The 139203-nt window shown below is 50.7% G+C and overlaps 6 protein-coding genes across 7 annotated transcripts; 4 read left to right on the plus strand and 2 right to left on the minus strand.

The window, feature by feature from the left end:
• Nucleotides 1–680: 680 nt before the first annotated feature.
• Supt4h1 (SPT4 homolog, DSIF elongation factor subunit) lies at nt 681–7231 on the plus strand. The gene is made up of 5 exons (XM_051158239.1): nt 681–776; nt 1294–1400; nt 5654–5709; nt 6070–6123; nt 6844–7231. Exons 1-5 carry the CDS (start codon nt 708–710, stop codon nt 6909–6911), a joined length of 354 nt encoding a protein of 117 aa, XP_051014196.1. The 5' UTR covers nt 681–707; the 3' UTR covers nt 6912–7231.
• Nucleotides 7232–24393: 17162 nt separating this feature from the next.
• Nucleotides 24394–49897, plus strand: Tspoap1 (TSPO associated protein 1). The gene is made up of 32 exons (XM_051158240.1): nt 24394–24812; nt 25573–25683; nt 25926–26054; nt 26596–26775; nt 27345–27530; nt 28772–28849; nt 28936–29019; nt 29278–29367; nt 29529–29651; nt 29888–29992; nt 31589–31639; nt 32402–32422; nt 33101–33308; nt 33824–33996; nt 35161–35276; nt 35560–35669; nt 39089–39919; nt 40066–40217; nt 40440–40790; nt 40877–41116; nt 41557–41742; nt 42201–43046; nt 43623–43722; nt 43820–43971; nt 44640–44808; nt 45302–45373; nt 45772–45804; nt 45978–46081; nt 46171–46242; nt 46473–46577; nt 47180–47241; nt 48909–49897. Exons 1-31 carry the CDS (start codon nt 24495–24497, stop codon nt 47207–47209), a joined length of 5526 nt encoding a protein of 1841 aa, XP_051014197.1. The 5' UTR covers nt 24394–24494; the 3' UTR covers nt 47210–47241; nt 48909–49897.
• Nucleotides 49898–56821: 6924 nt separating this feature from the next.
• On the plus strand, nt 56822–65954 carry Mpo (myeloperoxidase). The gene is given in 14 exon segments (XM_051157813.1): nt 56822–56933; nt 57100–57193; nt 57485–57660; nt 58120–58243; nt 58356–58485; nt 58571–58777; nt 59573–59891; nt 61417–61577; nt 62618–62725; nt 62727–62874; nt 63224–63394; nt 64124–64361; nt 65017–65228; nt 65862–65954. Coding segments are annotated over 13 exon segments (2157 nt in total). The 5' UTR covers nt 56822–56857; the 3' UTR covers nt 65222–65228; nt 65862–65954.
• A 2431-nt stretch (nt 65955–68385) lies between these two features.
• Lpo (lactoperoxidase) lies at nt 68386–83687 on the minus strand. The gene is made up of 12 exons (XM_051157814.1): nt 83554–83687; nt 82235–82322; nt 80465–80625; nt 79877–79994; nt 79499–79628; nt 78609–78812; nt 76272–76596; nt 75600–75760; nt 71985–72237; nt 71039–71212; nt 68927–69164; nt 68386–68746 (listed from the first exon to the last, which is right to left on the minus strand). The coding sequence occupies exons 1-12, from the start codon at nt 83627–83629 to the stop codon at nt 68542–68544; spliced, it is 2133 nt and encodes a 710-aa protein (XP_051013771.1). The 5' UTR covers nt 83630–83687; the 3' UTR covers nt 68386–68541.
• Nucleotides 83688–110816: 27129 nt separating this feature from the next.
• Nucleotides 110817–121308, plus strand: Mks1 (MKS transition zone complex subunit 1). Of its 2 annotated transcripts, XM_051158242.1 has the most exons (18): nt 110817–110944; nt 111386–111495; nt 112847–112917; nt 113334–113489; nt 114548–114645; nt 114814–114942; nt 115164–115268; nt 116416–116533; nt 117142–117198; nt 118116–118158; nt 118399–118464; nt 119061–119131; nt 119460–119529; nt 119627–119734; nt 120296–120429; nt 120843–120925; nt 121010–121107; nt 121189–121308. In XM_051158242.1, the coding sequence occupies exons 1-18, from the start codon at nt 110865–110867 to the stop codon at nt 121275–121277; spliced, it is 1686 nt and encodes a 561-aa protein (XP_051014199.1). In that variant the 5' UTR covers nt 110817–110864; the 3' UTR covers nt 121278–121308. The 2 variants fall into 2 exon arrangements, with proteins under 2 accessions (XP_051014199.1, XP_051014200.1); XM_051158243.1 differs by lacking the exons at nt 120296–120429; nt 120843–120925; nt 121189–121308.
• A 1863-nt stretch (nt 121309–123171) lies between these two features.
• On the minus strand, nt 123172–135157 carry Epx (eosinophil peroxidase). Its single transcript, XM_051158241.1, has 12 exons — nt 134991–135157; nt 134785–134878; nt 134456–134631; nt 134160–134277; nt 133808–133937; nt 132063–132269; nt 130961–131279; nt 129080–129240; nt 128501–128756; nt 127778–127948; nt 124690–124927; nt 123172–123379 (listed from the first exon to the last, which is right to left on the minus strand). Exons 1-12 carry the CDS (start codon nt 135064–135066, stop codon nt 123178–123180), a joined length of 2148 nt encoding a protein of 715 aa, XP_051014198.1. The 5' UTR covers nt 135067–135157; the 3' UTR covers nt 123172–123177.
• Between the last annotated feature and the right edge of the window lie 4046 nt (nt 135158–139203).

The following is a 139203-nucleotide window of genomic DNA, read 5'->3' on the forward strand; positions in this document are numbered from 1 at the left end:
CGGGAGACAGAGGCAGGCAGGTCTCTGTGAGTTCGAGGCCAGCCTGGTCTACAGAGCGAGTTTCAGGACGTTACGCAGAGAAACGCTGTCTCGGGGAGAGGGGGAGAGGGGGAGTAAAATACCCAGGCGGGATGGCGCGCCCATAATCCTAGCACTCCCGTGAAGGCAAGGAAGATCAGAAATTCAAGGTCACCGTCCAGTATGCAGAAAGTTGGAGGCCGTCTTAGGAATTACCATTTACTGTCTCAATAAATAAGCAAACAAAATAATACACGCAGACAAATCTAGGTTTTCCCCGGGAATCCTGAGAGATCCCGGGCCTGCAACCAGGGGACTACATCAAAAGGCCCGCGTTGCAGCGCTCGGTTCCGCAAGCCGCTCCGCGCCACACCTCCTGCGCATGCGCTGACCACACCCTCCTGTCCCGCCCCTTCGGGCCCAACAGCCCCCAGCACCGTCTTCCGCTCGCTCACGCAAGTTCAGGTGACGGACGCGCGCGAGCCCAGGTGGCCGCCGGCTGCCCCGCCCACACTCCCCCGCGGGAGAAACCATCTTCTCCAGGGGGGGAGGCGGGGCCGGCGACCGCCTGCACCGGAAAAGGAAGTTACGTACAGGAAGTGATGAGCACTCTGGGTAATGGTCTGTTTACTTCCTGCGTCTGTGGTACCTGTGACTGTCTTTCCCTGTGTTTTATCGTTTCGGTGAAGATGGCCCTGGAGACGGTGCCGAAGGACCTGCGGCATCTGCGGGCTTGTTTGCTGTGCTCCTTAGTCAAGGTGTTCTTCGGGGCCTTGGTTGTAGAAGCGATTGGGGAAGCAGAAGGGCAGTAAGAAGGTGAAATGGGGCCAGAGACAGGAAAGAAAAGGATCTGAGATCCCGGGAGGTCGCCAGGGGAGTGAAGCCTCAGGGAGCCGCTGTTTACGTCGAAGACATGAGAGCAGGGCTTAAGTGCCTGCCGAGGGCAGCGGCGATAGGACCTGCCTTTCAGTCCTCAGCTCCTAGCACAAGTTTGGCTCCCCAGCAGACGTTCTGTGACCTTACTGTGTTGACTGGAAAGACTTTAGGAGCCAAAGCTGTTGAGAGAGGGGGTAACCTGACGCCAAAGAGACTAGGAAAAGTATACAAGCTGAATTAGGGACGAGAGACGAAAGGGTGTGAGGGTGGGATTTAGGAATAGTTTGGAGAGCAGCAGTATTGGGCTACGCAGAGAACCAAAGGGTTGATGGCGTCGAAATAGTAAGACCTTGTTCGTCGTGCTCATCCTTTCTGTTTTTTTTTTTTTTTCCTTTCTAGACTATAGACCAGTTTGAATATGATGGGTGTGACAATTGTGATGCCTACCTACAAATGAAGGGTAACAGGGAGATGGTCTATGACTGCACCAGCTCATCGTTTGACGGGTAAGCCTCTGCACACTCCTGTGTTCATCTCTGCGCCATCTTCGCTGTGACCCAAGAAGTAACTATGGGGCAGGTTTTTGAGGTATAAGACTTAACTGGTCTCAGTTCTTTTTTTTTTTTGTTTTGTTTTGTTTTTCGAGACACGGTTTCTCTGTGTAGCCTTGGCCATCCTGGACTCACTTTGTAGACCAGGCTGGCCTCAAACTCACAGCGATCTGCCTGCCTCTGCCTCCCGAGTGCTGGGATTAAAGGCGTGGGCCACCACGCCCGGCTGGTCTCAGTTTTTTTGACAGCCACTAATTCTCTGCATCTAGACCAGTAGCTGTGAGCTTCCTGTAGCTACTGAGCGCTTGGCATGTCGCTAGTTCATGTTAGAATATGCTTAAGTGTCAAATATATACCAGAGAGCAAAGATTCAGTGTGAAGAAAAAGAATGCCAAATAATCATAATATTTTTGTTTGTTTGTTTTTGTTTTTTGAGACAGGGTTTCTCTGTGTAGCCTTGGCTGTCCTGGACTCACTTTGTAGACCAGGCTGGCCTCCAATTCACACCAGTCCACCAGCTTCTGCCTCCCAAGTGCTGGGATTAAAGGTGTGGACCCCCTTGCCTGGCTATAATCTTAACTTATTTAGACTAGTTAAATGTTGAAATGATGTTATGGAGACCAGGCTGGCCTCAAACTCAAAGAGATCCAACTGCCTCTGCCTCCTGAGTACTGGGATTAAAGGCATGCGCCACCATACCCGGCAGTGTGTTTATTGTTTTAAACAGTGGCTAGGAGGACATTTAAAATGTGCTTTTTCTGTAGTTCTGTTTAACAGTGGTTCACTATTCTAGTCTGGTGGTTGAGACTATTTCTCCTGTATGCCAGTGCCTGGCACGGGATGTGGGAAGCGGTAGATCCCCAGTGTTGAAGGGTTAGAAGTACAGTCCCGCAGCAGAGCTTGTGACTGCCATATACAAAGCCCTAGGTTTAATTCCTAATCCAGGTTGGATACATGAAGATCCATGTTTGAAAGCAGGGCTAGAGGGGTGGCTCAGGTTAAGAGCACTTAGCCGGGTGTGGTGGCGCACATCTTTAATCCCAGCACTTGGGAGGCAGAGGTAGGCGGATCTCTGTGAGTTCAAGTCCAGCCTGGTGTACAAAGAGTGTCCAGGACAACCAGGGCTACATAGAGAGACCCTGTCTAAAAAACAAACAACAACAACAAAAAAATGCTGGCTGCTCATCCAGAGTTCAATTCCCAGCAACCACTTGGTGGCTCACAATCACCTATAATGAAATTTGATCCCCTCTTCTGTCATGCATTCATGCATGCAAATAGAGTGCTTATATACACAAATGTCCAAATCTTTTTTTAAAAAAAAGAAGAGAAAATGAAGACCACAGTTACAGTAATCCACTCCCTCAAATAGCATAAGTAAGATACTCCGTCATCTGAGAGGAAGAAGCCAAAAAATCAGGAGTTCAGGGCAAGCCTCAGCTACATAGTGAGTTTGAAGCTAGCCTGAGCTAGGTGAAACCCTGTCTCTAACAAGACCATCTAGATGGCTCAGCAGGTAAGATGCCTGATGGCAGGTGTGATAGGTGACGTCAGTCCCTGGATCCCACAAGGTGGCAGGAGAGAACTGAGTTCCTAGAATTGTTTTCTGACCTCAACACACACACACTCCAAGCAAGTTAACCAGAAAAGTAATAATAACACAAAACAAATCTGATAGTCTTGAAGAGGCCTAGAAGAGGACTGTAACCTTGACAACGTGGTCCAGTGGGAAGGATGAGAAAGGAGAGACGCATGGACGGCCTGGTCTTCTTCCCCAGGGCAGCAGCATTGCTAAAGCCTCTTCTAAACCCCAGGCCAAGTGAAGAGCCACACATAAGCCGGCCTTAAGCCTGGTGCGTGTTAAAGGTCTATGGAGGTGGGCCCGACTCCTTTGGGGAAGAGTAAAGATTGGGCAGAAAAGATGATTTGGAACCTTTAGTTCTCATGCTAAGACACAGTCATGGATTCTCATCCCTTTGTTTCCTCGTTAGCTGTTCAAGGTTGATGCTTAATGAGGAAGCTGGGTATGTGGGTGCAGCCTTCAGTCCTAGCTCTCAAGCTGAGGTAGAGGGGTATGAGTATCATGTAGCCCTTGGCTGCACCATGAGACCTTGTCTAAGAACACAGAGTCTAACATGGAGGCATTCCCATCCACACTTGAAAGCCTGTACTAGTTGCTTTGAAAGATGTTAAGAGTTAGACAGTGATTTGTGAGTCCAACACACACTTTGAATCCTTTCCAATTTAACCTTTTTTCTTTCTTTGTTTTGTTTTCTGAGAAAGGGTTTCTCTGTGTAGCCCTTGTTGTCCTGGACTCAGCAATCTGACTGCCTCAGCCTCCCAGAGTGCTGTGATTACAGGCATGTGCCACCATGCCCGGCCCAATCTAACCTTTTTAAAGATTATTTTAAAGATATATTTTTCTTCATAAATTATAGTATCTTGTGACTATGTGTATATGAATGCAAGTGTCCACGGAGACCATAGTCCTCAGATCCCTTTAGAGGTAGAGTGACAGGCAGTTGTGAGCTGCCCTGTATGGGTGTTGGAACTGCAGTTGGGTCCTCTTCAAGAACAGTGTGTGCTGTTAATCACTAAGCTGTCTCTCCAGTTTCCAAGTCTGTCTGCATTCCTTCCTTCAAAAGTTGGCTATTTTTGGTACGTGTGTGTTTACAACACAGATTTTTTCAATTGTTCTCTTGATGCCATGGTTTCTTACCTTCTGGCCCTTGTGAAGAACACAGCTATATAGATGATGTGCACATACCTGCTTAGGTCCCTGGTGTGGAGCGCTTGGCTGGGTGGCCATGAGCGTATTGCTGTACCATAGTGTAACGGCTAGTAGTTTGAGGAGCTTCTTCCCTCCCCATTCCCTCCTATTACTTTCTGGGTTTTTTGTTCTTGTGGTTTTGGCTTTGGTTTTGAGACAGGGTTTGTCTCCCTGGCCGGCCTCGAACCTAGAGAGATCCACCTGCTTGTGTCTCCCAAGTGCTGGGATTACAAGTGTCCACTACACCTGGGCTTCTTGTTTGTTTTTTAAGAGCCATCCTGCTGAGTGTGGATTATATCTTTATAATTGCCACCATAGCATACCAGCCCTTTTTCTCCCTATTTTGGAAACAGGGTCATTTTAAATTGGCCAAATAGACCTTGGACTCAGACTTCCTACTTCAGCCTCCTGAGTAACTGGGATTGTAGGCGTGCCTGATCAGGCCTGGCTAGAACTATAAGAATTTGGAGGAAGTTGAGATGAGGTAGAAAGAACATTCAAAGAAAAGGAGTATGACCGAAGCAGAGGCGTAGGGTAGGAACATCAGATTTGGACAAGTGTGGACATTCTCTTACTTCAATCTTTTGGGAGCAGGGACCATAGACCTTTGGCTGAAAGAATAGATTGTGAAGGGCAGAGAAAGCACTGGTGGTGGGAGGGGAGCCTTTGTAATTGCCTACCCTGGATCAATCTGCAGAGCTGGGTAACTGTCCTTACCAACTCCTGGAAGTGAGATTAGTTCCACTCAAACCACCAGTAAAAAGATAGAGGAGCCTTGTTGCCAAGAAGCCAGGGTATGGCCTGGGGACAATAAACGGTGTCAGTTCCTAGAACAAACCTGGCAGGTTAGGCTCCGGTCACCGAGTGATTGATGGATAAATAACAAATAACCGCCAGAGTTCCTCATAGCCCCTGCCTGCTCACATAGTGGCTTTCTAGCCCTTGAGTAGCCTTTCTGCCTATGGAGTCAGAGCTACCTGCCAAAGGACTGTTGAAACGGGAAGTGACACTTGGAATCTGCTGTCACTCTCTGTACTAGACACTTTGCATGTACTGTTTCAACCTCTGAGTCTCACTGGTGAAAATCGGGTGAAGTGTCTCCATGTGTACTTCAGACTGCACAGTTTGTTAGAGCAAGGGCTTGGCCAAGTCTTGTTCATTTCCAGCAAGAGGGTCCATTGCTTTGACACCTTCCCATTAGGCTCCGACTGTTCATAGCCAGGGCTGGCCGTCCACGGGGAAAGCTTTTCTTACTGGCTGGTCAGAGACATAGACTCAAAGACCACTGTCCTAGCTTCCTAAAGTCAGCTCCTTCCCAGTGTTAGAACGACTTCCCAGTGGTGTCTTCCCTCAGCCTGCACTCCCAGGGCGGTTGCTTCGCTCAGTCGCCCCCCTCTAGCAGGGTAGGCTCAGCTGAGTCTTCATTCCCCCTCTCTAGAATCATCGCCATGATGAGTCCAGAGGACAGCTGGGTCTCCAAGTGGCAGCGAGTCAGTAAGTGGTTTTCTTACCCTGGCCTGAGGGTGTTTGGGGATGCCTTTCTCCAGCGGGGTGCGCGGTCTGTGGTGGGAAGATGGCTTATGGAAAAGTCAAGCCTTGAGGCTGGCAAGATGGCTCAGCAGTGCCAGGCTGGACAACCTGAGTCTGATCCTAGGGACCCACATGGTGGGAGGAGAGCACTGACTTGGCAGGGTGTCTCCTCACCTCCACATGTGAACCATGGGATGTGTGCACACGTGTGTGTGTGTGTGCACACAACGCACACTCACTCCTATCCCTTGTCTATTTTTGGCTCAGTTCTCCATTGGTCTCCAGTCTTAACTCATTTCCATTCTACTCTCCTTTCTTCCTCAGGTAACTTTAAGCCAGGCGTGTATGCTGTGTCAGTCACTGGTCGTCTGCCCCAAGGTAATAGCAGTTGTAACAGTGTTTCTATGCTGGACCCCCGCAGAAGCCAGTCTTGCTTGTGAACCCAAGTGTGGGTCTCCTCTTTGCTCTGGGTGTGTTGGCCATCAGCCCATGAGGATGAGAAGAGACGGGTGGACAGGGCTGGGAGGGCCCTGAGCACTGTGAAATGGCTGACCAGCTGCAGGGAGGCAGATCAACTTTATTCTAGGGGTGAGGGCAACTATAGGAAAAGGGAAGCAGCCAGGAGGCATCTGATTGGTGCTCACAGTCTACTTCATTTGCATTAAACAGCACAGTCCTGTCAGCCTTGCAGGGCACACTACCTAATTATCAGATGGGGCATTCTTTGAAAAGCTTTGTCAAAGGCTGACTTCTATGATAAGCCAGGTGCTGGTGACGTAGGGACATATTCCATACAAGGACAGGCAGAGTAGGAAGCCCCGCTTGGAGAAGGGAATTCTTCATCTTGCACCGAGCTTAGGGAGCTTTCGAGTCATGGAGGCTGCAACCTTCAGTAGCAGGGCCCTCTAACAACCAATAACTTGCCTGATAGCACTGATACATTTTAGCTCCAAACCTTTGTGTTCTCGTTCTTCCCTGCTAGGTCTTTGCCACGCACTTTGCCTGGAGATTAAGTGATAGCCAGGCAACCCCCGTGGCAGGCAGGTGGGGTGCTTTATCCTCAAGACTCTCATGGGCCTGTTTCTCTTCCTGTCTTAGGAATTGTGCGGGAGCTGAAAAGTCGAGGAGTAGTTTACAAATCCAGAGACACGGCGATAAAGACCTAGCTAGGTGCAGTCCACAGCATCTTGCTCTCTCCTGCCGGGCTGTGCTTGTTTTCTTGTGGAATTGAACAGGCGGAACTCCAGACACTCCTACCCTCCTCCTCCTCAGGATCAGCAACACCCGTGAAAGCGACGCATCCGGCCCTTGAGTCATCTCACTTTCTCTGACCACTGGTGTAGTGGGAGTGTCTAGGTTGGTGATTCTCAGAGACTGTGTCAAGGAGAGAGTAAGATGCTGATTTTTCTACCTCTGCCCAGGCCTTTGCCTTTGACCATGGTCAGGACTTTGGTTCAAATACCAATAAAATGAACTTTTGGAATGTCCTGAGCTGTGGCCCACGCCTTGTGTCCCCTTACCTTTCACAGTGAGGCTCACTTGCTGGGTGAGATCTGAGGCAGCTCACTGAGGTCCTTCTCTCTGGCCTGCCTTTGAGGCTGCGGGGCACAGCTGTTCTGCTGTGCTTGTTGCTGTATCATGGGAAGGCCTACTGTCTTGATGCAAGGAAAGCCTCTGACTGAAGTCCAGTGTTCTGTCCTCTGGACGTGGCGCAGCAGTCTCCTCTGAAGGACTCCCACTGCTCCTAAGCACCCTTCACCCCCTGACCCTGGTTTTCCTTCTTTTTTTCTCCCCTTTTCTCTGCGCTTGGTGTTCCTTCGCCAGTGCTTGGTTCCCATTCCCCTTACTGCCTCGGTGACTGTTAGGTCTTGCTCTGGGTTTGTGTGTTTCCATGAAAAGCAGGGCCTCCTCTGGCCAAGAAGGGAGCCATGGGGAATGCCACATCTGCCAGATGTGTTTACCGTATATTCTCACTTAAATCACAGAAATTGTGTCCCCGTTTTGGTTTCTCTTCAGTTTCCATCTGTAAAATAAATTACTTCTGTTCACCCTGTCTTTTTACTTCAGAATTGTAAGGACTGAAAATGAGTAAGAAAAGTATATAGCTATGTACCTAAAATCCTAGCTCCCAGAAGCTGAGGTTGGGGCTTAGGTCAAGTCTGGACTGAGTAGTGACCCCCATCTCAAAAAGCCAAATAATAAGAGAGAATAATATGTCAAAATTAACCTCCAATTATTAGCTATTCTTAAATATTTACACCATCTTCATGGTTAGTCAGGATTGGGGTGATGCCCAGAGCCTCGCTGCTAGGGGAATGCCACCTTTCCAGCAGAGGTTCCTGCATTAGGCTGTCTCAGCTACTGTCACCTGCACAAAGCCTGAGAAGAGGGATCTGCTGACCAAGTCCTTGACCCTGTGCTGGTCTCATCCCAGCCTGTCAAAAGCAAGCTGGTAGTGGCCAGGCTACTCGGGTCCACTCACAGGTTCCCCGCGTGCTTTCACTTGTGCCGCCATCAAGTGAGGGAGTGGGTTGCTACCCACGGTTCCAAACTGAGCTGTTGAAGTTCTCCAGCCGTGGGTGGTGAGTTCTTTAACCGAGTTTCCATCAGAAATGGGCCTCAGTGAATAGCCAAAGCAATTCTGCCAGGCCGAACTTAATCTCCTGAAGGGAACAAGGTTTCCCCAAGAGGGCCTGGGCTGTGGAGCCAACACCTAAAAGCTTTCACAGAAGTCCCTTGGAAAGCCCCAGCTGCTGGCCTGTGTGCTTGACCCGGGCGTGCCTGCGTGGTGAGAATGGAAACAGTTGTGGGGAGGGGAGGGGAGAAGAGCCTGCACAAATAACCACACTGGGGCTGCTTGAGTTCCATACCTAGCTGGGCCCTAACTGTCAATCTCACAGGAAGTGAAAGACAACCACTGTGGGGGCAGGGGTCTTGTTGCAGCTCCCTCCACCTGGGAGCTGCTTTTCAGTCGCTCTGTCTGTTGGTCCTGGAACCCACGTGTGCTGCTGCCCAGCAGCCCAGACAGGCAAGAAAGTGCTAGAGTCCCAGCCTTTCTTCAAGCCCAGAGATTGTTGAGACAGGAACTTGGGGGTGTGCTGTCCTGTGGCCAGGGTGGGGGTGCCTTTCAAATTCCATTCTACCTCCATAAGGACTCAGTACTTGCTGAAGTTTAGACCCATCCTAGATTATGAGATATGAGTTGGCCCAGGGTCTTAAGCCCTCCAGCCCTCCCCTCCCCCATTAGTGCCAATTGGGGGGCTTAGGGGGGCTTGTGGTTGAACATTGAGCCTCATGCATACTAGGCAAGCATTCTACCACTGAGCTATCCCCAGCCCTTGAACTTTTGAGGTCAGATCTTACTAATTTTGTCCCTGGCTTGAAAGCTGCCCCATAACCCAGGCTGGCTTTGAATCTGTGGTCCCTTTGCCTCCAAGTCACTGGCATCGCAAGTGTACACCACAAAGCCTGGATCCTCTTGGCTTCTTGTTCAGTGGTTTGACCTCTGTCCCTGTGGGGGCAAGGCTCTTCCCCTGTTCAACAGGACAGATTCAGCTCAGACAAAACTCTGGAAGCAGCAGCAGCCGGGCTGTTTTTAGACTTTGTCCCCCTTTTCTACCCTTGCTATTGATTTCCCCAAAACCGAGGGGCTTAGTGACATCACAGTGATGACTGGTAGCTGGTACTTACAGCAAGAGTCAGGATGTCTCAGCAGAGAGCAGTTTCCCTAAGAATAAAGGTGGCAGCTGGTAAGGGCCTGAACTCGGGCTAGACTTGGGGACTGAGACCCCGTTCTCGATGTAACCACTACCTCCGCTTGTGTGCAGCCAGCTGCTCAGTCCTCAGGCCTGGCATGTTCTCTGAGGATATCAGAGGCAGGCAGGGAATGGTAAATAAAGATAGACCTTACTTTGGAAGCCTAGCTCCCACTTAGAATCCTTAAGGACCTTCATGTAAATAGTCTTTGGTAGTCAGCAAAGGTCTTTGACATCCATTATCTCGTTTGATCTTTGCGAAACTCCGAGGACATCGTCTTTATTTAGCAACAAGGAGACAAGCTCTGCGGGTTAAAGTGGCTTAGCCATGATTAAGTACGGGAGCCCTAGCTTGAGCAATACAGTGTCCACCGTCGAGTGCTGCTGTTTCTCATGTGTTCACTCCCTGTACGAGGGTTGCACAGAACTGTGAAACGTGAGCTTTTTGTTTAAAGTCATAACACCTCCCCCCACAGAGGGCCCTGCTAACCTCCCTTACTCAACGTCTCTGGTCCCCAGTCTAAACTTAGCAACATGAGAGGCAGTGAGATTAATAGTCCGGGGAAGTGGTCACAGGGGAAACGGGGCCAGCCTTTCAGTTCTCTCCAACAGCAGTGTCCATTCATCTCCGAGTCCTGGGCACCTGCCAGCCTGTGCCCCACATTTCCCATCTCCTGCATTGTCCTCCCTGTGTCCCTTCCACCTGCGGCCCGATGGTGGCCCCGTCACACCCTGATGAAACACAGAGGCTTGTGTGTGATGAAAACATGTTCCTGCTAAGGACAAGGGCCCCTGTACCCCTGACCTGCTGTCTCTGCTAACACCTAATTGCCTTGTTGTCAGGCGTGGTGGCACATGCCTGGAATCCCAGCACTCGGGAGGCAGAGGCAAGCAGATCTCTGGAGTTCGAGGCCAGCCTGGTCTACAAAGTGAGTCCAGGCCAGCCCAGGCCACACAGAGAAACCCTGTCTCAAAAAACCAATACCAGCCAACCAACCAAAACCCAACTAGACTTTCCTGTCCTTCCACACACCCCCACCTCTCTCTCTCTCTCTCTCTCTCTCTCTCTCTCTCTCTCTCTCTCTCTCTCTCTCTCTGTATTGAACCAAGGGCCTGTGGATTATAGGTAATGTTCTACCATTGAGATATATGCCTAGTCTAAAATTGAAATATTTTTAAATATATTACATACTTTTTGCTATCTACACACAAGAATCAGGATACAAGCCAGGTGTGATGGCTCACACCTTCAATCCCCAGCACAGAAGCAAGGGGATCTCTATGAGTTCGAGGCCAGCCTGGTCTACAAAGCAAGTCCAGGACAGTCAAGGCTACACTGAGAAACCCTGTCTTGGGGAGGGGGGGAGAATCAGGATACAACTTAACCTTTACTTAGCTCATAGTCATTGTTTGTGAGCGTTCATTTTGTATCCTGTGGTAAAGTGGTTTTAGAACTAGTCATTTTTCTACCTCTTAGATTCACAGCCTGTCAGCTGTCACTGATGTCCTTCACTCATGGCTGAGGGAGCTGACAGCTGCATCTGGTACTTACTGTAGCGTGGCAGCTGAATGGAAGAGTAAGACTTAGATGGAGAGAAGCACATGGCTGCTTGTCTGGACTTTGGCTGGTTGGGGAGGCCTTCCTCTGGGGGGCGGGGGGATGGACAGCTCCAAGCTGCCGGGGCTGTACATGAAAGCAGGTAGACAGAAGATCACTGAAGCTGGTGGAGTTATATGAAGGCCACCACCACCTTATGCGTGACAGGACCAGACCACACCAGTCTGACTCCAAGAAGAATCACAGCTGTGAGGTGTGTCCAACAAACTTGGCTCAGAGCTTTGGATCTCAAGGTGCTGCCGTGCCTGTGAGCAGCCTAGGAAACAGGAACCACATGCCCCCATCTCAACAGTCCCTTTGGGGAGTGGATTGAGATCCACGGAGCTTAACTTGGGGCCCATCCCACGGTTGGTTGCTGAGTGCCTGTGAGTCGGGGAGCTAGCAGGCCCATTTCCACAGCAGCTCCCTGTGCTGCATCCATTGTGTGCCTCCTCCCTGCAAACTGAGCCCTTATGCCACACAGCAACCAGAGGGAAGAGCTTCAGACACAAAGCAAAGCCCTTAGTTGATTTCCACAAGGTGTTTCACCTTCCTTCACCCCAAACACAGCACCTGCCGCCCTCCGAACCCTTTCTTGCTTTGGAAAATACCTGGAAGGAAATGAGCCCTGTAGGGCCATTGGCTAGAAAGGGGTGGTAGTGTGGCAACTGCTGATAGTTCCCTGGAGGACTGAAGAGTAAAAGTCAGAGGGGAGAAGGCCCTGGGAGGGAGAGGGTGCCAGGAACAACCTAGTTTCCTCTGGAACTCTGGACCTAACAGGGACTGGGTGACTGTGACAGGGGAATGACTGAAAGCCCAGAGGCAGCTTCCCCACCCAGCGAAGGCAGCTGCAGCACTTTTCTCTGGGCAGCCAAGCAGGCTCGTGCTTCCTCAGCTCTGCACCCCACAGAAGCAGAAGATGGAGGGCGGGTCTCAGGCAGAGAGGGGGGGCATGACCTGGAATCCGGGGTTTGTGCTGGGACAGGTGAGGTAGTGGAGGCAGGCATGCCCCTGGGAGAGGCAAGTCCCAGTCCCTTCTACAGCAGGAGAGAGGAAGCCTCTCCCCCATCCCACTTAGAGGCACCAGCGCCAGAACTGAACTGGCGTCCTTGCAAAGGGATCTTTACTGGCCACTAGAGGCAAGGAGGATAGTGGGAAACCAGTCGCCCGTGGTTCTCTCACAGCGATTATACTCTCATACAGCAATTTCCAGGCTCAAAACTGGCCGTGGGCAGTGTCGCATGTCATCCTCAGTTGACCAGACGTCACCATCAGTCCCTTCTCACAGACACTGAGGGGCACACCAAATTAGCCTTACCCCTTGCACTGCTGTGCTTATGGCCATGGGGGCCTGGCTCCCTTGCCCCCACCTCCCTCAGACTCCATGTTCCCCCAATCTCTCACCTCCCCGCCCCCCTCTTGGAACCACAGCCCCATGACGCCGACAGTCTGTGCTCCATTGGTCTACATGAAGAACTTTTGTCCTTATTTGGACAGGCCAGCTTCAGGCTGGGCCTCCACCTCTGGCCCAGCCCCCACAGGCCTGCCTCTCTCTCTCTCTCTCTCTTTCTCTCTCTCTCTCTCTCTCTCTCTCTCTCACTTCGCCTTTTTGAGGTTTGGCTGTGGGGCCCAGTGGGCGTCACTTCAAACGCACTTTCTGGTTGAGTCACTTTTAACGGCTCCGGCTCTGGTGCTCTGAGCTGCTGCTGCTGTTGTTGCTTTCTGCTACACTCCTGGGCACCTTCTAGGCTTGGTGGCTAACCCTCCCCCACCTGGCTGCTGAAGAGGCTGGGTGGCCGGTGACCCTGGGCAGGTTTTGCAGACCACTTGGTTTACTCCCATCTATTGCCCCTACTCACAGCCTGGGGTAGGAAGTGGGCCCTGAGTCCCTCCCATAGCTTTTTCCATTTCCTTTCCCCAGACTGGGATTTCGGGGACAGACAGATCCTTATGGAAGCACTGCCTCTTTGGGGGCAGTTAGAATTGACTTCTCTAGGGGAACAGAAAAACGGGATGCAGACTGTTGGCTGATATTTAGGAAGAAGAAACATAACCCGGCTGAGATTCCGGTTCCTCAATCTGAAGTGGGGATACTGGCATTTGTCTTAGTAGGGTCAGCGTGATCAAATGCAACGCAGACGGAGTGTGCTCCCCACAGTTTGCCGAGTGCTCCCTCCACTGGACCTTCTTGTGGGGTGGAGAGATGAATACATGGAGGCCGAGCGAGCTCCTGCACACCACCGGCTCCTCTTCCCATCTTATCTTGTGTTTCCAGCTGTGCCTGGGGTAGGAGGAATCCTGGGGGGAGGGGGCGCGGAGGCAAGAGGTTGACGGGAGAACTAGACAACCCTTTTGCCCCTGGAACCTTCTCTGGACTTTAGATCTTCCATTCGGGAAGATGTAGGGCTGCCCTGTGGCTTGGCAGGGTTAGAACATGGTACATTGCTTCCTGCCACTGTTACAGCCCCTTGGCCCTTTGTCTTCAGGGACAGGCTAGAGCAAAGACAGATCCTTTGATCAATTTTCTCCTTCATTCTATAGTTGAAGAAACAGGCAGGCTGGAGGTTCAGGGAAGCCCAAAATCACACTGTAAAGGAGCCCCCAAGAATCTTGTCTCTCTGTTTTGTCCTCTTGGCTGTCCTATCAGGGATAGGATCGGGCTGACTGAGAGACTGTAGCGGGCAACACAACACTCTCTCCCTCTGCCCCATCTTCTCTCCTTGTTTTGCTTTCCTGGGTCAGCAGGATCAGCTGAGATGCCGACCAAGGATGTGCCTCACATTTACTATGTGTGCTCTGGACTGTGTGTGCTCATGGCACAGAGAAGTGAATGTGTGAATGTGTGGAACCCAAGCTAGCTCCCACACATGGTAGTCTCTCTCTCTCTCTCTCTCTCTCACACACACACACACACACACACACACACACACACACACACACACACACACACGAGAGAGAGAGAGAGAGGGGAGAGAGGGGGGGAAATTGGTTTTTAAATTGGGGAAACCAGGGCATCTACGCACGTTAGGCCTGGCACCCATGGGTAAGGGAACTTTTGTTTTTCTGCTAGTGTCCCTAGGAAATTCCAGAAGAGAATGCTTCTGGTTTCATGACCACTCCCACAGCAGTGGTCAGGGTGGCTTTCTCCTGTCTACAAACACCCCCTTTCTTACCCAGACTTTCTGCTTCTTCCCAGATGCTTTGGAAAGAACCCTGCACTTGGCCCTCACTTTAGTCCACCTTCTCTTTCTCTCTGTGCTTGCAACTTGGCTTCCTAGAGGCCAGTTGGCTGCATGAATCCCTGCCTTATGATGTCGGAGCGGCTGAACCAGAGCCTTATAAAACAGCATTCCCCCCCCCCCCAAAACAAAACAAAACAAAGCAACAACAACAGCAACAACAATAAAAAACAGCTTCCCAGAATGGGACATGTGTGTTGTTGCTGCCACTTGCCTGACAGGAGAGCATAAAGGCAGAATCAAGAAGACACCAGATTAGGGGCGGAGGCCAGGGGAGACAGCATGCCCACTTTCCTGGCCTGGTAGGAACCAACCCTTGTGCTCCCAATGCACTGATGAAATGGGCCCGGGCAGTGGTGCACGCCTTTAATCCCAGCACTTGGGAGGCAGAGGCAGGCAGATCGCTGTGAGTTCGAGGCCAGCCTGGTCTACAAAGTAAGTCCAGGACAGCCAAGGCTACACAGAGAAACCCTGTCTCGAAAAAAAAAAACAAACCCTAAACAAACAAACAAAAACAAACAAACAAAAAACAACCCCCCCAAAACAAACAAACAAACAAAAAAAGAAAGAAAGAAAGAAAGGGGATCCCCCTAGATGCTGAGATGACCTCTGCTGGGGACTTGGCTCTCTATGGTCTCTGAGGCACTTGCATCCATTGGCCCTTTCTTTCTTTTGGATGCCCCTCCAGGAAGGCTGAGAAGGGCCTCAGCATTTTTGGTACCATTGGTTGTGACTGGCTTCACCTGCTTTTGTGATACTAGAGGATCAGTTTCCCTCCTTTGTAGCAGGCCTGCGCTAATGCTACTTCCCTGAAGGGTGGGCCTCTCAACCTGCTCAGCTTCCTGTTTGTGAGTGGTTAGCTCCTGTGGCTTCTCTCTTCAGAAGGCAGGTTATCTGGCCTGCCATCTCTGCCTGCTTGCCTGCCTGCGCACTGGGTGAGGCCCTGGGCCCCTGCAGCTGGAGTGAAGTCTTGGTTTTCCTCTCGATTCTTTCATTCTGAGCCTGCCCTCCTGCCTGCTAAAGCAAAGGCCTCAAAAGACCGCTTTTCTTCTTGTATCCTCTCTTTGCCCAGTTGCCCCTTCTGAACTCTCTATCCACTCGTGTTTGCTTTTTCCAGAAGCATGAGACTGGCCCCAAAGGCCCCCTCAGCTCCAAGGGAGGACCACTTGGTGCCTATCCATAGTGCATGCACAGTGATACTCAAAATTTCCCTGTATCCCCCCTACAGTGACCCTAAGCTCCTCCTCAACTCCACCCTTTCAGAAACTGAGGGCACTGACAGTGGGCCTGTGTCCTCTCCTCAGGCTAACTTTACCTGCCCACAGCCACATCTCAGCATATAAGATGGCCTTCCCAGGGTTCGTCAGGAAGGGGAGAGAGTCAAAACTGTAGGCTTGTAGCACGCTAGGCTTGTAGCACACCAGGCCTGGGACTCATCCTTAAGTGAACAGGGCTTTGTTTCTATCACCCATTACCCCCAGCCCTACTTCAACTTAGCAGAGAAATCCTAGCTAATTAGAATGCCAGAACCAGGGGCTGGAGACATAACTGTTGGTAGAGTACCTGCCTAGAATTCACTAAGCTCTCTGTGGTAGCACGTGCCTGTAGTCCCAGCTCTTAAGGATGAGGCAGGAGGATCAAAGTTCAAGGTCATCCTTGGTGACATAGCAAATTCAAGGCCACCCTGAGCTACACAGGATCCTGTCTTTAGAAAAGGGGGGTAGGGTGAGAGTGAAGAGATGGCTCAGCATTTAAGAGCAGACTGGCTGCCCTTCCAAGGGATCTGGGTTCAATTCCCAGCACCCACATGGCACTCACAACTGTCTATAACGTCCATTTCAGCGGATCCAACACTTTTACGTAGACACACATGCAGGCGAAATGCCAGTGTTCATAAAATACAAATTTTAAAAATATTTTTAACAATTGAGATGTTATATGAATAAATTAATAAAATTTTTTAAAAAAGAAAAAATATTTTTGAAAAATGTAAAAAATGGCAGGGCATGAGGGTACACATCTTTGATTCTAGCACTTAAGAGGCAGAGGCAGGAAGATCTCTGTGACTTCAAGACTAGGCTGGTCTACATATTTGAGTTTCAAGACAGCCAGGGCTACACAGGGAAACCCCATTTCGAAAAACAAACAACAGCAACAAAGTCAAAACCAGAAAAGACCTTGGAGGATATTTTTCAGCAGGATTTGAGTGGTGGCAGCTGCCTCTCTGTGTCTGGACATGTTTTCAAGGGCTGACTTTGAATCACCTCCTTGAACTCCCGCTCCTCAACCATGGGAGACATCAAGACCTCCCCTGTCGGCCCCAGACTACACTGATGGTTTAGTTTCTCTCTTCCTGGGGAGCTCAGGCAGCAGGAAGCTTTGGGGGCAGCGGGCAAGGGTTAGGCCTGTCCTTCCGCCGTGCCTATGTGCCCTAGGGCATCAGTGAGTCACCTCACTGGTCCAAGTGAGGCTTCCTGTGTCCTTGCAGGAGGCAGGTGTGTCCAGGAATGGGTAGGAGGCCTCCCTGGTGACCTGGTAAGCTGGTCACGTCTACAGCGTGTGGCTCTGGGACGTCCAGCATCGCAGCTACTCGCTCACAGCACACACCCACTCTTCTAGCTGGCCTGGCGTCCTGGCCTAAGACTCTGCCACTTTCCCTGCCTCTCTTCCTTTCTTTCTTCCTTTTTTATTATTTTTTATTTTTTTATTTTTTTTTACGATTTTCCCTGCCTTTCATTGTGTCTCTTCCTTGACTCTTTTTTGGTTTTTGTTTGTTTTCCTCTTCTGAGACAGGGTTTCTCTGTGTAGCCCTGGCTGTCCTGGACTCACTCTGTAGACCAGGCTGGCCTCAAACTCACAGACATCCTCCTGCTTCTGCTTCCCAGAGTGCCACTGCACCCGCCCTTTTAGCGGGGGGGCGGGGGGGTTTAGGCCTAGTGGTGGTAAAGCCCAGGGCCCCCGCTGAGCTCCTCCTCAGTTCTTTTGTTCTTCAGCCCTTGAGATGGGAACCACAAAAAAATCCAGACCCTCCAAAAAAAAAAAAAAAACTTCCTGATCCCAGAAACTTGGTGGGTTTCTGAGGTGGGCCCTGGCTGGTTTGGGATGCTAACGACTGTCTGCAGAGGGGACAGCAGCTCTTCAGAGGGAGCAGGTGTCAGTGACACCCTCCACCCTGCTCAGGACAGAAGAGGGGCTGTGGACTCTCAGGTCTGACCTGTGACAGGTTGTCACGTACTTGAGGCACTTTTGGCCCAATGGGGGCCTGAAGGCCGGGGCAGGGGGCTGTGGTAAGCCCTGAAGGATGGGGGGTCCAAAAACCCAGGTTACTGCACAGGGATGATATTCTTACCCTCTTATCTCCCTGGACAGCCACTTCCCCTCCCTCCACCCAGGTCTGAGGCCTGGTGGTGGTCTCTTAAAGGAGCACTGACCTTTTTTTTTTTTTTTTTTTTTTTGGCCAGCTAGCCTTGTAAGGCTGTTCACCACTGTTCCTTCGGACCTTAGGGGTGAAGGGTCACGGTTTTCCTTTCCTGCTTCCACCTGAGGGCACTGGGGTGGGCGAGTCTTTTCCAGGTTGGCGGCACCTCTTGCAGAAGGAAAGCATGCGGGGGCAGTCTCCCTTTCTCTGTCTGACCTTCCTTCAGTCACCTTCTGGGCCTTGAATCTGTGTTCTCTGAAGCCTGTGTGGACCTGTGTGGACCTGTGGCTAGATGGGGTACACAGAGAAGATGCTCTTGGCCTTCTTGGAAGGAGACATTAGCGGTTTTTCCTATCTCCTCCTGCCTCTTTCTAACTGCCCCCTCAAGGCCATTCTTGATTCCAGAGCCAGGCTCACTGAGAAGCTTGGGGAAAGCATGGGTCTTACACTCAGCCCCCTAAACTCCTGCCCAGACTCCTACCTTGCTCCCATCCCCCAACTAGGGGCCCTAGGCGAGGCAGTTTCCTGCCTTCCCCGTGGGGAAAGTGGGGGTGACATGCAGGTGGGCGGGCCGTGCCCACATCCGGTGGCCACCAGAACCTCCTGTCAGAGCCTCTTTTCTCCCCTCCCCCAAGACTCCGAGATCCCTGTGCTCTACTCAAGAGCCCCCCCCACCCACCCCCGTCCTTACTGACATGCCCTGACCTGTATCCTTATAGGCCCTAAAAACAGCACGAAGACCCGATTGCTATACACACAGCCCTAGTGCTGAGGGGCTAAGCTGGGCCTGGGGAGGTGGTGGCCTTCAGGGGTGTTGAGGACACTCAATCTAAGGAAGTTGTTGGTGTAGTTCTGATTTCCCCTCATGCCTTTGCACTTCCACCGCCTCTCAGGAGAACACATAGAACAGCCATGCCTTGCTTGGGCTCAGGGCCCAGAGGAAAGGCCTATCCACGGTGTTAGGACCCAGGGAACTGCAGTTTTCTAGTGTTGGGGATTCAGGACTCTCCTGGGCTCTCACTGAAGGCTCTAGCAAGGTCTCCTGTAGTCTCCTGGGGTCACCTCCAATTAGTCAGTCTTAACCCTTGAACCTCATTTCCCGTGGCTGCTGCCACCAGGGCAGGGCAGGCCTAGGATTCAGGAAGCCACCTGCCCAGGGCATGTGAGATGGCCTCTTCAGCCCTCTCCCGCCAATACCCAGCTTTGTCTCTTGGTTTCCTGTCAGTCTGCACTCCCCAGGGAGGGGAGGGGTGGCTAATCTCTGATGCGCTGTGGAGGCGGGCTCCAAGACCGTTGGGCGCCTTGAGAGCTGACCCACGTGGCCTCAGGGTTATAAGCCCTGCCCACTCTGAAGGGAACCCCACTTTGGAGCCTCTTCCTCTCAGCTCTGCAACCTCAGGTAAGGAGGGCCTAACCCTTCACTCTGGTCCCCGCCAGGGCCTCTTCACTCTGGGCCTAAGGGACAGTAAGGGTCTTTGGGTACAGTTTCTAAGTGAAGGCTGGGGACAGCAGGAGGCCATGGGTTTGGGTGCCAGGACTCCCTCCCAAAGGTTTATGCCAAGGGGCAATCATGCTGGGACCCACCAGCCTTCATTGGGGACAGCTTTCAAAATCTTTTAAATTTCCTAAAGGCAGGATTAGAAGGTAAAAATGGCTTCTGTGCCCCCTTCTCGTGAAAAGAGAGGCATACTAAAGCTCTCAGGGAGGAGGGTGGACTTGGGAGAATGGACAAAGGCTAAAAATGTGGGACTAGTATGAGCAATTTTTTTCAGCTTTTTTTTTTTTGTTTGCCGCCCAACATGGCCACCATTTCTGTTGGCACACTCTTGGACTCCAGCTTGAGGAGCGGCCAGGAGCAAGGGACCCGGGCCTTGGCCCAATGGAGAATCTAGGGACCTAGACCTCTGGGAGAGTCGGGGTCTCTATCTAATGCAACCGCTGGGCACCAAGGCCTTTACGGGAGGAGGCTTAGCCACCTCAATTGGATTCAAGACAGTGGCTCATATGGCTGGGAGGCACCACTCTGGGGCCTGCAGTTCTAAAGATGGAGCTGAGCCCTCTGCAGTGACCATGGTCTCTATCTGAGTGTCCCTGAGAAGGGAGAAAATAGGGTGGGAACCTGGAAGGGGTGCAGGGGTGGGGGTGGGGAGAAGGACTCAAAGAGGAAGTTAGGCTGGGGAAGAAGAGGCTAGTCTGGCGCCATGCTGAGTCACTACCCACAAGGCCCAGGGCGGGCCCTCTAGGGGGCCACAGGCATGGTGGAGGGGGATCCTTGGGAAGCTACAAGGAGGGAGGGGGCAGAGGGTTTTTCTTAAAGTAGGAGTCAGCAAGAAGAGCAGGTGGCCTGAAGAATACCTGTGGACGGACAGACAGACAGACAGTGCAGTCACCCATAAAGTAGAAAGCACTACTAACAGCACTGGAGGGTGTAGTGTTTCCTACTTTATGGATGAGTGTACTGTGGGCTTCGGAGACCACGCCACGCCGCCGCCACCTGCCAGCGCTCTCCTCCACCCCGGATCAAGGAGACAGGTGAGATTCTCTCGCACCCCCCCACACACACACTTTTTTTTTTACCAGACCCATTCCCCATCACGAAAGACCTTCACTGCTCCCCAAAGCACTGTGCTTCCTGACCCCAGACACTTGGGGAAACAGCCACAGTAGCTCTCCCGAATTCAAGCCTGGGAGGGCATGGGGTGGGGCTGGCTGTGTAGGTCTCCCTGCAGCACCTGCAGGCAGCCTGGGGATTCCAGAAGACAGGGCGGAGGGATGGGAACGGGTAGGGATCACAGGGCCCTCAACCCTAATAAAGAACCGACTGGTTTAGCTTTCGTGTGAGACTCTGTTATTGCGGTGTTGGGGTTTGTGTGGGTTCCCCGCATGCCCGGGGACAGATCACCACCCAAGAGAGAAAGATTGGCTGTGCTGACATGAGCAGAAGACTTTGGCCTGACTAGGCCTCATCCTGGGGGTGGAAAAGCTTGGGCCAGCCGGAAGCTAACCTCCCAGCAATGTGAACAAAGGGTTATGAGTGGGCCTCTACTTTCCACCCCAATTTCTACTGCAGCTTCCATTTGGTCTCTAAGCCTTCAAAACAAAGGCCGCTTGCCTCTTGTTTTGGATTAAGAAAGTCTAGACCAGTGGTTCTCAACCCCCCTGATGCTGCAACCCTTTAGTACAGTTCTTCATGTGGTGGTGGATCCCCAGCCATAAAAAAAAAAAAAAAAAATTGTTGCTACTTTATAACTGAAAATTTGCACCTGTTATGAAATGCAATGTAAGTAACTGGTTTTTTTTTTCCAATGTCTTAAGCAACCTTTGTGAAAGGGTCATTTAGAGAGGCCCCCTCCCCAAACAAGGGGTTGTGACCCACAGGTTGAGAGCCACTGGTCTAGAGGACCCTTTGTGTAGTGGAAGAGTTAGACCTACAATGGCACACTGTGTGCCCACTAGCACCGCACACACAGGCAGGCCGTAGGTATTAATCAGCAAAGCGCACATACATTACCATTCATATGCATTTCACCAGGCCCTGTACACAGATGCCAGCAACATGCCCAAGCTGTGACATATACACTCTGAGTATGAAGTCACCTAGGACAGACACATGCGCAATAGTACTTACATATACAATGACATATACACAGACATATATAACTAACTATATATATCATGGCAAAGAATATAGTCATGTAGTGACATTCACATAAATACAGTGGCTTCATGTACATACAGTGACATGTACATACATGACAAGCGACGAGAGTCGGGATCTCTGTATGGATTTCCACATGTATGGATTGAAATTTTTACTTATTAGTGTGTGTGAGTACGGGTGTGTGTGCTCATGTGCCGTGGCATGCGTGTGGGGCCAGAGCACACCTTTCATGAAGGAGTCAGTTCTCCACTTTTGCCATGTGGTTCCTGGGGATCAGACTCTGGTGGTCAGGCTTGGTGGCAAGTATCTCTACCCACGGAGTCATTCTACTGGCCAGACTGAAAAAAAAAAAAATGTGTTTTTGATTGCAAGCCAAGTATGTGGTACATGCCTGTAATCCCCGAAAGTGGGAGAGGGGCAGCCTGTGCTACATAAGACCCGGTCTCAGGAAGGAAGCCGTGTCCGCTTACAATCTTTAGACTTTTCCTGTTAGTCTCATGATTTCTTCAGTAGTACAGTACACTTAGCGTTTACATTATACTATAAAATAGGTGTTATAAACAATCTAGAGCGATTTCAGGGTATTTTACCACAGTATATAAAGGACGTAAGTGTCCAAGAACCTGGTGAGGTACTCTGAGAGGATCCCGGAGCCAACGCCCCTTAGACTTGGGAATGGGAAAAAGACATACACCTATACCATTTTGATTTTGATTTTTGAGACAGAGTGTCTCTGTGTAGCCTTGGCTGTCCTGGAACTCTGTAGACCAGGCTGGCCTCGAACCCGCTGAGATCCGCCTGCCTCTCCCTCCTGAGTGCTGGGATTAAAGACGTGCGCCATCACGCCTGGCAAGTAAATCATCACTACGTATATATATCACTGTATGCTATTACACATAATTACATGGCAGCATGTGTGTTAATGTCATATAATGGCACGTATGTATGTGATTCATGGCACGATGTTACAATTTGCAAACGGACTCATACACATAATTGTGTGCACATAGGTATTGTGGCAGATAGACATACGGTGGCACACAAAGCCATACACAGATACATATCCAATGAGATTCATGGACACGCACTAGCACACATGCATACAATGATCTTCACACGTGTACACAGACATAAATCTTCCCTCTATACATATATGCTATACGCACTGGCATGTTATACTACATCCATACTATGCACATGCACACACATGCTGACCTAAAGTCACATGACAGATATCACACAGTAGCATGCAGACTGATGTACACGCTGCTTTAGCGAAATGGGTATGCTAGCTCCTCCCTAGGCAACCTTCCTCCCCCTAGTTCCGTGCGCTGTGCCCTGGGTGGAGCCAGGGTGTTCTCTATGGTTCGGCTGCTATTCCGTAGGGTGCCACATGAGGGCCCCCAACCTTGGCTTGAGCCTGGCTTGTCTGGCCGAGTCCAGGGCAGGGGCTGCCTGTCCTAACATTCTCATCTCTAGAGGTCTAGGTGCCCCACATACAGGCGGGCACCTGGGTGGGGCAGTTCCCATGTCCTTGTTCCCCAAAGCCATTTTCTCATAGCAAAATTAAAAATAATAATGATAAAATAAACAAAACCCAAGGCTAGACAGAAGATGAACTTCCTGACAATTTAGGACAAAACTAGCCCAACAGGTCCCGTCCTGTGGTCTCCCCCGCCGGCCTGGGAAGGCTGGGCTGTTCCCTGAATGTGATCTGTCATGGAGAAGGGGAAGCAGTTTTTCAGTGTATTTCTACCTGTCTCTTTGCCTGCCTTCCTATTTTCAGCCTTTTCTTTCTTTGTTTTATCCCAAACCCCACCGTTCCAGCTCTGCCCTTTTCTGTGGCTAGGTCTCTGTCACATTGTCCTATCTCCATCAGTCTTGCCTGACAGGGGAGGGCTGTCCCCACTCCCTTTCCCCTGCACCCTGGAAGATGTGAGGCTGTGTGAGGTCAAGGCAATAAAGAGGCCACGTTTGGGGAGGGGGGGTGCTTTCTAAGCTGCCATCCTGTAAGGAACCTGCTCTTCCCTCTACCCCGACCCTGCCAGCCTGCCAGCCGGTCCAGCCCACCAGTCCAGCGCCATCGCCATGGAAACCAGCAGCTGACTTCCTATTGGTGGGCAGGAGGGGAGGAGGAGGGGGAAGGGAGGGCTGATGATTCTCCCCTGCTCCCCCCCTCCTCATTCTGAGGCTCAGCCCTCCTTCGTGCCCATCATCTCATTTGGGGAGCTTCAGGACCATGGGGGACCCCGGCAGTCCCTCGAGCTGAGACTAGCTGGGGGCAGAGACTATGAAGCAAGCAGCTCATCGACCCAGGCCTCCTTAGGACCGCCCAGCCACCCAGCAAGCAAGTGATCGGCGGCAGCGGAGAGAAAAAGCTGGGGATAGAGGACCACAGTGGACCACCGGGGATCATCCCCAGAAACTCCTGAGGACCCCATGCAGGCTGAGGGATCGTGATGGAGGGCCAGACTTACAGACACTGACAGACACACACCGCTATAGATACACAGGGGCTTTACAACACTGGCACACTGAGATAGGACCAGCGACAGTATCACACACTGCCACAGCCCTGCAATACAGACAACCCCCACCCCACACAGGAACAACTGGTAACTCTGAAATAGGCACAGACAGTGACACACAGCACCACCCTCCTCAACACAGCACAAATGGGGGTACTCATCCACCAAACGCATATAAGACAGCATTGACCTGCAGGGACAGACCCAGAGGCACGGATAAACATACATACCTTCAGACAAGGCGCTGCTGTTGGTGGCCTCTGCACCCCCCACCCCACCCCAGGGACACCCTTGGTGTCACACACACACACACACACACACACACACACACACACAGAGCTGACATACCCTTATCTCCAGTCTGGCAACCCTGACACCTTCTGAAGCCTCCTTCGTGGGTGAGAAGAGCTTAGCCAACCTCTTTCGGACGGAACCTCGGTAAAGCCAAAGCTTACAAGGAGAAGGGGCTAGCTTGGCATGACTCTCGTCAGTTTCCCCACTTGGCTGGGTGATGTCCCCAGGTCCAGGTTCTGGGGCCCCTTGCCGAAACCATGGAGCAACTGACAGCCCTCCCACGGCTTGGAGACCCTGGAGTCATGGAGCCGTGGGCACTGCCTACCTGGCAGCATTGGACTCGAGACCAGGGGTGCGATCCTGGAGATGTGTCTCCAAGCATTGCCGGTACTCCGATAGCTCTGCAGGTTAGAGGACTGAGGTCTGAAGAGAGTCCGGAGCCTGAGGGAGCACATAGTGCTGGGCCTGTTGGAAATACTGCCCTTGAAGGAACAGAGACTGGGCTGCTAACGCTGGAGCAGCAAGCAGAGAGCCCTGGGTACAGGCTGGAGGATGAGGCTGTGCAGGCTTATAAGGTAAGGCAGGCTGAGGAGGGCTGCGAGATGGGCCAGCCATAACCTGTGGCCCCACTGCCCACGTTTCTTGGTCCGGGCCTGTCTCTGTCTGTGAGTCTGTCTATGTGACGCTGTGTCCTCTCACCATTGGGGACGTGGGGGATCTCAGGGGGCCTTGGTCTCTCTGTGTCTCTCTGGCCCTGCTCCTCAGTGTATCTGCGTGTGTGTCTCTCTCTGGTTAGGTTAGGTCTCCTCCTCCATGACTCTGTCTCTGGTTTGGCAGGGGTGGGGTGGGGGCTGGGGGGGGCTGTCGTAGATAATGTTGGGGATGTGGAGGTGGGCTCAGCCAGTCCTGGGCTGAGTCGAGGAAGATTATGGTGTGGGTGGCTGTGATTGATGAAGCAGGACTTCAGGGGAGGGGAGGGGACTCCAGGGACCCAAGATGTCTAGAGGCACGGGGCGGGGGGCAGTTTGATCTGGAATTACTTAGGAGGATATGGGGATACAGTAGGGTATGCCCCCTAGATAGAGGATAGAGGAACAGTAGGAAATGCCCCAAGGATGGCGTGCCGTGATGTTGGGGCTGCCACTGACGGTATAGAGGATTGGACCTTCTCCCTAGGGGGCATTTCTCCTGGTAGTGCCCCTCTCTGAAGGCCTGGGGCATAAGAGAGAACCCTTTTAGCTCTTTGGGCTGTAGAGGGGACATGTTCTGCCTGGAAGACTCTGGCTAGGTTGAGTAGGTGTCTGAGGCACTCTACCTGGTCCTTCTCCATGCCAGGCCAAGTTGAACGTTGGCTTCTTCGGGGACAGGCCCAATCTGGAGCTGCTGAGGGCCCTAGGGGAGCTGCAGCAACGCTGTAACATCCTTAAGGAGGAAAATCAGATGCTGGTGAGGCCTGGAAAGTGGGGTTTCCCTCAGCTCCCTGATTGCCCCATAAATATCTCTCCAAGGAGGGAGGCACCCAAGGGTGACATAATCACGTGCCCCAAACCCAGTGGGTCCTTGGTGTAGCACTGCCAAGGATCTCACTGTATGCCCAGGCTCTAGCCTAGGGCCTGGGTAATGGGAATGGGTCTGGGGTGGGGGGTGGCGCTCCCTACACAGTTCAATTCCGGTTGACCCCTTGTCAGAGAAAAAGCAGCTTCCCAGAGACTGAGGAAAAGGTGCGGAGGCTCAAGAGGAAGAAAGCGGAGCTGGCGGTGATTGCCAAGCGCCTGGAGGAGAGGGCCCAGAAGCTTCAGGAAACAAACATGAGGGTGGTGAGTGGTGAGGACAGGCTGCTGGGCATAGCCTTGGGTGACTTGGGAAGAGGAAAACCAAGGCTGGGCCACCAGGAGTGAGCTTGGGAGTCTTGTAGACTTACTACCCAGGAAAGCAGGGAGTCCAGGGGCTGCTTAAGGACAGATGCTGGCTGGCCTGGAAGTGGTTGAGCTACCAGAGGAAAGGGATTGGGTGGGAAAGCTCCTGAGCAGCCAGGAAGCAGAATTCTGGATCAACACGTGCTGGAGCTGGTTGCAGCCTCCTGCTGAGCTCATCTGGGGTGTAGATTGGAGTGGGAGCAGGGAGAAGAGCCATCATGGTGGCAGCCCTGAATTAGCAGTGTCCTTTGAGCCTACACTAAGATGTAGAGACTGGGGACTGCCAGGATGGGGTTCAAGGAGGATGCAGTCAGTTCCTCTGAGGCTCCAGACTGGCTTTCACCCTAGTTCTTCCTCTGGGAGATGCGGAGAGGAGGGTGTGCCCCCCCCCCCGGCGCCCCAGCCCTCAGATGACCACTGGCTTTACCCCACCTCTGGCTAGGTGAGTGCCCCTCTGCCCAGACCCGGATCCAGTTTGGAGTTGTGCCGCAAGGCCCTAGCCCGCCAGCGAGCCCGGGACCTCAGTGAGACAGCCAGTGCGCTGCTGGCCAAGGACAAACAGATTGCTGCCTTGCAGCGGGAGTGCAGGGAGCTGCAGGCCAGACTCACTCTGGTGGGCAAGGTGCGAAGGGGCCCTTGGCGTCTCTTGCGGGGCGGCTGGATCTTACTTACACAAGGATGTCTGCTTGGAGAGTGGGATGTGGACCAGATGTTAATGAGATGCAAATGAAACGGAGAGGTGGAGGCTGCTGGGGAGTAGGTTCCCCTGGCAACGGCCCAGGTAGGAGAGGGGAGTAAGGCGTCTGAACAGAAGAGGGTGGAGCCATGAGTCCCAGACCTGGACATTTCTGTGCTCCAGGCTTGAAGCTGTGTGCCAGTGCATCTGACTGTAGGAATCCACACATAGTTCACACTTGTGTGGAGGAGTGTTCACGAGGCATTGAGCACAGTGCCAGCACACTGCGAGCGTCCAGTGAACGAGTTGCTGTGGATGTCTGCCCACGGGCCAGGGGAAGCATGTGGCTGCATACTCACGCTTATATGGTCAACCATAGATGCATGGGGTGGGGGGATGCGCACTTTCCCGCGCAGCCTAGCCAATCCAGTACGGAGGAGAGCCAGCAGTGCTGGAGATGATCAGGGGCCAGGCAGGGGTTGGGACTGACTCGGCTCCTGGTCGCCTCACCCTAGGAAGGTCCCCAGTGGCTGCATGTGCGGGACTTCGACCGGTTGCTGCGCGAGTCCCAACGGGAGGTGCTGCGGTTGCAGAGGCAGATCGCCCTGCGCAACCAGCGGGAGCCGCTCCGGCCAGCCCGGCCCCCGGGTCCCACTGCCCCCTCCAGAGTAGGGGCGCCGGCCCCCGGCGCCCCGGGAGAGGTGAGCACCTGCGCAAGGGCAGGTGTGTGAGTGTGCTCAGATGCGGGGTCGGGGCGATCCGGGAATCTCCCTCCAGCATGATGATCAGATGGGGACCCCGTGGTGACACGCACTCTCTCTCTCGGGATCTAGGAAGCCTTCCCGACCAGGGAACAGGGACTTGTCCAAGCCTCCTGCGCTGATACCTGCGCCGCATGCTACCCCTGGGGGTTACGGGGTTCCTCCCTTCGCAGGCCTGAGCCCCTTGGGGCCAGCCTGGCCGCCCCTGCTGAGTCGCTAGTGGTACAGCCCGGCCACAAATCCCTGGTTGCCCTGGCAGCCGCCCGGGGCCCAGCCCGCACCGCCGCTGCGGTAGAGCGGGGACGCCCCCTTCAGCGTCCGCCAGGCGGCCTGGCTTGGCCCGGGTTTTCCTGGGGGGGCGGTGCATACGACTCAATTCCAGGTACGGGAGACCTTCATTGAATGAGGGGCTAGGCAACTCCTTCCCGGAGGGCCTGGACGCCTCCGGGACCTAGGGGCCTGCTCCTATCCATCATCCGAGGTGGGCAGCATTTAGATTCGCCTCCTGGGAAGAAGGTTGGAAGGGAGGAGAATCTGATGGTGGTGACATAAACTTCGCGGAGTCGGGGTGCAGGAAGGGGTGGTGCTGTTTGCTTACGACTCTACCCCCATGGAGGAAGATGCTCCTCCCATCAAAACCTGTCCCCCAAAGTTTGCAGGAATAAATTGGAAGCTGATGTGGTGGGCTTGGGGGGAAGCCAGAAGGGTCTGGCTAGCTTTACACTAGTCTAGGCCAAGCTCAGTCCGACAGGATGATCCAGAACCCCAGCTATGGGAACACCGAATTATACCCCTGGGGATCCCAGCAGCCACCCAATTCTCTGCTAGTCACTGAAGGACGTCCAGGACAGTTACCAAGTGCAGAGCACTGCAGCTGCTGAAAGCTAAAAAGGGAAAGCTTTGGCCTGGATAAAGAACCCATCTCCCAGGGCACACGTGGGTCCTGGGATCTCAAAGCACTATGTTTCACAGATGGGGGGGCGCACCCTTTATCCTTCCATATGAGCTGGAGATGGTCAGGAGGGGTGGGCAGACAGCACCCCTCACCCACTTCCTAGGCAGAGATGTCGTTACTGACCTGGTCATGAGGTGAGATCTTCCCACAGGTAGACTAGGTTGGGGACAGGCTGCTCTGGGGCCCTGTTCTCTGGTGCCATCCCCCTGCCCCTCGCTATTTGCAGGCCATACTCCAGGATGATGTGGATAGCCCACAGGTGGCCCTAGGGGAACCAGAGAAACAGCAAAGGGTGCAACAGCTGGTAAGTCCTAGGCTGAGGGTCAGAGGCAGCCTGCTATGGGCAGCTCTGCCTTTCCCCATGAGAAACTCTGGGTTCTGACCCCACAGGAGTCTGAGCTCTGCAAGAAGCGAAAGAAATGTGAGAGCCTGGAGCAGGAAGCCAGGAAAAGGCAGAGGCGATGTGAGGAGCTGGTAAGCTCCAGGTCACTCAGGATCCAGCTCCCCTTTTTCTCCCAGGCTTCATGCAGATGGTTGTTGCTCCCTCAGCCCTGCCTGGGTCCTCCTCATCCTCAGGAACCACAGCTTCCTCTTGTTCTTAAGCTCTCTGTCCCCGGCCACTGCAGCTTTCCATGGGAGGCCTTGCCTGGGAGGGCAGGGTCCTTCACGTGAGAGGGTGAGAAAAGTGGGCTCTAGCCCCTTCCTCAAAGCTTGTCTGACCCCACTCCACAGGAACTACAGCTGAAGGCTGCCCAGAGTGAAAATGCCCGCCTGGCGGAGGAGAACTCTCGCCTCAGTGGGAGAGCCACAGAGAAGGAACAGGTTCGGTTTCCATCACGTCTCCTGAGAGAGTTGTGCCCTCAGTGAGGCCTGAAGGCTTCCTCTTAGGGTGGGGTTTGAAGGGAACCGTCCCCCTTGGCAAGTTATACCGATGGACAGAGCTCACCCATGCACCTCCCTGTCAGTCAGTGTCTCTTCTCCAGGTGGAGTGGGAGAACGCAGAGCTGAAGGGACAGCTCCTGGGGGTGACACAGGAGAGAGACTCAGCCCTTCGTAAGAGCCAGGGCCTGCAAAGCAAGCTGGAGAGCCTGGAGCAGGTGCTGAAGGTGAGAGGCTTTTGTAGGTGCCATAAAGAGCAGACAGGACCACAAGCCATGAGTGGAGCTTTGGGGCCTGTGGGAGTTCTGGGGTTGCCAGCCCTTTGTCACTTCCAGCTTTGGTGGTGGTGGTGGTGGTGCATCTGGAGCAGGTGGCCGCTGGAGTTCCCTGCTCCTAAGTCCCCTGTGGAAGGGGTGGGGTGGGGAAAGCTCTGGCCTTGACCCCCCCTAGTCTTGTGTTTCAGCATATGCGGGAGGTGGCCCAGCGGAGGCAGCAGCTGGAGGTGGAGCACGAGCAGGCTAGGCGCAGCCTGCAGGAGAGGCAGGAGGAGGTCCGGAGGCTGCAGCAGGTGGGGGCAGGAGCAACAGAAGTGTGGCTGCTGCCTGGCTGAACCCCCGGCTTTGCCACCCACTCATCCAACGGGCATTTTTGGTCTACCCACTCGCTACTGTATGCCAAGCACTCGGGAGGACAGCAGGGAGCAAAATAATGGGTTTCTGAGCAGTCAAGTGACTGAAAGCTTGTGGCCAGTGTGGATGATAATAGTGTGACCCTGACTTAGAAGACAAAAGGAGTAAAAAAAAAAAAATATTGATTCTATGTAAGAGGGGTGACATGATACAAGATGAGGCTGGTGGGGTGGATACTGAGAGTGGCGCCCAATAGGTGATCCGAGCTCTGACAGCGGTCTAGGAGGGTGCAAGTAACAGTGGAGGTGAACAAATGGGGGGATTGGAAATAGAGTTTGGGGGGGAGGGTAAAGCCGCAACCTCCTGTTTGCGGCACTCCGTGTCTATTTGAATCCTGGGGCTTTTCCATCTCCCCTTTCTAGTGTAGTCTGTTATGTTGCTGTGATATAAAACACCACAACCAAAAGCAATTTAGGGGGAGGAAGGAGTTTATTTCAGTTTACACTTCTCGCTGTGGAGAGACGTCCAGGCAGGGACTGGAGCAGAACGTGTGGAGGGATGCCCCTTACTGCCGCCTCTCTCTGGCCTTCCCAGTGTCTTATGCTCAGCCTCCTTTCTTCTTTCCTTCCTTCATTCCTTCGTCTTCTTTTTCCACTTTTTTTTTTTTTTTTTTTTTTTTTTGAGACCCTGGCTGGTCCAGAGGGCTCTATGTAAAGTGCGATAGCCTTGAATTTACAGAGATCCTTTCAGCATTGTCTCCGGAATGCTGGGATTAAAGGTGTGCACCACCACGACTGGCTCAGGGCTGCCTGCATAGGGATGGTGCTGCCCACAGTGGGCTAGGCCCTCCTACGTCAATCAGCAATCAAGACAGCGCCCCCGCAGACCTGTCTGATCAAGACGGCCCTTCAGTTGACAGTCCCCCTTTCCAGGGGACTCTAGGCTGTATCAAGTTGACAAACTTTGGGGAGTCAAGGCACCTTGAGTTTTGAGTTTTGTTTTGGCAAGTTTGGGGGTGCGATAAAAAGCATTCAGGTGGACACACCACAGACAACTAGACAGGAGTCTGGTGCTATGGGTGGGGGCTGGCTTTGTGGGTATTTGGGGGGTCATCAATGAGATGCCCCCAAGACAGCAGAGAGGATAAAGTGGCTTGTGTTCAGGAGCACCCTGACATTCCAAGGGATGGACGCCAGGGGTCAGGGAAGGAAGCTCAGAAGGAGCCACAGATAGGGTGGATAGGAGTCATCCACCAGAAGGGTCGTTGTCACAGGAGAGAAACCACACCTGGCATCTGCCTCTACCTCTTCATGGCCCTTCTGCCGTCCTGTCTGAGGCATAGCTAAGGGGGTAGCAGTCTGGAGGGAAGCCTTTGGCCTTCAGCTCTCCAGACCCTTTCTTTTTCCCTCCCCACTCGTAGTTTCCTTTGCCTGTCCTGCCTCTCCCTCTCTCTCTCCCTCCCTCAAGTCTTTATTCTCCTCTCTGGTCCTGTCATGCAACCCTTCCTTCCAGAATGTTTATTTTCCTGTTTGTAGGCCCAGGCTGAAGCCAAGAGGGAACATGAAGGAGCCGTGCAGCTGCTGGAGGTAGGAGGCCGTGGAGTGGACGGGGGGTGGTGGTGGTGGTGGTGGAGGGGCGTGGAGTGGACGGGGGGGCGAGGGGCGTGGAGTGGACGGGGGTGTGGAGTGGATGGGGAGGGGGCCCGTGGAGTGGACGGGGAGGGGGCGGGGGGCTGTGGAGTGGACGGGGGGACGTGGAGTGGATGCGGGGCATGGAGTGGATGGGGGTGGGGGGGACATGGAGTGGATGGGGGTGTGGAGTGGACGGGGGCATGGAGTAGACAGGGGTGTGTGGAGTAGACTGGGGGGGCGTGGAGTGGACGGGGGTGTGTGGAGTGGATGAGGGGCATGGAGTGGATGGGGGGCATGGAGTGGATGGGGAGCTGTGGAGTGGATGGGGAGCCGTGGAGTGGACGGGAGGAGGGTGTGAGTGGATGGGGGGCCGTGGAGTGGACGCGAGTGGGAAGCAGTGGAGGGAGTACCCTTTAAATGCTCTGAGGCCCGGGCTGACTCCCCTTTATTGTTGGCCTGTTTCTTGGCGTTGGGCACACAGGGCAGGGCTCCTGAGTCTCGTGGCAGTAGTGCTCCATTGCCGTCCGTCTCAGAAGCTGCTCTCACTCTGAAATGCCCTCCATATCCTTTCAGCTTCATATTCCTCATATCTTTCAGCTCGGAGCACTGACAAGGTGGCGTCCATCTGCCTTAGGTTCCGCCATTTCCCTCCCTCTCTGGGCTATTGACCCACAGAGCTAAGTGTTCTAACCTCTCCGTGTTTTCTTTCCCCACCAGTCTACCTTGGATTCCATGCAGGTACAACCTATTACGCCCTCCACGTCCTGAGTGTCCCCTCCCCACCCCTCTCCTATCTTTTCCCTCAGGGACCAACTCTGATATTCAACAAAGGGGGCCATCACTGATGGCTGACCTGAGACTCCACAGATAGGTCAGAGAGCTTACAGGACACACAGCCTGTCCCCACATCCCAAACCTGAAACTGAACTTGGCAGATGCAGGGCCTTCCCTCCTGTTGTCTTAGACCACGAGGAAGTTTGTGATGCATTGGCCCATGTTCCTTATGACATTGTCAGTGGGAGAGCCCTTGATCTAGAGATTTGCCTAGCAATGGAGAAAACATCATGAGAACTGGCCCGTTCTAGCCAAAGACATCCCTTGCTTCCTATGGAATCTCTCGCTCTCCCTTCTGAGGGCAGGGCCACTGCCTATGGGAGAATTAACTAAAGGTAAAGCTAAGAAAACACCTGAGTTGTTGTTGGTGATGAGCTGAAGAGATCCCTTTGGCCTATAAAATATTCTAAGGTGAGAGTGTCACTGGCCTGGGTCTGAGAGTTGGTGCCCTAGGTTGGTCCTCAGGTTGGGGGTGGAAGGGACACCTGTGGGTAAACCAAAGCCTGCTGTGGCACTCTGTAGAGCTGGCCAGTGCTCTATAGCTCTTCTAGGCCTGGTACATCACAGCGGGTCTTGTTTCAGGCTCGGGTTCGAGAGCTTGAGGGCCAGTGCCGCAGCCAAACCGAACGCTTCAGCCTTCTGGCACAGGAGCTGCAGGCCTTCCGTCTGCACCCAGGCCCCCTTGATCTGCTTACTTCCGCCCTGGGCTGTAGTGCCCTTGGGGACCATCCACCACCACCCCACTGCTGCTGCTCTACCCCTCAGCCCTGCCAGGGGTCTGGCCCCAAAGGTAAGGGCTCCCCAATTGACATTGGTCTGGAATTCTCAGATCCGGGGCCCTTGTATAGTGCAAGGAGTTGAAGATTAGAGGCCAGCCTGTTGTCCAAAGTCACACAGCAAAGACACACCTCATTAAAGTCTAGATCTCAGGCCACCATTCTGCCTCTAACTGGGAGTTGGGCCCTACAAGCCAGTATCGGGGGTCTTAGGAAGAGTTGAGACCTAAAGGCCATTCAGATTTAGTGGCCCATTCTCTTACCAGCCAATTGGAGTTAGCATGTTGCCTAAAGTCTCTAAGCCATAGTTTCCTGAGCCATAGGGCAGGAAGAACTCAATGCGTTTCATCAAGTGCTCTAAGCATCCTGACATATATGAGTCACAGAGAGCTTCTCCTCAAATATTTCCTTTATTGTTAGGAAATCTGGGTATAAAGGCCAGATGCCCCATGTCCAAGAAGTGTCACCTTATCTCCCTAGTCCCCCCTCAGACCACAGATCCCAAGCCCACTTGGCATCTTCTCTTTAGACCTTGACCTCCCGCCGGGCTCCCCAGGACGCTGTACTCCCAAAGCTTCTGAGCCTGCTCTTGCTACCCTACCTGGAGCCCCTCGAAGGACAGCTAAGAAGGCGGAATCTCTTTCTAACTCTTCTCGCTCCGAGTCCATCCACAATAGCCCTAAGTCATGTCCCACACCAGAGGTTAGTGCTGGGCCAGGGACTTTGGGCTTGGTTGTCAACTTAGGGGTGGGAATCCTGGCCTCTTGTGGAAGGAGTTAGGTGGGGTACTGATCCTGAGCTGGGGCATAGAAGTTCTGTGGGTTCCTCTTGTGGGGAGGAAATCAAGTGCAGTCTGCTCTCCGGGGACGCCTATGAGCCGCACCTCTCTGGGGTCCAGGGAGGCCCTAGAGTCTTGAGCTGGGTGGAGGAGACAGTTTGGCGCCTGCTTCCCATAATGAGTCTGTTCATATGCACGCCTGAGGTGGAAGCAGTTGCTTGTGTGACAAAAGTACAGGTCCCTGGACTCAGGTCCCATCTTTGTCTTGAGAAAGTCACACACACCATCTCTGGGCTTTGGTTTCCCTATCTGTATAATGTGGGAGCATCAAACCTGCCTTGTAAGGTTGTCGTGAGGATAACGTCTCCCCAGGGGGCACCAGGAGGTGGCCAACCTGTGGCAGCTGTGGTCACTACTAACTTCACACACAACTCGCCTGCCTGATGGCCTTGTCCTCTTTCTACCTATGAACCCTGCAAAGCGGAGGGGGCAGGTCAGCAGCAATGCCTCTAGCTGGGGTTTCAGAAAGTGGTAGGACCCAGACCTGGGCCTCTGCTGCCCCCTGGTGGGATAGAGTGATGGCGCTGGCTTTGAGCTAGCCTCAGTGGAGCCGGAAGGTCTAGTGGGGTACCAGTGGGGTTCCAGTGGGGTTGAAGCAGGAGGTACAGTCACAAGGATAAAACAGGGGGTGTCTCTAGGCCCTCTTCTTTCTTGCCTTCAGTTCTTTACAATTGAGATGATTTGCTGAGCTTTTGCCTTAGGGAGTCAAAGCATCACGGATGCCTGCTGTCCTCTGACCTGGGCGCCAGTCAGGTGGAGAGGATGTTGTTTTATTTCCTGGGTTGGAGCCAGGATCAGGGAAGGGTCCAAGATGTCCTCACACCCACAGACCAGGACAGCTTCGTGCTTCACAGACCTTCTGTCTCAAGTCTGGTTGGGAAAAACGCCAGGCCTTGTGGCCGCTGGCTTTGCAGCGTTCGTTTTATGTTCCCTTGTCAAAGCACCGGCTACTCTGCCTGCAGTGTCTTAGGCCTTGGGCCTTGGACCTTGGGCCCTTGAGAGGAACCAACTCTTCCTTCCTGCTCCAGGTGGACACAGCCAGTGAGGTAGAAGAGCTGGAGGTAGACAGTGTCTCCTTGCTCCCAGCAGCTCCGGAGGGTAACTCAGGTGGAGCCAGAATCCAGGTCTTCCTAGCACGCTATAGGTGAGTCTTTCCTGCTCGCTCTGCCACCCTCAGCATTGGGATACGTGGAGGACCGGTATGGATAAAGATCGAGCCCCCTGGACATAGTGGCGGGTGAGACAGGGTCCCGGCTGCACAGCGTGCTTAGAGCACAGTTGAGCCATGGTGGGTATCATGAGTGCTCTATTTGGCTACAGTAGAAACTACATGTCCAGAAAGACTTCGTGCATGACTTCAAGAAGCTGGGTATGGAGGTGGGGTGTCAGCCAAGTGTGTTCTTCCTCCTCTGCTCCCACCCCAACAGCTACAACCCCTTTGAGGGTCCCAATGAGAACCCAGAGGCTGAGCTTCCACTGACAGCCGGCGAGTATATCTACGTCTATGGTAACATGGATGAGGACGGCTTTTTTGAAGGTAGGACAGTAGGAGAGATCACCCTGTCCAATCAGCTGCCGCGAATCTCCTGTCCACGAAGACCTTTGCCCTTCCAGTGTGTTTCACCACACACTCGGTCCATCCCAGCTTTTCAGACTCAGCTAAGGGATGCTCTGAGATTTGGGATGGCCGGCAGGGAAAGAGAAAGTGACTGGCCCGTAGGAGGCCAAGGTCTGACAGTCTAGATGCTACGAATGCCGCGGGTGCTTTGGCTAGATTAATTGGATGGCAGCACTTAGCACCGGTGACAGTTGCAGTCAGGCATCTGTCTGTGCTGGGTGCTGGCCTCCGGTCAGCTTTGGGGACCCACATAGTCTGCACAGGTAGAAGGTAAGTGTCAGTGCCAGGGCAGGACTGAGTTTCAGGGAGGTTGTCCAGATCCCGAAGGGAGCCACTGGGCTCCGCATGCAGCTCAGACACGTGTCTCGCTGGGACTAGGTCAACTGGTAGAACCTGCAGAAGGAGTGAGTGGCCACGGGAGCCTCCTCCAGAGTGCTCCTGGCTGGCTCCACACTCTGCATCCTCAAAGTGTGTGTGTGTGTGTGTGTGTGTGTGTGTGTGTGTGTGTGTGTGTGTGTGTGTGTGATAATAGGATGAAGTGTGCTTGCAGCATAGCAAAGACCGCAGCCGTGTGTAGAGATGTGGGAAATGGGTCAGATCTGAGTGAACACCAAGAGTGTTGGAGCCTGCCTAGTTCCTTTCCTGGGCCCCAGGAGCAGCTTCTGGGAGTGTTGCTACCTATGACTGTCTTTGTATTCTAAACAGACTAGCCTCTCCATAAGGGTAGATGCTGAAGAGCTAGGTTAATGGCTTTCAGGAGAATGATACTTAATCCTTCTCTTCATTTGTTTGTTTGTTTTGACATCTGTTGTTACTAGGGTTGGTACCTAGGACCTTGTGCATCCAAGGACTGCAGCAGTGAGCTGCATACCCAGTCTTCTTTTTGTTTTTTAGCACAGGGTCTCTCTAGGTTTTCCAGACTGACATTGACCTTGGTTTCCCTTGAACTCTCACTCCTCCCATCTCAGCCTTCCAAGTAGCTGAGATTGCAGCCCTGTGCCCCGAGACATGGCTGTCATTTTCTTTATGCGCATGTGCCTGCCCTCATGCCTGTATGTGCCACTGAGAAGAACTGAAGGAGACACCAGATCCCCTGGGGCTGGAGTCTCAGGGGGGTTGTGAGCCACCATGTGGGTGCTGGGAAGCAAACCTGGGTCCTCTCCAAGAGGGGCAGAATGTAGCAAGTGCTTTTAGCTTTGGAGCCATCTCCCTAGGTCCACACTACCAGTTTTTAAAAGGTATAGAAAAAGCTCAAATGAGTCTTATACTCCAGTTTACTAGACTTTAAACTACATAGTCTCCAGGAGGTTGAAAGTGTGTGTGTGTGTGTATGTGTGTGTGTGTGTGTGTGTGTGTGTGTGTGTGTGTGTGTGTTTTGAGACAGAGTCTTACAGTGTAGCCAAGGCTAGCCTAGAACTCACTATGTGGACCAGGCTGGCCTCTGACTCACTTTCTGTGGCCACATCATTCAATTTCTGCATCTGCAGTCACCTTTTCTCCTGCTTCTGTCTCTCCTGCATGCCTTTTATAAGGGAACAGACAGTGGATGCCTGTAGGATCTCTATGTGACAAATTTGAAGTACAGAGTAGGCTGAGCTTTAGGGTGCTTGGGGATAACCCCCAGCAGTACTTTATGACTTTCCCCCTCTTTTCTGCTCATGAAGAAAAACAAAGGACATTTGAAGAAACAGCAGGCATTCTCAGTAAGTTAAATAATATCATAAGAACCACAGTAAATTGACTGGTGCCACCCCAATAAAATACAGCCATTTCCCACAATCCCTGGAACTTGACAACATTGCCTAATCTAGAGAAAGTATCTATGTAGATAAAACTAAGTTAAATATCTTGATCCTAGATTGTCTGGGTCCAGTGTGTGTGTGTGTGTGTGTGTGTGCGTGCCTGCAGAGGCTAAAAGATGACATCAGACCCTCTGGCGCTGTTGGGGGTTCTGAGAACTGAACTGGTGTCCTCTGCAAAAGCAAGCAAATGCTCTTGACTGATGAGCCACCCTCATTTTGTTGTTGTTTGGTTTGGTTTGATTTTTTCAAGACAGGGTTTTCCTGTGTGGTCTTGGCTGTCCTGGAACTCTCTCTCTCTCTGTAGACTAGGCTGGCCTCAAACTCACAGAGATCCACTTGCCTCTGCCTCCTGGGTGCTGGGATTATAAGCGTGTGCCACTACCACCAGGGATGGGGACATGATTTATTTTATTTTTTTCTGTGGCTTGTTGTTATATCTGTGTGAGGGTGTTGGATCCCCTGGGACTGGAGTTACAGACAATTGTGAGCTGCCAATGTGGGTGCTGGGAACTGAACCTCAGACCTTTGGGAAAGCAGCCAGTGCTCTTACCCACTGGGCCATCCCTCCAGCCCCTCACAAACCACCCTCATTTTTGAGATAGATTCTCACTATATAATCTAGGCTAGCCTCAACTTCTCATCCACCTGCCTCTGACCTGCGGAAAGCTGAGCTTATAGGCGCATATACCACCACTCCCAGATACTTCAGCATTTTAATAGGAACATTTCTAAATATGTAAGATACATGAAGAGGGGTTAGAGGTGTGGCTCACTTGGTCGAGCGCCTGCCTACCATGTACAGTGTTCTGGGTTCGGTCCCCAGCATTGCATAAAACCATGTGTGATGCACCTTTGCTGTCCTAGCGTCTGTGAGGTGTGTGTGTGTGGGGGGGGGGGTATCAGAATCTCAGAGTCATCCTGGGCTACACAGTGAATCCAAGGCCAACCTGGACAACATGAAATCACAACAGAACAAAGCAAAACAAAACATCAAAGGCCAGTGCTATGCGTGTCTATGTGCCTACCGCCTAGAGTTTACAGTCTTCTGTACCTTCCTGCATTTGCTTGATCTGTATGTAGGTGGAAAAAAAAAAACCACTATCTTAAAGTGGATTATGGATGTCATGACATTTTCCCCTAGAAATACTTCAGTATTCACTGCTTTAGATGCAGATGTTCTTGTATGCCCTTGCATACACCTGAGAGTTGGTTAGAAATGCTGAAAATACTTCCCAGACTGGACTTACTTAGAGTCTGAATTTAAAAAAAAAAAATGTGTTGGCGATCCATATGCACATACAAGGCAATGCTATGTATGATGAAAGCCCTGTCATCACACCCACAGAAATCGATAGTGTCTCTCTAGTTAAAATCTTGACTGCCCCTGTGTCTTAAAATCACCGACAGGTAAAGGTTGACTGGGATCAGGTACTTACGATGTAGCCGTTGAGAAAATGCGTTGCCAGACCAGCTTTTCTTTGTTTCTTCCTTGTCTGTCTTCCCTTTCTCTGCCTTCTCCTGCCCTCCGTCTGCCAGGGGAGCTCATGGACGGCCGAAGGGGTCTGGTCCCCTCCAATTTTGTAGAGCGTGTGTCTGATGACGACCTCCTGACCTCCCTCCCTCGGGAGCTGGCTGATTTGTCGCACAGCTCTGGCCCTGAGCTCAGTTTCCTGAGTGGAGGTGGGGGTGGCTGCAGCAGTGGGGGCCAGAGCAGCGGGGGACATAGCCAGCCCAGACCAGAGGAGGAGGCTGCAGGAGATGAGCTCAGTATGAGCCCCCCACCAGAGGGACTGGGCGAGCCTCTGGTTGTGCCTTATCCCCGCCGTGTCATGGTCCTCAAGCAGCTGGCCCACAGCGTGGTACTGGCTTGGGAATTGCCTCCTGAGAGAGTAGATCTACGTGGCTTCCATATCTTTGTCAACGGGGAACTTCGTCAGGCCTTGGGGCCCGGGGTGCCCCCCAAGGCTGTGCTTGAAAATATGGACCTGCAGGCCGGGCCCCTCCATATCTCTGTCCAGGCCCTGACCAGCAGGGGCAGCTCAGATCCTCTGCGCTGTTGCCTGGCTGTGGGTGCCGGGGCTGGGGTGGTACCCAGCCAGCTACGGATCCATCGGTTGACAGCCACGTCTGCTGAGATCACCTGGGTGCCAGGGAATAGCAACTTGGCTCATGCCATCTACCTCAATGGAGAAGAGTGTCCTCCTGCTCGCCCCAGCACCTACTGGGCAACCTTTTGTCACCTGCGGCCTGGCACACTATATCAGGCCCGAGTGGAGGCTCAGATCCCATCTCAGGGGCCTTGGGAACCAGGCTGGGAGAGGCCAGAGCAGCGAACTGCCACCTTGCAGTTCACCACACTTCCGGCAGGTATGCACCTGTGGACAGTGATGTCCCTAAAACTGAGGAGTGCACATGGCAGGGGAGACTGCTTTGTATGCACTCTCAGGGATGTGGCTACCATCTCTGTCAGGGACAATCCTACATTGCTTTTTCTTGTACCCCACATCTCCCAGGCCTGCCTGACGCCCCACTGGATGTACAGGTTGAACCAGGGCCCTCTCCTGGAATCCTGACGATCAGTTGGCTCCCCGTTACCATTGATGCTGCTGGTACCTCCAATGGTGTCCGGGTGACAGGCTATGCCATCTATGCTGACGGGCAGAAGGTAAGGCTTGCAGACTCCACCTCTTTAAACCCAGGTTTAGTTAGGAGCCTATCTTCCTGACCTGGCAGAAGTGTGCAGCCTTCCGGCACTGCGTAGTAACCTGGTTAAGAGCATGGGTGTTGGCAGCCTATGAAAGACGGAAATGAAATGCCAGCAGCCAGCCAGCCAGACCTCACCCTTGGCTATCTTAGCCTTCCTTCCTGTTTTCCATCTTCCCTATAGATTATGGAAGTGGCTTCTCCCACAGCAGGCAGTGTGCTGGTGGAGGTGTCCCAGCTGCAGCTGCTGCAGGCCTGCCATGAGGTGACTGTGCGCACTATGTCACCCCACGGAGGCGAGTCCACTGACTCCATCCCGGCTCCTGTTGCCCCAGCCCTGGCATCTGCCTGCCAGCCAGCCAGGATATCCTCTGTCTCACCCCGACCAAGCCCAGAGGTCAGAACACCCCTTGCTTCAGTCTCCCCAGGGCTTGGGGATGCCAGCTTTCCCCTCCGGCACCCTGTCCCCGCTGCAAGCCTTTCCATGGAGCTGTCCAGAGGATCCCAGGGAGAACCTCCAGTCGCTTGCTGTCAGGTGCTTGTCTGTTTCATGGGAAGCTTGACTTGCAAGCGGAAGGAAGGGTTGGAGTTTGGGCTCATCCTCCATGTCATCCCTTCCAGGAGGCAGCTGGGGCAGCCGTGCGGAGCACCTCAGAAGAGAAGAGGCCTATGGAGCCAACCCCAGGCTGGGATGGCCCTGGCACTGTGGCTCCCTCCTGGGCTAAGAAGGAAGTGGAGTGTGCTTTAGGAGAGGTTGGCCCCACACCTTCCTCTACCCAAGGAGAGCCGGCCCAGAGGGAGTCAAGTGCTGAGGACTGCCACGGAGAAGACCTGGGCTCGGGGCTGAAACTCAGAGCGGAGGTAGAGGTTGGAGGCATGCTGTGTAGAATCAGGACTTGCGTCTCTTCTTCCTCAGCCCCTACTGCCTGTCCTCTGCTCTGGCTCAGACACCTTTGTCCGCGTTGCGTGTCTGCATCTTGGTTGCATTTTTCCTGATTTTTGTCACCTGGTTTGCTCGCTCTACCCCTACCATTTTGCGCTTTCTGGCCATAGCTCTCTCTTCCTCTGTCAAGAGACCGTTTCTAATTCTGGCTGGGGTTGATCCTGCCTAGAGACCTTCCTTGGTCCGCCCCCCCCTTTTTTTTTATTTAATTTGCTCTTCCTGTTTTGGAGACAGGGGCTCATTCTGTAGTCCAGCCTGGCCTGAACTCACTATGTAGCTTAGATGGGCTGTCACCCTCTTGCCTTAATCTTCTGAGTGCTGTGATTCCAGCCATCGGCACCTGTCTTGCCTTTTATAGAAAGAAGATATGTCAGAGCTTGGAGTTCGCATGGTGAATTCCCTGGGAGATCATGGCCGCAACTCAGACTTATCAGACATCCAGGAGGAAGAGGAAGAGGAAGAGGAGGAAGAGGAACTGGGTTCCAGGCCTTGTTTCTCCCAGAAGCAGGTTGCTGGCAACAGCATCAGGGAGCAGGGAGCCAAGGTAATGGGGTGCACAGGAGCCGTTGGGCCCCAGACCTCAGGCTCCAAGGGCCTCTGCCCCCTGGCAGCTGTTCCAGCAAGTCTAGGTGTGTGGCCTGGGTCTCAGGGCTTCCGGGAGAGGGGTGTGGGGGCACTTTGTATACTTTAGCCCCGGTCTCCCAGATGTGGTACCCTAGTCCTGGGAAGCCTTGTGCTAGGAGGCTCAAGGGAAAGGATGGAGAATTCTCGATCCGGCTGCCCCAGCTTGCAGGGACTGATGTCACCCTCGGGTTCAGCCTGGACGCGTGTGAGACTCTGGTCCAGCCACTGTCCCTTTGATTCTTTCCACTTGGCAGGAAGCTAAGGGAGGCCTGGGTCTGTGGCCCCAACCCCATGTCCTCATCTGAGGGCAAAGGTCCCAGCCTTCTCATCTTTCTTCTGGACCTCTCTTCCTTGCTGCTTTCTTCTCCCCACTCCCAGCCCCAGCCTGACCCCTTTTGTGAGACTGACAGCGACGAGGAGATCTTGGAGCAGATCCTGGAGCTGCCTCTCCAGCAGCTCTGCAGCAAGAAGCTGTTCAGCATCCCCGAGGAGGAAGAAGAAGAAGAGGAAGAGGAGGAGGAAGGGCAGGAGAAACCAGGGCCCAGCAGCTCTTCCCAAGACCCTAGCCACCCTGAACTTGCATTGCTAGGGCGAGACTGTAATAGCAGTCAGTCCAGGGCACCTGGCCTGTGTCCCTCGTCTCCTGAGCTCTCCGGGGCCAGGGAACACCCGGAGGATGTGCTGGGGGTGGTTGGTGGAAACAACCGGCGGAGAGGAGGTGGCTCCCCTGAAAAGCCCCCAAACCGCAAGCGACCTCAGGATTCCCGAGAACATTGCAGCCGGCTTCTTGGCAATGGCGGGCCCCAGACCTCTGCACGGCCAAGCCCTCCACGGGAGAGGGGTAGCCTCCCTCTGATTGAGGGCCCCAGGGTTGGACAGGAGGCTGGTGGGAGAGGGCGGCCAGGTCTTTCCCGGAGGTGTCCCCGTGGCCCAGCTCCAGAAGCCAGCTTGGTCAGCTGCCTCTCTCCAAAGTGTTTGGAGATCAGCATTGAATATGATTCTGAGGATGAGCAGGAGGCGGGCAGTGGGGGTGTTAGCATCAACAGCTCCTGCTACCCCACAGATGGGGAAGCCTGGAGCGCAACAGCTATAGGAAGGCCCAGGGGTCCTCTGAAGGCCAATTCAGGCCCCAACCCCTACCTGCGCCTCCCAGCCTGGGAGAAAGGGGAACCCGAGCGAAGAGGCCAAAGTGCAACTGGCAGAACCAAGGAGCCACCCTCCCGGGTCTGTGCCCACTCCCCCCGCTTTGGGCGGCCCCCTGCCTGCTGCTGTCTGGTGGCTCTGCTTGCTGCCCACCAGCCAATCCCATTCCACGCTGTCACCTTCATCAGCAGAGGTGGGGCGGGGCCTCCGGGCTCCCTCACCCGTCTCCTCCCACCTGCATTCCACTGCTTTCTGCTTCTGCTGACTGGAACTGGGATGCACAATATTCTGTTATCACCGGCCGCCACCTGGCACCGTGGGCAGTGTGGTCCTTTCCTCTGAGTAGCTAGTTGTGTCTTCAGAGCACTTGACTGTGATGCCATGTCTGATGCTGACGGGAGACTGTCCTCTCACATTCTCCTTGGCCACCTCAGGCCCCTCTACTGCACACTGGGGCGCCGGGGTCTCCCGCCTGTCCTCCCATCGTGGGCCTGTCTGGTGCCTCAGTGAGGCTGAGCCAGGCCCCTGGAGAGGAATGCTGTGCTCCTGTTCTGCTGTGTTGCTTACGCTGCTGCTGGGGGCCAGAGCCAGGGAGCGTGGGCCATCAGAGAGATGGAACGTCAGTCACTTCTGCCATTTGTTGTCCTCTCTTTGCAGGCAACAGAAACTGGGGAGTCCAGAGGGCAGGACAACTCTGGGCGGAGAGGACCCCAGAGGAGAGGGGCCCGGGTGCCTAAGCACAGTACCACTGAGCTGGGTGAGCGCCTACTTGTGGCTAGGCCAGATTCTAGGGAGTTTTCCCCTACCTTGCATGGAGTTCAGTGAGTCACTGCTGTCCCTGCCACTCTCTGCAGCCCCTCCAAGGAGCCTCCAAGAAGTACCGGTTCATCGGGACCCACCCGTGAGGGTTTTTGTGGCTCTGTTTGACTATGACCCTGTATCAATGTCACCCAACCCTGACGCTGGAGAAGAGGAACTTCCCTTCAGAGAAGGCCAGATCCTCAAGGTGAGCGGCTCACCCTCTGGGGCCAGGGCTCCCAGTCTCAAGCCAGCATCTGGTCTTCTTCTAACTTCCTCTTGCAGTAGAGTTGGGGGAGGGTCAGAGGGCGTGGCTTCTGGAGCCAGGTTTTGGACTCTGCCTCTCCCACTTCTCCATGTGTAGCTCTGAGCAAGTTGTTAGAACCTCTCGGAGAATGGGCCAGTTCTCGTGACCTCACAGAGTTGCTTGTCAGAGAGAATAATTCAAGTACACATGGCCCCTCTCCTCTGCCTGCCACACGGTCAGCACAGGGGTCAGCACAGCATTGACTTGCCTGTCAATATGGCATTTTTATTATCCCCCCCCACCCCCACGTATTGATGGAAGGCTTTTTTTTTTTTTTTTAAAGATGTATTTATAATGTATACAGTATGCATCAGATCTCATTATAGATGGTTGTGAGCCACCATGTGGTTGCTGGGAATTGAACTCAGGACCTCTGGAAGTGCAGTCAATGCTCTTAACCGCTGAGCCATCTCTCCAGCCCCGATGGAAGGCTTTTTGCAGTCCTCTGCCCCAGTTTCCAGAAGAGAGTATTTTCCTCCTGCTCCAAGTGGGGGTGCTGACGGGCTTCAGGGCTGGGGTGTTAAGGGGTGAGCAGAACTAGTATTGAGACAACCGGTCTCTGCTTCCAGGTTTTTGGAGACAAAGATGCTGATGGTTTCTACCGAGGTGAAAGTGGGGGCCGCACAGGCTACATCCCCTGCAACATGGTGACTGAGGTGGCTGTGGACAGTCCAGTAGGGAGACAACAGCTGCTCCAGAGGGGTTTCGTGCCCCCAAATGTTCTCACTGAGGTCTTGGGTATGACCTGCCACTGTGTCTCCCCTGTCACCACCCTCCCTTAGCTTTAACCCAATCCTATCCTAAGAGAGCCATATGTCTGGGGTGCCTCATTTGTCCTGAGTTCAGTCGAACCACTTTAAGGTTGGCATGCGTGCCCCTGCTGCTCACCCCTTCTGCAGCTGGCTGGCCCCAGGGTGTGGCCTATTGAAGAGATTACAAATTAGGTCCCAAGAGTCAGCTTGGCGTTTACTGATCGTATTAGGTGCAGGCCCTTATAATGAGCTCAGGTATGAAATGCGAAATAAATAAATAATTAAATAAAATAATAAAATAAAAAGGGAGAAAGAAATTAGTTCAGGAAGCTCAGGGCCTAGAGCCCTTGCCTAGTGAGCAAGGCCCTGGATTACAGAAAAACAAAGATGTGGGAACTATGGTAGTAGCCTCTAGTCTGGTCTATTTCCCCACTCTTGCTTCAGTTTCTCTCTTAGATCTATCTGCCTTCCTCAACCAGGGAATGGTCCCTCTGTATACTCCTCAGCACACACGACTGGCCCTCCCCCCAAGCCTCGCCGGTCCAAGAAAGGTAAGACCCCGACATCATGTGGTACTTGTGACCACTTGCGTAGGGAGGGGGTGTGGCAGCACTGTGTGGCTCTCTGAAGAGACACCTGTAAGATTCTGAGTAGATAAAGGGATTAAAGTAGGCTCCTATCCATAACTACAGCCTCCAGTCGGGGGGCTTTGCTCCCGCTCTGTGCACCCTGCAGTGTGTTGCTTACTGCCTCTGGGTCTCAGTACAGAACTGAACCAAAGGCCTGTACTCATGTTCTGGGAACCTCTCCTCCTGTGTCCTTCATGGGGGAGGAGGGTTTGGGGATGTGGGGGTATGGGGGTGGTGAGCATTCTGTCTGCTGTGAGTCATCCCAGCCTGGGGCAAAGAGGGAAAGGCAGGCAGGACTCAGAGACACATTCTCTCCACAGTGGAGCTGGAAGGCCCTGCACAGCCCTGTCCAGGTGAGGAGCCATCTCTGGGCAAGGGCGTCTGGGAAAAGAGGTGGGATGGGGTGGCCCCACTCTTCAGGAGTGATGACAGTGGCATGGTGGGGGATTTGGGGTGATTGGCACAGGGCTTTAGTGCAGAGGACAGCACATGGAGGAGCTCAGGAGCATCTTCCCTTCGCCTACAGGTCCTCCCAAGCTGATCCCTTCTGTCATCCTGAAAACCTCCCGACCTATGGTGGCAGCATTTGACTATGATCCCCGGGAGAACTCCCCCAATATGGACGTGGAGGTCAGAGCCCTCCTATGATACCCAGTGATGGGAAACAGGGTCCCAAGGCTTTCCCAGGTCTGATGTCTGCCTCTTATTCTCTCCCACAGGCGGAGCTGCCCTTCAGGGCAGGGGATGTCATTACTGTGTTTGGGGATATGGACAATGATGGTTTCTACTATGTAAGACCCTTGTGGGGAAGGAAGGTGTACTGTACCCCTGTACCCCTCCACCCCCCACCCCAGCTCACCAGCGGGGCAGGCCATGGGCAAGGGATCCTGCCAGAAGTCTGGAGGCATGTGTTGGGCTACTTTCCTCCGGGGTGATGCCAGCCACAGGCTGTACCCCAGAGTCTCGGGATCAAGGGGACAGAGCTAGAGCCCTCTTAGCCTCATCAGCATCTCCTCCTCAGGGAGAACTGAATGGACAAAGGGGCCTGGTTCCATCCAACTTCCTGGAGGGCCCTGGACCTGAAGCAGGTGGCCTAGAGTCTGGACCGTCACAAGCTGAGACTCAGGTCAGTGAGGAGCTGGGCTACGAAGTCCGCATTTCATCTCTGCCTGACTGCTGGTGTACTGGGGCTGGGATGGCGGCAGGAGAGTCTCGGAGGCTGGTACAGAGGAGCGCTGTGTGCCCCAGCAGAGGAGGGTTCCACTAGGTCACCCCTACCTAGTATATGCCCCTGTCTGAAGACCAGTGATGGCAGGGACCCTGATTCCCAGGCCATCTGACCCAACCCATGATACCCAGGGGCCAATGCAAGTGAGGAGCCCGTTGGAAAAGGTCCCTGGCCACCAACCAATCATTCAGGGTGCTCCCACTCTGCTAGGACCTCCTGCCTCCAAGGTACCTTTTGAAGCCAGTTGCCCTGCAACGTCCAGCTACCTAGCTTCTCTTTATATGTCTCCTTGGGATGGGTGAGATACACTGAAATGTCAGGACTCCGAGGGCAGGTAGGGTGTGACGAGGTCAAGCTTCAAACTGAAACCCCACACGGTGGCCACACATGCAAAGGCGGTGTTAAGGAGGAGACGCCAGGTGCCTGGGCCACTTGGTGCCTGACGAAGAGCATGCAGACCTGGTGGTAACCCATCTCCTCTCTTTGTTCCCGGTTCTCAGAGAACGAGGAGGAGAAGAGTCCAGTGCTAGATGGAGATAGATATTTGTAGAGAGAGCGACATGTAAGTGGGGGACTGGCTCCTGTGTCTCATGTCACCCCCCACCCCACCACCTTACCATAATCAGACTTTGTTTCAAATGCAGCTGACCCGGCTTTCTACTTTCTTCAAGGCATGGGGGAGGGAGATCTTGCCAGGATCCAGGTGTGGGTATGGGATCTTTACTCTCCCTGCCTTGCCTTCACCCTGGGCAGTGCCAGCTAGCTGTCATAGGATGACATGTCACCTTAGCATGTGACACTGTGCCTCACCCGGCTCCTCATATTCTGTCACGCAGCTTATAGAACGTTATGCGATACTCATGTTATGACTCGGTGGTATTATGATACCATATGGCTGTGGTATTATAATACTGCGATTATTATTGGTGACAGGGAGGTGACACAGTAATGTCACCAGTAATAATAGTCTTCCTAGCCTGGTCCTCCGTGATTTGAACTGTTAGACTATCAGACATATGTTTTTATTCCTGTCTCTTGAGCTTCTCTGCTTAGAGGATAAAAAGGAGAGCTTGAATAGTTGAAATCTATGGCTATTTTTCTTTGGGGCTCAGTGAACCCTTCTTCCCCAGATACCTCTCCCTCCTTGTCAAGGCTAGGACTTCCCAGTGCCCATAAGCCTCAGATATAAATTTATCAACCTCTAGGATTGGACAGACACACTCTGTGGCTGTCCTTCTGTTTCCTCTGCCAACTCACCCACGGCGATGGCAGCAGCAGCGCTAAGTTCGGTTACTTACCAGGTCCCTCAGCTCTGGTCTGGCCTCTGTGCTTGGTTTTGGCCAGGAGCTTGCCAGGCTCTTGGCAGCAGTCAGGGCTTGAGGGAGAGAAGAGACGAAATACAGTTTGGCAGGCGTTGGCAAGGCTGTGCCCAGGCCCAGGTGAGATTCAGCTGGGAGTAACCTCCTGGTGATTACCCTGTTCGCCTGAGTTCCTGTCCTTAGGTCATCAAAGAGTGCTGCCTGGTGGAGTTGAGGCAGGAGGAGGGGCTCAGCGTGGTGAATGGGGCAGGGAGGAGGCCTGGCAAGAAGATGCTCAGGGAAGGGCCTGCCTGAGAGTCCCCTCAGGGGTCATTCAGGGTGGAGTCTCCCCTTCTCTGTGTGGAGTAGGCCCTGGCTTGGTTCTCTGGGGACCCCTGGAGCACTATGTCCACTGCCTTGGTGGGGGTGCCCCAGCCTTGTGTCCATGAGGTGCCGAGGGCACTGCTACCTCAAAGTGTCTTTGTCCTTGCTCTTCCTTCCTGGGATAACATGTGGTCAGCTTGGCACCTACAATGAGGCCCCAAGAAGGAAAGGGGAGCACCCAGGGCTACCAGTGACAAAGTAGAGCTCAGATTCTGGCCCACGGGACTTCCTTCTGTAAGCAGGGCTTTCATCATCCTCTCCTTCAACTCCATGGTGTGTGTGTCTCTCTTCATCTGCGTGTGTCTCTGTGTCCTTGTGTGTGTATATAGATCTTTATGTATCTAAATGTCTCTGTGTGTATCTTTATGTGTATGTCTGTCTGTCTGTGTGTATCTTTGTGTATGTGCATGTCTGTGTGTGTCTGTATGTGTGTATGTGGGTACCTGTGTCTCAGGCAGCAGCAAGGTCTGTGACAGAAGAACAAAGGAGCAAAGGCATTGGTGAGAGGGAGCCAGCCTTGGCCTTACAATTCTTTCTCACATTTCAGGGCCCTGGAAACACCATACAAGGGCCTCCAGTGCCCCCAGGCGGGCACTATGCCCTCAGCTCTGGGAGTTCCTCCAGGACCAAAATGGGGGAGCCACAGGGCATAGCTGAGAAGAAGCAGCGTCTCCTCTCCAAAGGAAAGGAACTCCTCAGAAAGCTGAGCTTCAGAAAAGAGTGACGTCATCAGTCCTACAGGCGGAAGTGGCCCCTAGAAGCTCCAGATCAACTCAGTGGCTGGACTGGGAAACCCAACCAGCCCCGAAACACTGGCACTCTGGCACTCGGAGAGATCCAGGGGACCTGGTGGGGGTGGGGCAACGTGCATCCTTAGTGAGGAGTCCTCAAGATGAACTCTTCCATGAGGGAACTGAGCCCCAGAGAAAGTAATCAAGTACCGAGCACTGTCAGCCCAGGATGGACCCATGCCTCTGGACTCCCAGTCTGCCCTGCTAACCTATTCCTGGTTTCCTGCCACACTGTGCTGGTCCCTGCTTGGCCTTCCCTGCTCCCAGGATGGGCCCCTGGGCGGAGACACAGGCCACTTGACTAATGGCTCTGGCTGTCCTCCCTCTGTCTTCCCTGAAGGAACATTTGCATTGGAGTGTCCCCTGGGGCAGGGGACAGAGCCATGTACATAATGTATATACCCAGTGCCTCAACCCAGCTCTTCCATCAGCTTTACCACACAGGTCAGGGGAGGAGAGAGGCCAAGCCAAAGTAGGCCTGACCCCGCCCCATAGTGCTCCACCCCTCCCTGCCCAGGCCACTTGGCCTCTGTGTCATCCCATTCCCCAAACCCGGGGGGACCAGGGGCCCCGGAAAGCAGGAGTTGGGTTTGCCTTATTTTGCTCATCGGATTCAACTTCTCTCTTGCATTGTTTTCTTCCAGTCCCTGTTGGGGTCCAGGGGCTGAGGGGAAGGACAGATTTATGCAGCTATTTTCATACATCCCCTGTTCAGAGTCGGTAGGGGCTTCTCCACCCTTACCCTAACCATTTCATCCTCCATTCCCCTTGTCTGGGCGAGTCTCTTTGCATGTTTCCTTCGCTGTGGTGGGAGATGTTTGACTGAACCTTCACCTCCCTACCCTGGTCTTCAGGGTGTGGGATGGTGGGGACATTTGTTTTAAAAAAGACATTTTACTATAATAAAGTCTATTTTCACAAAATTGATGCTGGGCTCTGCCTGGGCAAAAGACTCCTTAGAGGGATGGGTCACGTTGGCGACTTTCGATTCCTGGGATGCCTGGGAGTTCTCCCTGATAGGCAGCTGAGGCTAAAGCTAGTTAGCATCAAATGTCTCTTGACTCCTCCCTGAGTCCCTGCACTAGGTAAGTGTGTGTCTGTGTCTATGAGGCAGGGTGGGCTGGTGGAGGAGAAACGCCCTGGAAAGTGAGCAGAGGAAACAGAAGAGAGAAAGCATCCATTTCAAGATAGTGTCCTTCCCCACCCTAACCTCCCCCCCCACGCCCTGGATGAAACCCACAGAAATAACAGACACAAAGAAAAACAGAACCAAGGAACAGACACCTTACAAGGTCCTATTTGAAAGCAAGCAATGGGACTTTTAGGCTGGAAACAACAGAATTGTAAGAAGACAAACAAGTGGGGATCATGTTCAGAAACCTCGGAGCAGGGTGTAGATGGGAGCGTTCAGCCCACTGCTCTAGTCCAGAGAGCTGGATTACACAAATAACAGCAGCATCGAGAACAGCTACCCAGAACCTCCATCCTTAAAGACTTAGGCAACTATAGTAATTGCAATGGTGATGTATAACATAGGATGCATAAGGGAACCAGTGGACCAGTAGATTGGCACAATTTACAGATGAGTGATGAAAGTAGTATCACAGGTCAGCCGAGAAATGACAGATTAATATTAAGAGGTCTTGCCAGATGTGGTGACACACGCCTTTGGTCCCAGCATTGGGATGCAGAGGCAGGCAGATCTCTGTGAGTTCGAGGCCAGCCTGGTCTACAAAGTGAGTCCAAGACAGCCAAGGCTACACAGAGAAACCCTGTCTAGAAAAACTAAAAGAAAAGAAAAGAAATCAAAATAACACCTTAGAAGCAAGGGATATACAGGGGAATACCTGCTCTGCCTCCTCCCGTTAAAATATTTTTAAATGCACAAAACCAAGACGCAGTGGTAGAATGCTTGCCTAGCGTGTGTGAGGACATGCTAGTGTCCTGCTCAGTGTCCACGATGGAAAACACATCCATGGCTGTTTTACACCAGAAAACAGGTGTGTGTGCACACAAAGAGGCTTCCCACTTCATGGTTTTCAATAATGGAAAAATGGGAAAACGTCAGCTTGCATTAAGAGAAAATTAATCACATAAAACCTTAGAGCCCAATGAAGAGATATCTAACAATTCAAATATGTATGTAATAAGTCAAAGGACTTTAAGCAAAACTGTAGATTCATATATGCAAGGCAGGTGCTCTACCACTGAGCCATGCCTCAGCCCCCTTGACATAGCAATTTCGAGTCTCTGTGACTTTAAGGCTAGCCTGACCTATGCAGTGAGTCCAGGACAGCCAAGGATACACAGAGAAACCCTGTCTCAAAAATCAAAACAAATAAACAAACGAAGAACAGGAGCAACTAGGGGTGGGACTTGTGCTCACATCCCCACCTCCTCATGCATGCTGGGATTTTACCTGGCTTGAGCTTGTGCAGATCCTGTGCGTGCTAAATGACATTTTTTTTTTAAGTAACAGATCTGCAAGAAATATCCCTCCTCCGTCCCTCCCTCCCTCCCTTTCCTCCCTCCCTCCCTCCCTTCCTCCCTCCCTCCCCTACGGTGATGACCAGGCTTGTGTTCAGGCAAGTACTCCACCACGGAGCTACATCCCAACCAAGATGTATTATTGAGTGAAAGAAACACACTGCTGTAATCACTTTTGATCTGGGGTTTCATGGATCTCAGGCTGGCCTCAACCCCAACCCTGCTGTGTGGTCAAAGGATGATCTGGAGTTCCTGTTTCAAGTCTTCTGAGCGCTGGCATTCTTGGTGCTTATACTATGCCCAATTTATGCTGTGTTGGTGACTGAACCCATTGCTTCTTGCATTCTAGGAAAGCACTCTACCAAGTGAGCCGTGTCCTCAGCCCCTCGTGTAATTTTATTTTATTTTAAAGATTTATTTATTATTATGCATACGGTGCTCTGTGTGCCTGTACATGTGAAGGCCAGAAGAGGGCATCATATCACTTTATAGGTGGTTGTGAACCACCACGTGGGTGCTGGAAATAGAACTCAGGACCGCTGGAAGGGCAGTCAGTGCTCTTAACCTCTGAGCCATCTCTCCAGCCTCCTTGTGTAATTTTATACCTTCACTGAAAGAAGATTTTGAAGAAAAATTGAGGCAAGATCTATCTCTAGGCTGGGTGTGATGGGTGTGTTCGCATCCTCAGTGTCCATGCCTGATCTCCAGCTTCCATAGCTGGAGTCTCTCTCTCTCTCTCTCTCTCTCTCTCTCTCTCTCTCTCTCTCTCTCTCTCTCTCTCTCTCTATCTCTATCTCTCACACACACACACCTGCCTTCAATTCCAACTGAACTGTTTCGTAAACAGTGTTGAGAAAGGACGATCAGTTTTGCAAGCAGTAGCTGCCCACTTATTACACAGGAAAATGGGCTAAACCCTAGGGCCTGGGGTGTTGGGGAAAGTTCTGTGGGAAGAAGGGAGAGCAGAGAAGCAAGTGCACTGGGTGGGCGTGGTCCCACCATGCATGCAGCCGCGCCAGAGGTGCCCCCCAGAGACCTTCCCTGGAACAGGAAGTTGAGGCATGACTGGTGAGGCCATGCTCTTTAGAAGCCTCTTTCTAGGGCGTTCTTCTCCTTCTTATTGTCTCTAGTTCTCAGAAGCCCTTGAGCCTTAAACAGATATGAGGGCCTCACTATGTGAGGGAAAAAGGACAGTACAGATAAGGAAGGCTGCTGGCCTTGCACTGCTCCCAAATACAGCGCGGTTGAATGGGCAGTCATTGGGAAGTCACGGAGTATCTTCAGGTCCTGTGCACACTTAGGCCCACAACCCTAACCCTGAGGCCCAGGGTTTAGAGAGGCTTCTGCTTGGGAATTCTCCCCTCCCTTGGGTAGAGAGCTATAGACATTTGATTTCTTTTTCCCAGCATTCCTTGCTTCTTGCTGCCCATGGAAAGGCAGGGCTAGCCTCCCAACTGGTGGGAGTCCACTGTGCTCTTTTTGTTGTTGTTTTTTGAGACAGGGTTTCTCTGTGTAGCCTTGGCTTTCCTGGACTCACTGTAGACCAGGCTAGCCTTGAACTCACAGTGATCCACCTGCCTCTGACTCCCAAGTGCTGGGATTAAAGGCATGTGCCACCACATCTGGCTTCCACTGTGCTGTTAGCTTCTGGGTCTGCAATCTCTGTGTGACTGCCTGCATTGCCTGGGTGACCCACGCTTTTCTGCTTCATTGCTTTCATAGCTGCCTGGGCTCTTAAGGACAAAACTTCAGAAGAATTTTTTGTTGGGCCCTGTCCTCTCAACCTGAATGACCTCTGCTGTTCTGGTGTTTGGGATACCCAGAATACCAACCCCAATTTGTATTTATATGGTCACCCCAAACATGGTTCAAGACAGAGCTTAAAGCATAGATTGCTCAAGAAAGTCTTTTTTGGTTTCCCTGACCCCCAGTTGAACCAAGTGCTTGATGGGGAAGCTTTGTGCAGGTTCGTAAGACACCATTTGTTGGGCCTTTTGGTTGGCCCTTGGGAGCTCCTTGAAGACAAGGCCCACACTTTGCTCCATCGGGTGTGTTCCCTGCCCAGTGCAGCCCAACACCCAGCATATGCAAGGGCTTATTAATACCTATTAAGTAAGCCACAAGTCACCAGTGAAAGGTCAGAAGTCACTGCGGAGACCTTTTATACAAATAAGCTTGGCTGGGAAGTCAGGCAACCTGACAGATTATTTTGAACTGTGCCACACTGGTATCCTTGGCAACAGCATTTCCTTGTTGGACATTTTTCTTATCTTTTTTTTTCTTTCTTTTTTAAGCCATTAAATGTCTCTTCCTTCTAATCACTTAAATAGGGCAGATGAAGGCAACTGGGAACAGGTGCCGTCCTGCTTGGCGGCTGGAAGGATGGCATGCAATCCTCACGAGGGGCATTTGGCAATAAATTCTAAAGCCCTAAAATTATGCAAGCCCAAATTTTACTGATAAGATATTTTGAAAATATATATCGAGACTGAGTCTTGCTCTGTCTCAGACAGGCTGGCTTCAAGAATAGCATCCACCTGCCTCAAATCCCCAGTACTGGGATTAGGGGCAAGCTAGGCTGCCCCCGGCGTGGGCCTCTTCTTGCCTAAGGAAATAACTGAAGATATGACTAGAGACTTAACTCCAAGGATGCTCCTCCAAATATTGCCCATAACAATGAAAACTGAAAACAACCCAAGTATCTAACAAGAAAGGGTTTGTTAATAAATCATATTAATCATTCATAAAAGATCTACAGGTACCAAAATAAAGCATATGGTGCCCAGCACGGTGGCACACACTTTTAATCTCAGCCCTCGGGAGGCAGAAGCAGATCAATCTCTGTAATTTGGAAGCTAGCCTGATCTACATAGTGAGTTCCAGACAGCGGGGCTACATAGAGAGACCCTGTCTCAAAACTAACGATCAGACAAAAAGGAATGAGATGAATGGGGCCCCGAGATGACTCAGTGGGCAAAGGTCCCTGCCCTGAGCTCACTACTGCGAGTTCCATCTTTGGGGTCTATATGGTGGAAAGAGAGAACTGACTCCTGTAGGTTGTCCTCTGACAACTGTGTGGGCACGTCACACACACACACACACACACACACACACACACACACACACACACACACACACACACCAGTCAATGAATAAACACAATGAGACAGATTTTAAAAATGAATCAGATGTTTATGTATTGACAAGGAGGTGTGCAGACTAAAGTGCTGAGTCCTATAGAAAGGGGCAGTCTGGGTGGTGGTACTTGTTTGTGATCCTGGTCACCCAGAGGCTGAGTCAGGAGGAGCTCAGGTCTGCCATCAGCCTGGGCAGTATTGTAAGACCCTGTGTCAAAAAGTTATAAACTAATAAAAAATTATTTCCCCCCCCCCCCCTCTCTCATGTTTTTCCGAGACAGGGCTTCTCTGTGTAGCCTTGGCTGTCCTGGACCTTGCTTTGTAGACCAAGTCGGCCTTGAACTCACAGAGATCCACCTGCCTCTGCCTCCTGAGTGCTGGGACTAAAGGCGTGCGCCACCACTGCCCTGCTAATATTCTTTCAAACCAAATATTATTTCTACACAAAACAGTGAATTATTGAAGTATTGGCAAGCACTAGGAGCATGGAAATTTTTATTCTTTCTTATTGCTTATTTATTTGAAAAATAGTGACAATGCTGAAAAAAATCACCTACAATAGTAATTGATTATAAGTCATTTCTGTTTATTTTGTAGTATTTTCAAGACAAGGTCTCATGTAAGTCAGGCTGGCTTCAAGTTAGCTATCCTGCTGAGGCTGGCCCCTGACTTCTGATCCTCCTGCCTCTGCTTCCCAAGTGCCAGCACTTCAGGCTCAGTTTATCCTTATCTCTTGATTATTCTTGTCCTGTAGATTCTAATCAATGAAAATATGTTACCCATAGACCGAAAAAAGGTATTTCCAAAAGCTCATAAAATTCTAGAATCCAACTCTCTCAAAGCCACTTGCCTGAGCTCACAAGTGGAAAGACCAGAGACCAACTTTCTCTCTCCTGAGCCTGGCATCAATTTCCCAGGGGATAGCATCCCTTAGCACAGAGGGAAGATATCTGGCTGTGGCCTTGCCCCTTGCTCCTTAGCCAAGATGGCATCTGAGCTTAGGTAAGTGTGGGTGACAGGAAGGTGACCAAAGCAGTGGTGCCCCGGGCCTGAGGATGGTCTCTGACTGAGGTGGACAGGTGCAGTACTGTTTCTGACTGAGAACAGCAGTTCTATGGCTTGCCTTTCTCAGGGGAGAAACTCCCCCTTTTTCTATTTCATCACATGATCCTGAGTCATTAACCTGAACCTTCCTAACTGACTGGTCTTGGTCACAGAGGCCCTGGGCTGTAGCACCAACTGACCATTAACCATTAACCACAACCAGCTCTGCCCCCTCCAAAATCAGATACGGGTCCCTTCCCGCCAGAAGTTAAGAAGACCACCCCCCCTCCCACCATGGAGAGGCAGGAAGCTGCATTTGCTCTGAGACTGTAGCCCCCAGGGCCCTCCTTCCTGAGAAGCCTAACTGTCTCCAGCCAGATTTCCTGTCCCCTCCAGCCCCACTGAGAACTGGGGGCTGCCCACAAGGGTTGGAGTGGGGGCCACTCTGAGGCCCTCTAAGAGGTCAGCATTGCTGCATTTTCCCTGTCACCCTCCCTTCCCCCCATGGGGGTATATTATTCCCCGTGACTCCTTAGCCTCTGGTCCCTGGATTTTTTTGTTTCTTTCAAAGGAAGCAGGGATTCTCAGTCTAACTACATTTTGTCTGTGCTTGTAGGGAGTAGCTCTGAGCCACGCTCTTGGCCGTTCCCTCCATTTCGGGGAGGCCCCCTCTCTGTGTACCCCTAACCCCAATGGGGGAGGAAAGTCTAGTCTTGGGACAGTTGATCTCTTTTCACTTCACCCCGCCCCCCAGCTTAGAGGACATAAAAGCCCACTGCCAGGGAGAGGTTTTTGGCAGTGTCAGGTGAGCTGTGGCGGTGAGCTCTTGGGGACTGGAGACTATAGCTGGAGGGGTGGGGGTTGGGTTGTAGACCTCCCCCCATTCCCTCACAGAAGCCTTCCTCATAGACCAGGCCCATAAAGTAGGGCTGGGTATGAAGGTGAGAGAAGGGAGGGGGGGGATGGTAAACCTCTCTTTTCTCAAATGCTCAGGACACATCCTGGGCTGAGGTGGGTCTTTTTGTTTGTTTTTAGAGATGAAGCTACTCTTGGCCTTGGTGGGCCTCCTGGCCCCTCTGGCCACGCTTCAGACCTCCAGTGGAGCCACTCCAGGTAACAGCGCCAAAAATAGGGGAGAGTGAGTGTGCTGGGGGTAGGGGCAGCTGGGGCAGCTCCCTTTTCCCTGCGCAGGCCTCCTTTGTTGGGGGGGGGGGAGGGGAGGAGGACTGATGAAGGGTTTTGGGGCCAGCCCTGACCTTGCGATTTATGCTCTGGCCAGCTATCCCCGGGGAAGTGGCGAATTCAGTGGTGCTGAGCTGTATGGAGGAGGCCAAGCAGCTAGTGGACAAAGCCTACAAGGAGCGCAGAGAGAGGTGGGAGTGCCAGGCACCAGCTGGCCTGGGGCAAAGTTTGTAGAAAGGGTGAAAGCCACGGAGGGTTGGGGGGGGGGGGGAGCTGGACCCGGTCTGTCTGTACTGAAGTTTCTAGCTGCCAGAGCATCTTCAGGGCCTTGCTTCTTTGCCTGCACATCCAGGTCCGCATCCTTTTGACAAAAGAAACTCCTCTCTCCTCTGTGGTTCTGTATATAGCTCTGCCTGCCCATCACAGATTGGGCTCAGCTGAGTGTCTCTGCACCCTTTCTCTGGTCCTCCTTGTCTACTCAGCATCAAGCAGAGTCTTCGAAGTGGTTCCGCCAGCCCCATGGAACTCCTGTCTTACTTCAAGCAGCCGGTGGCGGCCACCAGAACAGCAGTGAGGGCTGCTGACTATCTTCACGTGGCCCTAGACCTGCTGAAGAGAAAGCTGCAGCCCCTGTGGCCCGCACCTTTCAATATCACGGGTACTGTGACTCCTCCCCCTTTCGTCGCCACTCCCCCTTCCCTCAGCAATTTCTGCCAGGAGCCTCGCGCTGACGCAGCGGTTCTCAACCTCTGGGTGGCGATTCCCCTTGGGTGGACCGAACGATCTCTTCACAGGGGTCCCCTAGGGCCATCGGAAAAACGCAGATCTCTCCCCCACGATTCATAACACTAGCAACATTACAGTTATGAGGCGGCAACAAAAACAATTTCCTGGCTGTGTTCACCACATCATGAAGAACTGTATTAAGGGGTCACAGCGTTAGGAAGGTTGAGAGCCGCTGACCTAAGGAGTCTCAGAGGCAACTTAGCTCTCTCCTTTCACTTCGTAGCTGGCTTGCTCACTCCTCACCCTCACTGAGCTCCTCAGCCCCAGGTTGCCTAGTATAGAAAATGAGATGAGGAAGGCTCAGCTCTAAGATCATGGTTCACTCTCTCAGATGTGTTGACACCTGCTCAACTGAATCTGTTGTCCAAGACTAGTGGCTGCGCCTATCAGGACGTGGGGGTGACATGTCCAGAGAAGGACAAGTATCGCACCATCACCGGACACTGCAACAACAGGTGTGGGCCCAGGACAGTCTGAGGATGTGCGGTGTCGGGGGAAGGGGCGTGGGGGGGACTTAGGTCCTGCCTGTGGCGACCCCTTGGGCCAGCCCTCTGTGCTTCTTTCCAGACGCAGCCCGACGCTGGGAGCCTCCAACCGCGCCTTTGTGCGCTGGCTGCCTGCGGAGTATGAAGATGGGGTCTCTGTGCCCTTCGGCTGGACGCCCAGGGTCAAGCGCAATGGCTTCAATGTGCCCCTGGTGAGTGCGCGCCACCGTGGAAGGAGAAGAGCCCAGGCCCGAAGTGCAGGATGCAGGCGTCCGCTGACTCAAGCTGTTTTCACAGGCTCGCGAGGTCTCCAACGCCATCGTGCGCTTCCCCAATGACCAGCTGACCAAGGACCAGGAGCGCTCGCTCATGTTGATGCAATGGGGCCAGTTTCTAGACCACGACATCACCTTGTCGCCCGATCCAGCTACCCAGTCCTCCTTCTTCACTGGTCTCAACTGCGAGACCAGCTGCCTGCAGCAGCCACCCTGCTTTCCCCTCAAGGTGCTGCCTCCTTCCACGCACCATAGCCTGTGCCTGGTTCACATTAGTGACCATGACCCTCCTGTGCCCCAGTCCCTTCCTAACCCCTGAGCAAGGCTAGTCCTGACTCCTAGAGTCAATACTTGGCTCCCTCAGCAGAGCCAGCTGTCAACCAGGAAATCACTCTCTGAGTCCTTTAACCTAGCATTGCCCTGTGGGGTGGGGTGACTGGCTCTTTGTGAGGCTGGGAGAATTCTGGAATAAGAGTCCTTCACATGCCCAGTGTAGGAGCACTGGCCTGTTCACAATGGATGTATATATGTGCTTGCGTGTATGCGTGGTGTGTGTGTGTGTGTGTGTGTGTGTGTGTGTGTGTGTGTGTGTGTGTGTGTGTGTTTGGGTTGCCCGGTAGTCAGGGTCAGGGTTGAGGCACCTTCTTGTAGGGAGGGAAGTGGGCAGAAAGAAGGCAAAGATAGAAAGGGAGATAAAGGGACAGGAAGGAGATGACAGCACCAGGGTAACAGGGAACAGAGGAAAGGGCAGACACAGGAAAGAGGATTAAGACGCATAGTGAAGAGGAGTCAGAGGACTGGCCTTGCCCAACCCCAAAGTGCTCTCTGCATTCTGGTTCAGTGTGTTCCTTGTCACCCCTAAACCTCGGTCTCTCTCTGCTGGCTGATCCCTCTTATTCTACAAGGCTTTGAGAGGCTTCCCTGCAGGTCAAAGAGGCCAGAGTTCTCTTCTGCAGGGTTTAAAGCCACAAGTGCCCACTGTCCCTACCCACAAAAGCCAGACCAGCTTCCCTCTGTGCTGCAGATCCCACCTAATGACCCCCGAATCCAGAACCGATCAGACTGCATCCCCTTCTTCCGCTCCTGCCCAGCGTGCACGGGGAGCAACATCACCATTCGCAACCAGATCAACGCGCTCACTTCCTTTGTGGACGCCAGCGCAGTGTACGGCAGCGAGGATCCTCTGGCCAGGAGACTGCGCAACCTCACTAACCAGCTCGGGCTGCTGGCTGTCAATACCCGCTTCCGGGACAACGGCAGGGCCCTGATGCCCTTTGACAACTTGCACGATGACCCCTGCCTCCTCACCAACCGCTCTGCACGCATTCCTTGTTTCCTGGCAGGTCAGCCTGGGGCCTGGGCTAGAGTGGGAGCCACAATGAGCCTGTCTGCAAGCAGCATGCGGGTTTGGGATGAGAGACATTGATCTCAATAACTTATTAGTCTAGTTGCCTTGGTAACAAGTTGGTTAGAGACAAGAAAGGAAAATAACAACAGCAAAAACAAAACAAACACACACACACACACACACACACACACACAAAACCACCCATCAAGTGAAGACGAAGACACAGGGCTGCTATCCATCTTTTTCCTGTCATTTCCCTGCTGTGGAAAAGGAGAGAGCTGAGACTCTGTCCCCAAGGGAGAACTGAAATGACAGAGCGGACTATACCTGGCAGATTGGGGATAGGAGTGGGGGAGGGATCGTGGTCACACTCCGAAATCAGCACACCCACCCGACCCCTGCGATTTTAGACTGGGTTGTATAGCTAGCCTTAGCTGGTCTGGTGCTTGTCTTGTAGCCTAGGCTAGCTTGAAACAGTCCTCAATCTTCCTGTCTTATACTTCCAAGGGCTGCGTTGATACACACGTGCCATCAAGTCCAGACCAATATGTTTTGATGTAAACACAACAGTGGCAGAAGTCTTTCTTCCAGTACCTCCCCTCCCTTCTAGGAGTTCTGGGGGGAGGGGTCTCTCCTGGGGCCTCTGGAAGGAGAGCCAAGATCAGTGTGAGTGTGCATTTTCTAGGTGAGAGCCTGCTCTCTTCTAGGCTAATGATGACCGCCACCTTTTCATGGGGTGGAGAGGCTGATCTCCGGGATATCTCTTCCTCTTAGAATTGTCTTTCTGAGTTAGCAAGGGCTGGACCCAGTCAGTGTCTTGCAGCAAAGACCCTGGTCCTCTCCTTCTGGCCTTCCTGTTGAAGGGTTAGGGAGGCCTTGAGGGACCAGGGACTTTGTTTCCTTGAATAGTCTTAGGTGTGGACTCCACACAGCATCCCATGTCCTTCCCCCACCACAACAGGCTGGGCAGCCGCCTTATAGTAAGCATGCTAGTGACAAGTATGTTCAAACAGTGGAGGCTTTCTGTGGTTCTGTTTGGAGAAGGATTCTGAGGTTGCATCCAGTTTGAGCAGAAAACGCACATGCTACTTTTTGGCTTATGCCAAATCAAGACAATAAGATGAGTACTTGTTCTCAGCAGAGTTCATGTATTGTGCTGCACAGGTACGTGTGTGTGTGTGTGTGTGTGTGTGTGTGTGTGTGTGTGTGTGTGTGTGTGCGCGCGTGCACGTGTGTGTGTGTGTGTGGTAAAGGGCAAAATACAGAAAGGCACAAGCCTTGGACCCTGTGCCTAAGGCGCTCCTGGTCTGAGCTACAGGAAGGTAACAAGTCAAACCTGATGGCCATTGGATAAGGCTGCAGGAAGGACTACAGTGTTCCCAAGCTCTTATGCCAGCCTGGGGCAGATATGTGAGTCTGGTGCATGAAGGCGGGTGGACATCAGGCACATGGGAGCCGCTGAAGGTCTTTGCTGGATGGGATGGAGACCACAGAGATGACAAAGGCTTTGTTTCTCTAAGGGGACATGCGCGCCAGTGAGATGCCGGAGCTCACCTCCATGCACACCCTTTTCGTGCGAGAGCATAACCGGTTGGCCACAGAACTCAAGCGCCTGAATCCTCGCTGGACCGGGGAGAGGCTCTACCAGGAGGCCCGGAAGATCGTGGGGGCCATGGTCCAGGTAGGCTGTCCTATGGCATCCTGGCCATATGTTCTCGGGCAGGTTCCTATCTCCTGAACACTGGCTTCTTGACCCATAATATTGTAAGGCTCGAAGAAGCCAAATGAAAACACCTGGCAGATGTGATGTGCTTGACAGGTGCGTGTCCCTGTCTTCTGTCTTTTTTTCCCCTTCTGTCTTCTTAGGCCTTCTTCTCTCCTGAGGCCTCAGGGTGGTGGTGAGAGTGTCTTAAGCAAGAGCATCACTGTCACTATTGGCTTTTTTTTTTTTTTTTTTTTTAACCCACGAGTCATTATCTTGAACATTTTTCTCCTTGGGGCAGTGTTCTTCCATCTGCTTTCTCTCTCTCTCTCTCTCTCTCTCTCTCTCTCTCTCTCTCTCTCTCTCTCTCTCTCTCTCTCTCACACACACACACACACACACACACACACACACACCCATGTGCCTTTGCTAGATTTTAGGAAGACGTGACGGTGCTGAGGATAGAGTTTTAATTTACACTCAGCCATAAATGAGATCCATTTCAGCCTCGGAGGCAGTTCTAGCCTTGGGTCCAGAGTGAGACTGTCCCTTTCACTAGGGGGTCATCACACCGGAACAGATCCCTGTCCTCCTTCTATAAGCCTGTAATGAGCCCTACTGTGTGCCAGGCTACTGCTGGGCACTGTGAACAATCTCAGTAATTTCACCTTCCCTGGCTCTCAAGGAGAAATGAGACACTAATAACATAAAGGCAAGAGGGGGGGGGGGGAGAGATTACAATGGCTAGCAGGGCATTTTGTTTAATCCCGTGAGAGAGAAAGGAATACAATTATTCTTCATTTACCTTTGTGGTTCAGAGAGCTTAATAAATGACCTAAAGTCACATAGCCGGGGACAGCAGAGCTCTGTTTATGTTCTTTAGAGCCACTCTGTTAAGTTCAGACCTAAGACTGTGGGAAGCAAGCCCGATCCTAGCCAGGTGGGGGTGATCTCCCAAAGCTGAAATGGCAGGGAGGGATGAATAACCATCTCTTCCACGTGACGTGACGTTGTTTTAGATCATCACATACCGGGACTATCTGCCCTTGGTGTTGGGGCCAGCAGCCATGCGGAAGTACCTACCCAAGTACCGAAGCTACAATGACTCGGTAGACCCTCGAATCGCAAAACGTCTTCACCAATGCTTTCCGCTACGGCCACACCCTCATCCAACCCTTCATGTTCCGCCTGAACAATCAGTACCAGCCCATGGGACCCAACCCTAAGGTCCCACTCAGCAAGGTCTTTTTTGCCAGCTGGAGGGTCGTGCTGGAAGGTGAGTGGAACCTGAAAAAGGCCAGCCGCTGATGGTGGGATGGCGTAGGCTCAGCTGCAAAGAACCAGGCTGCGGAGAGATGTTTCTGGATTTCTTTGTTGGGGTTCTGGCCTGCCTTTCCAGTTTCATGGACCCAGGAGGATAGTGCTGGGAGCATCCACACTTTGTGGACCCTCAGGTCAGAGGTTGTCTGGTGATCATTAGTCTCTGTGACTGCCTCGGCCCCGGGTATTGCATGTGCCTACAGCTTTTCTCAGACCCCTTAGACTCTGCTTGGTCCAGCCCTGACTCCACTCTGTGCTCCGGAAGCGAGCTAACCCCTCCTTTCTCTTCGCTCTCTTGTCCTCAGGTGGCATTGACCCCATCCTCCGAGGTCTCATGGCTACCCCTGCCAAACTGAATCGTCAGAACCAAATTGTCGTGGATGAGATCCGGGAGCGACTGTTTGTGCAAGTCATGAGGATTGGGCTGGACCTGCCTGCTCTGAACATGCAGAGGAGCAGAGACCATGGCCTCCCAGGTGAGGAGCCAGCCCGGAGCCCATGCAAGCTCCCAGGGAGCCCACAGCTCCCTTTCCAGCTCAGGGCCCAGGAAGCACCTGAGGCGAGGCCCGTGCCTTTCCCAGGGCTCTGTGGCCCAATTCCAGCCTCTCTGGCCTTCTTCAGAAGCCAGACTCTTACAATGTGCCTAACAGCTGAAAATTGTGTCACCCCGACAATCTGGAAGTCTGTCTCCATCGTCAGTGGGATTGTACCACTGTCATTTCTACTGACTAGGAAATAGAGCTTAGAGGGGTTTGGAGCTTGGTTTGGTGCTGTAGCCAAGTCAATGAGGAATCTTAAGCACGGACCCAGGCGGATCAGCCGAGCCCAAAAGCGCATGCTTGCCTTTGTTGTGGAGCAGCACAAGTGGCATGCCTCTGAAACCCATTTTCACTCCCCGGGTCAGAGACAGATGCACTGGGCTGCTGCTCTAAGGGACAATATGCTGCTTGCATGCTCGAGTTGTGGCAATATAGGGCTTGTCTCAGCGTGGGAGAGAAAGGAAAAGACAGCGAGAGGCCTGGAGAGGCCCAGCTGTTCACTTGGGCCCGAGCCTGTTATGTAGGGTGTCTGTTCTGCTTTACAGACTTGTGTACTGAGGTGGGCTTTTGAACATCTATGTTGACTTTCCCTGCTGTTGCCAGCATTACTTCCACCCGGCAGGAGAAGGGTCCTTTTATCGCTGCCCGTTCTCTGACCCAATACAGGATACAATGCCTGGAGACGCTTCTGTGGGCTTCCACAGCCGAGTACGGTGGGCGAGCTCGGCACGGTGCTAAAGAACCTGGGATTGGCACAGAAGCTGATGACTCAGTATGGCACACCCAACAACATTGACATCTGGATGGGTGGTGTGTCCGAGCCCTTGGAGCCCGGGGGCCGCGTAGGTCAGCTGCTTGCCTGCCTCATCGGCACTCAGTTTAAGAAGCTACGTGATGGCGATCGGTAAGGAAGCTGTGGGGAAGGAAGGGTGGCACACACATGTGGAGCTGGGAGGGGGCACAGGCAGGCTGCAGCACCCGTGCCAGAGCTCAGAGGACAACTTATGGGAGTTGGCTCTATCATGTAGGGTCCAGGGCTTGTACTAAAGTTGTCAGCCTTGGTGGTAAGTACCTTTGCCCACTAAACCATCTTGCTGGTCCCAAAATGCCACTCTTAATACTTACCCTGGATTTCTCAGGGCTACTAGGGAGATGTCAGTCACCATGGAAAAGTCCCAATTTAGTTCTCCCACTGTCCCCCTTTCATGTCATTTCATCATGACCCTGACATGTCCGTCCCCACTTCTTACCTAGCTTGCATTACTCCTTTGAGAATATTGTAACAAAGGTGTCCCAGCCAAGGAGAACAAATCACAAATGCCACCCAGGTTCTTCTACCCTTGTGGACATATGCATGAGACCAGCGCCCAGAGACTGCTAGGTAGGAGCAGGATAACACACCCAAGCTGTGCTCCTGTCCTCTGGGCTGGCTGAGTGAGCAGTGCCCAGGATCTGGAGTTCTCCTGCGCTGTAGGAAAGAACCTTCTGTGGCTCGTTGAGCCCAGGATAGCCTCACTTGGGACCTCCTCAGACACAGTGTCTCTGATGCTCCCATGCAGGTTTTGGTGGGAGAACCCAGGTGTGTTCAGCATACAGCAGAGACAGGCCCTGGCCAGTATCTCCTTGCCCCGCATCATCTGTGACAACACAGGCATCACCACGGTGTCCAAGAACAACATCTTCATGTCCAACTCATACCCCCGAGACTTTGTCAGCTGCAACTCCCTCTCTAGGCTGAACCTGGCTTCCTGGAGGGAGGCCTAGAGGCTGGGTAAGGGCGTGCCGCGCTGAAGGGTGTAGCTGGTCGACCAGTTGGTACCACAGAGAACCCTTCTCCCCGAGTGAATCCATCCTTGCGGATGTTGTGAATGCCAGTGGGTGGGGGTAAATGACTGGACATTCACTTGTGTGTGCACATGTATGTTTGCACATGTACTTGTGCATGTCTATATATACAGCACACATAATGACAATACTAAGAACATGGGAGGTGGTGAGCAGACTGCCTGAGCTCAAGTCATCACTCCGTAACGCAGTACTGTGTGTGGCTTCGGGCAAGTTACTCTTACGTATGAATCCTCTTCCTTATAAATTAGAAAAGGAGTCTCGGCTTGTTAGAGGGTCTATTGCACCCTCCGGCTCTCCACTCACCGAGCACCCACTGTGTGTCAGGCACAGTGCTAGGCATAGGAAATGGAGGCAGAAAGGGGTGCATACCAAGCCAAGTCCTCAATCACGTTCTGGTTGGCAGAAACATGGTGGCGGCAGCCTCTGGGGTGGTGGTGGTGGGGGGGAGGGGTTGCGGTTAGCAGCTGGGCTGTGCGGTTGCGCTACAGTCCTAGGCCAGCCCGGCTTGCGGTGTGGTTTCTGCCTTTCCCTTACTCTATTCTCTTCGCATTCACAGGAGTCTGGTCTGGAGAGGAGTTGAGGCCATTGGCCTCTCTGCACCCTTTGTTTGTACATGAATCTTACACTAATAAAACACTGTGGATGGGGAATCTGTTCTGTGTTTGTCAAGGGGCTGCAGCTCGGGTGGGAGGCACCCTCCGCCCTGTGAACTTGAGTCAGTGTGGTCTGTATGTACCTCAGGGTGTTTCTAGAGTGATGATGGTGCCAGGGAGCCCCTGCCCCTCCCGCTTTGAGCACCCCATATGTGGAGGGCCATTAGCTCCTTAGAAGCCATGTGGCCAGGCCACACTGAGCAGACCCTTGACCCTCATGCCCCTCCTCTGTCACTCTGTGGGACGGGATTGTGGCCACCAAGCCCTGACATTTGTTCATGTTGCTACTTCCTTATTCTGTGTCAGACTCTGGGAAGAGGAGGGGACAACATGCTGTGCAGTGGGACAGAAGGCTGAGGTCTGGTGGAAAGGCTTTGCTGAGAGAGTGGAGGCCTCAGTGTCCCTGCAGACAGCATAGTGAGTGGCCCAGGGGCTCCTCTTTACTGCAGGCTCCCAGTGATCAGACCTCAGTGCCCAGGGAAGAGGAGGAGTGTGTCTGGTCAGTAGTCCGTAATACCCACAGACTCCTTTTTTTCTCTCCTGTCTTCTCACATATGGGGAGCAAAGGGAACCCCTGGAAGCTGATGATGAGAGAATGGTGAGGGGTGGGGAAGTGATTTCCTGACTGATCTTTATTTGTGGGGTAATTTTTCCCATGAGGTTGGTATTGAACCTAGGGCCTTGTGTGTGCTAGGTCTCCAGCTCTTTTTAATTTTGAGGCAATGTCTTGCCAAGTTGGCCAGGCTGACCTTGAACTTGCTCTGTAGCATGTGTAAGTCTTGAACTTATGATTCTCCTGCACAATCAGGCCTGGCAAGGGTAAGTCTATTTAACCAACCAAATTTCACTAACTAGTTAATTTCTGTGGTGCTAGAATTGGGTTTGGGACTTGTGCATTGGCGGTGGGGGGGGGTTGTCTTTTCAACTTATTATTTTTTCAGTTTATTTTTTGATTATTTTGTTTATGTATACGGCTATTTTGCCTGCAGTGTCCTGATGTGCCACATGCATGCAGTACTCTCAGAGGCCAGAAGAGGACATAGGATCCTCTGGGACAGTTCAGATCGACCTTGTGGGGGCCAGGAAGAAGTTCTCTGGAAGAGCAGCCAGTGCTCTTAAACCACCAACCCATCTCTCCACTTGCTGGAGGGTCTTTTTTATTTATTTATTTATTTTTAAAGAATGTCGACCAGGCCATGGTAGTACATTCCAGCACTAAGGAAGCAGAAGTCTTATAAATTTAGGCAGATAGAGAATTTGGGAGCTACTCGGGGCTACATCGTCTGTTCAAGGCCTTCCTAAGATATAAAGTGAGGCCCTATGAAAAGAAATTAAAGAATGTATGAATACGCATCAGGCCACAGCCCAAGGAATGTTCTGGAGCTGCTACTTCAGAAGCTTGACAGGTGCCAAGGACTGCCCAGGAAGAACAGAGTGTTTCTCAGAGGCCTGAAGAGATCGATTTTAGTTCCCAGGAAATCCATGCTTGCTTATCCATGGTACCCCATAGTAGTGTCATACTCTCATTTCTCTGTGTCCCTTACCTCCTCTCTGCTTTGAGAACTCTTGAACCTCCCTCTCAGTTACTGTTCTCCCCCAGCAGACTGATCAATGCTCAGGACCTCTCAGCAATAAGACACAGCTGGACTATAAATGCAGTGGTGGCACACGCCTTTAATCCCAGCACTCAGGAGGCAGAGGCAGGTGGATCTTTGTGAGTTCAAGGCCAGCATGGTCTACAAAGTGGGTCCAGGACAGTCAAGGCTACACAGAGAAACCCTGTCTCAAAAAACCAAACCAAAACAAACCAAAACAAAAACTCAAACCAAAAAAAAAAAAAAACACCCACACCAAAAAACAAAAAAAAAACCACAAGCTGGGCGTGGTGGCGCACGCCTTTAATCCCAGCACTCGGGAGGCAGAGGCAGGCGGATCACTGTGAGTTCGAGGCCAGCCTGGTCTACAAAGTGAGTCCAGGATGGTCAAGGCTACACAGAGAAACCCTGTCTCGAAAAACCAAAAAAAAAAAAAAAAAAAAAACCACAAAACAACAACAACAAAAAAACCCATTAGTTACTTATATGCAGTGGTTGTGAGGTCTGCCTCTAGGAAGGAATAGCTGGACATTTATTGAGCACTCTGTGTGCTGAACACCACGCTAAGTGCCACAATCCACACTTAGAAGCAGGCAGAAGTCTCTGGCTCAGAATGCTTATGGATCATCAAGTCTGGGAGGACAGGAGAAAACCTAGGGTCAAAGGTCACCACCTCAGCCAACGCCCATTCAGGGAGAGGTAGTTGATATCTGACAAGGCTGGAGGGTCATCTTAGGGGGCCTAAGTCTCATCAGAGAGGATGCTTTCCACAGACTGAGAGGATGCTAAGGGTAGTGAGAGCTGAAGGGAAGAGCTGGAAAGGCTGAGGCAGCCTTTGTCCTTGAGTGGACCATCATCTGGAGGAGCCAGGAAATGAAGACTTGGGACTTGGATGTCCAACTAGAAAGGACCAGGTCATTGGATTTGTTTGAAATGACATCTTGGACCATGGACATGTGCCATGTAGGAAGTCATGGGCAACAGGTTTCTACTTCACTGAGGCCCAGGGTGAGAGGTCAAGCTTATCAATTGAAGAGCAATCCACAAAGCCATCGGGGTAGGTGTTGGCCTGGAATGGGTTCAGCGGGACCTTGGTGATGCCTGTGTTGTCACAGATCAGGCGCGACAAGGACATCTTCTGTAGGGAGTCCCGTTGCATCTTTGTGAAGACCCCTGGGTTCTCCCACCAGAACCTACAAAGACAGAGCAGAGTCGTATCCCACAGCCCAGTGGCTAGCACCTCCCCTATAAGGGCGTCCTTGGGAAAAAGGAAAAACCCCTCCTATGGTGAGGTATAGAGTCAGGCCTCATGAAGAACATTGGGGACCCGGCTAAGGGAAAGGTTCCTCCTGCCTCATAATGGTTTCACTTGCCTGTCTCCATCTCGGATCCGCTGAAACTGTCGGCCCAGGAGACAGGCCAAGAGAGGCCCCACCCGACCCCTACGGACTAGGGGTTCAGCGATGGCCCCTAGCCAGATATCAATGTTGTCGGGGGTTCCATAGAGGTCCAGCAGTTTCTTGGCCAGCAGCTTGTTTCCCAGCACAGCACTCAACTCCTCGAGCGTCCTGGGCTGGGACAGACCACAGAATTCTCTCCAGGAGTTGTACCCTAGGGGAGGGAAGATAAGGCTAGCTCATCCCAGGAATTTCTCAGTTGGGCCCTGCCTTGGGGAGTACTCCACTTCCAGCAGCTGGGAAAGTCTGGGATCAGAGCTTTGAAGACGATGGAAATAATAATGCATTGCTTTTCATCTGTGGCACTCCAGTCTTGGGGAGGGGCCGCCGGGGATCGACAGCCTACGACGATGGGTCGGGGCACTATTCCAAGCACCATACAAACAAACGAGAGGAAAAGCTGTTGACAACGTGTGCCTCCAGTCCTGGAACACGAGTGGTCGTTGACGCTGATGGTCAGTGTGAGAAGACCTAGGATAGCCTAGGGAAATCTCCGGGTGTGCTCAGGAAGGAGTTTCTAGACAGGGTTGCTTATGATGAAAAGCCCCACCTCGAAAACCACCAGCAGCGGCTTGTGGTCTGAACATGAAGGGGAAGGGGGCTTCACAGACAAACACTGGGCAAAGGGTAGGGAGTCTTGTGGAAAAGTGTCGGGTGGGGGGGGGGGGAGGAACAGAGGTGGGAAGGACCTGGAAGGGACAGGAACACCACAAGAAGACCAACAGAGCCAACTAACCAGGGCCCAGGCCAAGGTCCATGCATGGACAGGACTTTGACCTCCTACGCAGATGTAGCTGATGGGCAGCTCAGGCTTCATGTGGGTCCTCTAGTAAGGGGAGTGTGGGCTGTCTCTGCCATGGACTCTGTTCTCTGATTTTTGATCACTTCCCTCTGGTGGGGCTGCCTTGCCAGGCCACAGGGGAAGAGGACATGCTCAGCCCTGATGTGACTTGGTGAGAAAAGCAACAAAGAAAATGGCACTGCTGGGATTTGGACTCGGGTAGCCTGGCTCTGGGTAACGGCAAAACTGCTTTTCATAAGTACAAAGAAAAGCTCCGACACCCACAGGATCGCCACTCTTTCCCACTTACTTCCCCTTTCTTTCTCTTAAGATTTCTCTGAGTCAAGCCGGGCGTGGTGACGCACATCTTTAATCCTAGCACTCGGGAGGCAGAGGCAGGCAGATCATTGTGAGTTTGAGGCCAGCCTGGTCTACGAAGTGAGTCCAGGACAGCCAAGGCTACCCAGAGAAACCTTGTCTTGGAAAAAAAAAAAAGATTTCTCTGAGTCACTCATGCTAGCTTTACACTGATGACCTTCTTGCCTCCGCCTCTCTCTGCCGCATCAGGAGCCTCTATCCTTTCTGGGCCTTTCCTGGGCTTTTAAACTGATTTAACAATCAGTCGTTGTTGGTCTCTTTTGAGGCACTAAGATAACACCAGGTGTGTATTCACATCCCTGCAGTAGGAAAATACAAGAGTCCATTTCCTGGATGTCTTATGTGGGTTTTAATGAGCTTTCCTCTAACCTGACCCTGTGGGGGCTCGTAGAGATTGAACTGCCAAGGAGGGAGCCTGCATGGCTCTGACCTAGGCCATTTGCACATGTGTTACATGTTATAGTTGTGTAGCTTGGTCTTCTCGTGGGACTCCTAACAGTGGGAGCAGGAGCTGTTTCTTTAAGACCCTTTCCTGCACTGGGTGGCCTTGTCTAGCCTTAATAGGCGAGGAGGTGCCTAGTCTTGCTACAACTTGATATGCCATGGCTGGTTGAAAGCCATGGAGGCTGGCCCTTTTCCCAAAGAGAATCAGAGAAGGAGTGGATGGGAAGGAGGCTTGGGGGAGGGGCTGTGAGGAGAGGAGGGAGGGGAAACTGGTTAGGATGTAAAATAAATAATTTTTTAAAAAATGGGCTTGCCTCTAGTTCAGGATCGATTGGCCCCTTGGGGTTCCAGAGGAGAGTGTCCAGGAGCCCCAGAAGGTAGCCAAAAAGTTCTCCAAACAAGGTGAGACCCTCAGGCCCACTCACCAGGCTGTCCATGGTCTCGGCACCGCTGTATGTTAATGGCAGCCAGGTCGAAGCCATGGATGGTGTGAGTCGGCTGGAACAGCTTGTTGCGAAGTTCCCCCGTCATCATTTTATTCTGATGCATCAACTTGGCCTTCTTGGCCAGCAGGCCTCGGACCAGGGGATCAATTCCACCTGCAGAGGGACACCAAGAGGCCATCCTTAGGATAGGAATAGGGCAAGGACATCTGCCATCTGGGCCCTCCCTGCCCCAGACACCTCCTCTCAATAGGAAATGTCTCTGGCTGGAGGCAGGGAGGGAAGATGCAGCCTGTGCTTTGTGCCAGGCTAGCCTTTCTGAGGTGACAGAACACGGCACTCGTGCGCTGGCAGATGACTGGGTACCAGGAGGTTTTCCATGTTCTGGTTCATGGAGTCAGCTCCTTTGTCTTGCACACACACCCCACCCCCAGAGGAAGAGGGACCATTCATCTCCAGGAAACAGCCCTGACTGGTTAAAGCTTGAAGGGAAGGCAATCTCAGAGGAGGAATGAGGAAGCTGCATCCAACCTGTGACGCCTTGTGGAGGAGGTAGGAGGTTCTAGAACAGAACAATTTACCAAGCCCACAGGTTCTCTTTTCTGGAGTTCAGAGAAGCCTAGGGTGGGAAAAGGCAGAAGAATCTCAGACCTGGGAAGCCAGAAGGAGGAAGTAAGTATTATTCACTGACCGTCCTTTGTGTCCTAGGAACCACGGTAGGGTGCTCTGCCCAACTAGCTCATTTTCATTTGCTGTCCCTGTGAGGTGGGCACTGTTATTTCCCTTACTTTACAAACAGGGAAACTAAGAGTAAGATGAATTCCTTTGCTGTGTGTGGAAGGTAATTAATTCCCATGCCAGGAGTCCCTGCATGCTGGTTGAAGAATGGGAGGGCTCAGGCAAAGAATATCTCCCTGGAAACACTCACCATCTTTGACCAGCCTCCAGGTGTTGAAGAAGAGAGTGTGCAGGGGGAGCTCGGGTTCTGAACCCCACGGCTGGTAATTCTCATCTAGACGGGACACAGTAGAGGGGATCTCCAAGTGGCCGAAGCGGAAAGCAAAGGTGAAGACATTGGAAATCCTGGGGTCTACAGATTCATTGTAGCCTTGGTATGGGGGTAGCCACTTCTGCAGCTCATCGCCCAGTAGGATGGGTAGGTAGTCCCTAAAGGTGATAATCTGGAGGGAGAAACAAAGCCGTGAGGAAAAGAAGTAGCCTCTGCAATGGGAGGCCAAGAGGATGGCGAGCCGATAGCATGGGCACCCAATTTTCATTCCTATGACCATGATAGACATTGCTAATCAATAATGGCACCCTTTCAGCTGTTTCTCATGACGTCTCCATATAGGTTATACTAATTGGCCATCTCAAACTGATGCTCTCTGCTCTAGCAGCAAAATTTCTGCCTCTAATATTTTATATGGAAATAGGTCATCTTAATAATTAAAAATGGATGGGTGCACATGCGCGCGTGTGCGTGTGTCTTCTGGTTTTAGAACAAGGTAGTGCGCACTTATTTTCCTTTCTCCTCTCCGTTCACTGTAACTAAAAATCCTGGAAATTATTCAACATAAAATGAAATGATAAAAGGACTTGGAGCCGGTGTGGTGACATGTGCCTATAACTCCAGATTCCGAGGCATGAGGTTTGCAAATTTGAGGGCCAGCCTGGGCTACATGGTGAGACTGCCATTTCCAACTCAAAAACAAACAAACAAACAGACAAACAAACAAGCCCTAAAATAGCAGCACCAATAACAAGTGGCTGTGGTGACACACACCTCTAATCCCAGTACTGGTGATGTGAATGCAGTGACTGCAGGAGAACCAGGAGTTCAAGGTCAGCTCTGTCTACATAGTGAGTTTGAGACCAACCTGAGCAACATAAGACCTAATAAAAAAAATTGTTTTTTCCTGAGCTTGGAGCAATGGCTTAATGGTTAAGACTACTTGTTATTCTCCTGGAGGGCTTGAGTTCAGTTCCCAGCCCCCATAGCAGGATGGATTAGGGTTCACTCCAGCTCCAGGACATTCCCTTTGGCCTACACATGGAGACACATAAGTTAGAGATTCAAAAAGACACTCTGAAAGCTGGGAAAAAGACTGAACTGTCTGGAGAACCCAGAACTTGAGTACTGGCAATGCAGTGAGTTCTACACACCCTCAGATTGAACTGGGCGCACAGGAGGCTGGCTGGGAGCCAGAAACCTCCAGCAGTGAGATGCAAGAAGAAGAAACAAAACAAAACAAAACAAAAACAAACAAAACCTGCTTTCTCTTTCTAGCGAGCAAGGAAAACCCAACACAGACTATCAGCATGGAGCCCCAATCCCTGCTTCACACCCCATGTCCCCCAAGTCCTAGACAACCCTGCCCTGTTCCTCAGTGCAGGCTGTAGATGGTCTCAGCCTTCTTTGGAGGGCAGTGGGGGCACTGTGCCTGTTTCTTCTCCCCCTTGGTTCTTCACCAAGGAGACACAGGCACAGTGGCTTCTGCTTTTATATAATGTTGCTTAGCAACAACAGGCAGCCAGAAAAAAGGTCTTTGGTGCCCTAAAGACAGCACCATCAGGAGAGGAGTAGGAAGTTCAAATATCCTGGAAGGATGGGGTGGGTCGGAAGACACCGGAAAGACTGGAACCAAGATATCATTGGGACAGGAACAAAGGCAGAACAGAACCTACATGCTAACCACCAGCTAGAAAAAAAAAAAAAAGATTCAGATAGGATTGAAACTGCTAAAATGGGCTGGAGAGATGGCTCAGAGGTTAGGAGCACTGTTTGCTCTTCCAGAGGTCCTGAGTTCAATTCCCAGCAACCACATGGTGGCTCACAAGCATCTATAATGAGATCTGGTGCCCTCTTCTGGCATGCAGGCAGAACACTATATACACAATAAATAAATAAATCTTAAAAAAAAAAAATAACCAAAATGACTAAAATGTTCAGTAATACCAAGAACCAGGAAAGCCACATTTTGAGTGACAAAAGGCAATCAACTGATGCCAACACCAATGTGGATCAGATCAAATAAAATCTTAAGGATTTTATTCAGGGCTCAGTCAGTAGAGTGCTCGCTTTGCAAGCACAAAGACTTGTCTATAATCCCCATGACCCATTAGAAAAGATGGGCATGATGGCATGGACTTGTAATCTCAGAACCAGAAGGCAGAGATAAGCAGATTCCTGGAGCTCGCTGCCCACCAGCCTAGCCTACTTTGTAAGTTCAAAGCTTAAGTACGCGTTTGGCACTCTAGAGGAATGACACATGAGGAAGGCTGCCTCCTGGCCTCCATAGACATATATGTACATGCATACCTCCAGACCCGTGTGCAAACAACCCCTCCCCCACATAAACACATAGACACTTTACTTATTTGCTGCGGTGTTTCAGATTGAACCTGGAGCCTTGATTGTGCTAGGCCAGAGCTCTACCACTGAGCTGCACCCCAACCATACAGTTGATGAAGATTTTAAAGTCACTGTCTTAGAAATTTTTCAATCAATTACAGATTTTTCTGAAGTGTGTGTGTGTGTGTGTGTGTGTGTGTGTGTGTGTAAACAGAAACATCTCAGCAAAGAAATAGAAATTAAACAAATAAAAAGAAATAAAATTGAAAATACAGTACTTGAAATAATAGCGATATTAGCAGCAATAATAAGCTTGAATACACTCAGTAGTAGAGTGGAGGTGACAGAGGTTACACGTGGGAAAGATCAGTGGAATTTACTAATCTGTACAACAGAGAGAAAAATAAGCCAATAAAGAACCTCCAGCAAGCCAGCCGGTGGTGGCGCAACGCCTTTAATCCTAGCACTTGGGAGGCAGAAGCAGGGAGATCTCTGTGAGTTCGAGGCCAGCCTGGTCTACAGAGTGAGTATGGGACAGCCAAGGCTACATAGAGAGACCCCATCTCCAAAAACCCAAAATACAAAACAAAAAGCGAGATGAAACAACAACAACAAAAAGCTTCAGCAAACTAGACCCTATGGATTCTATAGGACAATAATAAAAGATCTGACTTCCAACCATCAAGATGTGGTGTTGGATGCCTATGTGTCAGGGCTTGGAAGGCAGAAGCTGGAGGATTGGGCTAAATCAACTCTCTCTCTCTCTCTCTCTCTCTCTCTCTCTCTCTCTCTCTCTCTCTCTCTCTCTCTCTCTCTCTCTCTCTCTCTCCTTCTCTCTCTCTTAACTTTCAGTGAGTTGATAAAGCAATCCAAAATCAAGTATACCCATGGCATGTATCCTATATAGAGAAAATTCAAAAGGAAGAGAAATCAAAATAGCTCAAGTCATCGCAAAGGAGCAGCCCCAAGAGTGAGAGAAGCTGTGGTCTCAGTGATGGCGGCAGGGCAGGCTCATGGAGGTTCCACACTTGGATGACTCCCCGCATTTGGAATGTGGGGATGGATTTTAAAACAAGGAGGAGCCTATCAGACACTGGGAGAGAAGCACAAGAGAGGAAGTAAGGATGTGGGAAACAGTGTACAGTGGGAAGTAAGCAGAGAGCAGAGGTGGGCGCTGGTCTGTGTCCATACCTGTATGAAGGCTCCCATGATTCTCCTGGCTTCCTGATAGAGCGTCTCCCCATCCCAATGTGGGTTGAGCCTGTGTAGTTCTGTGGCTAACCGGTTGTGCTCCCGGACAAACAGCGTGTGGGTCGTGGCCAGCAAGATCTGCTCCGAGGCTCGGGAGTCTCCTAAAGGCCCAGGAGACAGGAAGATGGGTTCCCCCTGAGCAGGACCAGGGACCTGCACAGAGAAAAATGGTACCCTCTCTCTCCTAAGCCCTTCCTTCAAGGTAAACCAAGGAAAGTTAGGTGGAGAGGGACAGATGACCAGGGAGAGATAGGGTAGGATTAAAGAACTGTAATAGAGAATGCTAGAGAGGTTTATATTAAAATAGTAATAAATATAAATAAATAATAATAAATAAACAATAAATAATAAATCAAAATATCAGTGGATGATGGGATCGTGTGGATTTTCTTTTTTCTTTTTCTTTTTTTTCTGGACTTCCTTATTTTGTTCTACAGTGAACACTTGTTCTCAGATTCTTTCTTCCTCTGGGCCCTTTCTCTATGCTCAGTTCAGGGCTACAAACAGGGGTGGCTTGGGATATTTTTCTGGACAAATACTGAGAGGGAGCAGCCTCCTTTGATGATCCCCCTTGTCCCTGAGTTCCTCGTGTTCCTCCCAGGCTATACCCACCTGCTAAGAAGCAGGGCACACCAGCAGTGGTGTTGATGATCTCACAGGGGCTGGGTTTCACTTTGACAAAAGGCAGGAAGGGCAGCCCATGGTCTGAGACCTCCTCATTGACAGCCATGAGGCCCAAGGGGCTGCTGAGGTTCCGAAGTCGATTTGCCAGGCTTGGCTCGGCGCTGTATATCAAGCTAGCATCCATGAACGAGGTTAGAGCATTGATTTGGTCTCGGGCCAGGGATTGGTAGGGTGATGTAGGGCAGACAAACCCAGCTCTGAAGAAAGGCATGCACCTCCCCTGAGTCTTCAGTTTAGGGTCACCGGTTGGGAACTGTAGAGAGAGGAAACATCTGTCCCCTGCCAGGCCTTCACAGAGGGTCAGCCTGGATGAAAGGACGCTTAGGAGGCTCTCCTGGGACTCTTGACAGACAAGCGCCCTAGATATCTCCTAGCAACATTATATTTCCTCGGCCTAAGACACACCAAAGTTTATTATATCCAGGTGTGCAAGAGTTGAAAGTAACGATTTGTTCCTTCACAACAAGAGCTCAGAAACGGTAGAGAGGATTTCCAGAGAGTCCTAGACAGGCAAGCAGCACAGGGCATGATATTTAGTAACTAAGATTGAAGTATCAATCCTGGAACTGCCTTGTGCCAGCCGCCTTGGAGAGCCTCCGGTGAGTCAGACTGCTCAGTAACAGTCTCAATAGATTAACTTGCCTCCACACCTACAAACTAGAAGGAGAGATGTAAGACTCGGGTCCAGCTCAGCCTCAGCCCATGGCTCAGGATTTTTTTTTTCCCCACCACAGCATGGATTCTTGGTTGTCACTTGATGTGGGATTTTTCTAGGCAGAGGTCTAAGTCGGCTCCTCTCCGGGAGAAGCCAGCTTTACCTGCACAGGGATAAGAGGAAGCACTCCCTCCTGTCTCCAGAAAGAAACCACGAAATCCCATTTGGTGAAAAGGTGTGAACTTGCTTCCCTTTGATAAGACACTTCAAAGCCACCCTGAATGGATTCAGGAGGCAGGCCCTGGGAGATATCCTGGGTACATCTCCAGCAATTTACAACCCAGGGCTTTAAAAAGCTGGAGACTCTGAGTGGGAAGAGCTTTTTGTCCCCTTTTTTCTGTCCTCCCGACCTCAAGCCTTTTGTCCCTTTTTTCATTCTCCTAGGCTTTTCCTTTTTTTCTCCTTTGGTCAGCTTAGCTCAGGCGCTCACCGCTAGACTAAATATGTGAGACTTAGTGGGTGAATTAAAACCTAGTTCTTTGTCTCCTGGCTGCCTTATTTCAGCTAAACGTGCTTGGCTACCCTGTACTTCCTCAAGCCTGGGGCTCTCTTTTCCCATGCCTGCTAGGAAGGACCCCCGTAATTCCGCAGAGGAGAGCATTAAGAACCTGGCTCTCCTCCACCTGAGAATGCACTGGCGCCCATATTCACCCCTGGTCGAGTCTCAGCCCTCTGTGTGACCCCAGTCAGCTTCCCCAGAGCTCAGAGGAGCAGAGGCTGAGGGAAAATGCCGCAAAAGGGGACTCGATTCAACAATCTGAGTGAGCAAATGACTTTAAGTGCAAAATCTATGATTAAGAGGAAGAGACTGTCGCAAGGCGTTCTCTCCTGCTGCTGGGCGCTGCTTGTCTTTGCAGCTCACCGAGTCCCCCTTAGTGGGAAGGGGGGGATGGGTGGGACAGATCCTGTCTTGATAAAAAAGCAGGCGATTAAAAAAAAAAAAAAAAGGTGGAGAGATGGCTCAGCGGTTAAGAGCATTGTCTGCTCTTCCAGAGGTCCTGAGTTCAATTCCCAGCAACCACATGGTGGCTCACAACCATCTATAATGAGATCTAAAGCCCTATTCTGGAGTGCAGGTGGCGTATTCATATACACAATAAAAAAAAATCTTTTTTTAAAAATGCAGGCGATGTCTGGGAGGGATGGGGGGAGGGGGGTGAGGCTTGAGATTCTGTGATTCTAATCAGCCCCCAGGTGACTCAGATTTTGGTGGGTGGGGGAATAGACAACCCTCCGCAAACTTCCCAGGTCTGGGAATAGATCACCGATCCCTTTCCATGCCAGCCTTTGTCCTTGAGGTCAAGAACAGTATCTGACCCTTGAATCCTTAGTGCTTGTCGCATTCCCTGGCGTAGAGCAGGCTGTTACTGTCTAATTGCTGAGTGGTTGATGGATGAGCACATGAATGGATCCAAAGCTATGAAGTCAGTATTCAAAGCGACCAAGAGATCCTGATCTTTGGGGGAGGGGGATGTGTGCTACATGGAAGTTGCAAGGGGCATGCGCTGCATGGATAGCTGTCAGGGATTTTTCTGGCATCAGACACCTACCATGATGGGGAAGCAGTTGCCTCCCTGGATGCAGTGTTCGTCACACAAGGCTTTGGAGTAGTTATCACTCCCCATCTCAGTTTCAGGGGCGAAGTCCAAGTCGTGGTCCACGACTTGACCCCACTGCATGAAGAACAGGGATCTGTTTTGGTCCAGAGCATCCTCATTCAGATAGCCGGCGATCTGGTTGGAGACTTCACGGGGCTGCACGTGGAAGAGAGGGGTGGTGGTCAGGGTGGAAGAAAGCATGCTTTGAGGATTCACATTCAACCGCAGTCAGCTGGAGGCCCGTGGTCCAATCCCAGAGGGAGCTTGTGAGGTAGCGGGTGCATGACAATACTTTGTAGGTGAAGACACAGAGAACCTTAGAGAGGGTAAGTCAATGCTCTTGGTCCCTCAGCTAAGGGATATGGATGAGATTAAATCCCGGTCTGTATGACTCGACAGCGGTCAAGTAACCTTACTTTGGCGAGGGAGAACAAAGCAAACTGCGCCGACATGCCTGCGATGGAAGTGCCAGGTTTATAGGCATGGCAAGAGGGACCCTGGGGAGGGGCTGCCAACTCAGATGAGGCCAACAGATCAGACCTGCAGGAAAGCGGCAGCTGGTGCACTCCAGGGGTTTGGGACAGGATAGGCGCAAATAAAATAGTGTAAGGAAACCATCTGCCTGGGAGACCCCAGGGTATCAAGCGTGTGACAGTTGGGACAGTACCATCGCAGCCTGCCTGGGTCCCCGGGCTCTGCTGCCCTCTCGTGGTAGTTCGGGGAACATATCGCTAGGGAGCAAATTCTAATCTCTGTAGCGCCTCCCTTTTTCTCTTTTCAGGGTGCTGGTGTACATCTGTGTGGCTCATTTCCCTCCCGTCCTGTACCCCGCCCTCCTTCACCTGGGGCAGAGAGAAGCCTTTCCGCTTGGTCCCCGGCGTCCACCCGAAGGGGAGGGAGATCCCATCCTCGTACTCAGCGGGAAGCCATCGAGCTAGCGCCCTGTTGGCGGATCCCAGCGCTGGATTCCTCCTGAAATCCAGCAAGGCAGCGCTCAGGCTCGGCAGGTGGCCTCCTGCCTTGCTGCCTTCACCCCGCAGCCTTTAACCTGAGCTTTTAGCGGGAGGGAAAGCAGACTGGGAGGAGGGAATCCTCTGCATTGTGAGGTTCTGAATTTCCCCAGCCCCCAGGCCTGAGATTGTCTAGCTCCTTAGAGGGGCCGCGCAGTGGCCTCAGTGGTGATGCCACGTCCAAGAGGTGGGGTAGGGTGGTAAGGTCACCTGTTGTTACAGTCTCCGGTGATGGTCCGGTAAGGGCTGCTTGGGTTGCAGTTCGCTAGCGGGGCCGGGAAATCACAGCCCACCTCCGAAGAGAGCAAAGTCAAGTTCAGGCCTTGGCCTGAAACAGAGGAGAGCCCCCAAAACAGGGCCGAATTCTGAGACACTGCCAACAGGCAGGGAATCACACTAGAAAAGAGACAGCTCAGTGTTCTCCAGAACAGGGTAGAAGTTTCACCTCTTGAGACATACTCCCAGCAAACCCATCCAACACTGGAGGGAGGACACTGGTTTGGGGGCAGGAAACACTGTATATTGACATTGGCATTTCCTCCGGGGAAGGGGCCTTCAGAACCACATAACACACTGAACACGGGCGCACCTTGTCTATCAGTTGGCAATATAAATTTGTCACTAGGAGTTCTTCCATCTGTAAAAGGGGACACTGGCCTAGCTGTCCCAAAAGAGCTTCTGAGCTCTGGCCCGTGTGGACTTTCGGATTTAACTGAGAAGGGAGACAACTCCCTAAGAGCCTCTGTTCTGCACTGACTACCTCTTCCTGTCCTCAGAGGGCTAGCAAGTTTTCTGTACCTGTGACATTGGTCAGGGACACCTCTTGCTTCAGTTTCCTTAGAGACTCCTCCCACACCTGCCCGCTGCGGATGGCTGCGCGAGTCCAGCCTTTGGCATGCTTGAAATAGGCCGAGAGCTGCCGAGTCTTAAGCGCCCCGGTGATCAAGGCGGTCTTCAGCCTACAATAGGAACCAATGGGGACCGTGAGCTGGCTTTGTAGAAGTGTGTCTGTGGCTCACTGGAGAGGCGCAAGGTAGTGTGTGAACAGGGGGAAGCTGAGGAGGAAACGTGGGCCCTCGGCATCTTCCCTTTTGTCTCTTCTGATGGTGCTGAAGAAAAACAGACAGACAAACAAACAAACAAACAAACAAACCAATGCTGTAAAGCATTGTTGTCTGTCCTTAAGTAAAGCTGATGGATGGACCAAAGATTGCTGACTTTCAGCTGAAAGGCTTGTGTGTGGGCTGGCTGTGTCAGAACCAACTGGTGTCATAAGACCACACAGGTCCTACAATGGATGAATCCAAACTTGAGAACTCCTGGTATACTACCGCCGAGCCTTACAATCTAAGAATTGTAGTGCCAGGACACAAATGGGCCCCCAGTTCTGCCTATGCATCTGTCCCAAAAACTGGTGTGGAGTCTGTGGCCAAAAGCACCCAGCCTATGCTGAACACCTCAGCAAAGCTCAGCTGGGCATGGAGGCACAGGCCTTTAATCTCAGCACTCAGGGAGGCAGAAGCGGGTGGATCACTGTGAATTCAAAGCCAACCTGGTCTACAAAGGCAGTCCAGGACAGCCAACACTACATAGAGAAACCCTGCCTTGAAAAACAGCAGCAGCAGCAGCAACAACAGCAACAGCAACAAGAAGCAACCTAAAAGTCACCAAAAGGATCACGGAATTGCTTGTTTCATGAGTCCCAACCCTCTTCACAGGGTGGACAGTGGCTAAGTCTGTTGATCCAGGCCTCCTCAAATCCATCAAGAGGGTCCCTGTGCTCCTTGCCCAGCTGCTGTTTGTGCGGCCCCTAGGCTCACCCCTGTAGCCTTATTTGACACTTGCTTCCGAGGCCCTGTGGTTGCCTGATCAGAGGCTCCCAGTAATAACACTACCGTGCTTTAACTTTTGCCACAGGAGTCCCAAGCCTGGGGCCACGTCAGCCTAATGTGGGTATGTGAAAGCTCTGCTCCCTCGCTCCAAAGTGGGACAGGCTCTGAGGTGCACCTTACACTCTAGGCCTCTGCGGGTGGCCGTGGTGGGGTGATCAGGCTGAGGATGGGCTTGAAGCCACACTCAATTTTGCAACATGTGGCAACTCGCTTGAGAGCACTCCTCCCCGAAATTACCTGCATGGACCCAGTGTCTATGGTTCTGTTTCTGGAGAGCCTGAAGTGAAAAACTTTCTGAGTCCGGCAGGCATAACCAAATGAGCCCCTGGGCCACGTGGGAGGAAGTTCTTGCAGGATTGTATTACGTGTCTCCTCAAGGTGCCTTAGAAGCTGGATTTGAGGGCTCAGAAGTTATATTGTTTCTGTTTGCTACAATACTTGGTGGGGTGGAGAGTGTGGAAAGGTGAGTTTTATAACTGCTTTGGCTCACTCGCTGGCTTGTTGGGCCTGGTCTACATGCACTTGTCACTAACAGGAAGCCCGTGAAGGGAAACCTCTCTCTCTCTCTCTCTCTCTCTCTCTCTCTCTCTCTCTCTCTCTCTCTCTCTCTCTCTCTCTCACACACACACACACACACACACACACACACACACACACACACACGTGCTGCATTTACCTGGCCCGGGATTCCAGGAAGGCCTTGTTGACCCAGAACTTGACTTCATCCACTGCGACACGGATGGTGGCAGTTCTGGCAGCTGGAGCTTGGCAAGGAAAGAACAGGAAGTAGAGTATGGGTCGCCACTCCTTGGGATGATGTCCTTTGGCGCTCTCTCTCTCTCTCTCTCTCTCTCTCTCTCTCTCTCTCTCTCTCTCTCTCTCTCTGCCATTACTTCATACCTCAGACCCGAGCAGGTAGAAGATCAAGATGAGGATATTTTACAAGACTCTAAAGCAGTGGTTCTCACGGTGCCATGACTCTTTAATACCAATCCTCATGTTGTGCTGACCCCGCCCCCAACCATAAAAGTAGTCTTGTAGCTACTTCATAACTTTAATTTTGCTACTATTTTGAATTGTAATGTGAATAGTTGATACTGCAAGCCCTGTGAAAAGATCATTTGACCTCCCCAAAGGGGGTCGGGACTCAGGGGTTAAGAACCGATGCCTTAAAGGAAGGTGACACAGATTGGGAAGAGTCTGCTCTCCAGCAAGATGCCAAGAGTGCCCTATGGGATTTCGGCAGAGTGCCCAGGAAGAGGACAATAAAAGACGTTCAGTGTGACCACTCAGCTTGGGCTACCTGGTTTCTGGTGAGACGGTCATATGGACCCTTGAAGAAGCCTGTTTGCCCAATAGCCAGAGCATGTTCTCCCTTGTAATGGGGTATGGAATGTGACAGTTCGCCTCTATCCCCTTCAAGGAGACTGCAGTGGATTGAACGGTATCCATTTGGAACTTCAGCATGTGACCTTATTTCCAAATGGTCTTTGCAGATGTTATTAATTCAGGTGTGGTCATGAGGATTAAGGTGGACCCAAAGTCCAGGGTTAGGAAAGGACCCACAGAGAAAGCATGTAAAGACCGGGGTCGCTATGAGCCAAGGTTACTAAGGATGCCTAGCACCATCAGAAGCTGGGAGAGGCAAAGGAGCCTCCCTTTTTTTAGGGCCTTCAGGGAGAACATTGTCCTACCATTGCCTTCAACTTGGATTTCTAGCCTTCTGGGATATGTAAAAAATAAATTAGCATCAATTTCAGCCACCCAGGTTTTGGTTGTTTGTCCCAGTCTTTTTGTTAGTTTGTTTGTTTGTTTCTCTGTGTAGCCTTGGCTGTCCTGGACTCACTTTGTAGACCAGGCTGTCCTCGGACTCACAGCAATCCACCTGCCTCTGCCTCTGCCTCCCAGAGTGCTGGGATTACAGGCATGCGCCACCGCGCCTGGTTCTTTGTCCCAGTCTGATTCCAAGAATCAAAAACAGTATATAGCACTTACTGTTTCTGGCCGATGCTGCAATCTGGAGCAAGGTCATGGAAGCCAGGAGGGTTGAGAGGTGCAGAAAGACTTTCATCACTGAAATGAGACCTGGATCATACTAGGAGCCTCAACGGAGCCACACTGAGAGAGAGAGACGGGGTCTCGAGGGGAGGGGGGGGTGTCTCGGGAAACAGGAAAAGCCCAGGAAAAACACAAGCTTGCGGTGTGCACAAGCTGAGAGAGCCCAGAAAGATCCGGGAGGGAAAGAGGCTTCAGAGTCTGAGGGCCTGAGTTATAGCTCTGCATTCGCCCCACCCAGTGATCCTGGGCAAATTACTTCACACTGGGCCACTGGCCTGCCAGCAAGGGGGCAGGGTCTAATGACCCAGGATGTCCCATTCTGCTTGGGGAGCCGGAGCTTATTATATCACAGATATGAGAAATGTTTCCAAGCCTTAGAATTTCTCTTCCCTCTTTCTCCAGATAGCTTGCTCCCTGCCAGTCAGGCTCTGCTGGGGTGGCACGGGGCACGGGCTGGGAGGGGACACCACACCTTTTCTCAGAAATTCCACAGGGCTTCCCCCTCCCTCAATAAACCAATTTGTGGTCGTGACAAACCCAAGTTTCCCTGGGCCCACACTGTGGCTGAGGCTGCAGGCAGAAACGCCTCCTTCATGACTTTTCGCTCTAAGCCTAAATCACCAGGCTCAGATGTGAGCAGTTTTGTCTCCTCTTCCTTTCTCTTTCCCTCTCTTCTCTCTCCATTCCCTTCTTGATTTCTTCTCTCCCCACTTCCCCCACTCCCTTTCTGCTGGGGATTCGGGACTTGTGCACAATTGACACGTGTTGTGCCACTTAGCTGCACTGCTAGCCCTCCAAGGTCTCTCCCAATATTGCTGAATGTGTCTTTCATAAGCCAACTTTAGAAAAAAAAAAAGGTAAGATATGAATAAATATATTTCTGGCCAAGAATTTTTTTTAATCCAAGGGTAATTCTTTCTCTCTTTCTCTCTCTCCCCCCCCCTCTCTCTCTCTGTGTGTGTGTGTGTGTGTGTGTGTGTGTGTGTGTGTGTGTGTGTGTGTGTGTGTGTGCATTGCTGGGATTTGAACTACAAGCTTTAACCACGCTAGTCAAATGTTCAATCTCTGAACTCTAGGCCCTGCCCCAAGATAAATTCTCTAATAACTCAATTCCTCAGTGAGCTCCTGTCTTTACTTTGTGTGGCCCAAGTATGAAAAGGTTCTGTGACTTTTCTAGCCCTCCGCTATTCTTTCCTGTCTCACTATGTAGCCAGGATAGCCTTGAACTCATGACCCTCCTGTCTCAAACTTGAGTACTGGGAACACAAGTGTGAGCTCCACACCTTTCTGCTACTGTTTCTTTGTGAGCAGAGAACTCTCTCAGTATTCACTGAGTCAAATGTGCTTTTGCAGTATCACTGGGGCAGTTTTGCTTTAACGGTGTTTACAAACACAGCATAAATATCTCCACCCTATCCACACAAACCACACAATGCAGAAACGCTGAGCTGGTGACAGAACTCTAGAATGTTTGCATCTTGTAAAACTGAAGTTCTGGACCCAGCGATCACCCACCCTCTCATTTCTCCTCCTTGCAGCCCACGCAGCCACCACATCTGATCAGGAAATTTAGTCCCTCATGTCTCTTCTTTTCTTTGAGTCATGCACATACGCTCTTCACTAGGAAGTAGAAGAAAGAATTCAAAGTCAAAGCTGAACTGTGTTCTGTGTCCTAGCCAAGACTCCTGGCTGGTATGAAAGAATGGTGTGGGGCTGAGAACAGAACCGGGCAAATGTGGGGTTGTGGCCCTGGAAACCATGTCTGGGAAAGGCATTGCCTGCAGAAGGGGCCTGAGTAACGCATACAGGGTTTCCGTGATGCTTAAGGCATTTGTCTGCATCCTAAGCCTCTTGTTCAGTCTTCATCCTTCCCTGAGACTCAGAACATGCTCTGAAGAGAGAGACACAGCCTCTTCTCCTGTGTCTGTGTGTCGGGGGCGGGGGGTGGCAGAAGGGGGAAATAGAGCACAGGACATAACCCCATACCTCTAACAAGCAATGTCCTCTCTGCCACATGAACTCCTGTATGTTTCCAAAACTCCAGCCAGAGCCCCCTTCCTTGTGACATTTATTGGATTTCTCTGGGCAGAGTTAGGTCATTCCCCTCCTGTCCCACCTCAGTGTTTTACTCTCATCTTTTCATGTCTGTTTTCATACGAGATCACCAATTCCTGGAAGCCAATGCCTTATTTATTTCTCATGTGTGTGTGTGTGCTTGTGTGTGTTTGTGTGTGTGCATGTGTGTGTGCCTGTGTGTGTTTGTGTATGTGTGTGTGTGTGTGTGTGTGTGTGTGTTTGTGTGTGTGCATGTGTAAGCATAGTATTGAGACAGGATAGCACTGAGCACATACCGAATAAGTGACAGCGTGGAGAAGGTTAACATCTGGAGGTTGCACAGGGTTAGAGTGCTGATAGTCTGCTAGCCAGTTTCTCACCCTGTTGTGTAAGTGAGAACCATCTAGTGACCTTGGAAAAATGTAGACCCTGCCTCAGGAGGTGATGGAAGGAGGCCCGGAGCCTACACCTCCAGCAAGCTCACAGGCAATAGGTCTGCTCTGAAGACCCCACAGAGTACTGGAACCTTCGGAGTTTGGCTCTCAGATTTGCAAGGCACCAAGGAGATTGGGAGACCGAGTGGGAAAGAGTTGTTGGAATTCATTTCCACCAATGACAAGAACCTTGTTGGGGTTGATGGTGGAATGAGCCAACAAACACCCTGTCTCAAGCAAGAGCCGTATAACTGACCTTTCAAGAAGCTCCAGAATAGAGGAAAATGCCAAGGCGATAGCTGCAATACCACAATAGATGATAGGTATCTCTATGTCTCATATATTACATATGTCATTTGCTATATGATCATACACACAACAGCTGCACACACACACACACACACACACACACACACACACACACACACACTTTTCATCCACACTAGTTACTGGTTCACAACTTTCTCCTTAAATTAGGACATAGAAACCATAATTTCTTCTTCCAGAGGAAACTCTCTAATCACCCCCGCCCCCCAACACACACACACACACTCACACAGTTTTCTTTATTGGTGATGACCGTCAAATTCTTAGAACTACATCATCTGATAATGGACCACAACCCTCCCATTTCAGAATAGATTCTGCCCTGTGTCTGGAAGGGAGGGAGGAATGATGCTCGGAGAAGCTAAGAGGAATCTCAACCAACAAGCCTTGCTGGGATTCCCTGCTCAGCCTATTAGCATTAGGTCTATATGGCTGCCTGAGCTTTGATTGTATTAGGCCATAAAATCTCCACAAAACTCCAGATGACCGAGTACATGGAAGTTGCTGGAAGGTGGAGTGCCCAGAGAGAGCAAAGATACTCCACACACCTTCCCACATACTTACTTGCCCTGTGGCCTTTGAAACAGCCAAAGTAAGTGTTCCCCTGGGGTTCGTGAGCATCTCTTGTAAGGTGATCACATTTGAGCAGGGGCTGTGGGAATGCTGTGAGAGCGCAGGTGGAGCAACCTGGAGCTTGTGACTGGCTCTGAAATCAGGATTCAGTCTTAGGGACTGAGCCTCCACCTGGGAGAGCTGATATCGCCAGGGAAAGACTGTCAGTACTGAACGGGATTAGCAACGCCCACTTGGCATCCAGCTACCTTGCTGGTAGGTGGGGTCAGTAGCAGGCCGTGACATGCCAGTAAAAGAAACTGACTTTGAGATTGAGTTTCTTTTCCTTCTGTATTCTCAGGGACTCTTACCAAGCCCCTCCATAGGAGTAAGAATCCTTTGTCCCAGCTGAAGGCGAGGCACTGGGTATGTGTTAAATATAGCCAGGTACATAAAATGCACTGCAATTCAAACCCTCAGCACTCCTCAAAGGCCATCTGCCCAGTACTGTTACAATTCAGGCACCTGCTTGAGACCAAGAAGACTTCAGAATACTTAAAACACCAGGGACCAGATTATCAGGGCTGGCTAGCTGTTCAGATCTGCCACAGGCAGCAGACATGAAGGAGGTGAAGAGCCGAGAGCCCTGGCTTAGACTGCCTTGGAAACACTGCACCATCTTACTACAGAAGGCAGCTATCCTCCCATTGCTGTCTAGAGAACCCCACATTCAATAACTGTCTCCCCAACAATCTGAGTGGCCCTGGGTATCCGTCTTGGGCCTCAGTTTCTAAACAGCACAGATGAGAAAGGTCTGTGGATCTTTCCAGCCCTGACAGTTTATGGCTGTTTCTGCCTGGTTTCAGGCCCGGAAAAGACGTTTCTCCCTGCGGCAGATTTAGTCACTCCCTACGACACACAGGAAAAAGTTGCCAATCCATAGCCAAATCTGGCACCAGAAAAATGCCCAGGGAAGACAAGTCTAAATCTAGGACTAAATGTTCCCCAGTCATGAGGAAATTTCATCATCCTCTTTGCAGGAACCAGGAAAGGTTATTTCGACTTACCTACCATGCACCTTGGCCTCCCGTGGCAGCTAAAGAATTGTTCTGTCTAGATGAGTTGTTCTTTTATAGCCTTCTGTAAGAATTTACTTAGGGGAAAGGCCCAGAAGGAAGGATTTTGAGAGGTTGATTGCTTAAAGGATGGACACGGACACACACACACACACACACAGAGGCACAGCAGGGAACACCCTGTGACTCCAGGCAGATGCAACAAGGAAACTATAGAATGTGACAGATCCCTTGCTGCAATATGACTGACTTGGCAAAGCTGCTCCTCTTCCCGCCTTGCAGCTTATGTCTGTCAGCTTGGTCTAGCCAGGGAAGGTACAACTCCAAGCCCAGTGGGTCTGAATAGCTCTTATAACTAGGTCCAATTACATAAGTGTTACCCTTATTCATTTACTCAGTTGTTTTGTTTGTTTGTTTCGAGACAGGGTTTCTCGGTGTAACAACCTTGGCTGTCCCGGAACTCTCGCTCTGTGGCCCAGGCTGGCCTCGAACTCAGAGATCCACCGGCCTCTGCCTCACGCCCGTCTTACTTCTCATATTTTGATTCTGTCCTTACCTTCTACCCAATCCACTGTAAGATTAACGGACTCATCTTTTCTGCTTATTGTGATTAAACATTAATTGGGGGATGGGGGATAAAAAAAAAATCTCAAAAGATTTACTTTTTTGAAAGAAGTTCCCAAAGAGTTGAGAAGAGGCATCACCCTACCATCAGGATGGTGGCCTGAGGACCCCTCAAGTCACTTCACCTCCCAGTGTTTTGAATGTCCAGTGGTAAAAATCAAAGGTTAGTTTAGATGATTGCTGTGTGGCTCTCTGACTTCATGCCTCGCGGAGGGTGCCTCCTTCAGAACAACTGTGGCCCCAGAAGGTATCGATCGACAAGCCCAGAGATTAATATATAACTTTTATCTCAGTGCCTTGGAAAGTGACAAGTGTGTTAGGACCAAACAAAAATCGAAAAGGAACAGAGGAGGCAGAACTTCATTAACATGTTTCACAAGATAGGAAACTTAAGGGCTAGGCTCTATGAACTCCCACTTTGACCTGGAAACACCTAAGGAGGACGTCCATCCATCAGAACCCAGAGCACGAGTCTCACCTTGAGGAGAGTGACCAGTAGCCTCTCTCCAGTCACAGACATGTATATAAAGACTATTTCTCCTTTTCTTCCTCTTTTTGTTTTTGAGACAACCTTCTCAGACCTTATTGTGTAGCTCCGGTTAGCTTCAGAGTCACACACTCTTCCTAACTCAGGTTCCACAGTGCTGGGATCACAGGTATGAACTGGAAGCCTAAAGAGCATTTCCCTTCTGAAGAAGGCACAAAAAACAAAACAAACAAACAAAACAACAACAACAACAAACGGGCTAGACAGCCCAGATAAGGCTGCTGCCCAGTAAAAGACACAGACATCTGGCTCTTCTTGTTTTCTTTGAAGCAGTTCAGCTCCTCAGTCAAGCATTGTTTCTTTGCATCTATTCCCTGAATGTTGGAACCTGTTTTTTGTTTTGCACTTATGGGTTCAGGAAGCTCTGTCTGTAGATAGATTATATTTCAGGGCGGTTGCTCTTGGCATCAACCTTGAGCCTGCACAGTGCTAGGCAAGTTCTCTACCACCAAGCCATTTCAAAATGGAACCTTCTAGAATGTTCAGGGGATATAATACTGCATCCTGTGAATAATGTGTGGTGAACTGCTGCAGTAAAGGTAACATCAAAACAGAGGTCTTACATCTCTGCATCTAATGCTTTGGTCAAGGACGAAGCAGCATCAGCACCAAACCAGCGTGGCCCATCCCTCAATGTTGGTATGAAGCATCACTTGGCACGCCGCCGTGCCATTGTCCTGTAGCTGACTGTATTCTCATAGCTTTGCAGATATGATACTGATGCTTATGTGGGCTTCTCATTTTTTTTCCAAATCTTCTTAGCATAAGTATCTGTCTCCCTAGTGGAAAATTGACAAATACGTCTAAGAAATGGAGGTTAGGAGACCGAAAGTTCAGATGAAAGATGAAAATTGCCAGAAACTTCTCATAAGTCAGCACAGGGGTTTCAGGTAGTTCAGTAATCACAACAGCAGAAACAGAGCATGTCACTCGAGATCAGGGTGAAAATAGTGGGCCCCTGCATCAATTGCACATCTCTCTCTCTCTCTCTCTCTCTCTCTCTCTCTCTCTCTCTCTCTCTCTCTCTGTGTGTGTGTGTGTGTGTGTGTGTCTGTCTGTCTCTCTCTGTCTCTGTTTCCATGTGTCTGTCTCTCCCTCCCTCCCTCCCTCCTTCCCCACCTCTCTCTAGGCATCATTCAGGGACCTTCCACCTACTTTGCTTACCTCCACTTCCTTCCAAGATGAGAACTCCGCATGCTGCATGCACAGCCCTTGGCAGGTAAGTGGGACAGTGACTGCCAAGCAGCCCTGCCATCTTTGGAGCAGCCCAGATCCCCTGCCGTTTCCCTCACTGTCTGTTTCAGACTTCTCTCACTGGCCTGGCAGTCATTCATTTTGAGGCAGGCTATGTTTTTGTTTTTGTTTTTGTTTTGTTTTGTTTTCTGCTCATGCTAAAATACATTTCCTCTTGCTGGTTTCCTAGAACAACAAATGATTAGATCTCTTGACCTGTGGAGGGCTCCATATGCCAGTGTCCCCTCTTGGGGATGCAGTCGCTTGTCCTCAGAGAATGGAGGGCCTTTGTGCTCTGGCTTATGCTTATCCTGGCCTCTGGGGCAGTGTGACTATTTAAAAGGAAAAAAAAAAAAAAAAAAAAAAAGACGAACTCTGAATGGTCTCCCTGAGCAATATGGACCCTGGGGACAAATAGAAACATTGCCAGATGGCTCCCTTCAGAGGAGGAACTTGTAAGCAAGGAAAAGAAATGTCCGAAATGGGTTGTGCGTTTCCCTGGAGACAAGAGACTATTGTCTTCTCTGTGGCTTTTCATCATGTGGTTACTTGGAGCAGGACGTTGATAAACTGTATCATGGCTTCTGAGGCTGACATAACACAGCAGAAGGGTTTTGACCAGAAAACCCAGGACAAATGAGTTTTTCCAGTTAGTCACAGCCTGTTGAGACGGAAGAGCCAGTTCAAGGCCTTCCTGGGACCAGCCCATTGAGGAGGGCTGGGGGAATTCCTAAGAACTACCCTGGTAGGTAAGCAAAATGCTGTTTCTTCCCTTTCTTTATTCATGGAACACCTGCCCCTTCCAGGCAAGACTGTTCTTCCCTTTTTTAAAACCCACATTCTGCCTCTCTCATCTGCTTAAATATCTATTGAGCTCTTAATAGTATGTGCTTTTTGTTTTCTCTTTCCCCTGTGTCGCCCTCACCCGGGCCAGTTTACACATTATGAATTTTAATAAATTTCGCTTCAAATGAAAAAGGTGTCAGGTCTGTTCCATGCCTTGTCAGGGCAATGCAGAGAAGTGGCTGAGGAAAGTGACAAATCTCAGCACACAGCAAAGATGATTTATCCCGAATAAATCCTAAGATAGTTAGGGTAAAAATGAAGCCATGAGCCAGCTATCCTAAGTCACAGATAAAGACGGGACTTTAAAGTGAACTAAACAAACTGAACAAACCCATTGTATTATTGCTCTGTATAGCTGTTCTCTGGGGAAATCTGATGAAATATATTTTATGGTAACTCCATAGAGAAGATATTTTTTTTTTAAGTCTCATTTTGGGGCTGGGGGTGTAGCTCAGTTGGGAGAATGCTTACCTAGAGTGCACAAAGCTCTAGGCTTGATACCCAGCAGCACACACATAGGCCATGGTGGTGCACGCCTGTGATTCCAGCACTTGGGAGACAGAGGCAGCAAGATTGGGAGTCCAAGTTCACCATCACCTAGGGAGTTTGAGGTCAGCCTGAGCTAAATGAGATCTTGTCTAAAAGTCGGGGGGGGGGTGGCGGGCGGAGGGTCATGTTTCAAGCAGACGTATGTATGCATACCCTACCCACCTACCCACTAAGTAATCAGTAGAAAAATCCGGAGGACTAGATTATTAAGACGGCAAAGTCAACTTCTAGCCCTACCTTGCTACTTTGGCCATGTGACCTTGGAGAAATCACTCTGTTGAGACACCAGGGGTTTCCTTATCTGTAGAGGGGAGTGGATCTACTAAATGACTGTGGTGGTTTCCTTGGGTTCCAAAGGCTAGAACTCTGTCACGAACCGCCAACCGTAGGAGGCTCCATCTCCAGCTTGCCTCTGCCCATTCTACAAGCCTGTCCACGCCTCATACCCTCTTGTTCTCCTGTTACCATCGCTAGGGTTGCCTGGAGTGTATGGCAGGGATGATTTTTCCTAAAAAGCCGTTTTCCCTTCATTCTGAGCACAACCAGACACAGGGCAATGGAGAGAAAAACAAACAAACAAACAAACAAACAAACAAACCTTGTTGACAAGGCAACAGTTTTATAAGGAACATGGCCGTTTTGCAGACGGCCATGTTGGAAGCCAGGGGGTCATCTGGGCTCTCAATCTTTCTCCTTTTCTCCTCCTATCTTCCTCACATCTCACCAGGTTCCAAGTCAGTTTATCAGAGGTCTCTTGCTTCTGTTCCTTCCGTCCTTGCCTTCCCTAAACTGAGCTGCTGCTGCCCTGCATGCATCACCTCTAAGCCTAGCCCTCTCCATCCCAAGCTCCCTACCACACCCACCTCTACCTCTCCCCTAACATTTTGGTCAGCCCACTGCTCCCCATAGGACAGAGCTCACGCAGTAGTAAGATTCTATACCACTTCTGCTCTCATGTCTCCGACCTGCCATCTTTTTTTTTTTTTTTTTTCAAGACAGGGTTTCTCTGTGTAGCCTTGGCTATCCTGGACTCGCTTTGTAGACCAGGCTGGCCTCAAACTCACAGCAATCCGCCTGCCTCTGCCTCCCAAGTGCTGGGATTAAAGGCATGAGCCACCACGCCCGACCTGCCATCTTATTGCTCCTTCACCCGAACCCTCCCAGCTGAACCAGCTAGTTCATTCTTCCCCAGCTCACAGCATGGCCTTGTTCCGCGCCTTTCCCTCAGCTACGCTCCTTGCCCCGTGCTCACAGCCTCATCCCCAGCACCCAAGACGGGCCTTGAACTTGCTTTGTCCCAAAGGATGACCTTGAACTTTTAATCCTCCTGCCTTTGTTTATCCGGTGCTGGAATTACAGGCATGCACCATCACATCTGGTTTACACAGGGCTGGAGCGGGGGGCCCTAGGGCTTCATGTATGCTAGGCAAGTACTGTACCAACCAACTGAGCTACATCCCCAGCTCTTCCTGTTTCCTTATGCATCCATCTTTCCTGTCACTCAAACTAGATCAGAAACTCTGCAGAAGCTTCTCTCAATTATGTTGGGCAATCAATAATGTTTGCTTTGATGATAAGGGTGACAGTAATATAAAAAGTATCTTGCTGGCTTAGCCTACTTACTCCGGTCTTGACTGTCAGATTTAACACTGTCTCACGGATCCATTTTCTGGCTGGATTGAAATAGCGTGGTGATTTAGAGTGTAGCTAGAGTCTATGATAACTGCATTTTCCTTTGATCTTCCTATTTCTGTCTTAAAACCTCGATAGCTTATTACGAGTTAGACAGATTCGGAGCAAGCCAAGCTGTCATGGCTAACATCGTCACTGAGTCATGAGCTCAGAATGGGGCCAGAAAGTTAGGAGTTTCCCCACCCCACACCACTTCCCGCTCTCATTTCAATGCCTGCTTCCCAGAAGCCTTTGCTCTTCCGGAAGTCATAAGCTCCTGGTGTTATGTCTTGCACGCTTCAGTGTCTGTGTCTGGTGGAGGCTGGAGTTCTGGGATGGGCATCCCCGAGAGGGCCTCCTACTTCTGTGATGACTAAAACATGATGGTGGCCTCCTCTGGGTATCACCCGATGTGCTCACTGGGACTTAGCAAATGGCTGAGTTCTCTCTTTTCCCTGCCAGGGCTCCACCTGGATGTTGTAGGACACGTGAGGATGATAGATGCTTTTGAAGACTGTGGTGGGAGCCAGAATGAGGTGAGGTCTGCACTGGAATTCCTTTTATTCTGGGAGGGAAGCTACAGAGCGCTAAGTGGCCCTTTGCCACTTCCTCTCTTTGGGGCTAAGAGGACAGACACACCAGGCACGGCATCTGTACTGGTTTGCTCTTTTGTTCTATTAACAAACACTCCAAGCATGCACTGGCAGACGCCTTTCTACTCTGCACGTAATACAGCAGGAGCGATGATTTCCCAAAATGCCTCTGTCTCAGTGACTAAAGGAACCAGCTGCACAGTGGAACTGACTCTGGAGGTGTGGGTGCAGGTGACCTGGGCCCAAGGGCAAGAGAGCCGGGAACTGATTGTTTCCTGCCTGTGGAGGCATTCCTTCGCCCAAACTCTCCCAACTGAACTAACTTGATCGTTCTTCCCCAAGTCACAGCATGGGCTTCTGTTTCCATGCCTTTCCCCCTGTCACACTCCATGCCTGTGCTTGTGACCTCACCACCCAAGACTGGCTTTGGACTTGCTTTGTTCAAGGGTGGGCTAGCCGGAGCAGTGCCGGAGAGAGCTCACCTTGGTGGTGCAGATTCAGGAGAGCTAGTGGGTTGACCAGCTCAACTACCATCTAGACCCAAGTCCAGGGCTTTGACTTATTCGACCCCCAAATCTTTACTGTCTTCGAACCCAACATCTACTCTGTCTATGAACTGCTGGAGGGTGTGAAAGAGCCAGTTCTGCTGATCCAAAGATGCAGAGTCTCCACGACACCGGGCAGCAACAGGATAACCGGGAGGAGTCCGGGTGAGGTGATGGTGTGACAAAAGGCAGAGGCCTCAAATCAGACTTCATTGCAATGAACATTTGCAAGGGAAGACGTGTGGACAGAAGGATACGCCGGGGGGGGGGGGGGGGGGGACGGGGACAGGCACACTGTGACATAGTACAGCTTCCATGACAAGATGGTTTTTATGCTTTTGTTTTGTTTTGTTTATTTTTGTTTATTTTTAGTTTTCTTTTGGAGGGAGGTTATAAGTGTGGAGGGTGGATATGAGGGGTCAGGGAGCTGAGTGGGACTGGGGTACAAGGTGTGAAACTCACAAAGAATGAATAAAAAGCTGAAGGCGGGGAGGGGGGGTCAGTGGGGGTGGGGGTGGGGAAGCACTGCTCTTGCAGAGGACCCAGGTTCTGAGAAGCCACATGACAACTCACAACCGACTGTAACTCCAGTCTCAGGGAATCCGACACCCTCTCTAGCCTCTGGATGCAAGTGGTGCATATGCATACACGCAGGCCAAATGCCCCTCCCCCCACACCCATGGCCTCTCATGTTATTATAGGCATCAGCGAGAAACCAAGCACCACTTGGAGAGTTGAAAAACTCAGGTTTAATATGGCAGGAGACCCAGACTGAGCTAAATCTCCCAGTAGACAGCCCAAGCCACAGTTTTTGCAGCGTTTATAGGTGGAACGGCAGTGGCATTCTGGTCCTTCTGTCACCAGTGGATTTAGCTGTCCTGAATATGTGCCTGGGACAAGCATTTTATATATTTTTACGTTATGTGTATGAGTGCTTTGCCTGCAGGTATTTATGTACACATGTTCATGTCTGGTGCCCATGGAGGCCAGAAGAGGGCATCAGCTTTTTGACTCTGGAGTTAAGGATGACTGTGAGCCACCATGTGGTTACCGGGAACCAAGGCCAGGTCCTCTGCCAGAGCAGCAAGTGCTCTCAACTGCTGAGCCGCCTCTCCAGCCCCTGCCGCAGGATGTGAACTGGTGTGGTGAGAGCATCTACTTTACAATGTCAGGCTTTTGTTTTGTTTTAATTTAATCGTGTGGGCGGGGTTTGTGCATGTGAGTGCATGTGCATTGGGTCCCCTGGAGCTGGAGTTACTAGACAGTTGTGAGACACCACATGTAGGTGCTGAGAACTAAACTCCGATCCTCAGCAAGGGCTCTTAGTCACTGAGTGTCTCTCGAGACCCGGCATCTGGTTTTGTGAAATGAAGGGAAGAGGGTTTTAACCGAAGCGAACAGAAGTTTAACTCTCCGTCTAGTCCTCCCCACCCACATACCACAGACAAAATGGGACAGCGGCCAGGTTCCCCTGAGAAGGCTGAGACCCCGAACTTCCTCAGTCTCTCCTCATCTCACACGCTCTGTTCACAGCAGAACAAAGATTTAACATCTGTGGGAAGGAGTGCTGTGTACAACTCCAAGGAAGCCCTGATTTTCTATGAGTTGGGGTTTCATTAGGTGGCCTAGACTGTCTCTCAACTCATGGTCCTTCTGCCTCAGTTTCCCCAGCACTATGGCTATAGACCTATGTCCATCAATACCTTATATTTTTAAAAAGAAAAAATTTGCCTTAGTGTTGTCATAGGTCCACAATATTCTTTTTTTTAAGACAGTACCTTCACCTTGCATTGAGTTTCCACTATTATTAACATCTTCCATTTCGTGTGTTATGTTTGTCACAGTTTATAAACCGATATTGTTCTGGTATTAGCAACTAAAATTTAACTTTGAATTTTTATACCTTTTGACCTACTTGAGAACTTATCTGTTTTGACATGAACATTTAAATTTCTCTTCTTATCAAGTTAAAAGCGGGTGTTTGGGGAACACAGGGTGCTTGGGGAACACAAGCCACATTTAGTTCAGGCTTTGCATTCTCCCCGGGGGAGGAAATACTGCCATCTTAGGCAGCATGAGTCATTGGGGTAAGCTCAGACCTGGGCCAGAAAAAGGTCTCCCAGGGCCGTACTCCCCTGTAGGGTAAGCCCATGAGACTCACTTCATCTCTGGTCCTTGGCCTCCTCCTCTGATCATAGATACTAGTCACTGCAGCCTGCCTCCCACGGCGCCGTGACCATCAGCTGACACGCTTCCACAGATGTGATTACACGTAAGAGATTTTATCAAGGCAGGTTTCTGAGTTGTGGGAATCAAGCAGATACTTCAGGGTAAGTTAGCCCTCGAGATACTGCATTTAGATTTCTGTCTGCCATCTTGATGAAAGCTTGAATCAGCTGAAGCTAGAACCGGAAGTGACTTCAACCCTGTGCTCTCATTGCTGGGTTGCATGCTACCAACAGGGGAGGGGAGATAAAAGTGCACTCTCTCTCTCTCTCTCTTTCTCTCTCTCTCTCTCTCTCCATGTATATATGAAACCCAGAGGTCTTGAGAGTAGAACGCAGCAACTTCTCCCAGCCTCACATGAAATCACCTTCCATTGCACAACTGACTTTTCCCTCAAGCCCCAGGGAGCTGCCTATCTCTGACCCCTACCCAGTGCTAGGGTACATGATACAAGTGTGTGCTGCCATACCTGCCTTTGGTGGTACCAAACTCAGGTTTTAGTGCTTTAAATATCAAGCATTTTATCAGCGGAACCATCTTCCCATTCCATAGAAGTCCCTTTCAAGAAAATTATATTGGATCATTGGTCCCGGTGCTGTTCCTCTGAAGGCAAGAGTTCAGTTTTGTCCCAGCTTTGTCCCCTGGTATATGTGTTGGTTCTTCAGAAATGAAACCTGGAGGTGAAAATCCATTTAAGCCTGTGGTTTGGTGGCGCTCGACAGCTATGTCCGGGTTAGGAGAAAGTTTGTTCTAAACAAAGGTGTCCAGGACCTGCTTCTAATCAACTGAATTGACTCTAATCAAATGAATTCAAACTCCTCATAATTATGTGAGGGTGTCAACAGGCAGGCACGTTTAGAAGCTTCCAGCCCAGCTGAGCTTTCTGCCGCTGTGGGATTCCCCACTATATTCATGCTCCTCCTGGGGTGTGGTCCTGGGACCTGCAGCATTGGATTCTTCTGGGAGCTACTTTAGATCAGAATCTCAGACCTACTGAGCCAGGAGCTGTGTCTTGGCAAGATTCTCAGATGGCATCCGATCACGACCACGTTGGACGTGATCTATGACCAAACACCCAGGCACTGCTTGAACACTTCCTGAGGTGGAGAGCCCATTGCTTTACTGGCAACTTGCTTCATTGATGGGAAGTGCTCTCTAATTATCAGACTCACCCTTCCTGGGTAAGAGTTGGAGGGGACAGTACTGGAGCCAGAAAGGTCAGGTGGGAACGTGTTGTCATCAAAGCAAGAATTAAGGGTACCTTCCTCCTTCTGTCCCTTCCTCTTTCTTCTGTCTCCCACCCCTTCCTCTTCCTTTTTTTTTTTTTTTCTTCTAGACAGGGCCTCACTATGTAACCCTGGCTGGCCTGGAATTTTCAATTTTCATGCCTCCACCTCTCGAGTGTCAGGATTGTAGAGTGCAGCATCATGCTCATTTCTTATTAGTGAATTCACTCAAGAACTCAATCCTTAGACCAAAAAAAAAAAAAAAGAGAAGACTCTTTAAAAGCCATCCCACTCCACCTATTCTTTTAAAATGCAGATCCACCTTTACAGAGACGTGCTTTGTCCTTTGTTCTTGCATAGGCATAGGCTATGAATGTCTCTTTCTGGGGGAGTCCTAGAGAAGGCCGTTGGAGGTTGCTAACCCAATCGAATATTCAACATCTTCCCAAGGAAAGCCTGCATGGCATATGGTCCCAGCTCCAGGACGCCTCGGTTTAATGCCTTGTTACCAGTGTGGATCCATATTTCAGCAGCACTGATACCTTCTTAAAATGCAGGACGTCTTTCTGATGTGGTGGGCAGTTACTTCATAGGCAGAGGTGGGAGGGTCGCTTAAGTCCAGGAGTTCAAGACTAGCCTGGGCAACCTAAAGAGACCTTATCTCAGAAATTAAAAAAAAAAAAAAAAAAGAGAGAGAATCAGTTTCCATCTTAGAGATATTGTATTAGAGTCCACATTTGAACATGCTCCCCAGGTTATTTATTTATTTATTTATTTATTTTTGGACATTAACTACAAGAGGTGACCAACTACCTAACTCACAATCTCTTATATACGATTTACAGCCTTTTAACCCAAGAGCAAGCCTTATTACTTCACTTCAGCCAAATCCATAAAATATAAGATTTTTAAAATTATTTCGTACATACAAATATTTGTCTGCATGTATGTATGTGCACCATACACATGCCTGGTGTCCTTGGAGGCTAGAAGAGGAGGGGAGGGGCATCGAGTTCTCTGGAACTGGAGCTACAAGTGGTTGAGCCACCATGTGGATGCACTTAACTCAAGCCACAACTATAAAAATTTTTATAAAAACATCCCTAGCTCCTTAACAAGCATTCACTGGGTCCAAGTTACCAAATCAACCCCCCTTTTCCCCCATCTGAGACAGGTCCTCACTATGTAATGCTGGCTGTCCTGGAACTTACTATGCAGACCAGGCTAGTATTGAACTCACACAGATCTTCCTGCCTCTGCCTTCTAAGTGCTGGGATTAAATGTGTGCACCACTATGCCCAGCTAAAGTAATCCTTCTCAAATCAGCCTTAATAGAGATTTTCAAGTTTGATGCTGGACACATTGGTTGACAGTCATATTGTTTGTTCCAGGGTTTTATTGCTACCATTATAAAAGTTTTCTAGTTGTAATAAAATACACACAATATAAAATATATCATCATAACAGCTTTAAGGACATAGTTCGGTACTGCACAGTGTGTTTGGATTTCTATACAAATCCACATTTGTTCCACAGTTTTGAACATCTGAAATTTTAAAAACAACAAAATTCATAGAGGTTCATGGATTACACTTCAGAGCTGACTTCATCCAATGGTTCTGGGCTCCTGCAGTTCTTCTGGCTTTGCCTCCTCCAAGCCTTGAGCTGGAATCCCATACTTCCTTTGGAAGCAAAAAAGAAGACAACGGAATTCAGGAAAGAGCAGAGAATCTCTCTCAGGAAGGAGTAGCTGTCTGAGAATCTCTCCCAGGAAGGAGTAGCTGTCTGTAAAACTCCGGCCAGCCTTTTCTCATGCCTCACCGGCTGAAATGGATCATGTGCGCCTGCTCTTTTGTTGGCAAAGCGATGTTAAGGGTCCTCATATCACGACTTTAGGATGACTATTTTGGCTTCAATGTGGGTAAGGGTGAGAGGGGACAACACTGGTGCCAGACCCAATGACCGTTTATAAAGGTAAAAGAGGAAACCCTGTATTAGGGTGTGGTGTTTAATTTTAATTGGGCATGCTAATGGGGGTGAGCCAAAGGGGTTTTTTTGATTGCTGGACTTTAATACTTTGATAGCTGGACCTTAGTAGTCAGCTTCAGGAGGAGGAAGTAGTCAAATAGGGGAATAGACGTTGGTGCCTAGCTTTAGGAATGAGATCTAATGGTTTTTAGCAAGGCAGAGGGCATGGGGGAGAAGGGCAAGACCTTGCTTGCCAGGCTTGAGCTGGCTAAAGCCTAGAGCCCCTGCAGTGACCCTGACGGAGCTGCCCACCGCGTACTGTAGAATGCTTTCTCTCTTCATTTGTGAGAGCAACTGGAGTAGATATCAGGCAAATGGAGGCTCTTTAGATTACTGCCTAGCCCAAGTTCAGGAATCAATAAATACGAACTGAATAAACCAATTAACAAGTTGTGGGGCAAGCTCAGAACTACCGCATTTTATGATTGCAGACAGGAGTACCGAGACTAGTCACACAAAACAGTGAATGTCTTTCATCACCTATACTCACCTCCAGTAGCTGGCCTCAAAGGACTCTTTGGGACAATAGTTCAAACACAGACACATACATGAAATATTGCTTGTATGTAGATGTAGACTTTCAAAAGCTCACTGGTGGGTTGATGAAACTCCATGGACACGAAAGGTTCTAGAGTTGGAAGAAACAAGTGAAGGAGAAAGTTAACAGTAAGTTTTGATGAAGAGATTGAGTTTTGTAATTTTCATAGAAGTACAGAGGTGGGGGCGGGGCAGGGGGGGAGAAAGGTCATGAAAGTCTGGGTATGTCTACAAAAACATAAAAATAACAGCTTTTGGAAGGGGAGGAGACACAGACATCAGTATCATCAGAAACCTATTATGTAGAACACTCTGTTGCCTCCCCCCCCAACCCCCCGGAAACCTGAGCTGTTGCAGCACACTGCAGGGTAAATGGAGCCGGTCAAGAAAAAGCAGTCAGTCCCCGGAAGTCTCTTAGTGTGTCTCTTGGGAAATGATGTTTACAACCTGCCTGGGCCATATAAGGAAACTGCTGCTCAGCCTGAGATTCTGGGCCCTACCAGCCTACGGTCTTCATACCGACTCTAGCGTCTTTGGTAATAGTGGTAATAGTCACTGCGCTGTTGCCCCCCTGACAGCACTCACTTTGGAAGAGGTGAGGTGCTCATTCTCTTGGATCCTGGGTAAGTTGACCTGATTAACTAGTTACTCTTGGGAAGTTGTGACCAAAATATCTGCAAAAGAAATGTTTTCCTCATGGTTTCAGAGTTTCCCACCAGTTGTGGTATGTAGAGTGTGGCAGAACACCTCACGTAATGGTGACAAATAAGTAATCTACAGCAATAACAGGAAGCAGCCAGGATGTGCTGTGGATCCCAAGGCCACTTCCCCCGTGATCTGCTCCCTCCACCCAGGCCCTACCTCCCAATACCCTGTTCAATGATTCAGATAGTCAAATTCAATTCATTTGAATTCATTGGCTGATTAAACCATTCGTTAGGGTGGTGATGCAAGCTTTTAATCCCAGCACTGAGGGAGGCAGAGGCAGGTGGATTTCTGTGAGTTTGAGGCCAGCCTGGTCTACAGAGTAAGTTCCAGGACAGCTAAGGCTACACAGAGAAACCCTGTCTTGAAACACCAAACCAAACCAACCAACGAACAACCCCCACTCCAAAAACAAAACACCAAGAAAACCCCCCAAATCATGATTCACTAGGTCAGAGCCCTCTTGATTTAATCATTTGAGTTTCTGGAAACGTATTGACAGACTGATGAAGGTGAGTTACTAATGTGGGCATTGCCCAACCCAATCAAGTTGAAAAAGCAAATCAAGATTAATCTTTAGACATGGATTTAAACCCTATCCCACCCACTGTTCCCTGGAGTCATTCCCCCTAACATGTATTTGTAGCAGGGCTGTTGCTGCCTCTGAAGATCTACTTTCCTAATCCCGAGCTGGCTGATTGCTAACCACACAAACCTGCATCCAGCCACACAAACCTGCATTCAATTCAGGATTGTTCTTGCCTAATGGCAGCTACCTGGCCAAGGTGTCCAAGAGGCTCCATTCTGCTTTTTCTATGAAATCAAGCAATTCTCCAGGGAGCCCTGACTCCTACATAATGGAGAATGGATCTAGACCTCAAGGTCTGGGCACTAAAGTGTACTGGTGCCTACCGACAAAAGCATCTTTTAGGTTTTCTCAGTAGACAGAACTAGCAAGTACACATACACATGCCAACTATGCACTCATATATACATAGCTATATTTAACCATATTGTGCTCAGGTATACTTTAGAAAATGCCACGAGTTTATATTCCTAATTCCAGCTTTAATCTACCATCCCTGGACCCATTCTCGTCTTTCCTCCTCACCTTGCTTGTAACAGTTGTGTTGTTGTTGTTTTGACAGAGAAATGAGTCTCATTAGCTACTACATATTTGTTTATTTTTCAATAAAGTAATTTCAAAATTGCTAACCTAACTCTGCTGGGAAAAAAATGCATTAGTAACTAGAGTTCAATGTTGGCAGGCAATTTGTTTTGTGTTTAGCCTGCAGCTTTCTGACAAAATACTGTTTCCAAAATTTCTCTCTCAGTTCCTATCTTCCTTGCTCCTTTTGGGGTGGCTATGATTCATTTGGAACATGCATCCACCTGTCATAGTTTGCATTCTATTGTAAGTACTTCTCAATGCCTGGGAAGAGCCAAAAATAGATGCAGTAGAACCCACCCATTGTGCTGGGACCCTGAGGAGGTGGTTAGGGTCTAAAATTCAACTGTGATACAATTTTTTTTAAGATTGTAACAAATGTGATAATTTGTGTCCCATTGCCACAGACCCATATAAAACAGTCCTATTGTTTCCAGACTGTTCTCACTCCGTCCCTTTATGTCCCTGTGACCAAACTCGGTTCTAGAAGCCACTGACCTACTTCTTCCCATATTTATATTATTTTGCAAGAATGTCATATAAAAGACCTTACACAGTAGGGAGTCCTTGGCGACTTTTAGAAAATTGGAATCACAATATTTAGACCCACCCATGAAGGAGGACTGGCGGGAAGACCAACTCAGCGACCACCCAGGTCCAGATCCAGGGCTTTGAGCGGGCCCACGCCAACATCTGCCCCAGCTATGAGCTGTTAGGATGCATTAAAGGGCAGGTCCTGCAGAACCAGAGCAGCAAGAGCTCCATAACTCAAGGCAGGATATCCAAGAGAAGTCCCAGTAAAGGCCTAATATTGATAAGCTAAGCAGAAGCCAGGGGCCTTGAACCAGATCAGTGTTACTCATTGCAATGAACATTTGTAAGTAAAGCTGCTTGAAAAAAAGGTATAATGTGTGACACACTGCACCTTCCATGCAAGGTTTTATTTTGTTTTTGGTTTTGTTCATTTCTTTTATTTTGTTCCTTTTTTAAATTTTCTTTTGTGGGGAGGAGGTTACAAGGGTGGAGGGTGGGTATGGAAAGACTTGGACATGGGGTGCATGGTGTGGAATTCACAAAGAATCAATAAAAAATTATGACACCCCTCCTCCCAAATTTTCAGTTTTCCCAAAGAGGCTGTATTCTTTATTATTCTGGCCAGCCCTTGTGGGAGCCCATCCCACCAGCATTTGTTCCTGTCCACCTTCCAAACTGTAGCCATTGTAATAGGTATACAGTGGCGGCCTATTATTTCCTGAAGTACCTAAATAACTTGTTTAGTTAAGTGAATTCATTTCAAACAACGCAAAATGGAACAGATTTATATAGGCAGACACTTACAAACTGCCCGACTCTAAGATATTCACACAGTACTCCGTATCACTGGTCACGACCCACAGGTTCTCTGAGATATTAACCCAAATTTACAGACTAATTACTTATACATTTAGTTATAGCTCTGTAACCTAAGAAACTTAAGCAACTTGCCTCTACATGACAGGACTTTAAGCTGCAAATTGGCTACAGATAGTTTTGCGTGGAAAATGAGTGCTCCCGGATGTGGTAGTGTAAGATTTAATCTCAACACTTGGGAGGCTGAAGTGGGCACATTAGGTTTGAGGTTAGTCTGGTCTACATGGTGAGTTCCAGGGCAGCCAGTGCTACACAGTGTGACTATCTTAAAAAAAAAAAAAAAAAAGGAAGAAAAGAAAGAAAAAAAAAGCAAATTATGTTTATGTGGAAGCACTAAAGGTATTAGATTTTATTTGTTTGTTTTGTTTTTATTTGTCAAGACAGGATTTCTCTGTGTAACAGCCTTAGCTGTCCTGGACTCACTTTGTAGACCAGGCTGGCCTTGGAACTCACAGATATCCGCCTGTCTCTGTATCCCAAGTGCTGGAATTAAAGGTGTGTTACCACACCCAGCAAGGTATTAGATTTTTATATTTAATGATCCTATGGGTTGTTGGGTGTGACTACTGTTAAAACCTGCCATTTATAACTGATATGGCGCCTGAGTTTTAAAGTGGCTGAGAAATTCTTTTCTTGTTTTTATGTGAATATCTGAAAATGGAAAGTCTTTAGAGTCCAAAGGTAGAATCAAGACCGGCCTGCTGATCTGCTTGCCACAACTCAAATATTGTTGTAAACCTTTGACAGAAGATTTCCTAGGATAATGTCACAAATGGCAGCCCTTGTATATATGGGAAGGAGCCAAGGATGTGAACTTTCACATGGGCCAAAACAATCCATGTCCCTGTCACATTCTCTATATCTGGTTTTCCCCCAGTTGCCAGCAATTCTTCCTAGTGCCCTTGCCAGGTGGTCTCCTTGGGAGACTTTAACATCTGTCATTTTAGGAGACGCAGGCACAGATTCTCCATAAGGTCAAGTGCACCCTCCACCTGAAACCCAAGAACAAAAGGTTCCACAATGTCCCATTGCCTCCCTCAACACTCAACAAAGTCAACTGCTTCTCTTAACGTTCCACAGTCTACTGCCTCCTTTAACGCTCCACAGAATCTACTGCCTCCTTTAACGCTCCACAGAGCCTACTGCCTCCCTTAGCATTTCACAAAGTCAGCTGCTTTTCTTAGCGCACTGATGTCCTTGGCATTCGGCTTTCTTTTTTGTGTTGTTTTGTTTTTCGAGACAGGGTTTCTCTGCGTAGCCTTGGCTGTCCTGGACTCTCTCTGTAGACCAGGCTGGCCTCGAATTCACAGCGATCCGCCTGCCTCTGCCTCCTGAGTGCTGGGATTAAAGGCGTGCACCACCACTGCCCACCTGGCTTGGCGGTCTGCTTTCTACAGGCCACAATTTCAAGTTAAAGTGACTGAAGCTCCTCCCTCCCATGTACTCCCTCTAGTTTTCTTTCTATGGTGTGTATCTGTTGGCTGGGACTGGAATTTTCCTTGTTTCTTCTTTCCTACTCAGGAGTCTGATCCCAGAGAGCAAGGGAAGAACATGCCTCTTTGGAGGGCCAGGCCTCCTCTGAGTCCACGTGACCCTCCCTCTGTGTCCTTCCCAGTTGCACACAGTTGCTCAACCTATAGTGACGAAGTGAAGCTGTCCTCGGCCCTAGCACCCTGTACCTCCATTTCTGCCGTGTCCAGATTAACTTCCTGGTCACTAGTGCCTCTTAGCATTTTTTGTGAGCTTGTTGAAATGTCCTTGTCTTTGTTGGGTGTGTTGCTCTGCTGCTGTCTGGCCAGCGGATTTTGAAGAGAATTTAGCTCAGATTTCACTGAGGGTCCCTTGGGTACAAGACTCACTCTCCTCTCCTCCTGCTTTCTGGATTCTCTGTCTTTTGACTTTTTTTTTTTTTTGAGACAGGGTTTCTCCATGTAGCCCTGGCTGTCCTGGACTTGCTTTGTAGATCCAACTGGCCTCAAACTCATAGAGATCCACCCGCCTCTGCCTCCCAAGTGCTGGGATTAGAGGCGTGTGTCACCATGCCTGGCTCCTCTTTTCACTTTTTGATTATGATGTATCCACACATGTACATTTCTTTGACGAGGCAGACTGTTCCTCATAAGATTGTTGTAACTTTGCTGCAAATGCTGCCCTCCTGGAGTACTGAGGTGAATACAGAAAGCTGTATTACAGCCAGTGCGCCGGCATTCTGCAGCTCGGTCCGTCCCCTTTTCCACTTTCCTGAGTTATGTCCTCCGGAGTCAGGTAAGCCATAGAGTACCAACTGAGGAGAAGGAAGGCTGTCCTGTGCACTGCTCTCACGTGGCTCATGTCACCTAGCTGGCTTTAAGGTGGGCACAGATTAAAGGAGGCAGCAGTGCAGGGGAGAATGGACTCATAGATTTGATCTGGAGCATACTTTTTAAAGGTTTTTGTTGTTGTTTGTTTGAGTTTTATTTTTGTTTTTTGGGACAGGGTTTCTCTGTGTTAGCCCTGGCTGTCCTGGACTTGCTTTGTAGACCAGCTTGGCTTCGATCTCACAGTGATCCACCTGCTTCTGCTTCCTGAGTTCTGGGATTAAAGGTGTGCGCCACCATGTCTGGCTTGAAAGTAATTAAAAAAAAAAAAAACAGTTTACCACTAGGCAGTGGTGGTGCACACCTGTAATCCCAGCACTTGGGAGGCAGAGGCAGGTGGATCTCTGTGATTTTGAGGCCAGCCTGGTCTACAAAGAGAGTCCCAGGAAAGCCAGATCTATTACACAGAGAAACCCTATCTCAAAAACAAACAAACAAACAAACAAATTAAACCACTCCCTCTTAAAAATAACCCACAATAGAGTAAAACAAATATTTCCATAGCGTTTACACCACATTGGGTATTATTAGAGACCTAGAGATGATTTAAAGCACCTAGGGTTGTAGGGATGTAGACAGAGTGCTTACCTAGCCCTAGCATTCATGACTTCAAGGGTTTGATCTCCAGCACCGTATAACCAGGTATGGTAGCACAAATCTGTAACCACAGGACTTGGGAAGTGGAGGCAGAAGGCCATCTTGGCTGTACGGCCATCTCAAACAGAATCCCCCAAAACAATAAAGTTTTCAAAAAGAAGTTCTAGTCTTGGCTTCCACAAAAACAAAACAGCAACAAAACCACGTCAGAAGGTAAGGGCCATGCGTCGCTGAATCACTTCGTAAAGCACACCTGATGGTGCCCAAGGAAAAGGCTTTACTCTATTGTTTAGGGAATTACGACAAAAAAAAAAAAAAAAAAAAAAAAAAAAAAAAGAAGTTTACCCATGTTCAGTACAGGTAACACCTGGTTCTTTTCTGAACATTTTTTCAATCTGTAGTTGGTTAGATCCATGCATGGAAAACCCACAGACACAAAGGGCTGGTGGCACAGACGGTTTGTAGTGTCTTCCTGACACATAAATAACATTTTAAAAGTTAATGACCAGAATACAGAAAATCCAGGCCATTCTTAATATCAGAGTATAAATTCTTCCCAGAGTCTGCTAAAAACTATGAGCACTTTTTTGGAAAATGTCCCAATCAAAACCCTAGAGAAGAGCCTTTGGCTCCTATTCCAGGACCTCAGATTTAAAAGCTGGATTTAGCCAGGCAGGGGTGGCACACACCTTTACCCCCAGCACTCAGGAGGCAGAGGCAGGCTGATCTCTGAGTCTATAGAGGAAGTTCCAGGGCAGCCATGGGTACAGAGAGAAACCCAGTCTTGAAAAATCAAAGACTAAATAGGTAAATAAATAAATAAAAAGCTAGATTTATAGGAATAAGTAGGTAAGGAGAAAAATTTTAAAACATAGTTTATAGGCTGGAGAGATGGCTTAGAGGTTAAGAGCACTGTCTGCTCTTCCAGAGGTTCTGAGTTCAATTCCCAGCAACCACATGGTGGCTCACAACCATCTATAATGTGATCTGATGCCCTCTTCTGGCCTGCACGTGTACCTGCAGGCAGGGCACTGTACACATAATGTTAAATAAATCTTTTTTTTTTTTAAAACATAGTTTATTTGTACAAAAATAATGTCAATTATGCTTACTTATATAAACAGCCTACTCCTCCACATCATGTGTATAATAACAATTCTGCATACAGTTCTGTCAAATTGGTTTTGGTGTAAGTTTGATGTGGCTGTGACAAACTAAATTATGGCTCCAGCATTATTTACAGCTCCTGTAACACAGTAGCTGTCTATGAAAAGAAAGGTCTTAGATGCCATCTTTCTCTTTAAGGTCTGATAATTTATTACTCTTGAAGATTGTAATTTTGACTGGACTTAGAAGCAGAAGCTCTCAGGAAGGACAGCCCCGTGAGGACAGTCTCTTGGCAGTTTATTCTTGGTGGGGTTTTTTTGTTGTTTTTTGTTTTGTTTTTCGGCTTTTGTTTGTTCTTGTCTTTTTTTTTTTTTTTTTTTTTCTTTGACTTCTTTCATTCTCTTGGCAAAAGGTTTAGCATATCTTACAGCCTCCTCCTGGCAATTCTCAGCCTGTAGCTTCCTCAGAGCCGTACGTCGGCATTTGTGTGGCAGGCCACGTGGGGGAACAGGACGCTGACTCGTGGCTGCTTTGGTCCTGGGCTTCTTACCTTCTTTGTTTAAGGGCTTTCTGACAACATACTCGTGGACATCGTCTTCCTTAGAGGGATTGAAAAGTTTTCAGATCCTGTAAGCTGATTGGGGAGCCAAGCACAGAGACGTAGTAGTATCTGTCAGTCCAGGACCAGCCTTTCACCCCAATATCCAAGTTGAGAGCACTCAGATGGGCACCCACAATGCATCTGTGAATAGACTTGCACGTCCTCTCTCCAGCTCTCCTTGGTCTGTAACAAGAATGCCCCCTCCTCAACAGCAGGGACACTCTGCAGGAGTCCAGACACCTTGCTTTGTGGGAATGTCCTGTTTATCATTCCCTCTGATGGGGACCACACGACCCTTCTAGTCTGCACCCAGAGCATCGGCAGTTACTTCTGTAGCCATGTGCTTCTCATACAACAGGTGACCCTAGCATTCATCATCCATTTCTGTGTGTTTCTCACAGCTAGTGGCTGGAAAGGAGATGTTCAGTTTCATCTTGACATGGCCACTGGCCTAGGAGAATCCATGATAAAAGCTTACTTCTATTGCTGTTTATTGGTGATGGCCATGGCGCGTGTCGGCACATGTGCCCCGAAGTGTGGAGGTCAAAGGACAATTTTGTGAAGTCAGTTTTCTCGTTCTGAGCATCAATCTCAGGTCATCAATGCTGTAGTGGCAAAGGCCTTCACCCAGCCAGCCACTTTCTGCGCCCTTAGTTGCTGTTTTCTTAGTGTTTATTTTTCTTTTGTTTTGTTTGAAACAAGGCCTTACACTTGAAATCCTTCCGTTTATGCCTCCAGCGCTGGGAAAATCCAAACATAAGCCACCACTCCCAGCTGCTCTCACCCTTACAAGGAAAAGTCAGAGTGGCTTATCTTTTTTAACAAGTCCATCTCTGTGGTTTCATCTATGGAAACCATCACTTAATTGGAAATTGTGTGTTCTTAAGGGGGCCGGTGGAAAGTTCGAGGCCTCAGAGGGCAGACCAGGTTGGGACCTGGCTTTTCACCACTTTCTCACTCATGAATAAGCCCCTCACTTAACTCCTGGCCCTCGCTAGCTTCATCTTTGAAATGAGAATAAAGCACCTCGTGGAGGTGTTTTTTTGTGAAGGTTACAGTCAGCACAAACAAACTGAGACACAAACAAACACTACAATGAGTTCCTTAATAAGGAGGTCCCGCTTGGGGTTAGCTCTCGGTGCACACAGTGAGCAGCTGAGGCGGCCAGGACTTCTGTCCCTTACATCCAAACAGCCGTGAAACTCCTTGGTCCAGGTAACAATTGCTTATTCAGCTGAAGGATTAGCAGCTGTCAAGGAACTAAGGTTGGTGTTGCCAAACTGCAGGAATTAAATTTATATCATCTTTCCTTAGCTACTCCAGCGATCCATGACTTCTGAATGTCACTTAGGTGGTTTTTCAGGGGCTGGCGCGGAATCTTAATCTGGCCAATAATCCGGAACCAACATGTCCACAGGAAAAGCCAGTTCATAAAAACACCCGTTCCCTCCTTGCTGCCGGCTTCCTTGTTTTTACTGCTGGCTTCCTCGTTGTTTCTTTTCCCGGCTCAGTGCATACCAACGAAACAACTACTATATCTGCCCCATGGATTTTTGTTTTGTTTTGTTTTGTTTCTTCCAACAACATGCTTTCTTGTCTTTTTGAGTATGCCCATTCAGTCACACCCACCAACTGTTTAGGCCAGAGTTTTCTTTCTTTAAAAAAAAAGAAAAAAAGACTTTTACGTGTATGGGTGTTTTACCTGAACATAACGTCTGTGCACCACGTGTGCTGGAAGAAGAAGGCATGGCGCCTGACCCTCTGGAACTGGAGTTACAGTCAGGTGTGAGTGGCCTTGTGGGCACTGGGAACCGAAACCAGTTCCTTTGAACCACTAAGCCATTTCTCCAGCCCCGCAGGCCAAAGTTTTCAAATGTTCAGTGGAGGGTCGCGTTTGATTAGAAAGCTGTGATTCAGGCCACCTGGTTCTGGCCGCCCTCACCATTTTCACACCTAAATAAAGAAATTGATGGTGGTTTCCTCATTTGTGCAGTGCATCGACTCCGGCCTTGGGTGTGGGTGGGCTTTATTCACATAGGGCGAGGTAGGCTGTAGACCTCAAGTGACAGCACCGTATAGTGCCTGAGGGTCTCGCTGCCAGGCTAGCGGCTGGCTCCGCGGGCATGGAGAGCTGCGTGCGCAGAGCCTCCGGTGCCGATCAAGCCAGCGTCTCCGTTGCCAGGGGAACGGGGCACCCGCGCTTTCCGGCGCAGTCGTGGCGCGAAGCAGCTGTCATGGCGGAAGCGATCTGGAGCACAGACACCGGGGAAGCCGTGTATCGCTCCCGGGACCCCGTGCGCAACCTGCGCCTCCGGTAGTCACACCACCCCAGCTCTGGGGGCTCCTAACTTTATGCTCCAGGGCCCCCTAACTTTATTCCACCCTTTGATTTTGGGTGCTCGGAGGCCCCCACTTCCGCTTGCAATCCAAACTACTTCCTCCGCGCATCTCGCTATCAGGATCTTTTCCCACTGAAAGCTACCCAAGCACACCTTCCAGACTCACCCCTGCTCAAGTCCTTTCAAACCCCTCAGGCTCTTGTGTCCCCAACATGCTCTCTCACTACCCACCTCCTCCCCGTGTTGTGCTTGCAGCCTCCTTGGCGTCTCCGCCTTTGTGATTTCTTTCCCCATCCTTGCTGTGTTTATCTCCTTGGCGTCTCCACCTTTGTGATTTCTTTCCCCATCCTTGCTGTGTTTATCTCCTTGTTGTGTGTCTTTGACACGCTTATTTGGGGCTTCTCTTTTCTTGACAGAGTTCATCTGCAAAGAATCACATCAAGCAACTTCCTTCATTACCAGCCTGCTGCCCAGATGGGGAAGGACCTCATAGACTTGGCCACTTTTAGGCCCCCTCAAGCGGCTAGTGCGTGTTTGTGGTGAAGATCCATCCCCTAGCGAGCTGAGGAAAGGGTCTGGGGCAGTAGAGGTACAGAGGAGAAACAGAAGGCGCAGACAGGTTGAGCTTGTTGCCTAGGGGAATGTGGGAGCATTTGAACCTAAGCAATCTTTTTTTTTTTTTTTTTTTTTTTTTTTTTAATTTTCATTTACTTTTGTGTGTGTGCACTCCCATGCCACAGTGCAAGAGTGAAGCTCAGAGGACAGCCTTTGGGAGTCAGTTCAGTTACCGCTTTTCACCCCATGAGCCCTTGGGCTTGAGACATCTTGGCTCACCCCAACTGTGACCTTATGGGGGGAGGCTTCTAAGAGAAATATGTCCCAAACTCCAAATTTATGTGTAAATACAACTTAAAACATTTTAAAAACAGGAGTTTGCCTAAAAATATGATTTTTCTTGCCATCTAAGCCAAAAGAAAGGACAGGATGCTTATGTTGGGCCAATAATTTTTCATGCTTTTGTTATTTCTCTTTCTAGTCAGAAATAGTCTTAGGCAAAAATGGTGGTCTGGTGGATCACAAAGTATGTGTCTGGAGAAAGACAAACAACTATTTTTGTTTGTTTGTTTGAGACAGACAGGGTCTCTCTGTGTAGCCTTGGCTGTCCTGGACTCCATTTGTAGACCAGGCTGGCCTTGAACTCACAGTGATCCGCCTGCCTCTGCCTTCCCAAGTGCTGGGATTTATAGGCGTGCCCCACTGGGCCAGGTTAAATATAGTTCTTAAGGAAAAAAAAAAAAAACATTTCTTTGCCTTCCTGTTCTCTGATCTTCTGAGTTAGTGTTTATGGGTGATCCTGTCAGTGGCTTCAGGGATATGAAAGAAAAGCACCAGGGTCCTTAGCTAGCAAAAGCAGACAGCGTTAAGGAAGGGCTGGCCTTCCAGCCTCTAACTAAATTTCAGTTCCTAATACTGGATTTGATAAATTACTTCCTGAAAGGCCACACTACCTTTTATTCAAATTAGAGTAATGATTAAGATGCCTCAGGCCCCAATCTTGCTACTAGAATTAACCAAAGTATGTCGCCACCTCCAGTCTTTGTCAAGGCTGAGTACCTAGGGAGACACTGAACTCCCGTGGGGTTGGCGGTCCACGTGAATAGGGCCTGGTGGTGTGCACACGTGATATCAGCGTTTTTCTGGCTGAGGCAGGAGGATCTGGAATTTGAGGCTGGGCTGAGTTACAGAGTGAGACGCCTTCCCAAACAACAACAACGAAATTTTAAAAACCAAAACGAAACTAGAATAGGAACACAGGTCAAAGTCAACCAGAGAGGAAGACTTATCGCTGGTTCTGACTCACTCTGTTGTGTTTGGAGGTGGACACCGCCCTGACGAAGAGGAGGAGGAAGAGGTGGTGATTGGGTGGCAGGAGAAGCTCTTTAGCCAGGTGAGCCAGCATTACTTGTCCTCCGCCTACCATCGCCTACCCAACTCCCACCCAAGCTGGTGACTTACACTGTCAAGCCGGCTTCCAGAAAAGCCTGCGGTTTATACTTTCCCCTGCTGTATTTGTAATACAGCGGCTGCCACTCCTCAGTTTAGCGTTCTGGGTGAGGCAACTCTCCGTCTCTGGACTCTGGCATCTCTAGCAGCATCAGCTTGGATGGGTCTAAACGCTGACATTTTCCGATATTCCCCGCTGCCGCCCTGCCCCGCCCCGCCCCCCTTCGTTGTTGAAACAAAGTGGTGTTTGGTTATGAAAACATGTCAGCTAGCTCTGGAAGAGATGCGATTCAACAGCTGTAGGAACCAAAGGTTGCAGGTCGCTCCAGCCGGTCTGTTTCTTTGTTGTGGTGACCTCAGTTCGAAGTCGACCTGTACCAAAACGAGTCCGCCTGTCAGAGTCCACTGGATCAACAGTACCGCCAAGAGATACTGAAGCTGGAGAGTTCCGGAGGCAGGAAAAACCGGCGCATCTTCACCTACACCGACTCGGATAGATACACCGACTTGGAAGAGGTATTGCGGTGTCCCCGTCCTCCTCCCACCCCCCCCCCCCCCCCACTCCCACACCGTCGCTTTCTTCCTCATCTCCCCTGGCTTTCTAACCTCACTGGCACTATGTGGTAAGTCTGAAGTCCCGTAAAGGGAGACAGACGGGTGGCTCTAGAAGCTTCTGTGAGCTACTGGCACAGCCGGGCTGCAGCGGGCAGAGTCTGCGGGTGGAGCGGCTGTTACACTTTTCTGCTTGCTGGAGGGCCTGTGGGACCTGAGTGTATGGACTGATTAGATAGGTCAGCAGAGTCTAGAACAATCTATTTAAACTCTAGTCACCCGGAGTTTATAGGTGAGAAGAGGAATTTGTTTAGGCCATGGGGATGCCTGTGTCCTTGCCTGCACCCGTGTGCCCTTGTGACCTTGTTTTACGTTCTCCCCCATCGTTATATATGCCTTTGCAGGAAGACAATAAATCCCAAAAATGACAACAACAACAAAGAGGTAGAACCATATTTTCTGATTGTTGTATGACCATGGCCCTTTGGAGTGCAGCAGGTCTCTTGAAAGATTTGACTGTTTTCTTCAAGAGAGCTGTGAGCTGGCAGCATATAAATTTTAGAGTGTTTTGGAAAAAACAACTAAAAATACACTTGGCACTAACTTACCCAAGCAAGAACTTCCTCAAAACAAACAAACAAACAAGCAAACAAACAAACCTGGTGTCCTATTTGGCATCCTTGACCACCTACCATCCATATTTACCAGGCAAACTTAAACACAAATTTTGGTTGGCTCAGAGAATGCAAGCTGATGTCACTACTAGCACAACCAACTCATTTCTAGACTCCTGAGGAAAACCAAGACATGGTAGGCAGCTCCCTCGGGCTGTGCCATCGCTCCCTTTCTCCCAGCATGGGTAACTGGGTAACTGTGAGATTCTACCTGTTGGGTGTACATCCTGGAGGAGGGGTTGGTCGGAAGGAAGGAAGGAAAGAAGGAAGAAAGGCTTCTGTCAGGTGTTTTCCCCCCATGTAACCCTGACCACACGGCATTCACAATCTGCCGCTCTCTTTCCCCAGTACTGTCAGAAAATAACCACTGCAGCCAGCGAGGCACCTTCCTTTTTGGTTGAGCGGATGGCAAACGTCAGGCGGCGCCGGCAGGACAGGCGAGGGATGTGAGTGCAAGCGGGGATGTGTATGTGTGTGTGTGTGTGTGTGGTCTGTGGTGCTAACATTCCTGGAATTCCTACTAACATTTCCCATCCAGTTAGAGACCCAGTGGGGAGGAGGGTTCCCTTATGGTCTCTTTCAGGGAAGTGACCCTTTCCTGTGCTCGCTCCCAGGGAGGGCAGCAAACTCAAGTCTCGCATCATCACGTGGGAACCCTCAGAAGACTTCGTCAGGAACAACCATGCTATTAACACGCCTCTTCAGACGATGTACATCATGGCGGACTTGGGGCCCTATGGAAAGTGAGTGGCACCTCACCCAGGGCCAGCTCTGGTCCTTCTGTCTGTCACTCAGCAGCACCTTCCTGCGTTGGATAGAGGGTCTTTTTCCCTTTACTCAGAAAAAAAAAGTGTGTTCCATGCATGTTCTTACTGTGCCCTCTTTCCTGTCCCTGAAGGGGCTGACAACCTCTGTCTCTTTCCCTGGTGACCCCGCCCTTTGATATTGACTTCCTGCTTCCTAGGCTTGGCTATAAGACGCATGAACACGTCCTCTGCGTTGTGAAGGTGGACAGCAATGGCGTGATTACAGTAAAGCCTGACCTCACGGGCATCAAGGGACCCTACAGGTGGGAATGGGGGGAAAGGGTGGCCGGGGCCTCCTCTGCTTGCCCCTAGTTGGGCAGATTCCCAGAAAGCCCTGGATTTACTCATAAGCGTTTAAATCCCAGGCACTGGTTCATATTCGGTTCTGAGTTATAGGCCTTTAAGGAAACAGCCAGAAAACATGCAACAGGAGGAATCTCCTGGCTGTGTGGCTAAGTGAGAAGGAACCGCATTAGAGAGTACAGGGACTGGCTAGAGCCGGGGAGGTGGACTCATCCAGGCCAGAGCCAACCTTCCTCATCTTTGTCTGAGAGGACAGCACTGAGTTAGCAACCAAACACCTCAGTCTATCCCCCTTTCAGGCGGAAGAACTGAGGGCTGTAGAGTTTCCTTGCCTTGGAGGTAGAAATGGCCCCAGATCCTTTGGGTGTAGTCTGGTGCCCTGTTGGTCTGATGTATTTTGACGCTAATTACTGCTTGCTGTCTCTGTGACCCACCTTGCCTAAGAACCTAACCTGTTTGACCAATAAAAATGCTATCACAGCTGAGCAGGGCAAATGAGATAGGCATAGCTAAGGTTCCCAGGCTGGGGGAGAGAGAGAATCTTGGGAAGAAGAGAGTCCTGAGGAGAAGAGAGGAGAAGAAGGCCCCCATGGGTTAGGAAAAGGAAAAGCATGTGGCTGGCATGGATGGAGGATTTGGCCCAGATGAAAAATATTAACAAGTATATGAGATTATGGATGGGAGATAGCTTGATAGAAATAATTAGAAGCAGATGGCATGGGATTGGGGTAAGAATCCCATACTTGCCCCATTATGGGAAGTAGTTTAGAGGATTAATATCTGCCCTGCCCCAGGTTAACTAAGGCTATTTTAAAAATGTAACAGGTGTCTGTGTCTTGACTGATTGCGGGTTAGAAAATACTGTCCTAATGATAACTATAGGCCTAATGAAAACGAACAATGTTAGGTTATACTGATAATTTAACAACAGCGCCCTTTCCGCTTTGCCACTGTTTCCCTCTACTGATGATCTTTGTGAGAATCTCCTCCATCATATCCCTCAAGTGAGCTATGCCACCAGCATTGCCGACTCCCTGGGCTGGGTCTGGAGGGTGGCCACGCCTCCTAGCCACAGAGCCGATCCCTTTTGTGGCTTTGACCTCACAGAATCGAGACTGAGGGAGAGAAGCAGGAACACACTTCTGCATGGAAGTACACAATCCACAACGTGTCCTCCCTCGCACAGCCAGAGGAGGAAGAGCGGGAACAGCGCGTGTTCAAAGATGTAAGCATCAATGTGTTCCACATCCTGGGGGATGGGGGGCGTGGCAAGGAGCCCCTGTGGCGGGAACTGAGAAAGAGGCGGCCCACTGCCACCCAGAAAACCCAGCTGTTAGCAGGCAGCTTTGATCATAGGGAGCACAGTGACAGTGGACACTTGGCTGAGTAGTGATTGCGTTCTGTACCAGGCTCGTGACAGGCATTTCACTCAGCCCTTACAACCCTCAGAGATGAGCGTCAGTATCACTTCATCAACAAGAACCCTACGCTAAGGACCCAAGCAATTGAGCTTGTAAACTTGAGAGCCAGCCTCATTCCCAGACCGGCCAACTTCACAGCCTCTGTGTATCACTTTATTTTAGTTATTTATTCACAGGGATACATGTGCGTCTGTTGAGTCTGTCTCACTCTAGCTCAGATGAGCCAGGAACTCCCTATGTAGCCCAGGCTGGCCTTGAGCTGACAGCAATCCACTTGTCTTAGTAATCAGTGCTGGGAATGCAGGCACAAACCACCATGCAGCTCCTGCTCTGATTTTTTTCCCCTATTCAGAACTAACCCCTGGTCTGGCTTGAGCTGCATTTGGAGAACTGGTTTTCTTTATTTCCTCAGCTTTATGGCCGCCACAAGGAGTACCTCAGCAGCCTCGTGGGCACAGACTTTGAGATGGTGGGTAGCTCAGCTTCCTGCAGTGCTGGGAGCTGGTAGGCAGAGCGCTGACTGTAGATGAGCTGTCTGCCTCTCTTCAACGCCTCCAGGACGCACTCTACGGTGTAGGAAGGAAGTCAGAGAAATGCTTCATGACGTTGCATGTTGATGTATCAAATGGGGTGAAAGGCACACACGCTTTGTGAGCCTCTCTCTCTCTCGGGACAGGCTGGGTGGGGATGGTAATTGGATATCGGGCAGTGAGAATTATGTCAGACATTTTGACTTCTGTTCTCTCAGTTTAGGTGGGTTGGGGGGGGTTATCAATAGGAATGCATTCGTGTATCAGTTTACAGTTAATTTAAAACACAATCTAAAGATTAGAACTGTCTTCCTCATCTTTCATGTAGCTGTTGTTCCAAAGCACCTTAGACAGGGAAGGAGACACCATTTCCACTGATAGGATGCTTTGGGTCTTAGAAAATGAAAGCAAAATGTCACTCCGGGGTCTTTTCTGTGTTTTCTCCACCACCAGGGATTCAGGTTCTAAACCTGCAAACTAGGCATAGACCTGCTCCCTGGCTTCTCTCTGTCTCTAGAACATTATTAGCTTGTATTGTTTTTATGCTACATAGGCAACAGATTCTCATGCAGACAAGTCAAGTCAAATAACACAAATAACTAAAAAGGAAAACTCAGCTGCCTGAGGAGTTCTAGTGTTCGCTGCACTCCCTGCCACCTGAATGTTGTGCTGTTGCCCTCTGAGTCTTAGAAACAGGAAAGGACCCTGGAGAGAAATGTCAGGGAAGAGAGAGCAGGCAGTAGTGTGGCCAGGGTTGCCTGTCCAGCGTAAGGTCCTCTGCAGATTTGGGGACAGGCCTGGGGTGGCAACGTTGGTTCCCTCTTACTGACACCACCCCCCTTCCTCTCTGCCTTAGACTGTCCCAGGTGCCCTGCGGCTCTTTGTAAACGGAGAGGTAGGTAAGTGTCTTGTGGAGCCAGGCGAGGGTGTGACGGGGATGTGAGTCGCTATGCACCTTGGCTCAGTTTGGGCTGACCACGGTCTTTGGGAAACTGGGTGGTGAGTCTTTTCTGGAAACAGAGGCTCCTGGGCCCCCAGAAGGCTTATTCTGTAGAGCACTGTAGGCCTTTCAAGTTTAGGCTGAGGGGGAAGGGCAATGAGAGAACACGCCAAACTTAGATTCTGCCTTCACCCTTAAGTTTCAGCCCAAGGCTATGAGTATGGCAATCTCTACATCCATTTCTTTGTGGAACTGCCGGCTACGAGTAAGTAACTTTCTTTTATATCGACTCTGACTGTTCTAGAGGCATTCCGTCCACTCCCACTAGAGCTGCTCAAGGTCATAGGTCACCTCCACGCTGTCAAGTCTAACGGTGGGTTCCTTCCTCCCACCACATTGGCCTCTCTGAAGCACCTGACTCAGCTCACCTCTCTTCACGAAGCGTTTCTCTTGACCTCTGGTGCCATAGTCCCTCCTCACTGTGGGCTCTCCGGTCCCTTTGGCGACTTTTTCCCTGTTTCTCTTCTGCTGGTCTTAAACTGAGCGCATCTGAAGCCTGGCCTGGCCCGTGTTACTCTCTACCTCTAGTCTTCCCAGGCAGTCGCATCCACCCAGTAGCTTACATCTCACCTGCGCCTGTGGTCCTGCCCACAGGCACACTAGAATGTTAGCTCCAGGAGAGGCAGCCGGGTCGCTAACACACCCTCAGAACACAGCAGCACACAGCAGACCCAGCCAATGGTGAACGAGTGAGTGAACGAATGAACGACTGAATGTATAAGAAAGAGCATTTTGTCCTTTTCTCCGTGACTTCCTGGCCTCTCTGCTCAGCTTACTGTGTCTGGTCTTTGGCTTTTTCAGACTGGTCAAGCCCGTCATTCCAGCAGCTCTCGGGAGTAACCCAGACCTGTGCCACCAAGTCCCTGGGGATGGTATGGAAGATGGGATTGACAGCTCTGGTGGCATTTGAAGCTTCTTGAGCTCCCCCCCCCCCCCCCCCCCGCCGCTCGCCCTCCCATGTGCTCTGTGTGTGGGGACGGTCATAGTCAGGGCTGCCTGGGCCAGGGTCGCTCCTATTCTCCTAAAGAAGGACAGCAGCTTACATCCAGCTGTCCCTTTGCCTGTTGGCTTCCTACCGGGCAGACAGTTTTTCTTCCTGCTGTGTGAAGGTGGCCTTGTCACTGGACCCAAAGAGAACCAATTCCAAGTGAGGCTTTGTCCACTCTGTGACACCGATCCAAAAATGGCACTCCTTTTTAGGACAAGGTGGCCTATTTTTCCTACCCGTTCACATTTGAAGCCTTCTTCCTCCATGAGGACGAATCCGCCGGTGAGTAACTGTGGTCCTCGGCCTTACTAATCCTCAGCTGGCATCTTCTTTTAACAAAGGTCCCTGTGACCAGAATGTCACCTCACTTACTTCCCAGACGCCCTCCCGGAGTGGCCCGTGCTCTACTGTAAGGTTCTCTCACTGGACTTCTGGCAGAGGTATCGTGTGGAAGGCTATGGGGCCGTGGTGCTGCCTGCCACCCCAGGTAACCTCTTGTCCCTGCCCTTCCCAGTGTCCCTGGTCCTAGCAACAAGATTAGTCAGAAGATTCCAATGCTCCTGATGAGAAGTGGTGATGATTAGGAACTGGTGGGGGTGGGGGGAACGGAGGAGGGGGTGGCGGGGGTAGGTCTGCCTCGAAAGACAGCTTGCGTCTTTGCGGAACTTCTCCCCTCCCATGAGAGACACTGTGACTCTGGGATTGACCTCCTGAAATGCAGCAGCCTGACGGGCTATCATGTGCCACAATCCTCCTGTTAGACCGCAGCCTTGACAGAGAAGCTGCAGTGTCAGTGGGCTCTTGGCCAGGGCGGGGGGTGGGGGGAGCGTATTGAATGAGCTGCATTCCTATGTACCAAACCTCATCTAACTCCCCAGCCCCTCCGTGAGGCAGCGTGGTGCTCACTCCCACATTTTCCTAGGTCAAAAGAGAAAGAGTGCCTTCCAGACAGGCACTGTTACCCATCACGCTAGCCTTTGCCAGGGGTCGGGTCATCGCTAGGAAGTCAGGGATGGAACCTGGTCCCTTTCTCCTCTTCCTTGCACAGGGTCACACACCCTGACCATCTCCACGTGGAGGCCCATGGAGCTAGGCCTCGTGGCGGAGCTAAGGAGGTTCTTCATTGGAGGTTCCCTGGAGCTGGAGGACCCCTCCTATGTGAGGATACCAGGGACCTTCAAGGTGACTTCACCTCTGGGGAGACATCAGGCTGAGTGTTTATGGTCCTGTTTGAGGCCCCTCCCCTAACTGTTCACAGCGCTCAGATTACACAGCCCCTTCCTTCCCATGGCTTACACTGCAAGTCCCGCCCACATATTACAGGTACAAGTCTATACGAGGGACGTAGTGTATTGGAGATTTCCTCATCCCTGAAGGCCTTGGTAACCGGATGCAGGATGGACTTGCAAAAAGCATATGAGCCTGCTCGTTCTCAAATGAGGGGAGCCTGGTGTCACTCCTGTGGTGCTGGGGTCTGAGTGACGAGTGAGGTGTCCTTAACAACCCTACAACTCCCAAGGATAGGAACACGAATGACTGCAACGCCCTTGGTCCAGAGTCTGCACGGACCCATTGTGTCTCTGCTATCTGCCCAGGGGGAGCGCCTGAGCCGCTTTGGATTCCGCACTGAGACGACAGGTAGTGTCACCTTCCGCTTGCACTGCCTACAGCAGTCCAGGTAAGTGACCCTGGGCCCTGCCTTGAGCTCCTTGTCCCCAAGGGCTGGAGAGCAGCCTGGACTATGTGTTGTGCTTCCCCGCAGGGCTTTCATGGAATCAAACTCCTTCCGGAAACAGATGCGGAGTGTGTTGGACCGTCTGGAAGGGTTCAGCCAACAGAGTTCCACACACAGTGTGCTAGGTAGGGTCCTGGATACCCAGGGCCACTTTCTTCCCCACACCATGGTATCTGACTGTGTGGCAATATTTCCCTCCCTTACAGAGGCCTTCCGACGAGCCCGGCGCCGCATGCAGGAGGCGAGAGAGAGCCTCCCCCAGGACCTTGTGAGCCCCTCAGGGACGCTGGCCTAGCTCTCTGCATTCCTGGCCTATGGAGCTAGAGAAAGATGTCTGCATCCAATGCTTTCTCACTTCGTCTGGCTTATTAGAGACCACATTGGTCTACCAAACTGGGTGATCTAGAAATTCCCAGCTGGCTCTTCTACATAGCCTTCAGCAGGTCTTTCTTGCTTCCATGTGGAAGTAAAGCCAGAGACGCTGGGGCCCCGTGTGACCCCGCCCCTTCGTGTTTTGGCTATCATGGGGATCCTAACAAGGCAGGCTATGTAGTCTGAAGCTCGTTTGGGGGTGGACTCAGCATTAGCCTGTCCTCCACACAGCGTCTTTTTTGGTTTGTCATGGAAACTCGGTGGCAGAGAGCTGTAGGAAACTCCAAAATGGAGTTTGGCAGCTAGGAGTAGTAGTGCGCACCTCTAATCCCAGCACTCAGGAGGCAGAGGCAGACGGATGTCTATGAGTTCGAGACCAGCCTTGTCTACATAGTGAGTTCCAGGACAACCAGAGATACATAGGGAGACCATATCTCCAAAAAACAAAAGCAAAACAACAGCAAAATGGAGTTTGCATCTTCTACGGAGGAAGATACATGAGGAGCCCAGTCTCTTCCTTCTTCCAAGAAAAGGAGGAGTAAGAGGCCTCAACTTCCTGGCTAAGTCTCTGTCCCCCTACAATTTAGGGCTGGCCAAGTTTAGGACACGGCCTGAGGTAGTTCCCAGCCCTTCCTGCTAGCTGGGTGGGATCTTCTATTGTATTTGTTTGTTTTTCATATAAAAAGTATTTATATTGACTGATCTTCTGTAGACTGTCACTGTCTTTACTCTGGAGCCCAAATGCTGCCTTTCTCTCCTTCTCAGTGTTCCTTAACTAAAATTCCTAAAGAGGGGTTGGAGAGATGGTTCAGAGGTTAAGAGCACTGACTGCTCTTCCAGAGGCCCTGAGTTTAATTCCCAACAACCACATGGTGGCTCACAACCATCTATAATGAGATCTTGTGCCCTCCTCTGGTGGGCAGGTGTGCATGCAGGCAGAACACTATATACATAATAAATAAATAAACCTTAAGAAAAACAAAAAACTGAATAGACACTGTGAAGAGTCCCAGGCTGCAGTTTAGCACCACCACCCCCATCTTTAATATGTGGGCCAAAGCTTGGAACTAAGGTCACACTCTCCCCAGCCCAACACAGAGACAGCAGGCCATGCCCTCAGCATTGTTTTATTGGTAGAAGAAGTAGAGAGTGCAGCCCTTCCTGCAGGCCCAGAGGAAGATGGTGGGATGGCTAAGAGCTAGGAGTGTGTAATCTACTAGTCATGCTGTGGGGCAGGGGCAGGAGAAAGTGCTGGAAGCCCTCCTGCAGACTCTTGCTGGGACCTCAAAGCCACGTGGCTTGGCTCATAGGCTCTTCTACCCAGTGCTGAACCTCTTAAGAGGTTCCCAAGGTAAGTGGGCTTGTTGCCATAGCATCCTTAGCACTCTCAACCAACAAAGGCAGCTCTGAGCTGTAGCCAGCAAAAGCTCCAGCAGGAAACAGTGGTTGGTAGGGGGAAAGCAGCCTCGTGACCTTCCCGTTACCCTCATCTCCAAGACTTGGGGGCTTAGCGTAGAATCCTGTGGGAAGAGCAGAAATACGTGAGCAAGGACTTTGTTGGATGGCCAAAGAGCTATTTTAAGACATCAGTGACAAAACTGAGGACAGTTAAAGCCTTCCAATTGTTTCCCCTTATTCCTCATACCAAGTCCTAGACCCTAGAATTGACCATCAGCCCAGAAGCTAGCCTTCTTGGAAGCCGCCAGGAAAGAGTACCACATTCCTACTGACAAATTCTATTGTTGCTGCTTAGTGGGTGGGATGTCTTATTCCAGGGAGAGATGCCAGGGCCTGACCCAGATCTCCCCTTACCTGCGGAAGCTTCATTTGCCTCGCCAGGCTGACAGGTTCAACTTGGGAATACGGCTACAGCTCACAAAACCCCGTGGGTAGATGTTAGCCCTGAAGATGTCCTTCGAAACTGTGGTGATACCAGTATTGTCACATATGATCCGAGATAAAGAAACTTGTCTCAGGGCTTTGCGTTGTCTTTTAGTGAAAACTCCCCATTTCTGCCACCAGAATCTGTAGGGTCGAGAGAGGCATGAGAAAGTTAGAGAGTTACTGTGCAGTGATCACCTTCCACGTGCCTGGCACTTCAGACTTTGCATTTCATTCACTTCGCATAATCCTGCCAGCTTCATAAGTGAGCTGCCCAGAGGTAAACATACAAAAATCCAGGTGGCCAGGGATGGATTTGAACTCAAGTATACATCACATCCAAATAAGGAATTGGGGGTCGGGGGTGGGGTGGGGGCTGGAGAGATGGCTCAGAGGTTAAGAGCACTGGCTGTTTCTTCCAAATGTTCAGAGTTCAGTTCCCAGCAACCACATGGTGGCTTATAACCATCTATAATGTGATCTGGTGCCCTCTTCTGGTGCACAGGTGTACATGCAGGTGCAACACTGTATACATTATAAATAAATAAATCTTTTAAAAAGATTTATACCAAGTAAGGAGTCAGGTCTAAAGCCAAAAACTCCCTAGAGGGAAACCAGGTTCAGCTCTTTCTGCTCACCTCTTCTGGGATCCCCTAGCACAGAAGAGTGAGGCTGGCTAGTCGCTTCTCTAGCCTATGGAGGCTCCAGCTCAGGCCGTGTCAGTCTTGCCTAGGTCAGCGTTTCTTTCCCTTAGGCCCACTTTCTACCAGGATGGGTGGGTAGAACCACAGGATCCCTGCAGGCCACACCAGATCACTGCCCTCTCTAGACTCTAGATGGACAGTCCCGTTTTGTGTGTCTGGGACTGAGGAGTGTGTAGTGAAAAGTCCACAGACCCAGATTTCCTCCTGGTCTCAGGTCCTGTGACCTTGGGAGACATGAAGCTTTAAAAGGTGCTTTCTCTGGGGCTGGAGAGATGGCTTAGAGGTTAGGAGCACTGTCTATTCTTCTAAAGGTCCTCAGCTCAATTCCCAGCAACCGTAAGGTGCCTCACAACCATCTATAATGAGATCTAGTGTCTTCTTCTGGCTTTCAGGTATATGTGCAGGCAAAACACTGTACACATAATAAATAAATAAATCTTTTTTTAAGGCGCTTTTTCCTGTTGTCTAGCCACACAATGCTGTGTCTTTCTCCTCTCCTCTGGGTGCTGGTTTATTTTAATTTTTTAAAAAGATTTATTTCTTTACATACTATGTATATAGTAGTGGTCTGCCTGCATGTACACCTACAGGCCAGAAGAGGGCGTCAGATCTCATTATAGATAGTTGTGAGCCACCATGTGGTTGCTGGGAATTGAACTCAGGATCTCTGGAGGAGCAGTCAGTGCTCTTAATCTCTGAGCCATCTCTCCAGCCCCGGTGCTGGTCTATTTTAGGCTGGGGGTCACTTACCTGTCTCCATCTCTGGCTCTTCTGAACTGGTTCTCAAAAAGACAAGCCAGAAGAGGCCCCACTCGGGCCCCTGGCAGAAGAGGCTCTGCAATGGCCCCAATCCAGATGTCAATGTTGTCAGGTGTCCCATACAGGCTCAGAAACTTCCTTGCCAAATCTTGATTTTTTAACACCTGGCCAAGCTGGGCCAAGGTGCGGGGCTGGGAAAGCCCACAGAAGCGCCTCCAGGCATTGTATCCTGCAAGAGAGCAGCTCTGTCAGTCTTCCAGAAGATTCTGTTGTTCCCCACAGACCCCCCAGGGTATAGTCTGTGACCCACACTGGATGGAACCAGGGGATCCCAGCAGGTCACACCAGATCACCGCCCTTTCTAGACTGTAGGTGGACAGTCCTGTTTCGTGTGTACTGGACTGGGGAGTGTGTCCTGATGTAAAGAATCCACAGACAAAGATTTGATATTGTGTGTTTGTTTACATACTGTGGGGTGTGCATGCCTACAGAGGTCGAAGGTCAACATTAAGTGTCCTTTGTCAGATGCTGTCTACTTTTTTTTTTTTTTTAATAAACTGAACTTATCAAGGAACCTAGGCTGGCCAGCCAGAGAACCCAGGGTATTTGCTTCTCTCTGCCTCCCAAGCACTGGGATTTTTAAAATATGCCATGTTTTTTTTTTTTTTTAAGTGGTTTATGAGGAATGAGCTCAGATCCTTGTGCTTGCAAGGCAAGCAGTTTACTAACTCTGAGCCCCACAGATCTGGCATGATTATTGGGCTCCTACGCATCTGACAGGCACACTACTCAGCACATTTTGAAAAATTGAGTTTGAAAAATAAGTGAACCAATGACTAAATGAGAAAACAAACAACAAGTGACAGACACAGATGAGAATTCACATCAGGGAAGGACCACGCACTGAATGGTTCCATGTATACAAACGACCCACGTGAAAGCAGGTTGGTGTCACCATGGCTGGGGTGGGGCTGGGGAGTGGCCTTCACTACAGAGTTTCTTCTGAAGGGAAATGAGTGTTAAACACTAGGTCGTGGCCCCTGCTTCTCAGCCTTTTGGTTAAGACCAAGCGTAGATGGACCGTGGCCATGGCTACAGAACTCTAAATATGTTTGACTATATAGTGGGCGTGGCTGGACTTGATAGTGAGTTGACCTCAACAAAGCTGTTTTAAAACTTTCCCAGATAGGCCATGCTGATTCCTGAGGCCGGAGTCAGTGTTAACGCTTACTGTGGAGGTGAGGTAGACACAGCAGCCTGTGGCATCCACTGAACTAAAATTTACAAACACTGTGTTCCAGCCAATAAAGGAGAATACCACATTTTATCATCACTAAAGACACACACACACACACACAAACACACACACACATACACGAGCACCTTTGTGAAGTACCCTGTGGTATGTATAGTTAAACCCAGCCAGTCATCGGCTGTTCAAGGTCATTTAGTGTAAGTGGAGTTTGAGGCAGGCAGTACAGTTCCAGAGTTGTTGTTGGCTGGGCACAGGGTCAGGATAGTATTTGTGAAAGTGGCCTATAGGGAACAGCTGTTTGTAAGGAATAGAAAGTTACAGTGCGGCAGCCTTCCAGTAGGGGGCGCCAACAGCTCCTTAGTGTCAGGAGCATCAAGTTTAAGGCCTGGGGCAATGACTCAGCTTGCCTGCCATACAAGCTTGAGGACCTGAGTTGGATCTCAATCCAGAACCCACGCTTAAAAAAAAAAAAAAAAAAAAAAATCTGGGCATGGTCATGCACACTTACAATCCTAGTGCTGGAGAGGCACAGATATGGGGCTCACTGACCACCCAGCTCAGCCCACACGGTGAACTCCAGGCTAGTGAGAGACCCTGCCTCAAAAATGGTAGAGCTGAGTGCTGATGGGGGCACATCATTAATCCCAGCACTCGGGAGACAGAGGCAGGCGGATCTCTGAGTTCGAGGCCAGCCTGGTCTACAAAAGTGAGTTCCAGGACAGCCAAGGCTACACAGAGAGACTCTGTCTAAAAAGAAAAACAACAACAAGAACAACAGCTAAGGTACATACATACATACAAGGTAGAGGGCAGCTGAGGGATAAGGCCTGAGATTGGCTTCTAATTTCCATGTGGGCCCCACAGACATGTACACACACACACACACACACACACACACACACACGCACACACGCACACACACATGCATGCACACACACACACACAGAGAGGGAGAGGAGAGGAGAGGAGGAAGAAGAAGAAGGAGAAGAGGAAAGAGAAGAAAGAATCCTGGCTTCTCGGTGTCTGTCCATTGCTGTAGTGAGCCTAGCAGGCAGCAGGAAGTCCCCTGACTCCTTTACACCCGCGTAAGGATCCGCCAGGACACATGGGGCTTCAGGTTGTATCTAGAGTCGAAGGTTAGAGTTGGAAGAAAGAAAAGCAAGCCAGAGCTGAAACCTCTCTCTGGTGTTGAATGAGGTCTAACAACAGGAAGAATGAAAACATCTTGAAATCAGATTTTTCACTTCATATTTTCATGACTTTGGGCGAATTACCAGTGTCTTACTCCCCCTCTGTCTATACGATGGAGGGAGCAGTTGCTGCTGAACGTCATTGGAACAAATAAATGAAATAAACGGAAATGTCCCTTCACGCCTGCGATAGTGTCCTCACCAAACAGCCCCACAGGGTCTTAATCCTATTCTACCTGCTCTGCTCCTTGCCTTTCACCCTCAGGTCAAAGCACCCAGGAATATCTTTGGTCCTAGAAATTTTATAGCCTTCTTCTCTGAGGTGAGGAACAGGACAGGCCACCCATGTCCTTCAAGCCCATTGCTTTTCTCTGCTCAGAAAGTTCTGACCTCTTCTCTTCACCTCCTAGCCCCTAGTCCTGGGGTGAACCTAAACCTGGGGCCCCTAGAGCAGATGGGGGTGACCCGGGGAGTCAGCAAGCAAGGAATTGTGTATGTGTGGCGGGGGGAGGCAGGGGCTTTGCTGCATCAACATGGGCCTTGCTTGCTCTGCACTACCGGCCATCTTGTCAGAAGAGAGGCTCCAGGTCTGCTCCGAACTCCCAAAACAGCCCTGTCTGAGGTGCCCCATCACCTGGAAGCCCATGGTCTCGGCTACGCTGCATGTTCAGAGCTGCCAGATCCAGACCAATCCTTCTCACTTGCCGAAACAGCTTGTCCCGTAGCTCATCCACCAGCATGGAATCTTGCCGGTTGAGCTTGGCGGGGGTGGCCATGAGACCTCGGAGGATAGGGTCGATGCCACCTGGTTGTGTAGAATGAGAGATTTGACCAGCAGCTCCTGGGGTCACCCCACGATGCCAAGCTAGCAAGTGGGGCTCCTTGCAGGTCCATGATATACCACTCTGACACAAGCCCACCCTCTCCCACCTTGGGAAGCCCCGTTTATTAAGCCGTGTGATACAGATATTGTATAGATGATGAAGGTCCTAGCTACTCAGGCGGCTAAGGAAGGAGAATCACTAGTTCAAGGCCAGCCTGGTCTACTTTCAGTGACGCCCTTATATAAAAATTTAAAGGTAAAAGCTGTGGGGATATAGTTTAATGGTAGAGCACTTGCCTAGCATGCACAAGGCCTGGGTTTAATCCCCAGTGAGTGAGAGAAGGAAGGGGGGGGTCCTTCCTGTAGGACATGAGGATTGGATTCACTGACGGGTGCCTTCTTTCTACTATCCCAAGGAGGCATTTGCAGAGGCTGAACCAGCATACTGCAGCTCTCCTAAGGAAGGAGTGTTTGGACCCTATCCACCCCCAACCCCCACTTCCCAGCCCCTTGCCTTTGGGATAACCCAGTCACCTTCATATACGATACGCCAGCTGGCAAAGAATGCAGAGCTAAGTGGAACGCGGGAGTCGGGTCCTGAGGCCCGATACTGGCTGTCCAGGCGGAACATGAAGGGCTGCAGCATGGTGTGGCCAAAGCGGAAGGCCAGTGTGAAAACATTAGCGACACGAGGGTCCACTTTGGAGCAGTACCCTCTGTAGGGACCCAAGGTTCTCCTGATCCGGGCCTTGCCCAGAACCAGAGGCAGAAAGTCTCGGTAGGTGATGATCTGGAAGAGACGACGCGAGAGAAGTGTTGCCTGGGCAGCCTGAAGCCTTCCCTTTCCTCTACACAGATTCTGGCTTTTCACAAGGTTCCTCAGGTACATGACTGATTACTGCCCGTTGGGTCAAGTGTGGCAACATTAATCCCCCATTGGAGGATGAGATGGTGGAAACACAAAGAGAATGTCGCGGAGGGGGTCACAGTTCATGTCACAACCGGGAAGAGATGCACCCCAAGCACCCAGACCCAGAAGCCTTGGGGTACAGCCTCAAAGCCACGCTCAGGAAGGTTGGGAGCCACTCCCTCAGATCCACGCTGGCCTCTCACCTGGACCATAGCGCCCACGATCTTCCGGGCTTCGTTGTACAACTTATCTCCACTCCAGTGGGGATTCAGGCGCCTCAGCTCCGAGGCCAGCCGATTGTGTTCTCTCACAAACAGGGTGTGCATGGCCGCCAGTTTGGGGGTTTCACTTGACCGGGTGTCACCTTGAAAAAAAAAACCCCAAGAAGAGACTCGATACCCTATGAGCATATACAGAGGGAGGAGGTCCCCCTCAGCCACAGCCATAGGGGAGGGGGAGTAAAGGGAAAATGGGAGGGAGGGAGGAATGGGAGGATACAAGGGATGGGATAACCATTGAGATGTAATATGAATAAATTAATAAAATATATTTTAAAAAGAGAAAAAAAAACCCCAAGTTCAGGATTATAAGAGAATCTTTTGGTAAGGGAAGACTTAGGCAAACTGCCTCCACTGTCTTTCTTCCTCTCATCTCAGCCGCACCATGCGGCTCCTTACTGATCCCTTACTGACCAGCACCTTCCTCCCCAGGACAAAGAACACAGTGGGCTCCTGGGCCTCTAAGTAGCTAGACTAGGCTAGAACCAAGTGAGACAGACAGGGAGGATGCTGCGTCTTCTTGCCTGGTAATTGTTTTCTACAAGACCAGATCCACAGCCCAGATCACCCACTGTGGGGAGATGACCCTGATATTGACCTTGGGACAAGGTGGTACCTGTCTGCATCTGTTTCTCCACCAAGGGCTCTACTGGTTCCTGTATTTTAAGATTTATTTATTTATTATGTATACAGTGCACATCAGATCACATTATAGATGGTTGTGAGCCACCATGTGGTTGCTGGGAATTGAGCTCATGACCTCTGGAAGAGCAGTCAGTGCTCTTAACCGCTGAGCCATCTCTCCAGCCCCAGTTCCTGTATTTGAATTTGATGTCATGCTGCTCTTCCAAGGAAGCATGCTGGAGGAGGGGGAGAGAGGAGGCACACTAGGCACGGTCCATTTCTGTACCCAGACCTCTCCCATAGGCAGACAAGGACAGCCTGTTCACCCAGCCCCCCACAGCCTTGTTTAGACTGAGCTCCTGGGGACCTCTGATGAAGGGACACTCTGCTCCCCCAGAGTACACAGATATACAATGCTTACAGAGTGTGTTCTAGTTAAGCATTGAGGCACAGTGGACAGAGCAGAGACCTGGGAGCCACAGTGACTCTGTCTCCAGTTCAGACTCTCGCCCTCAGAATGCTGCTCTCTTGAGCACGGCCATTGTTTCTGAGTCACATCTGTAAGTGGGCGGTGATACGTCCCTCCTTTCAGGGCCGCTGTGAGCTTCAGGGATGGCCCGGAGTGATTGCTGTCATTATCATAACCGTACAGGAAGGCAGAGGTAAGGACTATGAACAGAATGCAGGCTACGCGTCGAGGGACAGGTACTGCATAAATGCAGAACTGCGTAGCAGGAAGGGAGGCACAGGACAAAACAAAACAAAACAGCCTAAAGAAGAAAAAATTGTGGTTTAGTAACTAAAGAGCCAGTCCCTTTCTGTCTCAGAAGAGTCAGCTTTTTCTCTTAGGTCCCGGGAGTATGACTAAGAGCAATGGGCAGAGATTAGATCAAGATAAAGGGTGGGGGGGAGATAAAGGGACCGTTCCTATAGCTGGCTGGAGTGCTGAGGCCCCTCATCTCATCACTGGAGACAATGACGTGGGGGGGGGCGTGAGGGGTGCCTGACCACACCCAAGGGATAAGCACCTCCCACTCACCAGCTTTCCCAATGACTGCACAGATCTGTGCCTATGGTGTGCCCCCATGCTGAGGGTCCTTTGGGGTCACAAATAATGCTTCCTCGCCACACCCCATCATGCCCTTCCATCCTGGGAAGACTCTAACTCCCCTGCAGACTGACCTGCCAGGAAGCAGGGGATGCGCGCCGAGCGGTTAGTGAGGAGACAGGGGTCATCGTGCAGGTTGTCGAAAGGCAATAGGGCTCGGCCATTGTCCTGGAAACGCCTGTTGGTGGCCAGCAGCCCCAGGTAATTGGTCCCATTGCGGAGCCTCAAGGCAAGGGAGACCTCGCTGCCGTACACCATGCTGGCGTCCACGAAGGATGTGAGTGCATTGATCTGGTTGCGGACTTTGTTCTTGTTTTGGGGGCATGCAGGTGCAGAGCGGAAGAAAGGGATGCAGTCACGCTGGTTCGTGATGCGGGGGTCATTGGGTGGTATCTAGGGTGAAGAGCACTCAGTAACTCTGGGGTCCCCTCCAGAGCAGACTCACTAATCTGGGGTGTCCCCTACTCACTTCGGACATTGCTCAAAACATCTGTACTCCAGGAAGCCCCCTAGGACTCACCCAGACTCAAACCTGGGCCTTTGTGCCTGCTAAGCAAATGCTCTACTCCTGAGATGAAGCCTCCAGCCTTGATGAAGCTTTTGAGATGAGCTTCCTCTCACTGGAGGAGAGGCCGGAGCCTCTGTGAAACAAGCTGTTGCCCAGGCAATTAACCAGCACGCAGTGGAGGCAGAATTTGCTGCGCCTGCTGTACAGACTGACCGCTAACGTTGTGCTATAAAGATCCATAAAGCTCCACAGAGGAGGCACCAAGGCTGGAGGAAAAAGTTGGTGACATACATCCCCTCCTGAGTGCCCCCCTACCTACTATCCTTGCTTTCCAGTTTGGAGGAGGACCCAGCTTACAGCCCCCAAACCAGGAAGTGGTTGAACTGCAGGACTCTTGGATTGATTGCACCAGCCTGAGAAGGGTGGCCAAGAGACCTGGGGCTGCTGGAGTTGGAGCCACAGGTCAAGGCCCATCTCTGATATGTCTCCTCCACAAAACTCCAATAAAGCCCACCTGACCCCTCATCCTCCACCCCTCCATCATACACAGCAGGGGACAGCTGTGTTTCTTGGTGTCTGGATAGAGCTTATTTCTCCCAGCTTCCCTCACAGCTGTGTTTCCCGGCCGGAAGCTACCCTAGAGACCCTAGGAGGTAGGCTGAGGGTACCTTGATGGGGAAGCAGGGAGGCAGCTGGGCACAGGTCTTCTCACAGTCCACGCCCATGTTGAAGGCCACTCTGGCTGGGGACTCTGGGGAGAAGTCTAAGTCATGGTCGATGAACTGGCCCCACTGCATGAACATGAGGGCCCGGCCCTGGTCTGAGGTCAGCTTGTTGCTGGGGAAGCGCACAATCTGATTGGAGACAGCCCGGACCTGGTGGGGAAGTACAGTCAGCATGGATCTGAGTCGGGTACTGAGACCACCCCGGGACTGAGGGAGTGCCAGCGCCTGGCCCCGAGCTCCCAGATCCTCTATTTTGTTTTCAGAGCTGCAGCAGCCCCCCTCTGTGGTGGCTGTCATCTGCAGAAGGATGTTCTACCGCCTGGCCTGAGGCTTCTCTGGTGGCACAAACCTATAATCCCAGAATTTGGGAGGCTGAGGCAGGAGGATTATAATCAGGGCCATCTGCTATATAGTGAATCATATGACAATCTGAACTACACCAAAAGATCATATATCAACAAGTGTGAGGGGGCCTGGTCCAGACCAGCAGACCAACCCCACCGGCTGTTCTAGGGAGATTAACAGACCAGTGTGTAGACAGATTCTAGAACTGGTGATATTCAGACTGATTTCAAGGTGACAGACACTGGAGAACTAGGCAAACAGATGGAAAGATCGATAAAATAAAATTTAACATATTAATATTACGGCAGGTAGGAGATCGCTATATTAACATATCAAAAGAAAGTTGATAATTGTGAAATTACATATCATGGAGTCTCAGATTCATAGCTCTCTATATTTAGCAAGATGTTTTGGCCTGAACACGGAGTCTCACACTTATAATCCCAGCCCTAGGAAGTGGAGACAGAAGGATTGCTGTGAGTTTGAGGCCAGCCTGGGGTGCATCCTAAATTCAGGCCAGTGCAGCCTATAGAGTAAGACCTTGTCCCAAAAGGTAAAACAAGGGAACTAGGAGATGACTTAGTAAGTCAGAATACTTGCTGTAACCTGAATTCACATTCTCAGGACCTACACAGAAGCCAACCATGGCTACATGTGCCTGAAGCCCTCTACATTGAGGGCAGAGACAGGCCAGTCTCAGTAGCTCACTAGGCCAGCCAGCTTACGTGAAACAGCAATCTTCAAGCTGGGTAAGAGACCTTGTCTCAAAAAAAAAAAAAAAAAAAAAAAAAAAAAAATATATATATATATATATATATATATATATATATATATATATATATATATATATGATGGTGGCAATCAATAATGGAAGACACCCAGTGTCTTCCTCTAGCCTCTACATTTCTGTGCACACCTGTACACCTGTACACACCTGTACACACATACCATACAACACACATGATGGGGGCGAGAGAGAGAGGGGGGGAGGGAGATGCTTTGGCGTCTGTCCTCTTCTGAGAACAATAAAGCAATTCCATACCAAAATAGGTAGCATTAAGGGAGCGTGGTCCATGCAACTGTTTATGCCAAGGACTTGCGTTCGCACAAGCTCTAGATTATTCTACTTACAGATGAAGAAAGTGGTATTCTCCACCCAATGCTACCCAACGTCACCCAACGACACTCAGCATCACCCAATGTCACTCCACAACGTCACTCCGCAGCTCAGTGGGAGTAGAAACTAGATCTGAGCCCTGCCTTCCTAACGACTCAAGACCGTGTTTTACCCTCTGTATTTAAAAGAGAGCGAGCAGTTTCCAGACCCCCTCACTCCCACTCACGAGAGGAAGGAGGAAGCCATTACGCCTCTTGCCCGGGGTCCAGCCATAGGGGAGAGACCTGTGGTCTTCATACTGAGCCGGCAGCCAGCGGGCCAGGGCCTGGTTGGAGGCTCCCAGCCAGGGGATCTTCCTGAGGTGACAAATGGGTGGGTGTTAGCAAGGTGCAGGGCAGGGAGAGAGAGAGAGAGAGAGAGAGAGAGAGAGAGAGAGAGAGAGAGAGAGAGAGAGAGAGAGAGAGAGAGAGAGAGAGAGAGAGAGAGAGAGAGAGAGAGAGAGAGAGAGAGAGAAGGAAGAAGGGGGGGGAGGGAGGGAGAGAGTGGCGGGCAGAGGCAGGGCCCCGACAGACACCCACTTGTTGTTACATCGCCCCGTGATAGTTCGATACTTGTTGCTACATTTCTCTGCCTGGTCCTGGAGAGCACAGCCGCTGGCCCGGGACAGCAGGCGCAGCTGTGGTTCAGTGAGCACATCTGGGGAGGAAGGGGACAGGGTTCCGAGGCTAGAGTCCTAGTTCTTTCCTGGGCCGGTCAGTTCCGTCCCCACATCATCTCTAACATCCCCTAGGCTTTTCACCCCACCTCCCACATCTGGCTTTCTCCCACTCCCAGGCTAGGGCAGGCCTTTGCGGGCTCGGTGGGAACACAGTACCGGTGACATTGAAGGGGCTGGATCCCAGTGGCTGAAGCTTCTCTTCCAACAGCCCTAAGGCCACATGCATATAATCGGCAGCCTGAACAACTCTTTTGGTGGCTGCTACTGGCTGTTTGAAATAGGCCAGGAGGTCCATGGGGCTGGCCGAGCCACTGCGAAGGCGCTGCGTAAAGCTGTCCCAAAAAGGAAGAGATGGGGGGCGGGGCAAGAGAGCATCAGATCCTCAGCCCAACAGGAGACCCATAGTGCTCAGGAGTTCACATTGGGTAAGATGACTTTACCAAGAGCCTGTCCTCCCCCATTGACTCTCCCAGTCCCAGGCCCACCTCTTCTGTGTCCGATTGTAGGCAGCATCCACCAGCAACTTGGCCTCTGCTATGCAGTCTTGGAGGACTGAATTCTCCACTGGACCAGGGGACTCTGCTCAAAGGGATGGAGAATCAGTATTCAAGGCTCCCTAGATCTAAATGTTTTCCCTCCACACCTTTGCTCTAGACCAATCTTCTGCCTTGGATACCGTGGGGGCTCCTACCTGGAGCAGTGCCCTCAGAGGGCTGGGTGAAGATGAATGTGGCTAGGGCCCCTACCAGGGCCAGTAGCAGCTGCATCTTGCAAATGGAACTCCTGCTGCAGCTCAGCAGGCAAGTGGCACCCACAGACTCTGCACAGGCGGGTCCTCTGCTCCTTTCTCCCTCAGTAAACCTGAGATGGTTTCTTTCCCCTTAGTCTTCTCTGGAAGGAGCTAAGAGGCGTTATATCCCATCCTTGGGTAGAGGGGGCAGGACTTTGCCTCCAGAAGCCCAGCCCCTGAGGCGGAGCTCTGGAAATTCGCTCTGGCTTTCAGGGGAGCCTTGCGATTGAAACACCCCATCTAGTGTAAGGCCATATCACACTGAATGCGCCCGATCTTGTCTGATCTCAGAAACACCCCCATATTACATTACCCCCTCACCAGCGTGGGGACATCATCCCTCTTAGCTCCTCTCGCTACGTATTTCCTTGTTCCATACCCACCTCTACTCTTGGGTCCATGAATGCATTTCTCCCACAATCCAAAGCAGTGCTGGGCATGTAGATGTCACCCAGTGAATGACAGGTGACCAAGGTACTGACAAGAAGACAGGGCTTGGCCTGATCACTAACTATGGCCTCAGGGATGTCACTCCTCATTTCCAGACCTCATTTCTCACATCTCTAAGATGGGAGTTGGGTGGATGTTTGAAAAGCCTCCTTTCTGCTCCCATCAGGGTAGAACTGGGGTCTTGACTTACTCCCATAGCTCCTGCGCTCAGCACAAGGCTTTATTCAGAAGGTATTCATTAAATGTCTGTAGAGTGAGGGAACAGTTAATGATTCTGCTCTCTCCTCACCTCCCTAATGCTATCAGCTCCCTCCAAGCTACCAGAGAAATATCTCAGGGGACACCTGAGGTCTCAGTGAGGTGTCGCAGGTAAAACTCACAGTGAGTGAGCCGCTGGCAGCATCCTGCACAGAGCTAAAGAGCCACCTTAGCTCTGGGGATGCACTGGGCTTTTGTCAGCGCACAGCGATGCTGAGCTTACTGTGTGCTCCCATGCGCCTGGCCGAAAGAGCTTGCTTCTTCACTAGGCCAAACCGGTCTGGGTCTCAGTCTGGCTGTCTCACAGGCAGTGAGAGCCTAGGTGGGCTCCCCATTCCCTCAGCCCTAGCACGGAGCTCAACTCGGTTGGTCGGCTGGTTGGTTGGTCGCAGCTCCTTCACACCTCCATGCCTTTCCTCCTGACAGGCACTTCTCTGGAGGAGCCTGCTGACCCCACCCTCACCTGCCTGGACAGCTAGTGTTCATGTCTGAGGACCAGGCTCCAAAGCCACTGCCATTATGCCATTCCCATGGTTCCTTCAGGTGGGGCCATACCCATCCCTTCCTCAGTGCAGACCCTGCCTTCTGGACCTCACAAGCCTTCCCAGCCTCTTCAACCCCTGCCCCATCTCAACCTGCACCTTGCCTCCCCCTGCCCCTCCTCCCACATCAGCTCTCACTCCGCTGGCACCCGGCCTCAACAGTTGCTCCTGAAACAGCCACTTCGCTTTGGCAACTCCTTTCACAAGCTCCAGTTGACAAAGCCTCTCCTATCTTACCGCGCATCTTCAGCAGAGGCCCCCAACCTGTGTGCCAAGCGATCAAAAGTTACAGGGAAGGATGAAAGTCCACTAGGTCCCTAGTAGCCGCCCTTCTAGACCTCAGTTTCCAAACTTGTGAGCCAGAACAGCCATCCCGAGAGACTGTAACCGTGCACAGCCTAGCTTCCCCTCCCCTCCAGATGGCCCAGGCTGGAACTGGGTATGCCCGGTTGCTCTCCTTCCAGGGACCCTATGCCCAACAGGAGCCACTAGTTCCTTAGCAGCAGGCAGGTAGGTGAGAGGCCACAGCGATGGGCTGCAGTGGGGTTGGAGGATGAATGACCTAGGGACAGAGCCTGGGCTCTAGACCCATTCCTATCTGCTGCATTGGGCATATTTGGGTATCTTAACAATTTGGGCTTATTGACTGCTCAGTATAATGATGAGAGTCTGGATTGGCAGGTAAAAGTTTATGCAAGAGCCTGAAGAAGTATGGCTTGTCACGTGACTTTCCTAATCCCCGGAGCTAGGTGCTTCCTTCATCTTACACTCAGTTGCCCACCTATGGAACCCTGTCCATTGGCCCCAATCTTGCTGATATTCTGTTTGTAATTCCCTACCCTCTAATGTTCCTTTTTACCTAGCTCCCTCCAGGAGGCCATATTTGACCCCCTCCCTAGTCAAGATGAGGCCCAAATTCTGCACTCAACACCAAGGATCCCATTGAGAGTGGCTCAAAGAAGTGCCCCCCCCCCAAAAAAAGCTCCTGACGAAATCTCATCATCCAGTCAGGCAAGCAGCTCAGCCCAAAGGCCTGCTCCTGCACAGTGGAGGTTTTCCCTAGCTGCCTGGGAGAGCACCGTGATGTGCTACCACAGTGCCTAGCTCAGCAGTGCATTAAAGAAGCCTGTTATTAGCCAGGTGTGGTGGCGCACGCCTTTAATCTCAGCACTTGGGAGGCGGAGGCAGGGAGATCTCTGTGAGTTTGAGGCCAGCCAGGTCTACAAAGTGAGTGTAGGACAGCCAAGGCTACACAGAGAAATCCTGTCTCAAAAAACCAAGAAGAAGAAAAAGAGGAGGAGGAGGAGGAAGAGGAGGAGGAAGAGGAGGAGGAGGAAGAAGAAGAAGAAGAAGAAGAAGAAGAAGAAGAAGAAGAAGAAGAAGAAGAAGAAGAAGAAGAAGAAGAGGAGGAGGAGGAGAAACCTGTTGTCCTAGTCAACTGTTACATTCACACCAGGCTGTCTCTCAGACAGCCATTGACTTCGGCTTGTTGGAAGGAGAGAAGAATGTAAAAGCTTCTGGAATCCTTCAGGCCTAAATCTTTAAAAAGGGAAGCCTCCAAAGAGAGGCTCCTAGTTCTCTCAGGGCTGGAAGTACCAGGACCTAAGGGAAGGGACAGTGATGAAGGGACAGAGCCCTTGATGAGGTTCTCCAGCCTAGACGCCCACTATGCCCTTCTCTAAGGCACAGGTCTGACAGACAGGCAGGGTCACCATAGCTCATGGTGGTTTACGCCGACGTTGACTTTTTTTCTGTAGTCAAAGCAATCAGAGGGGACCAGAAGGGAGGTGTAGGCAAAGGCCATGAATCCCCATGCCTTTCTCCATGGGCCTTTTCTCACAACACCTCACTGGGGGAGATTTTCCTTGTAGCTAAGTGGCAATCAAGTGTGTCAGACCCTAGGGCCTCCTTCAGTGTCCTCCTCTGTCCATTAAGATCATTTTGAATGATACTCATTAAGTACAACAAATTATAATGGCCAGAAATGATCTTTGTGGATATAATCATGCCAGTAAAATATATATGTCTATATATGCATATACATATATACATACATATGGGGGATCTGGAGTTCAAGGTCAGCCTCAGCTGCACAGCAAGTTTGAGGTCAGCCTGAAGTGCATGAGACTGTGTCTGGAAATAAATAAACAAATACAAACATGCATGCATGCATACACACATACACATACATGTATCCATATATACACACATACAAACACACTAATTTGTACAATAGGTAAAGAATAATGGATTCATGTTTTTAAATTAAATGAGTGTGTCTTGAGTCAAAGGAGAAAATCTACATATTGTTAGATTTGTTGATGGTCCTGGTGGTTGGTTTTGGTGTCTGGGACAGAACCTCATGAAGACCAGGAAGGCTTGAAACTCATCCTCCTGCCTCCACCTCCCAAGGGGCTGAGATTACAGGCTTATGCAACCACACCTGGCTTTCTATTAGCAGTTTTAGTATTCAATACATTATTACACTTTCTCAGTTTGTTCTTTCGTTTTAAAGTCAGCGATTATGCCAGGGGCAGCGGCACCCCTGTGATCCCAGCACGGGGGGGGGGGGGGGCGGGAGGCTGATGAGGTCCAAGATTAACCTGAGCTCCTCAACAAGATATCACCACAAAACCGAACAAACAGGAGTTCAAAGAGAAGGGGCTTGATCGTGATGGTACAAATAAACAAATATTTCATGCATGAGGCAAATTGTACGAAAGATACAATTTGCAAGGCTGGAGAGATGGCTCAGTGGTTAAAAGTAGGTACTGCTCTTCCAGAGGACCTGAGTTCAGTTCCCAGGGCTTACATTCAACAGCTCACAACTGCCTGTAACTGGAGGTCCGGGAGATCCAGTGCCC

This window comes from Acomys russatus, chromosome 16 (genome assembly GCF_903995435.1).
Source record: "Acomys russatus chromosome 16, mAcoRus1.1, whole genome shotgun sequence".
Taxonomy (NCBI): domain Eukaryota; kingdom Metazoa; phylum Chordata; class Mammalia; order Rodentia; family Muridae; genus Acomys; species Acomys russatus.

Coding starts and splice junctions, on each gene's coding strand:
- Supt4h1 (XM_051158239.1), top strand. CDS start 708: ATGGCCCTGGAGACGGTGCCGAAGGACCTGCGGCATCTGCGGGCTTGT. Junction 1,401..5,653: donor ACCAGCTCATCGTTTGACGG/GTAAGCCTCTGC, acceptor CCCCCTCTCTAG/AATCATCGCCATGATGAGTC. Junction 6,124..6,843: donor CACTGGTCGTCTGCCCCAAG/GTAATAGCAGTT, acceptor TTCCTGTCTTAG/GAATTGTGCGGGAGCTGAAA.
- Tspoap1 (XM_051158240.1), top strand. CDS start 24,495: ATGGAGCAACTGACAGCCCTCCCACGGCTTGGAGACCCTGGAGTCATG. Junction 39,920..40,065: donor GTTCACCACACTTCCGGCAG/GTATGCACCTGT, acceptor CACATCTCCCAG/GCCTGCCTGACGCCCCACTG. Junction 43,972..44,639: donor GAGAAGGCCAGATCCTCAAG/GTGAGCGGCTCA, acceptor CTCTGCTTCCAG/GTTTTTGGAGACAAAGATGC.
- Lpo (XM_051157814.1), bottom strand. CDS start 83,629: ATGAAAGTCTTTCTGCACCTCTCAACCCTCCTGGCTTCCATGACCTTG. Junction 72,238..75,599: donor TCATGGGAGCCTTCATACAG/GTATGGACACAG, acceptor TTCTCCCTCCAG/ATTATCACCTTTAGGGACTA. Junction 68,747..68,926: donor CGGATCCGAGATGGAGACAG/GCAAGTGAAACC, acceptor CTGTCTTTGTAG/GTTCTGGTGGGAGAACCCAG.
- Mks1 (XM_051158242.1), top strand. CDS start 110,865: ATGGCGGAAGCGATCTGGAGCACAGACACCGGGGAAGCCGTGTATCGC. Junction 115,269..116,415: donor GGCATCAAGGGACCCTACAG/GTGGGAATGGGG, acceptor TTGACCTCACAG/AATCGAGACTGAGGGAGAGA. Junction 120,430..120,842: donor GGATACCAGGGACCTTCAAG/GTGACTTCACCT, acceptor CTATCTGCCCAG/GGGGAGCGCCTGAGCCGCTT.
- Epx (XM_051158241.1), bottom strand. CDS start 135,066: ATGCAGCTGCTACTGGCCCTGGTAGGGGCCCTAGCCACATTCATCTTC. Junction 134,632..134,784: donor TACAATCGGACACAGAAGAG/GTGGGCCTGGGA, acceptor TTTTTGGGACAG/CTTTACGCAGCGCCTTCGCA. Junction 129,241..130,960: donor CATCCCCTGCTTCCTGGCAG/GTCAGTCTGCAG, acceptor TTTTTTTTCAAG/GTGACACCCGGTCAAGTGAA.